At 40.5% G+C, this 123996-nt stretch overlaps 1 protein-coding gene across 2 annotated transcripts; it reads left to right on the top strand.

The window, feature by feature from the left end:
* The first annotated feature begins 28032 nt into the window (after nucleotides 1-28032).
* Nucleotides 28033-92021, top strand: RPGR (retinitis pigmentosa GTPase regulator). Of its 2 annotated transcripts, none has more exons than XM_075538990.1 (17): nucleotides 28033-28228; nucleotides 30460-30585; nucleotides 31755-31847; nucleotides 33498-33560; nucleotides 35662-35820; nucleotides 38826-38975; nucleotides 42620-42778; nucleotides 45280-45435; nucleotides 48412-48536; nucleotides 50734-50913; nucleotides 51865-52039; nucleotides 59291-59400; nucleotides 61370-61435; nucleotides 78943-79134; nucleotides 80539-80596; nucleotides 81830-81909; nucleotides 88481-92021. In XM_075538990.1, the coding sequence occupies exons 1-17, from the start codon at nucleotides 28063-28065 to the stop codon at nucleotides 88523-88525; spliced, it is 2103 nt and encodes a 700-aa protein (XP_075395105.1). In that variant the 5' UTR covers nucleotides 28033-28062; the 3' UTR covers nucleotides 88526-92021. The 2 variants fall into 2 exon arrangements, with proteins under 2 accessions (XP_075395105.1, XP_075395104.1); XM_075538989.1 differs by lacking the exon at nucleotides 88481-92021 and adding an exon at nucleotides 86063-88453.
* The last annotated feature ends 31975 nt before the right edge of the window (nucleotides 92022-123996 follow it).

Genomic DNA, 123996 nt, shown 5'->3' with positions numbered 1-123996 from the left:
TCTCACTAGACACCTTGTTATGTGAAATAATTAATATATTTATTATTTTAGTCACTCAGAATTTTTATCACTTTCATGAAAATGCATGCTAACTAGTACACAATTTTATTTAATTTTTATTAGTTTATTCTACATATAGCAACAGGGAGGGAATGAAAACGAAACAAAAGAACATTGTCTTCAAGTTGGTCCGACTCATGTACTTCAGATCAAAACTGTGCTCCAGAGGGTTTTCAGTGCTTTAGGCTTGCAAAAGTGGATCACCAGGTCTTTCTTTCCAGGTGCCTCTGGGCTAATTCAAATCTGCATTCAACATTTCATTTTAGCAGTTGAGTCCAAGATGATTCACTGAATGACCTTAGGCAAGTCAGTTTCCTTATCTGTGAATGGAAATGACACTTCCCTCTATCTGTCTATCTATGAATCTATCTATCATCTATCTATCTTTCTAAGGATCCCTGGTGACTTACTGGGTTACTCATTGGGTTGCTGAATGGAAAGTATGTGGTTCAAACCCATCAGCTGCTCCACAGGAGCAAGATGAGACTTTCTACTCCCATAAAGATTTACAGACTCAGAAATCCTATATAGATTCACTATGAGTCAGAATGGACACTATAGTAATAGATTTGGTTTGATTTGGCTTTGAGTTGTAAAGTGGGTTAAGCATTAGGTTGCTAATCACAAGTTTGGTAGTTCAACCCCCAGCCACTCTTCTTTATAAGATCCTAGGAGTTGGAATCAGCTCAGTGATAGTGAGTGAAATTTATTTATTTATCTTAAATGAATTTAATGTGCTTTATTGTTTTTTAATCTTAGAATAAATAGAGAAAATTGACCTTTTTTATTTTGGTATACTATGCTTTGAGTTATAGCACATATTTGGTGTCATGTAACAACTACCACAATCAGGAAGCAACATAATTTCATTAACCCCAAAATGCTCTCTTGGTAGTCACGCCCTCCTTCCACCTCTAATATCATGGCAATCACAAATCACCCTTCTGTCTATTACAGTTTTGCCCTTTCCAAAAAGTACAAAAATTGATTTTAAATATTTGCAGATAGGCTTCTTTCACTCAGCATAATACCCTTGAGATTTATACAAGTTATATGCATCAGTAGTCCATTTTTTAATTGCTGAGTACTATTCCATTGTATGGCTACACCACAGTTTGTTGATCTATTCACTTATTAAAGGCTATTTGGATTTCTTGCTTTTAAAGCTTACAAATACAGCTACGATAAATCTGTGTCTATGGGCTTTTCTGTGAATCTAAGTTTTATGTTCCTAGGTTAAATAACTGGTAGAGTGACTGGGACATACTATAGCTGTATGCTTAACCCTTGAGGAAACTGACACACTGTTCAACAATGCCTGTCTCATTTTGTGGGCTCACAACTAATGTATGGACATTCCAACTGCTTCCCATACTTACCGTCACTTAGTATAATGGCAAGATTTACCATTGTTGTTGTCTTAACAGGTGTGTAACCAGTTGCTGCGGAGCCACGTCTGGTTCACAGCAATCTGTCTGCGTGATTGTAGAACTGTGCTCCAGAGTCCATAGGGTTTCTCAGTGGTTAGTTTTTCCAAATTAGATTGCGGGGTTTGTCTTCTGTGTGGTATACCTACTCAAGGGTTTAGTTTCCATTTCACCAAAGGCTAGTGATGCTGAGAAACTTTTCGAGTGTTTTATTTGCTGTCATATGAATTTTTCGTGCAATGTCTATTAAATCCAATATTTGCTTACTTAAAAGGAGCTGATACCAAGGGCTCAAGTAGAAAGCTAATGTTTTGAGAATAATGAGGGAAACAAATGTACAAAAGCGCTCAGCACAATGGATGGATGTATGGATTGTGATATGAGTTGTATGCGCCCCCAATAAAATGATTTTTTAAAAGAAAGAAATCAAATAAAAATAGCTTAAAATCCTCAAAAATGTTGTTTTAATGGAGTTTTGTTGTTATTTGGTCTTGAGAGATTTTTTTCCTTTTCTTTTAGTATTCTGGATACAAAACCATTATTGTATATGTGATCTGCAAATATATTGTCCCAGTATACAGTGTGTCTTTTTATTCACTTTTGCAAGGAGAAATATTCATTTTCAGCAGGTCTAATTTACCTTTTTAAAAATTATTATATGGATCATGCTGGCCGATACTATATCTAAGAACACTTTGCCTAACCTGACATCACAAAGAGTTTCTCTTAGGTCACTTTCTGTAAGGTTTCTAGTTTTACTGCTTTAAATTTAGGTCTATGTTCTTTTCTGAGTTAAGTTTAGTCTATGGTATGAGGTTATTTGTTCTGTATATGGTATGGATATCCAGTGTCTCTTTTCTTCCTTAAGAAACCTCTATATTCCAGGTTATATTCAAGGTAATGAAGATCCTTAAGCATTAATGTCCTTGGGATGATTTCTGATTTCTAAAGATCTGTCTTATTGTTAGTTGTTTTAAAGTTGGCTGACTCATGGTGATCCCCTGTACAAAGAACAATACATAACCTGGCCCTGCATTGTTTGAAAGATTCTTGTTATGGTTGAATCCAGTGCGGTGGTCACTGTATATTTTGATCACTTTCCAACCTAGGAACTCATCTTCAAGCATTATACCAAGCAATATTGTTATGATCCATAGGGTTTTCACTGGCCACTTTTGTGAAATATGTCACTAGTCTTTCCTTCCTGCTCTGTCTTGGTCTAGAAGCTCCACTGAAACTCGTTCACCTTGGGTGATCTTCTTTATGTTTGAAATATCAGGACATAGCTCCCAATGTAACAGTAACATGTAAGTCACTATACCATTACAAACTGACAGATGAATCCTATATAAGAATGTTTTATGGGACTTGGTTCTTCATGGGACTTGTCAACAGGAAATAATTTGTAATTATGATGGAGATAGAATGTATTCATCAAATTTTCCCTCCATATATATGGAGAAATATATACGTGATATATATGTATGTATGCATATGTTTCTCAATATATATATACACCAACAAAGCTTCTGATTTATGCATAATTTGAAAATTATTTTTCAATTAACAGATGGCAATAGGGTTTTGTCTAAAAATATTGATTCAGTACTACAGTACTGATAAGTATTGGTTCAAAAAGGCAGGTTCTAGGAGAACCTGTGAAATAAATGAAGAGAAGCTCAAGAGCCCCTTCATCCCCCTCCCTCACTACAGCCTTTCAACTAAGACTTTTGAAGAAGGTAGATAGGAAACCAACTGACTATCCCACATGAAGACCAAAATTCTGGAACAGCGCAAGAAATGCTGGTCATCAAATTTATGTCTAATCTCTCCTCTTTTGTCACCTAACCCACATATTCATTGAAGTCATTCTTCTGTTAATCATTTACTTCGGCAGTTGTTGATTTTAGGCAGGGCGCAGAAATTTCCAGAAATTCGACAGAGACCAAACGGTCAAGCTTTCATATTCAGTGCTTTTTGTTTTGTGATCTGGTAAATTTCAGCATCTAAGACAAGATTAGGAAATGCACACAATTGATGAGGTAGGAAAAAAGTAAATAACTATGGTTAATGACCCAACCTTTGTGACAGAGGAAGATGAGATCCAAAGGGTGAGGTTATCTTTCACGGTGACCCTTTATTTGCTTAAGCTCCCACCCAGAATCCTAGTGTTATCTCTTTCCTCATAGGCTGATTCCAATTCCTCCCCTTGGAAGCAAAAAAGGCCAAGCTGTACATAAAGGAGATTTATTAGCAGACCAAAGGCTATTAAGAAGTAAGCAAACAGGGAAATCACAGAGAGTCAAAGTTCAACAATGCTTCAACAAAGTCTCTGATGTTCTGTGGGCTCTTCTAGGGCCTCGATGATATAAGAGGCCAGGTGTGATCTTTGGTATTGCTTCCTGATGATCGGAGATTAAACTTGAAGCAATTCCCATGGGAATATATTCCCCATGGAACCATGATACATGTCCGATATGTTCTGGGGGGAAAAAAAAGGGCACTACTTAGAGAATGACTTCCTTGCCAGTTTTTACTGAAATCTGCAATCATTCAGATGAGTTCTTTTCTTCAGAGACTACTTGAGATGCCCCTTAACCTGCTTATGATTAGTTGATTGCACCTCATCTGCTGAGTACGAACTCTAGCTTCACCTGAAGCTATCAGCTACATAAGTAGTCTCCTCAGGCTACTCCAAGGAGCCCTGGTGGTGGTAATGGTTAAGCATTCAGCTACTAACCATAAGGTTGATGGTTTGAACACACCACCTACACTGAAATTTGACAGTTTGCTTCTGTAAAGATTGCAGCTTTGGAAACTCTCTGGACAGTTCTACCCTATCCTATAGGGTCACTATGACAGCGGTGGGATTTAGTGGGACTGGTACACAGTAGAAACTATATATGAGACCTATCCATGTTCTAGAAGATAGACTATGGAATCTTGTCTATAACCAGAGAGAGAAACAACACAACTTCCTGGGTCTTGAGTCTTGGGTTATGGAGTTTGGGCACTCTTACTAACTACATCCTAGTCCTACCGAATTCTTGAACTGGATGGAGTTCAGTAATTTTGGATCCAGGGAACCAAGAAGTTCATGGAAGTCCAGGTTATCCTTGATTGTTTCCCAGTAAATTATCATTTAGGAAGAAGCAAATTAAATGAAAAGCAATATAACAAAAAATTAATTTGTGGCTTGGAGAACTGTTTATGATGAGAAAACTCCCAGCCTTTTCAAGCCACAATTTCCAGTGGTTGGTTGTAAGGAGGAGGAAATTAGCTGAAATATTAAATAGTCTACCTAGCTCAGCTCATAATATCTGACTCTGTCTTCAGTAAATGTAGCTCTTATTTGTTACAACTACCAATAGATGGTGTGAGACACACACACCCCATCCCTTGTCACCGTTCTTGGCTTATTCTAGTAATTTTCCTAGAAACACAGGTATCAGGGTGCCTTGATTTCTTTTACTCACTCTCTGGATTTGCATTAAAAATGCAATTTCAAAACTGCATTCTTTTTCTCTGAAAAAGAAGAAACAAAGTAACGTTTCTGAGTGGTGACCTGGTATGTATTTTTATTTCTTCTTCCTCTCTTTCCCCTCTTAAACAATGTGAAAATTGGGAATTTTTTTTCTCCCTAGGTATCTCAGGTGATGACTTCTGAAAGTTTCTCATCTTTCATTGTCATCTTAACCAACCTATACCACTAAGATGGAAATGAAATATAGCAATTGATTATTGTTAAGGCTTTTTTTGAAGCACTGTGATTAAGCACCTGACAGATAACCAAAAGATCAGGGGTTTGAACCTACCACTCATTCCTTGGGAGGAAGCTATGTCAATCTGCTCCTTTACTGATCTGGGCAAGTCTATGGAGCAGTCCACACTGTTCTGTAGGGTCGCTATGAAATGGAATTCACTCAAAGGCAGTGGGTTTGGTTTGGGGAAGTGACTTGAAAAAAAAAAGACTCTCTAAATGCCTTCCAGTGAAGTGAAGCCTTGAACTAGAAATGCATCATAAAGTGGCTTTGCTATAATGTCCACTATTCTTTGGTCATTAAAATGTACAGTTTTAGCTGGTACATTCAAAGCAATGAGGGGCACCGGTATAATTCAGTAACTTTCTAAAATAAGGGTCTCCAATTGATGAAGCACAGAAGGACTCTGAAGAAACCAGCAGTACATTTGGATATCTATGAAAGTAACACATAACAGTCACCATCTCTTTCTAATGACAATACTGATTTCTTCCCCAGAATCCCTGTTCCTGTATTGAACGTGCTAGTCGAAACTCATAAGCACATATTGGTGGATTTATGCCGCTACCAGGTATGTGCTCTTCGGCCCCATGCATTATTGCGGCAGGGCACTGGATGGAATGGGTAAGTAAGCCATGTAACATTGGCTTAAGAAGTAGGCACAGAGTGAATGTACTGAGTTTAGAAGAAACAGCTTGATCAACTTAAAGTGAAATATATTTGCTATTTTCCCATTTTCATTTCAATTGGAATAATATTTGAAATTGTATGGGTGTACTGGCTATAACTGGAAGCCCACCCATTTCTTTCTGTTTGAGGGAGTCTACAAATATAAAAATATGTGGGAGGATCATTGGAAGGTCAAACATCTCCACAATCCAGGGTTCAGGATTGTTTTGGAGCCAAAATCATATAACAGTTCCTCACATTCTTAAAATTGACCAATATTTTCGGAGCATTTAGTGCTTTTTCTCTTTCATCCAATGCTGCCCTTTGATTTGACAAAGTGATTTTGGCACCTGACACTTTTCTTTAACTTTATTAAGTGAGTATAATTAAAAGTTATTTGTGTTCAATTATTTGCTTATCTGCTCCTTTGAATGCACTCTCTCTTTTCATCAATACCAATTTTAGCCTCAATTAATCAAAGTGGTGAAATAATTAGACAGATAAGAGATTTAAAGTAAAACCTTGATAAAACCCAAAGACCTCTGAGAACGTCAACTTCCTTCATCACCGTTCTCCCTGTGGTTCACCTTGGGTTTTATATATATTTAACTGATGGAGCTGCTAAAGTTAAGATGAAATATCAAAAGGTAAGTAAGGTATAAAAATGCTTTGATTAAAAAAAAAGAAAAAATGCTTTGATATTGAATGGTATAAGCGGAGTTCTATTATAAATATTACAATGGAACTTGCTCTTGTATTAGAAATTCCATATTCAATAAGAAATTGCATCTGAATGAGCATTTTAAAATTACTTTTAACAATTTCTTAGGTCAAAGGAAAGTTCTGCATTAAGTAAACTATTAAAGTAAGCCTCCTCCATAGTAGATCCTTGAGAGGGCTGAGATCATCAAAGAATAGACATGAAGGGAATCTGAATATCTTAGTTCAACTCTCTTTTCTAGAGAACCAGAGATTTTTCTAAAACCAGATAAAGGAAGAAAAGGACAAAGACAGAACACAATCAAGTGATCAAGTGAGAGCGCAAAAATAATTTCTGGACCCCTGGGAGAGCATTTTCCCATGATTGAATTCCAAAAATGATGGAGTTTTCATTGCCTACCATCCAAATACCCCTCCACTTCCAGTTGTGTGAGTCTGTCTGTAAGACTTTAGCTCCCTCTTTCTGCCTGCTTCAAGCCAGACCAGTGTTAAGGGATACAGGAGATTCCCCACCTGGGGTTTTGATCTTGAGGGACCAAATAATGAGAATTGTGAGGAAATCACTGGCCAGCAACACAGGCTGGGTGCAATGCTTAGTGCAGTCTTGCCATGGCAACTAGGTGGCTGTGGACTACAACATCATCTCAGCCCAGTATCCTGCTACCTAACTTCCCTACTTTACTTCCTTTTTCACAGTTTTTTTTTCTAACCTGTGAATTCTACAGGCTCTCTGACAACTTTCCCATTAAATCATTCCTTTTTAATCTATTTGTTTTGCTTGTGGTGTTGTGGGGGTACATGTTAGACTGCTAACGATAAAGTCAGCAGTTCAAACCCACCAGTTGCTCCTTGGGAGAAAGACTTGGCTTTCTACTCTGGTAAATACTTTCAGTCTTGGAAACCCACAAGGGCAGTTTTATCTTGTCGTCCTGTAGAGTCATTATTAGTTGGAATCGGTTCCATGAGAGGGAGAAAGTTAGCCAAAGGTAGGTTTTTGTGTGTGCATGAACTCAAGAAATTTGTCCGAGTCAGAAATTGATACCACAACATGAACAGCGGCAAGTGCCCCTCAGAGACATATGGTCAGTGGGGATTGGTTGACCGAAAATCAACTTTGCTTAGAATTTCAGTAGCAAAGCGACTGAGTAATACTTTGCTTCTGTTCACCTGGGATGAATTGTTCAGGGAAAGCATGAGTTAGGAGACTGGTGCAAGGAGTCCAATGGCAGCAGGGTGAAATGATGACTTAAAGATGCAAAAAGCCGTCTGACCTCGCAGATCTGATATGGGCACTCTTGTTTACAGATGAATTACATTATCAGTGGTAGTTAGAGATTAGCTGGTAAGACACATTTCTTGGATGCATTTTGTGGTATTTGGGTAAGACTGAAAATGGACTCCAAAATATTTAACACTTAATCTTCATTGAATCTCCCTTACCAGCCAATTAGAAATCTCTTCTATCATTTTCTGATAAACCTGTTCTTCCCTTATTCAGAGACGCTTCTTTACCTGAGGGGTGACCTTTCAGATGAAGTCAGTTGTCTCTGTGCTCCCTCTTCCACCCCAATTTCCATTGTTGGATTTCCACGTGACTGTAAGAGGGGTGATGGAAATAACAAAGACAGAAGGCCAAAGCCCTGTTCAATGCCAACTCTCATGAAGCGATCAATGAAGCTATGTGTGCTACAGTCAAGTGTGGATAAAGCAGATGGTGCCGGCTAGCAGAAATAATAGCGCCTGGTGTCTTAAGGTCTTCTCTTAAAACAAGCAACCATTGAAGTGAAGCATCAGCTAAGTCTACACAGAAGAAGCAAACCAGCCTGCTTGAGCCAAGAATTATAAATAAAACCCAAACCCGAAGGAGGGAATGGCATTAGAGTTAAATTCTGAACAGCTGATTTGGCAAAGGCTGTGGGTGACAGACAACAAAACCCCAAACCCACTTGCAGGGTCCCCCATTTGGATTAAGCCTTGAGTGAATCCCCTCTGATCATGGATCACAGATGTGAAAGAGGACACATCTTTATCAGAGAGAGGACATTGCAAGGTGGATTACCGAAGGTGTGGTTAGGGCAAAATGTGACACCTAGTCATTGATCTTCCCCTTGATCCAATGTGTAATACGTCCACTTTTTAATATTTTTCACTTTGTTTTTGATTGAGGTTTTTTTTCTGTTTCATTCTGTCACCATTGTTGGACCAGAGTAGGTATACCTGTAGAGACAGCAGCTGGATTAATAGACCCAAGGGGACATGAATGGGAGACTGGCAGGCAATGGGGAGCTAGTAAGGACGAGTACAGGGTAAAAGAAGAAATGTCCTGGTGTTGATGGTTGCACATCCTATGGCTATGATTGAACCATTGAAGTATATGATATGTGATTTGTCTGTCAGTGAGATGGTTAAAAATAAAGTAATGTTTTCCCAAAACAGCAAGGCCCCAAACTTCTGATTTTCTGTTCAGATCGAAAAAGCTCTGAGTAATATGTATAAGAATAGTGGATAAGGACACTTCAGGAGAAATGTCATTTAAATTGGTCTGCATTTCAACAAGTCGATTCATTGAGCAGCTATATCGAACTGGAGGTGTGAAGAATAGAAGTGCTCCCAGTGGGCAAGACTTCAAGTAAAACTTCAAGACCTTGATGCTGTGGCCCAAAGATGAATAAACAATGACTTCACTGACATTTAACCTGAAGGACAAGAAGAGCTGAGCTATAGATTCATGAGCAGTGTTCAGTGGTTTGTCCAGATGATTGTTATTGTTGTATGTCTCGAGTCTATTCTGACTCATAGAGACCCTATATATCACAGTAGAACTGACACATGGAGCTTCCTAGGCTATAATCTTTATGGAATCCCATGACAATGTCTTTTCTACCATGGAGCCAATGGGTGGGTTTAATTGGCCAACAATTTGTTTAACAGTTAAGCACTTAAGTGTTGTAACACCAGGACTTCTTGCTCCAATGATTAAGTACATTAAAAGGACAAAATTAAGGGCCAGAGACAAGGAGGGCATTGAGAAAAAAATACATGAATGATGACTCGTAAATATATATCAGTAGGCAGATAATGTAAAGGCATTTTTTTAACAATTTATTGGGGCTCATACAATTCTTATCACAGTTCATACATATACATACATCAATTGTATAAAGCACATCTGTACAGTCTTTGCCCTAATCATTTTTTTCTCCTCTTTTCTTTTTTTACATTTTATTAGGGACTCATACAACTCTTATCACCATCCATACATATACATACATCAATTGTATAAAGCACATCCATACATTCCCTGCCCCAATCATTCTCAAGGCATTTGCTCTCCACTTAAGCCCCTTGAAGGCATTTCTTATGATTTATTTATTGCTATATCAATTTAAAATACTCCATGGCATTTGAGGGACATAAATATACCATACATAAATAGCCACTGGAAAAAGACACAAATATTGTAGGGAGAGGAATATATGTTCAATGAGGTTTAGTTATTAAGTGCCAAGAGGGGTAGATGTTCTACCAGGATATATTATAGTTTGCTCAGCATTTGAACCTCCAATTAGAGTGAGAGTCTTAGTCCACCTCCCCTTTATAAAGGTCTAGAGAGATAAAGGAGTCTTCCTATGACCAGAAAATGGAGGAAAGTTGGAAATGAGAGAAAAAATGCAAACAGCTGGAAATAAAAGCCATATCTCTGCATTTCTACCTGATAATTTTGCTGCTATAATTTGATAAGAATGAATTGAAGCCAACTGTTTTGTTTTTGAGGTCTTTCCTAATTTCTTGAAGTCTTGAAAACAATCCCAGTTCTCACAAGGAAAACTGAAAATAGGCAACATTACATTTCCTTATCTCTTGGCAAAGAGGGTAGGACCAAGAGAAGTAGACCCTGTCAATTGGATGTGCATACCCATGGCATTGCTCTTGAGGCTATGGCCCAAAAGGTGAAGGAACACTGAGATTAGAAGTAGGGGAAAAGCAGTGATTTCATTCAGTGGCCCTTTCCTAGTCAGACCATTGCTGCTGTAGCCTTATTTGATCTCTGCCTTTATTTGATTTTTTAAAACATTTTATTAGGAGCTCATACAACTCATCACAATCCATACATATACATACATCAATCGTATAAAGCACACCTGTACATTCTTTGCCCTAATCATTTTCAAAGCATTTGCTCTCCACTTAAGCCCTTTATATCAGGTCCTCTTTTATTACCCCTCCTTCCCGCTCCCCCCTCCCTCATGAACCCTTGATAATTTATAGATTGTTGTTTTGTCATATCTTTCCCTATCCGGCATCCCCCTTCAGCCCCTTTTCTGTTGTCCGTCCCCCAGGGAGGAGGTCACATGTAGATCCTTGTAATCAGTTCCCCCTTTCCAAACCACTCACCCTCTACTCTCCCAGTATCGCCCCCCACCCCCTGGTTCTGAAAATATCATCCACCCTAGATTCCCTGTGCCTCCAGCTCCTATATGTACCATTTTTTAAAAATGGAGTCTCATTCCCCAATCTTTCTACCAAATCATTTGTAAACCCATGCTCAGGAAAATCAGTCTGCATGGGTTATATCAACAGGCTCCCAAATCGTCAAGATTCTAGTTAGGTTTGGTCATTGAACATCCTACCTGGTGACTGGAGGGAGGGGAATAGAGTGAGGTCAGAATACTGTACGTTTGATTCCGTACCTTTGCGAACACTTCTGGGTGGTTGTTCCTCAATATAAAACCACTGCTTCTCTGCTCAACCTTCTCCGTCCAAGTCTAGTAAACTCTCCATCCTCTCGTATTTCGGGAAGGGGTGATTATAGTTCCACTGATGTTAATCCTGAGTGCCCTGCCTTATGCCTTCTGGTTGCCTTAAGTGCCTTAGCACGCTTGGAAATTAGTTCCTGTGTAAACAACCCTTTCCTAAATACGCCTTATAAGAAGGTACCATCTGTTTGTTGGAAACTTGACTGATAATACCTTCAAGTACATTGCTCTTCTAGTTAAGGGTACTAATGCCAAACTATCCAACAGATTTAGTATTATAAGTTAAGAGAAAAGGCAAAAAAGTCCATAATTGGAATGGAAGGTGGACTCTGCAGCAAATGATATAATATGTGAGATTCAATGTATCCAAGGAGCCTGTTAGGAAAGGCACCCTTGGAAAGACATAGATGAAAGCAAGACATGTAGAAAATCAGCCAGCCTCATAGTCAGTCATAATAAGCAATAGCTAACAGCTAAGGTAAAAGTAAGCTGCTTTTTACAGACACAAAAGATTGATGTGGAGCCATTCATCTTTACGTGTCTTTCGTCCTCCCTCCCTCTTTCTCAGTTCCTATCATGTTTTGCGTGATGTAAAATGTGTATAGGTTCGTCCCGGTGTCTCCTCCCTGTTTCCTGAGGATTCAGAGAAACACAGCGGCACCATATTTGGAATGATGTAGCATGTAAACACTATTAATCTGGCTCCATCTAGATGCACCAAATCTAACTGCAGGACTGCCTCCTGCTTAATTAAAGGAGTATGTGCTAAGCAATGAAACTTCAGAATCACAATGGAATCCGAGAAATAGGAACTGAAACGGCGGGGGAATATAAATGATATGAAAAGTGTTTACTGAAAGCCAGATACTTCGAGTTTGGTACACATTGTCTCATTTCAATTACACAAGTCTGAAAATTAGAAGTTATTATTCTTATTTAGCAGAGTCAACAATTTTCAAGATTACTCAGTGGTAAAGCCAGAAATCCAAACATTGCTATTTCCAGTTTATTCTCAAATTCAGTGGACATGCCTGGGAGGGAACTCTCAAGACTACACATCTTATTGCTATTTATTATTAGTAAGTGCCATTGAGTTGATTCACGCCTGTAGCAATCTTATGCACAACAGAACGAAACAGTGCCAGGTCCTATGCCATTCCCCTATTTATTCATATGCCTGTACCCATTATTGCAATCTTGGCATGATTCCATCTCTTTGCCGCCCTTCCTCTAGTTCACTGTCCCTCTTCCCTACCTCATGTGATGTCCTTCTCCAAGGACCGGTTTCTCCTTGCCTCTAAGGAATACTCTAACCATACTTCTTCCAAGACAGATTTCTTTGTTCTTTTAGCAGTCCATGGTGCCTTCAATAGTCTTTTCCAGCACCACGATTAAAATGCATCAATTCTTCACTCTTGTCAGTTTGTCTTACTGTGGCGACTTGTGAGTTGCTGTGGTGCTGGAAGCGAGGGCACTAATATTTCAAATACCAGCAGGTTTCAGCAAAGCTTCCAGACTGAGAACAGACAACAACACAGGACTGGGCTCCCAGGTGGGAAAAAGTGGCTGATTCAAAGCTTGTGCACAGCCCATTGTAGTGAAGCACTATAAAGATGAGCATCTGTCACTCAGTCAATTTTCTGTATCTCATCAATTCTAATGCTCTATTTTGGGTGTGTCTGTTTGTAATATAATCTGTTTAGTATAGTTTTAGTTGCTCTTAGCTGCCACCGATTCACCCCTGACTCCCAGCCTCATGACAATCCTATGTACAACAGAACACCATGCCACCAAGTCCTGCACGTTCCTCGGACGGGCTGGAAATCCACTGTTGAGATCCACAGAATGTTCATTGGCTGATTTTCAGGAGATTGTCAGACATCTGTCCCTAATCCACCTTCATCTGGAGTATTTGCTGTGCCCTAAAACCTGTTCAACATTATAGCAACACGCAAGCCTTCACTGACATATGGGTAGTATCGGCATGTAAGGTGTATTGGCTGGGAATCAAATGTGAGTCTCCTTGCATGAAAGGCAAGCATTTTTCCACTACTGCTCCCCCATTAGTACAGCAGTCAATGAGTCTCAATACGTGATGCACATGCAGTAGGAGTCAGAGTCTTTGTTTTTTATTAGTAAGTGGAGATATATAGTCAAAAGAGTTTAAAAGTCATTGTTTTATGTTATTTGAAGAACAACATGGTGTAGCTCTTGTGAGCATAGATTCTGGAAACCAGCTCACCTAAGTTCAAACCCTGGCTCTATCCAGGTTTAGCTGAGGAGCTTGGGTAGCTTAACTTCACTGCACTGCAGTTTTCTCTTCTGTAAGATGGAGATTTGCATACTGAATTCATAAAGTGCTAAGATTCTTATCTGAGCCATAAGAAGCACAATATTAATGCACACCATTATCGACCCATTACAAAGGCTTTGGAAGAATCTTCTTTGATTTCATCTGGCTATAAAACTACTGCCACCGACCCTCAAAACTCTATTTTATTTTTTGGAACTGGGTCCTAAATTTTCAAGTCACCTGGGATAATTTCTTGTGGTGGCAGTTGTTAGGGACTGTCTAGTCGATTTTTAATTCATAGCGACCACATGTGATGGAGTAGAACTGCCCCAAAGAATGTTCAGGGCTGTCATCTTTATGGAAGCAGATCGCTGGGCCTTCCTCCAGCAGAGTGGCTGGGTAAGTTCCAATCTCCAACCTGCCTCAGTCCCAGCCAAGCATATAGCTGTTGGGACCACCCGGACACCTTTCATTTCTTTGTAGTCATCTCTTCTTTGTCGTCCCAGAGAGTATTTTTCTTCTTGGAAATCTTTCACGGTTTTTTGGTTGTTTTTGTTTTTACCAATTTAAGCTCCAATTTATTCTTCAAGGTCAATCTAAAATCTCCTACAATTGCAAAGACTAAGATATTTGCATCACCATGACTTTCTACAAACACAAAAGCAGGTTACTCATTGAGTTGCTAACTGCAAGGTCAGTATGAAACCACTAGGTGCTCCTGAAGATTTAAAAGACAAGTCTGCCTACTTCCGGAAAGAGTTGCAATCTCAGAAACTCACAGGGGGCAGTTCTACCCTGTTCTATACGTGGCCATGAGTTGAAATTTAACATGACCAGTGAGTTTATAAGGCAGACTCTTGATTTTCTTTTAAAAAGAAGAGTTTTAGTCATGGCCTTAACAACTATTTTGCAATCTCACCGTAGCAATGCTAGAGTAAGTGATCTTCCAAAGAAGAGGCTATATATCTATATCATTCAGATGATCAAGCTATCCCTAACAGAAATAAATGTCACATTACAGTAACAACAAAGCATCCTTTTACAGCATGGTGCAATGGAATGAGTCCAGTCACCAATGTTACATAAAGCTAGGTTTTAATTCCTAGTTCAACATTTGCTAACATAATGACTTACCAATCAGTAGTGCTCATAAAAAGTGATCTAATAACACCTTGCTTGCAGGTTTAGAGTACGGTAGGGGGTGAGCTCATAAAGGCTCTGGAAGGCTATTGTTAGGACTTTGAATTTTATTTTGAGTGACTAGGAAGTCACTGAAGGGTCTGGAGAAGGAAAAAGGCATATTGTGTCATTAAAAGGATCATTCTGGATCCTGGTTTGGACTACTGTTACAGTGGAATTACCAATGAAGAAGCTATTGGCGGGTTGGCGGAACAAACAATGTATGCGGGCGGGGGGCATTCTTTAGAATTGATGGTGTTTACACAACTCATTTTTGAATAAAACAATATTAATATTAAATTGTCTTTAATAGATTTACTATATTAAAGGACAGAACCATTAATATTGTCTTTAATAGATTTACTATATTAAAGGACCGAAGCATTTTTCCAATGTGCTAATATGAAAAAGAACAAGAAACTGAGCAATGTTGGGCAGAAGTTCAGGGTTTGTAACATAAATAAAACCCATACATTTTACATGAATTCTGGGATACCTATTGATACTCTTCCCACTCAATGAACTTGGCATTGGACAGGAATATGAACACATGAACTTATCCAGTCCAATTACATTTCAAGACAATCCAGTCCTTGAGAGCTGAAACTGTTCTCTATAGGTACCCTTTGGAATTCATAGGCTTGGCTACAGGAATTTTCATGAATTTAATCCTTACGGTGACAACTAATAAAAGACAGGCTATATAGATGGGCTCACCATACCTAAAAACATAATAATGACATAACACCTGAAATTAATGCTCAACAATGTCCACTGAAGTGATTAACTGAAAAACAGAACACAAGAATGTAAAAGACATGCATTTCTCTCCCTATTGAAACACTCATCTTTTATGCCTTTGCTGATTTTTTTTAAAACTGTTTACACAACTCATTTTAAAAGTGATTTAACCATGGGGGGAGCGTGGAAAGAAAATGTTCTAAAATTGATTGTGGTAATGATCACACAACTCTTCTTGATGTGATTGAACTATTGAATTGTGTGATATGTGGAGTAAGTGCCAATAAAATTGTTGGTTTTTTTTAAAAAGAAGAGGCTATTGCCATAATCCAGGTGAAAGGCTACGGTGGTTTGGACACATTTGCAGCTATATCGTGCATCTAGCACTTTCTGAACATAGATTTAAAAGCATACCATATGTAAACAGGGATCCCTGGTACCATGGTGGTTACGGATTGGGCTGTTAAGTACAAGGTAAGCAGTTTGAAACCACCAACCATTCTTCTGGAGAATGAAGAGGTTTTCTACTACGGTAAAGAGTTACAGTCTCAGAAACTCACAGTCACAGGTCTTACTTGTCCTATATGGCCACTATAATTCAGCATCATCTCGATGGCAGTGGGAGTTTTACCATATGCAAAAGGCCTCATTCAAGTGCCTGGTCCACAGTCAAACCAGTAAAGAACACAGTCATTGCTACTTTACACTCAGAACATGTCGGACAATGAATTTGTTCGGAATGTGTATGAACTTGGGTCTTCTAATATATAGATTTGCTTACTAATGCATTTAAAGTTGTACTCACTAGATGGGTTGGCATAGTCTTAAGAGCTAGGGTTCTGTAGCCAGAGAAGTCTGCACCTCCTTGTTTCATCTTTAAAATGGAGAGACATGATAAAATCTACAATCTAGAGAGTTTTGTGAGCATTCGGTGAGTTGATTAATATAAAATACTTAGAATGGTAAATGTGAGCAATTATGATTTTCAAGGAGCCTTTGTGGGACTGTCGGGTACATGTTGGACAGCGTCTGTGAGGTCAGCATTGCAAACCCTCATCTGTTTGTTCCATAAGAGAAACATGAGGCTATCTGCTCTCTTAACGATGGGTAGATCCGGAAACCCTGCTTAGGGATATGAGAAGTCAGAAGTGATTTGATGGCATTGGGTCTGGTGTTACCAGTTCAGCTTCTGTTAGGATCTTGGTTTGTTAGACTGCATTTTTACCTTTTATGTTTGAGTGAAAAATCAAGTTGTGTTCATCATTAAAAAATAATTAAGACCCAACATATGTACAGATCAAAAGTTAGAAGATTTGTCTGATTTCACACTCCGAGTGAAATACTGTTAAACACTGTATTGAACATGGATCCAGATTTCCACCTATGTATGTAATGCATACATTTATATACATGTATATGTTAATTTACATTATATAAAATGGGATACATATTATACATTTTTGTAATTTGCTCTTCTCACTTAAAATGAGCTATTTAATATTACAAATTACAAGTAAAACTATTATTGTTTTTCATGACTCCATAGAATACAATTATGTGGAAGCCCAATAATCGACATATTTATTTATTGACATCATTTAGATGTTTAAAATTTCTTTACAAATAACAAAAATGCTGCAATAAACATCTGCAGGGCAGTCAACTACATACTTTGGCTCTTATAGCCAGAGCTTTTAACTTCCACCAAGTGAGTCTCTTCCTAATGGGTTTAGGGAAGACAAAGTGGAGGAAGATCCCGATAGGACTCAGTCATGAGGGATTGTTAATAGGGTTATTTGTGATTGAGAATGCTACAAACACTAATGTTCAGATTGGTCGATTTTGCCAACCTGCTGGGAATAAAATGAGCCACTTCAGAAGCAGGAGTGGAAATTTTACTCCAAAAAAAGAAGGAGAAGAAGAAACCAGAGGATGCCCGGCTATCAGAGGGAGTGGAGTGCATTCTTTGTACCTTGAAATCCTGTGTATTGAACCTTCTTGATAAAGGAGACAGAAAACGGTGATACCAGAGGAAAGTAAGAGGCAAAGAGCAGCTGCAACAGCAAATCCAAGAACCAGGGCACAAGACAGAGAGATGGGCTTCCTGGATCACAGAAATAAAGTTGAATACCTTTGGACAGGAGACTTGATTTTGGAGTAGGATGTCTCAAGACATTTATTTGGAGACTTAGGTTTGCTGACCCTTGAAGCTAGAGCTGAGTACCTTTGGGCTGAGGTTTATGGTAGAGTGGTGTGCCCTTTAAACACTTATCAGCAGTGCTAAAAGATCTATGTAGCTATGCCCAAGCAGGGCAGAGGCCAGGCCAAGGGGCTGGGGGCCGCAATAGGCCTTCCTGTGGGCATGGAAGAAAAGAGGATGTCCTGACCAAATAACTGTATTCTGAACATATCTGATCCCAAGATGTAACCTTTCCTAATCAATCCTGTAATTACAAGTACCACCTGCAAGTTCAATGTGGCCATTGCAATGAATTCTCAAACCCAGCTATGTTAGACTGGGTTGACTAGAGAAACAAATCCAGAGACACTAGTATATGTGTGTGTGAGAGAGTTTTACATCAAGGAACAATTTCATATTCAGCAAAATCCCAGCCAAGCCCAGATCAAGTCCATTAGTCCAATATTAGCCCATATGTCCTATACTAGTCTATAAATTCCTCTTCAGACTCACACAGCACATTCAAATACACCAAAAGCAGGAAGATCACAGGCCAGTGGGTGAAAAAGATTTTGGATCCAGTGGCTGTGGAAGCATCTCAGCACTGGCACATGTCTCCAGTAGCTCCAGCTCTCTGAGTGCAGCTCCTCCACAGGAAGTTGGAGCAGAGCGAGAATGTGACCCACCTCCAGGAAGAAAAGGGAAGTTTCCAGAATCCTCATGAGAAGGCCACACCCACAAGGAGGCATCATCAGGCTGTGACCCGCTTGGCAGACTAGACTTCACCCCTACAATTATTTAGCAAGTTGACATGAAATCATGTAATTACCTCACCAGCAGAGAAGTAGAGAGTGCATCGGAATTGACCTTCACCTGAGCTTGAATTTGATTCTCCTTCCACCTTTTGAAGACAGAAGAGGTCAGAAACAGCCACCCCATGCTTTTTGGGTTAACATTCTTGCATACATTTTGGTGCAGATATTCTATTTCTGGAGGAATTTCCCCTCTAGAAGTGGCTATACTGCATAAGAAGCTTTCTTTCTTTTTTAAATCACAATTTGTGATGACAAATTGCTTTTCAAAAGAGTTGGTACCTATTTGTCTTCCCATCAACTGTGAATGAAGGTCTTTCTTTTACCTGCTTACTGGTTCCTGGCAATCTTTGTAATCCTTGCCAATCTGATAGGCAAAAAAAGTTAATTATATTCAATCTTAATCTTAATTTTACTAGTAAAACTAAAGTCTTGTATGTGGGGTTTGAACAGATTCTTGTTTTTGTCCTTCACTGATTTCTTTTAATGAGGATGTTCAGTTCTTTTTATATATTTTTCTTTTATTCTTTTTAAGTTTTAGAAAAACTAAAAAATAATAGCCTGGAAAAATATGTGAAACTGATAAATGACTTCTATCCAGAAATAAAAGAATGATTACACATCAGAAATCAGAAGACAAACAACTCAAATATCCTAAATTGAACAAAAAATTATTGACAAAAGATGAGATACCACATGACCAACAAACACATGAAAATGTGTATAACTTCTTCTGGGAAAACCAAATGGACATCTGGACAAGCTACCATTGTTGCAGCTACTGTGTCAACCCATCTTCCTGACCATCTTCCTCTGTTTTGCATGGCGTTGATGACTGATCTCTCCTTATAAAATACCCAAAGAGTGAGACAAAGTCTCGCTAAGCTCTTTTCTAAGGAGCACACTGGTTGTACTTTCCACTCATTTTTCTAGGATAAGCCATGCTGTGATGAACATTCTCGTGTATGTTTTCTTGGGGTGCAGGTAGTAGGTTTTAAGTAAGCACTTTCCTAACTTTATTCATTTTTTGGCAAATTCTCTTCCAATGTGCTTATATTAATTTACACTCTCAGCTTTAGTCTTCCTGTATTCCTAAATACTCATCAATGCTAAAATATATTAGACATGAATAAGTTTGCCAAAGATAGGAGGATTAAATATTATGGATGGCTTAAATTTGCATGTTGTTTATTAAGAGTAAGATTGAGCATTTTTATATATAAATTAGCCATTTAGATTTTTACCTCTGTGAATGAGATATCTTGTGCCCATTCTTCCATCCCTCCTTCCTTTCTGTCTTTTTTTTAAATCATTTTATTGGGGGCTCATACAACTATTATCACAATCCATACACCCATACATCGTGTCAAGCACATTTGTACATTTGTTGCTGTCATCGTTTTCAGAACATTTTCTTTCTACTTGACACATTAGTATCAGCTCCTCATTTCCCCCCCTCCTTCCCCCACACTCACTCCCTCATAAACCATTGCTAATTTATAAATTATTATTGTTTGTTTCATGTCTCTTACACTCACCGATATCTCCCTTCACCCAATTTTCTGTTGTCCATCCACCAGGGTGGGGTTGTATGTAGATTATTGTGGTTGGTTTCCCCTTTCTCCCCCAACCTTCCCCTTCCCCTCCTGGTATGGCTACTCTCAATATTGGTCCTGAGGGTTTTATCGGTCCTGGATTCCCTGTGTTTCCAGCTCTTACCTGTACCCATGTACATGCTCTGGTCTAGCCAGGTTTGTAAGGTAGAATTGGGGTCATGATAGCAGGGGGGTGGGTAGGAAACATGAAAGAACTAGAGGACAGTTGTATGTCTCCGCGGTGTTATACTGCACCCTGACTGGCTCGTCTCCTCAGAAGGGGTCCTTGCTAAAGACTGTGAAAGCCTTGCCACATTGGCTGAACATCTGTTGTGTGTGCTGTCTTTTTTTTATTTTTTTTTAAATTTTATTAAAAAACATTTTATTAGGGGCTCATACAACTCTTATCACAATCCATACATATACATACATCAATTGTATAGAGCACATCTGTACAGTCCCTGCCCTAATCATTTTTTTCTCCTCTTTTCTTTTTTTACATTTTATTAGGGACCCATACAACTGTCTTTTTCTTATTGATAAATTTTCATTCTATACATATTCTGAATATTACATTCCTAATTGGTTATCTTCTCTATAATCACAATTATCAGTCTTGAGAAGAATGGTGGGACACCTGTGGCCTACTTGCTCTCTCTTGCCCTGCTAAAGCAACCAAGGTAGCTGAGCAGATTCCCCCGCTGACTCTCACTGGACCTGTCATCTTTGTGTTAAAGCCCTGAGACTGGAAAGGCATTGGCAGTGGCTCAATAGGTTTTCCTTGAGCTAGTGAGCACTTTGAACCCATCCAGTGGTGTGGCGGAAGAAAATACCGGTGATCTGCTCCTGTAAAGGTCACAACTAAAAGAGCTCTTCGGAGCTCTGCTCGATTCTGTTAGACATGGCGTTGCCATGAGTTGGAATCAGCTCGATCGCAATGGGCTGGGAATTTGTTTGTATTGCTGCATAGCCTCATAATTAATTGTCATGGAGTGAAATTTACATCACTCCATCTACCATTTAACATGATTCTTCTATCCATTTCTCTGTAACTCCCACCAAATGATTGGGGGAAACGGTGCAAATCAGGCATGTGTAACACTCTGTGGCAGCTACATAATCTCCTGTCAACTTAAGGAAGGGGTGGAGTCTAGCCTGTCAATCAGGTCATAGCCAATGAGGCCTCCGTGTGGGCATGGAATTCTCAGGGGGATTCTGGGAACTCCTATCTTCTTCCCTGGAAGTGGGGGGCACACTCTCTGCTTAGTCTTCCTGATGACAAAACACATGGAGCTGATGGAGCCAGAGCCCTGGAGCTCGAGAAGCCACCTGGAGACCCACACTAGTGCTGAGATACTTCCATTGCCTCTGGATCCACAAGACATCTCACCTACTGGCCTGTGATCTTCTTGCATTTGGTGTCATTGCATGTGTTGCGTGAATCTGAAGAGGAATTTATAGACTGGTGTTGGACTTATGAACTTGATCTGGACTGGGCTGGAATATTTTCTTAATATGCAATTACTCTTTGATACAAAGCTCTATTTTTTTTAACAATTTATTGGGGCTCATACAATTCTTATCACAGTTCATACATATACATACATCAATTGTATAAAGCACATCCATACATTCCCTGCCCCAATCATTCTCAAAGAATTTGCTCTCCACTTAAGCCCCTTGCATTAGGTCCTCTTTTTTTCCCACTCCCTCCCCTTTTCCCCCTCCCTCATGTGCCCTTGGTAATTTATGCATCGTTATTTTGTCATATCTTGCCCTATCCGGAGTCTCCCTTACCCCCTTCTCTGCTGTCCCTCTCCCAGGGAAGAGGTCACATGTGGATCCTTGTAATCAGTTCCCCTTTCCCACCCACTCACCCTCCACTCTCCCAGCATCGTCCCTCACACCCTTGGTCCTGAAGGAATCATCCACCCTGGATTCCCTGTACCTCCAGCCCTCATATGTACCAGTGTACAGCCTCTGCCCTATCCAGCCCTGCAAGGTAGAATTCGCATCATGGTAGTTGGGGGGAGGAAGCATCCAGGATCTGTGGGAAAGCTGTGTTCTTCATCGGTACTACCTCACACCATAATTAACCCATCTCCTCTCCTAAACCCCTCTATGAGGGGATCTCCATTGGCCGACACTTGGGCCTTGGGTCTCCACTCTGCACTTCCCCCTTCATTTAATATGGTATATATATACATATATACATATACCACATATTCACATACATACACACACTTATATCTTTTTTTTTTTTGCATGATGCCTTATACCTGGTCCCTTGGCACCTCGTGATCGCACTGGCCTGTGTGCTTCTTCCATGTGGACTTTTTTGCTTCTGAGCTAGATGGCCGCTTGCTCATCTTCAAGCCTTTAAGACCCCAGACACTATCTCTTTTGATAGCCAGGCACCATCAGCTTTCTTAACCTCATTTGCTTATGCACCCATTTGTCTTCAGCGATCTTATCATGGAGGTGTGCAGTCAATGATATGATTTTTTGTTCTTTGATGCCTGGTAAATGATCCCTTCGGGACCACTCGATCACACAGGCTGGTGTGTTCTTCCATGTGGACTTTGTTGCTTCTGAGCTAGATGGCCGCTTGTTTATCTTCAAGCCTTTAAGACCCCAGTCACTATCTCTTTTGATAGCCGGGCACCATCAGCTTTCTTCACCACATTTACTTGTTCACCCACTTTGGCTCCAGCCGTTGTGTCGGGAGGGTGAGCATCATAGAGTTCCAACTTAATAAAAGAAAGTATTCATGCATTGAGGGAGTGGTTGAGTAGAGGCCCGAGGTCCTTCCGCCACCTTAATGCCTAACCTATAAATATAGACACATCGATCTATTTCCCCATCCTCCTATATATATTTGCATGTACATGTCTTTGTCTAGACCTCCATAAGTACCTTTTGACTCCTAGCTCTTTCCTCCATCTCCCTTGACTTTCCTCCTGCCCTACTACCATGCTTCGTCGCCACCTGGGCTAGAGTATACCTCTTCTCTAAGCAACCTTACCCTTGATCATTTCCCACCAGCCCTGCCACTCCCCCCTCTCTACCATTTGGGGTCCCATGTTTTTCCCTTGTCCCTGTGTTTGTTAAAACCACTTCCCTATGCCCCCTACCCCCCCACCCCAAGTCCCCCCGGAACTGTCGGTCCCGTTGTTTTTCCTCCAGATAGTTCATCCAGCCTGTCCTATTCAGACAGAACTGTGGAGACACTAACATGCACGAAAACAAGACAGAGGAAAACAAAGCAACAGTATACAACCAGACAACAAAACAACAAAAACAAACCACTGACAAAGAACAGAACAAAACAGTTCACAAGAGAAAAGCTTATAGTTAGTTCAGGGATCGTTTGCTGGCCCTTAGGAGCGTTTTCCAGTCCAGTCTGTTGGGGCACCACGCCCTGGCCCCAAAGTCCACTTTCAGCATTCCCTGGGGACCTTGCCACTCCATTCCCTTGCTGTTCCGCTGCACTCCCCCAGTGATTTGCCTCGGTGTGGTGGGATCAGGTCAGGTGCAATTCCCACACTGTATCTCTGGCGCAGTCCCCTGTATCGCCCTTAGTCACTGCTTGGCATCATTTCTCATAGTGGGGCCAGCCATATTGTTCTCTCTGTGGACTGGCTGCTCTACTCAGGAACATCATCATCACGGCCTGGTGGGCCAGGCTGTGCTCCACTCTCTCCTCCTGCCCCTTCATCTGCTCCCGTGTGCTCTGATCAGATATGTTCATCTCCCGGAGCTGCAGAGTCAATGTCGTCCTTTGGAACAAATTCTTTTCAGGGGAGGGGCAGGAATCCACTTAATTTATGGTGCTGGGGCCAGCCTCCCAGACCTCTCCACTGGTTCCCTACTCCACGCCGAGATATTGCATTCACACCTTGTGGCACTGGGTTGAAGTCTGGTCCCACTTTCCCTGTGGAGATATAAACAATACCCTCCCCTTGGGTGGATTAATGCCCCACCCCCCACTTCCCTTTTCTTCCTTGTATTCATCCTTTTGACAAAGCTCTTTCTTATACATATATGAGCATCTCTGGTTTTGATTCTCTAGTCTACCCAGACTAACCTTCATAGAGGGAATTAGTCAGATTTCGTCACCACCCTCACCAGCCCTTATAAGGAAGCAGGAGCAGAGAGAGAAAGCCCAGGACCACAAGAAGAGCAGATCTGTGCACCAAGACTGTGAATGAAACAGAGAAACAGATGGGCTTCCTGGTCCACGAAGGCGGAGTCCAAGTGAACCTGTGGCTAGGAATCTGAGGACCAATGAGAGACTTGACTGCTGGCTGAGAAGTGGTGTTGCTGTGTACCAGTGACTATATGATTACTGTTTACTGATCCTGAATTGTGGCAACTGTAGTCAACAGCAATAACAAAACCACCCTCACTGCCATCGAATTGTTTTTGACTCACGATGTCCCTATAGGACAGCATAGAACTACCCCTGTGAATTTCTGAGACTGTAACTCTATATGGGAGTAGAAAACCCCGTCTTTCTCCAGCAGAACTGCTGGTGATTTTGAACTTCTGATCTTGCAGTTAGCAGGGTAAATACCATGCCACCACAGTGGTGGACATATCTGTATCTGGCTTCCCTATTGCCATGAGGTAAGAATCAGCTATGCCTGCATACTCCATCCTTTCTTAGCTATTCTGAGACCAACTGCTCCTCCCACACAACTCTGTGTGTATGCTGGGTTCCATAATCCATTGGTTTATTAGAGAAGGCAGTCAGGATCGGCAAACAGTAAGAATACAGCCATCGGTCTCCTCAGACAGCAGGCAAGACTCTCTCCAGTTCTCAGCTTCTTTGCCACATGGTAGTCAAGTGTCTATTTCTCAGCCTCTCCGGCACGAGGTTGCCTTTGCCTAGATGGGCTAGGAAGCTGGTCTCCCTATCCAGCTGGTTCATAGCTTCATCGTCTCCTGTGGCCAGGTCAGGAGATGGTACCTGGTAGTCTAGGCCCTGCTTCGCTGAGTCTCTGAGCCACAGCCTCTGAAGCCTCTGGTCTTGGAGGCCTCCGCCATTTCAGACAGAGCTCTTGGAGGTGCTCTTCCCAAAGGTCCTCTGGAGGGTTTCTCTCTCGGCTGCTACTTATAACAATGACGGTGGTCACGAAAGCGAGCCAATCCCCTCGATGAATGATACATATGCCCTATTTGCAGAGTCCCACCTACTCACTTGGTGCGAGTTGCAGACTTTGATAGAAGAGCCATATTAAGAATTTTCACTCCACTTCAGTAACCTATTACTTCGTTAATAATTCCCCATAAATAGGAGTATTGTTTTTGAGTTCTGTGTGTATTGCAACAAATTGTTGAGCCCAGTATTGAAGTAGAATGCCTTGGGAGAAGCAGTTCAGGTCAGAGTAGGTAAAGGAGAATAGAGAGTGGAGGCCTGGCTGACCCCCGCCTCTTGACAATGGCGTAGAGGAGGTCAGACATGGCACTCCATGCCATTTACTGCATTGATAGTGAACACTAGCAAATGGTACTCTAGTCCAGGCACCAAGGTATACGTTTCACATCCATTACTTCATGCAACAATCTTCTGATTTGGGCAATAAAATCAGCTCCACTTTGCTCAAGAAGAAGCCAGTGGTGTAATAGGCTCTGTATTCCTTGAGGTGCTAACCATAAAATTGGTGGTTTGAATCTACTAGTTGTTCCTTGAAGGAAAGATGAGGCTGTTTGCTCCCAGAAAGAGTTAAAATAGTAGAAATCCAAAGGAACAATTTTTCCCTGTGGTATAGGGTTGTAATGATTCAGAATCAACTCGATGGCAGTAAGCTTTCCCCATAAGAAAATGGAGGGCTTTTTTCCTTTCATGTTATTATGGTAAAATATTGCTTTTCCTTCTAGTCAAGGTAGAGCCCTGGTGGAATAGTGGATTAACCATCGGGCTGCTAACTGCAAGTTTAGCAGTTTGAACCTATCAGTCCCTACTTGAGAGAAAGATGATTTACAGTCTCAGAAACTTTTAAAAGGGAAGTTCTCCTCTGTCCTATTGGGTAACCTTAAGTCAGAATTGGCTCAAAGCAGGGAGCTTGTGCTTTGGTGTAGCCAAGGTCAGTCCTTTCATAAGTGGTCTACATGCCATCTCTTCTTATCTTCCATTATTGATTCTAAGCTCACTCTCCTGAATCTCCATTTTTCCCTTTTCCTATTCATGTTTGAAAGACTTGGTGATCAGTTCCCACAATTATTACAAACTAGGAAACCCTATGGGGGAGTTTGATTGTATTATCACTAATCAACTCCGAGGCAATAAATTGTGTTTTGGGGGGAGGGGGGTGTTGTTTGTTTGCTCTTGTGAAATGAGCTATTTATTTGGTAGTGCGATGTTTCCTTTGAGTCAATGATCAGACATCAGTTCCCGTGGATTATACTCCCTGAAATGTCTTCGAATTGGCCCTGCTTCTCTTTCATGCCATTGCCTTAGTCCAAGGCAGCATCACGAATTGTCTGAATTCCTGCCATAGCTTCTAAATCTTCATCGCAGCTCCAATTTATCCTCCAAAGAAGAGCCTGGTGGCCCCATTTCAGGATTACATATAACTGATCTGCATTTCTCACTTGCTTAAAACCCTACAATGTTTTCCCACTGGCCTTAAGATGAAACCTCAGCTCCTTAACAAGCAGCCAAGATACTGCCTCCTGCATCTCCGCATCCCCCCTCTCCCCCCGCCATTAGCCTGCCTCACCTCTGAGTTCCTGAAAAGGACTAAGTTCCTATAAGCCTGTGTATATCACATACTCTCTGTCCAGATCCTTCATTCCTTCCAGCTGCTTATTCTGCAGATTTTAGGTTTATTATCTTTTCTTTAGATAAACTTTTTTCTAAACCTCCAACATCAGGCCAATGTTCCTTGTTAAATACTTATTTTTTATAGCAATTTTGCTTTTATTTGTAAGTAAATGATGATTTGTGTAGTGGTAAGTCAATGCTCCACTTCTCATTTTCAAGTAAATGCTTTGGATAAGAGCCTTTAAGGATTTCTCTGATAAACACAAAATTCGTGGATTCGGATATGGACAGAACAGGGACTTCTCCCTGCTTAGGGAACAATGGTCCTTGAGATTAAGCCTGGTAAACATCTTGACCTTGAGACCAGGCTTCATGCACATCCTGACCCAGAGCTATAGCCTGAGATAAATTTTAAACATTGCGACATGAAGCCATAGCCTGAAATAGATCTAAAAAGAAATATGTAGGAGACACAAGGACAGAGCCAGTGAACCAATTAGAAAGCGGCTTGACCATCGGGCGGAGCTGCAATCTCCATCCGTTTGTGCCTTTACAAACCAAGAGATGTTTCCTAGTTTGGAGTCCTTCTCACCCTGTGAAGCAAATCTATGCTATGCGTAAATAAAACGTTTGCTTAGCCCCTTTCTTGAATTCCGTTTTGATTCTAGTTACCATGCCCCACAACTACTACATGGACATAATGTTAGCGTTAGAATTGCCTGGATGACAGTGAATTTGATTTTTAATTTTTTTTTAACAAATGTGATTAAGTCTTTAGGGTTTACTGGAGTGCCCAGCACAAGGACGTACACTATTGCTAGATTATCATAGCTGTGTAGACATGTCTCATGTAGCTCAAGCCAAAGTATATGGGGCGTTTGTGACGTTTGCAGCTATTCCCTATGAGGTCTGGGTGAACCGCTGAAACCGTGGCCAGAGGATCCCCACCCTCCGAGACGCCAGAGGGCGCGCAGCCACTGCCTGTGCGCCGGGCGCCGCGACAGCTGCCGCGGCCCGGCCCGCTTCGGCTCCGCCTCGCGTCCCAAGGCTCCGCCTCCGTTGCCCAGAGAGGCTGTTTGTTGACTTCCGGAACGCGTTGGATGTGCATGCCTGGAGTGTCGCTATGGGGTTCCACAGCGATTCTTCAGCGCCCAAAGTCTACCAACTATTCAACTAGGTGCAACCGAGTTGCCCCGGTCCCTTTCTCGGCCCAGGCTCCGGCTTCCAGTAGCGTTCCAGACATGGAGCCCGAGGAGCAGGTGCCGGGTGAGTCGGACCCGCGCGGCGGCCTGGGAGGAGGGTCCGCGGGAGGCGGACGGCCAGGCTCCGCCCCCGGACCGGCCCCGCGACGGACCTGCGCGAGCCCCCGGGGCCCTTCTGGAGACAGAGCTCAGGCAGCAGCCGCCAAATGTAGCCTGGACGGTAGTGGAGCGGAGCTACTGGAGTCCAGGATCGGGGTTTCAGGGGGGAAAGTTTTCAATGAATTTATGGAAATCAGGGGCTTTTTGTTTTTTGAACTGCCCTGCGAACTCTTCAGAGTACTTTTCAGAGTTGTGTGTGTTGAGGGCCCCAGGCCCCAGTTCTGTATTGGATGCGCTAAAAGCTGGGCTAGCCAGGTGTATTTGGCAAAAGAGGGGGGGGGGGCGCAGGCGCGGGCGTGCGGTTCTTTAGCGAAAAAGGTTTTTAATACTTTACCCCTTCCACCACCGTCCTGTCAATTCCACCTTTCTATATTGCGTTTCTAAGACACTAATATTTTTTTTTACAGGAGAAAGCCTCTTTCTCACACAGAGCAGTTGGTGGGTTCAAACTGCTGTCCTTGGGGTTAGCAGTCCAACGGGTAACATTGTGACAGTGCTGTGTGGTCTCTGGTGACCGCATATCAGTCCCCTGCCATCCAGTCCGACCCCACTGCTAGGTGTCACATGCATACTGTTGTAACAGAAAGAGACGTTCCATTTGGGGTGATGCCCTTAGCTCTTTTTTTATAATCCATTCCTTTAAAAATGCCAATTGTTATTCAATCAATGAATTCTTATTCCTCACATCAACGCTAAGCTCTGTTACACAATGTTCATTTTCTCAGTTCACCTCTGTTGGGGTTCAATGGGCAGACAGTCTTTTAGGTTCAGCATGTGTAAGTACAGGCTAGCTCATGCTTTTAAAACAATCTTTAATGAACAATTTCAGTGGTTTTGTTTTACCACATCTGAGGTGGAGAATCCATATGACATTATCCACTACAGATTAGTAAGTAAGCACAAATAACCCTGTGATGCGTTAGGGGACCTTAAAGGCAGCAATTTGAAACCATGAGCCACTCCGCAGGAGAAAGAAGAGACTTTCTAATAATTTGTCAAGGGGTCACGAGGGTGGAGGAAGGAAAAAGAGGAGCTGATCCTAAAGGCTCAATAGAAAGTAAATATCTAGAAAAGAATGATGGCAACATATGGACAAGTATGCTTGATACAATTGATATATGGATTGTTATGAGTTGTAAGAGCCCCCAATAAAATGATCTTTTAATAAAAATTTAAAAGTTACAAGGAGCCCTGGCGGTGGGGTGGTTACTTGTGCTGGCAGACTCAAGGTCTGAGGTTCAAAAGATGGGACTTTCTACTCCCGCAAACAGTTACAGTTTTGGAAACCCTCAAGCCAGTTCTACCCGGTCCTATTGGGCTGCTGTGAGTCGGCATTAACTGATGGCGATGAGTTCGAGTGTAAATAGCATTAGGGCAGATCTACCCTACCCTTTAGGGTTGCTAGGAACCCGGTGGTGTAATGGTTACTCGTTGTGCCACTAACTGCTAGGTCAGCAGTTCAAAACCACCAGCCATTCCAAGGGAGAATCGTGGAGACCGCCAGGGGCAGTGCTACCCGCCCTGTAGGCTTCCTATGAGTCCAAATTTACTCCGTGCCTATGAGGTTCTTGTTTTTAGTGTTGCCCTGCTCTGGGCGTCTTGGTGGCGTGGTGGATCACCTGTTGGGCTGCTCACCTACAAAGTTACAGTCTCAGAAACTCACGGGGCCGTTCTCCTCTGCCATGTACGGCCACTCTGAGTCGGGATCGACCAGATGGCAGTGAGTTTGAGGACTGGTTTATTTTACTTTGCCTATTGGATAATTCACTTCTACTCAGACCCTCTCTTAATAAAATCTGTAGTCTATTGAAGAAGAAATTTCGTGATTTGTCCAGAGAAGATTCATGGTCTGAATACATAGCTGTCTTTAAAGCCCATTTTCTTCCCCAGCAAGTCTCCCTATAGTGCAATTGAAAGAGGGAAAGTTTGAATATTTTTTCCTGTTTGAAGAGCGCTCTCGTGCATGGGTGCGTGCACACACACAGATGGAGCCTCAAAAAGTGTGTCGAAAAATTACATTATCTTTCAATTCCATTTCTTTCATGAACATTTTGAAGCCTGTTCATGGGTAAGTGGGGTGTGTGTGTGTGTGTGTGTGTGTGTGACTTTTACTAAAGTTGTAAAATATATTTGCAGTTTCTGGTGCTGTTTTCACCTTTGGAAAAACAAAATTTGCTGAGAATACTCCTAGCAAGTTCTGGTTTAAAAATGATACACCTATGTATATTACATGTGGAGATGAGCATACTGCTGTTATTACAGGTTAGTTTTAAGGTGTGTCGGTGATATTTAAAGAACTAAAGCTATTTAAAAAGTGCTGTGCTGTATTTTTTGGTCTTTTATCGTTTTGATGTGATGAAAGTATACCTAACAAAACATATCTTAACAATTTCCATATGTACAATTCAGAAAACTTGATCACATATTTTTCAAATAGTGTAACCATTCTTGTTATTTCAAATTAGTTCACCAGGTGACTGATTTAAATATTGAAAATACATTTGGTTATTTTAATGTTATCAGAGAATTCTTCTCAAATTGATTAATCAAGAGAATTGTTTAAGTTCTAAATTTCATTGGCATATTTATATACACTATCTACTGAAGTGTATGTAATCAAAAGTGAATATTGTGGGGGAAAAGGGGAGGGAGGGGAAAAAAAAGAGGACCTGATGCAAGGGGCTTAAGTGGAGAGCAAATGCTTTGAGAATGATTGGGGCAGGGAATGTATGGATGTGCTTTATACAACTGATGTATGTATATGTATGGATTGTGTTAAGAGTTGTATGAGTCCCTAATAAAATGTAAAAAAAGAAAAGAGAAAAAAAATGATTAGGGCAAAGACTGTACAGATGTGCTTTATACAATTGATGTATGTATATGTATGAACTGTGATAAGAGTTGTATGAGCCCCAATAAATTGTTTAAAAAAAGTGAATATTGTATAATGCTGGAAACTCCTTTACAACAAACAGAATCTGGTCCTATGTAGATGTACAGCATAATCTGTTTCAGCATGGAAACACACTGATCATTCCAAGTGCACCGATTCCTCACTCATGTACATGGCTAGGTTCCAAAGCACAGGTCTTTAGGAAAAAAATAGGCTTTATGGAAAATGCATCATTCAAAAAATTGGCAGATTCTATTATTAAATAAATGCCAAACTACCGAGACTAACTGCCTAGCCAACCTTAGTCATCACAGCTAGTGTTACTCTCCCATATTACCTTGGAATTATATACTGCCGGACATGATGTTATTAATGTGTGAGTAGTCACCAAATAGCAGGGGTTTTTTACTATTGTAAATGCAAAATGTTGGATAATGGAAAAGTTGATAAGCGAGGCATATGGCTTATATTGTATTGTGATGACTTCATCTCCTATTACTTTGTGAAAATGCATAATTCTTTTTCTCCCTCCCACCAGGAACTAATAAACTTTACATGTTTGGCAGTAACAACTGGGGCCAATTAGGACTAGGAACCAAGTCAAGCGTCATGAAACCAACCTGTGTCAAAGGTTTGGGGTCTTCTTTATCTCTATAAACACTTGACAAGCTCCATTCCCTACTTTTATATTCTTCATGCAGTTCTTCGGTGTCATAAATTATAGAATCTGTAGTTCTTTGTTTTATGATACTTCTTTGAATATTAATAGGATATGAAATTCTGAACTACTTTTATGGATTAGAGTCTATGAGTTATGTGGATTTTAAACCCAAGAACTACACAAGAATGACTGGTTCTCTAACGTACTTGAATCGGCTTTTTGGTTGCTTGTATTCTACACACTGTAAGTAATATTTAAGTAGTTTCAAAAATAGCACATAAAGGATGTTCAAGTACAGTGTAAGGGAACCATTTTTTGTGTGTGGTCCTTGAGTTTAAAATCAATGTGAATCATAGACCTTAAGACACAAAAAGGAGCTCTGGTGGTATAGAGGTTATGAGGTGAGTTGCCGACTCTAAGGTCCACAGATCCAAACCACCAGACAGGGCTTTCTCCTCAGTCTTGGAAAGTCCCAGGATGGCTCTACTCTGGACCTGTATGGTAGCCCTGTGTCAGCACTAACTGGATGACAGTGAGTTTGAACACACACAAACAATTCTGAATGCCATATGTAAAATTACCTTAAATATTAATCATAGTCAAACCAATAGAATCAGAACTGATTCAATGATACTTGGCTACAGCAATCATTGTATCTACAGACAAATTGGATCAAAGAAAATCCAAACTAATTTACATAGATGCTTAGAATTACTCTCTCTTAGTTGTCCAAGTTGTGGACATCATACTTCTATGTCATTGCTGGTTATATAATGCACTCTTCACTCAGCTATACATCGCAAGTGTATTAACTGAACGTAACAGAGGCCAGGCATTGATGAGTACTAATATTCTTACACAAACAACAGCATAGAATGTTTGGAAATGGGACCATCCCAGAAAATATAAGCTGCATTATCCTTTACTAGCCTTTACCAAGCTTTTTTGCTTTCATTGGCCACACTTCTCTTTGGGTATAACCGTGACCATAAACTGAACTTGAAGCTTGAAGCCTGGTGGCACAGTGGGTAAAGTGCTTGGCCGCAAACCAAAAGAGCAGATGTGAGCCCACCAGTCACTCCGTAGGAGAACGATGAAGCAGTCTGCTCTGCAAAGATTTCCAGCCTTGGAAATCCCATGGGGCAGTTATACTGTGCTCTATAGGACACTTTGAGTCTGAATCGACTCAGTGGCCATGGGTTCGAGTATACCTATGAATATTGCACTTGCAGTTCTTCCTAGAATAGGGTAAGAGGTGAGCTTGATAGTGGTAATGGTGGGATAGGTAAGAATGGATCAGGTTAGGGAGGAAACAACTAAGGAAGCCTATCAGATGTCAATAAAATAAAGTAGATTAGATGTCAGCACATATGAATTACCTGTGGAATTAAAAAGATGGATGAATGGAAGTTTGGGCCCGATCTTGGACCTATTAAAGAGTCTGCATGGTTGAGGTTCAACGGCCTGTGTTTTTTTCCCCCAAAGGTCTGCTGGTTATTATTATATAAAAATAATTCTGAAAACCTTTGGGTTAGTAGTTAATAGACTTTAGGAGTCAGAGAAAGAGGGATCTAAAATGTCAATTCTACCCATTACTTGTCACTTTTTTTGTATTTTTAGCCTTAAAACCTGAAAAAGTGAAATTTGCAGCCTGTGGAAGGAACCACACCCTGATTTCAACAGGTAGAGTATGCCATTTCAATGACTTCCTGCCTGATGGCAAGGCCTGGGCTCTCAATTTGTAAAATGATGGAAATTACACGTTGGCAACAGTGCAACGAGGCTTTCCTTTTGAATAAGTAAATGGTTAGTAGATGTGTTTGCCGTAGAAAAGATGAGCTAGTCAATGGCTGCAGCCCAGGCCCCTTTTCTCACATCAAGTCAAAGCACTGCCTCTCCTTCCCTGTCTGCATACCTCAAGGGCTGACTGCTCTGGCTGCTGCTGGCCAGCCGTCTTCCTTACTCAGGCTGAGCAGGAGGCCATCCAAAAGCCTATTGGTGTGAGTCAGCCCAATCCCAATCAGAATAGAAAGAGGCTTCCCTTTTGCATGTGTGCAAAAATGGACAAGGCGATTCTAAAAGATTGAGGGAAAAACAGAGGCTCTAGCCCAGCTACAACCATTTTTCAAAAGAACCCAATTGAGGGAACTCACATTACCTGATGGCAAAACGTACTCTAAAAGGAGCCCAGTGGTGCTTACTAACTGCAAGGTCAGCAGTTCAAACCTGCAAGCCACTCCACGGGAGAAATATGAGACTATCTGCTTCCACAAAGATTTAAAGTTTCAGAAACCCTAGTAACCAAGATCGCAGTACCAGAGGAAAAAATGACCAGTAATGGAGCAGATTCCAAAAGTAGGCCACGCATGCATGGCCAAGAGATCATAGACAGAGATGCCATAGCAATTCAGTGGCCAAAGGACAGCACTGCATCACCAATGAATGCTGCTGGAGCAGGTGGACATGCAGGCCCTGCCCACTGTGGGCAGGCTGTTCGCACTTCCTTCACTTCTCTACATCAATCTGCTCTCTCTCAGACTTCTCCACTGCTGTCGTAGCTCTTCTTTTCTTCTTAGACTCTTCAAATTCTGCTTTCCTTTGGAGTTCTTCTGGAGAGTTCTTTGTGATAGCTTTTCCCTCATCTAGTTCTCCTCTGAAGTGCATCAACATTTTACCCACTCTGGTTGGGTTCCTATGCGTTAAAATCTGCAGGCCATTTCCCTGTAACTTTACCTTGATAGCTCCATTTGATAGCGTTTCTTGCTGCCTTCCTTAGCTTTCTTTCTTAGTGACAATTACAGCAAAGTGTCAAATGTTGCTAAGTCAGACTGATGCTCCCCTTAGCTTCCCCTACAGTTCATTGAGGCTTTGTATGGCAGATAAAGCTCATTTAATAGGTATAAGGGCTTTGTTAGTAGTCTCATTTTTGTTGTTGTTTGGTAAAGCATCATGAATTTGGAGCTTACAAAAATGTTTGTCATCCTGGTTCTTTGTATCTAATGAAAGTAATGACCACCATTTATATGTAGTATTTATAGCGAGCCAAAGGCTGTCCTAAGTATTTTAGAAATGTGAACTCCATTCCTATCAATGGTATGAAGTAGGCACTATCGTTTTCCCAGTTTAACAGGTGAGGAAAATGAGGCACAGAAAGGGTAAGGGTAAGGCTAAGTACAGCTTGCATCAGGTCACACAGCTGGTAAGTAGCAAGCTGGAATTTGCACCCAGGCCGGCCTCTCTGGCTCAGAAATCTTTCTTCCTCATTGCTGTTCTAAACCACCTTCTATTTAGCTGCAGAAGACATAGGAGTCTCAGGTTTCCAAAATGATACTTTCCGGCCTTTGCCTCATTTCACTGATTTATACCTGTCGGCACCTCTTACCTGTCTGCACCTCTTAGCTTCCATTGATTTGGGAAGTTCAAAGGAACAAACCCTCTCTGGCTGAAGATAGTTCAATTGGGATTGTAAACACCTTGGAAACATATTCTCCTCCCATTCATTGAGTTCCTGAAGTTCTGCCTTAGCACAAACACACACATACACACGCACACAACCTATTCCACATCACCTGGTGATTTCAACTGCTAGTTACACTCTAGGATGACTTCAACGACCACGTGGTCTTCTTTGTGGAAGGTTAATCTCCGACAATGAAATGAAGAAATTTCCCCCAAACTTGGGTAATGACAGCTAGCAACTTCCTTCACCTGAATAGAGGTACTTCTGTCTGTTGCCCAGATGGAGGGTGACCCTGTGTACTGTTGTTCTCTTTCCTGTGAGCAGAAGGAGGCCATGTCTATGCAACTGGAGGGAATAATGAAGGACAGCTGGGGCTTGGTGATGTTGACGAGAGAAACACTTTTCAGCGCATTGACTTTTTTTCAGCGCAGCATAAGATCAAACAGCTCTCTGCTGGATCTAACACTTCCGCTGTATTAACTGGTGAGACCACCCCCTCCCCTTTTTTTTCCTTCACCTTTTCAGGGTGGGATTCACATCTTTCTTTTAGAGCAGGGTAGACCAACTCTTAGTGAATTGAAGGCAACATGCTATTTCATCTCCTTTCACTGGCTTGCAGAAGAGATGGGAAAAATACAGCTTGAAATCATGAACTACAGGTTTATGCTCATTTAGAGTTAGAGGTAGACTAAATATGGAGTTAGAAGGTAATTGTTAAATAATTCTAATATATGCTGTTCATCTATTACTTCAAAGCTCTCCCCTCTACTCCCTGCCCCTACAAACACAAACCCATTCTTCTCAAAGTGATAATGACCCATAGTAACTCCCCAGTGTTTTCTTCGCTATGATCTTAATGGAATTGAATTGCCAGGTCTTTCTTCCAGGGTTACCACTGAGTGGATGTGAGCTGCCATCTTTTACATCAGGAGTAGAGTGTAAACCATCTGTGCTACTTGCAGACCTATGTACTCCTTTAGATACTCTTAAAGTGGTAACAAGGTAGGCTTCGAACCACAGAGTCAGCAGTTCAAAACCACCAGCTGCTCCCTAGGAGAAAGACGAGGCTTTCTACTCCCATAAAGGATCACAGTCTCGGAAACCCACAGGGACAATTCAACCCTGACCTATAGGGTTTCTATGAGTCGGAATCAACTCGGCCGTTAGTTGAAATGGATTTCTCATTGTGTACCCCAAATCCACTTGCAGATTTAATTGAAAGTTACTATGTGAAACATCTGTTTGGGAATATGTAGTAAAGGCCCTGAGTGGTGAAAACAGTTAACACACTAACTAGGCTTCTAAATGAGCAGTTGGAGGTTCAAATCCACACAGAGGTGCCTTGGAAGAATAGCCTGAAGAATGATGTACTTCCCAAACAAAACAAAAACAACAACACAGCCATAGAAATCCCTCACAGAGTTCTAGTTTGACACCATGGGCTTATCATGTGTGGGAGCCAACTTTTGTTTTAAAATTAAAGTATCTGATGCATCTCTATACCTCCTCTCAAAAGGTCATGTGAGAAATTTCTTTTCAACTCAGAGCTAAGATATACCTGGCCTCAGTGGTGAAGTTGCTAATATTGTGCTTTGTTCCGCTTAGTGAGCGTGGTAACTGGCTAGGTTGCTCTGGCTCTCTTCAATGTTAGAGACACACATGAAGCTTTATCCTTTCCGTTTTATTCATCCTTAGAGTTAGCAATTTCAGGAGCCCTGGTGGCATGGTGGGTTACATGTTGGGCTGTGAACCACAAGGTCAGTAGTTTAAAGCTACTTGTGCTCCATACGAGAAAGAGGAGACTTTCTGCTCCTGTAGAGATTTACAACCTTAGAACCCTAAAGAGGCAGTTCCACTCTGTCCTATAGAATCTCTGTGAGTGGAAATTAACATAATGCCAGTGAGTTGGGGTTTGGGGCAGTTAGCAAATTTGGCATCCTTTTCTTGGTTCTTTGGCAATTTTCATTTCATTTGCCTTACTATTAAACTGCTTCAGAGATGAAAGAGGTTTAAAATGGATTCCAAGCTAGTCGTAAGGATTGATTGTTCCTTTCTAAAGTCATTTTCCTAGTTCAACTTTTCTGATAGCAAAACCCTTAGCAGGACATAAGCTATGATCCTCACTTATTATGAAGCTAGATTGTATGTCTTTTCAAGTGTAAATCAGAAGACAAATGACCACAATATATATTCTTTATGTTTACTTCCTCTAAAACAGCACTTTTGTAGGGTTCTCAAGGAAAACGATTATGTGGGTACTTTTGACCTGAAAAGGAGCTCTAGTGGGTAGCTCAGGAGTTGGGCCACTAACCACAGAATCAGCCATTCAAAGCCACCAGCTGCACTGTTGGTGAAAGCTGAGGCTTTCTACTCCCATAAAGAGTTAGTCTCAAATGCCCACAGGAGTAGCTCTGGCTCTGCAGCAATGAGGTTGACCTGAGAATGGCTGCACATACTCTGTCTTTCCATTTAGTTGCCGGTAGATGGCGCTAAAGAAGGAAAGCATGTTCTCTTCTAACACTTCAGACTCTAGAAAGGGTAGTTGTAGGAAAGAACATTGTTTCTACTATTGAGATTAAAAAAAATAAGTGAAGGGGAAATATATGTGGATCAGCAATTTGACACCTTATCATTTGATCTCCTTTTTGACCCATTTTAAATTTGTTCTAGTGGTAATCTTTTCTGCTGTCATTTTGATTGAGGCTTTTATCTGTTGTACTTTGTAATTATTGTTAGTTTTTTAAAATATGTTTTACTGTGTATGCAGTCCAGGATAGGTATATCTCAGAGGCAGTAACAGATGGACAGTTTCTGGAGGGTATGACTGGGGAGGTTGTGGGGAAATGAGTACAAAGAGGAAGAAATGTTCTAAAATTCATTGTGATGATTGTAGAACTTATTTTAAGATAATTGAACTACTGCATTGTATGATTTGTGAATTATATGTCAATAAAATTGTCAAATTGAAAAAAAGAAGCATGGACCTGAAGAAAATGATTGACAATCACATGATGCTCTATGTTCTTGGTCATCACAGACACATGTCATCATAGAAACGGAATGTTTAAGTAGGTAGCACCAATAAAGTCTGGTTAGTGTTTTTCTTTCAGCACCCAAAGTTTTTCTCAATAAGGGGAAAAATGGTCTCATAGAAATAGATAATAACTTGATTTCGTATTCTCACCTTCCATGTAGGAGAGATCTGAGTTTGAGTTCTGGCCAATGTACCCTATGGTGGTGGCCTGTCTGTCCTTGGAGGATGCTATGATACTAAACAGACTACTTTGGACTAGGAAGAGGAGCTTGGAAATCTAATTCCAAAAACTGGCCAATGCAAACCCTGTGGATCGCAACAGTCTGATCAGCACCTGCTCATGGGGAATGGATATTATTTTGGAGGGGTGAGGGGAGAAACTCAGCAGCAACTAACAACAGAGCCTTACTGCTTTTTGAACTCTACCCCCTCCCTCTTTATGTTTTCTTTATAGAGGACGGAGAACTTTTTATGTGGGGTGACAATTCTGAAGGACAAATTGGTCTAGGCGAAATACCTAGTGTCTGTGTACCCCGTCAAGTGAGCATTGGAAAACCCATCTCCTGGATCTCTTGTGGCTATTACCACTCAGCTTTTATAACAAGTAAGACAAACTACACACTCACTACAGTATCTCCCTTTTCTAAGGAGTACATTGGTAATTGAGTGATGTACCTTATACAATTCGATAGAAATAACACCATGTGAGGTCCATGTAATGAAACAGTGTTGGTTTTTCTCAGGTGACAGCATTTCTCTCGCTTATGAGAGTTTATAGTTTATAACACTAACATGGTAACTTTTTTAGTATATGTGCTGCCGAAGCAAGCACAGCATGGTAACTTTTTAAATCCTCTATTAGGTGTGTCTGGACCCCTGGTGGCACTGTGGGTTAGGTGTTGGGCTCCCAACAAAGCTTGTAGGTTAAACCCACTAGCCATCTCATGGGAGAAAGTTGCCTGAAGGGTTTACAGTTTCAGAAACCCTACATTGGGTCACTGCGAGTCAGCATCGTCTCTGCAGAAGTGGTTTTCAGTTGATTTAGGTCGGCACTGCTTTGAGGGCTTGTGAGGAAGAGGAGTAATTCCCACCTTCTGGAGGAGAGAAGTAGGTTTGAAGCTACCAGTGAAAACATGCAGACTCTCCAGTGCACCTTGACTTCTAGGACTGATTGATACACAATCAAAAGACCTTTGGTTATTGGGCATCATAAATGTCATTAAAATTATTTGATTGTTTTGAAAAAGGAAATGTGTGAAAATAATTCTATGATGATACGAGAGTAGGCAGGAAAGTTACATTACATATAACCAGTAATTTTTTTTATTTAACCATTGCTTAAGTCTTCTACTGCCTGCTTTCTCCATGCATAGACATGCATATTCCATATTCATCACACTTGCTGGGCAGTATCTAACTTTTATGGTTTCTAACTGATCTCACAAAAAGTTCAGAGATTCATATCACATTCTTAAGCATAGCAGTAGAGACCTTTTGTGTAATACAGAAACTCATAAAAACTTCCACAGCCCTAAGACCTGAAGAACTAGATGGTGCCTGGCGTCTACTACCAACTGCTGTGAAAGAGAGCACATTAGAGGGTCTTAGAATGAGAGAAAAATGTGGAAGAAAACTCAAAGTCATAGAAGATGCTGCGCTCACTGGTTAGCACTGATAGAGGCTGGTGGAGCCCCCGAGCTCCCAAGAGTAGCCCTCAGTCACCCTTCAGGGTGGGGAATGAAACCCACCTTCATGCCTCAATTTTCAAGCAAACAGTAGCCAAATCCATAAAGGAACTAGGAATACTTTGGAACTATATGCACCTTAGAATAATCAACCATTTGAAAGCAAAAGAACAGCATTTACCCAAGGGCAACATTTAGAGGGATTAGGAAAAAGAGGAGAAATAGAAATAGGAAATATAATGAAGAGGTGGGATAAGTGAGACTATATTGGGAGCATTGCAATTAATGACAAAATATATGAATTGCCACCCCCCAAAAAAATCATTAAATACATGTACGTATTCTGAAAACTCGACAAGTCATAGGGAAGGAATTATGAAGCATGCTGGTGATACATTTTGTGGGGTTCCTCAGTGAATTCGGTGGCACAGTGGTGAAGCACACACCGGGTAAATGAAAGGGCTGCAGTTTGAACCTACCAGTGGCTCTGGGGCCAGGGGAGAAAGACTGGGTGATACTATGCTGTAAAGGTGCATGCTTGGCAACATTCTACACTCTCAGATCGCTTAAGATGAATTGAAATCAACTCTACAATGCATAAAACAGCAAAATATTGGTGCATATCAGAAGCACTCCACTGCTAGCTGAAAGGGTGGCAGTTTGGGTCTACCCAGAGGCACTTCCGAAGATGGACGCAGCCACCTGCTTCTGAAGGGTCACAACCTTGAAAATCATGTGCGGCATAGTTCCCCTCTGCTCTCGTGAGGTTGCCATATGTCGAAACCAACTTGGCAGTAACCAACAGCAGCAACAGAGCCATTGAAAGGATAGTTCTTCCGAAAGCTCTCTTCCAGAATTTTTTTTGTGTCCATCTTCTTTTATTTGATATTACATTCATGAGATGTATCTGTTTTCTTTCTTTCTTTTTTTAATGAATAAATCTTTTTTAACCCATGAGTTGTTGAGGGCTCGAAAGTTGATTTCAACTCACAGAAATGCCCTCTGGCGGAGCAGAACTACCCATAGGACTTTCTGTACTTGGAATCTGTTCAGAAACAGATCGCCAGGACTTGCCCCTCGACAGCTGTAGGGTGAGTTCAAACTGCCCTCCGTTTGGGTAGCAGCTGGGTTCTTCACAGACTCCTTTTGTAAACCCACTCATTGGTTTTAAAGCAATATTGGCAAGCGTTGGTGTTCTAAATTTGCTGAAACATTTAGATTTCAAATACATGTGGGGCCTTGGAACCACCACCCTTGTAGTTAGCCCCACCCCTAACCTCCTGAGCCACCAGGACACCTCTTTCAATGATTAGAAATAAAACATGGAATTTTCAGATAATGTCACCAATTTCTATTGCCTTTTTACCTAAGGTGCTAATGATTGGGTCTGAGCATTTCAAGTCCAATAGGAGGTGTAAAGAAATACATTCAAATTGTGGGTACTAGAATGGGGCCTGTAGAAACTCGAGCTTACAGATACCTGAATCAAAACCTGGTAGGGTGTTTAAGGTCCTAATCTGAGAGAAAATGGATCTCAGAGGCGGGTAGGTCACTCTGGAGAATCCAAATTTTATAAAATGTAGTAGATTTAAGTGAAGTAAACAAATTGGATGGGCTAAATTATGTATTTATGATGCCTTTCATTTTTTTTCTATCTAAGTAAGACATTGCAATGAATTGGAATATTGTGCATGGATTATAAGACTTCTCTTTTTAAGGAATGGCCTCCATATTGCCTCAGAATGACCTTTTCTAGCATTTTACTTTACAAAGTTTAGTGTGTGATAAACGATTCATCAGTGTACTACATACAGGCAGGTCATTTAGAAGAGCATTGTTGAAGATGGCCAGCATGACTAGGACATAGGGCCTACCCTTTAGAAGTCTGCAGGCTACTGACATTCTATAGTCTAACATCCTGTCGTGGGGCCTGCAACGTTCTAGAGTCTATAAAGCAGTGTTCCACGCAAGTATGTTTCAGCTAATCTCACAACTCTGTGAAAGCGGTGGCATTCCTCTTGTTCCAGATGTGGACACAGATTGAGAACATGGCTTTGCAAGGTCATGCTGTAGCTGAGTAACAAAACCAGACATGTATCCCCAATTGCCAGCTGTTTGCAAAGCCTGAACCGCTTCCACAGGCAGGCTCGGAGTTAGCATGCATGATGACTAAGCACTGTGTGTTAAGTGCTTTCCCGTGTATCCATTCGTACCATCCTAGGACACGAGAGCCCTGGTTGAGCAGGTCCTTCACTGTCATTTTATAGGCATGGTGACTCAGTAACTTACGAAGTAAGTAGAATGCTTTCAATATCTCTGTTTTGCAAAATCGCTAAATGATTTTCTAGCCCTTTATTAGCAATGAAAACCCAAGAGGAAAGAAGATGTTGGGGTTTTTTTTCTTACCTCCTTCCCATACAGATACGGTATCTTATCTCATGAAAGATTAAATTTGTCACATGATAATTTTAATTTCTATCTGAACATGGGAACATGTGCTACAAATGCCAGTACTCTGTTCGCCTGGATTGCATCATTGATCCTTGTTCTTCTCCTTCGCCAGCCGAGGGCAAGCTGTACACATTTGGAGAACCTGAGTCCGGGAAGTTAGGTCTTTCCAGGGAGCAGCTGGTCAATCACAGAACCCCCCAGCTAGTATCTGACATTTCTGAGAAAGTGATCCAAGTAGCATGTGGTGGAGAGCATACTGTGGTTCTCACAGGTACGTGCAGGGCCCCTGCTGCTTGCTCAGTCCCTGCTTTCTAGGTTGGTTAAAGAAATGTCTGCATTTCCTTTGCATCTTGTTTTATTATGGCCCCCAACTTTTATTCCTATGGTAAGAAACATTTCTGACTTAAAGGGTGGGTTTAAGTAGGTAAAATGAACCTTATTGATGTGCTTCTGCAAACAATTGATGCCTTGCTAACAGCAGTGAATAACACTGTTGCCACATTCTCAAGGATAAACTAGCTTCCTAGTATAAATTGTTACTTTGGTTTGAGGCTGAAAACCATGGTACCGGAAATGGAATCTCTTTTTTCTTTTGGGTCTCACAGAGTGGTAAAATTGTTATTTTGTCTCTAAATATTTTTCAAAACTTCTGAGGGCCATCAAATGGTTGCCAACTTCTGATTTGCATTTGATAAGTAGAGTCATTACCAAAAAATTGCCATCTTTTATTACTAGCATTTTATAAGATGTGGGACAGTTTTAAAAAAGAAAATGCTTTTAATTTTATAATAAAGCAAGCTCCTTGAATTGTATAAATGTATTTGTATGGAAACTTGACAACTTTGCCTGAAGAAGGTATTAATCATCAGTTTGACTAAATACAAATGTGAACACATAATTATTGTGTAGATGACATCTGTTTACATTATTTTTTTCTGTCTGATAAATAATGTCTGCTTACTTAATAAAGAGTGATCTAAGTAGGTAATGGGATTGACAGGACAGTAGATAGTTATGTGTGAACTACTCACTGCCAACTCATAGCAGACTCTATAGGACAGGGTAAAACTGCCGTAGTGAGTTTCCCAGTCTCTAACTTTTTATGGGAGTAGAAAGCCTCATCTTTCTCCCATGGAGCAGCTGGTTGTTTTGAACTGCTGACTTTGCATATTGCAGTCAAGTAACCACTGCACACCAGGGCTTCTCATGTGTGCACTAATAGCCACCATTGTCTGAATAAGGGTAGTTTATGAGGTAATTACTTTCTAGGAAAGTATTCTTTGCAAGAAATATTTTAGGACCTGCTTGAACGTTTTCTCATTGAATCCCCACAACTTTAGTAGATAGGTATTATTACATCAGAGAATCTATTGAAGTTGCCTACTGGCCACAGCGAGTCATAATGAAGATTTTGGTTGCTGCCTGAATACAGAACTGTTGTTCTTCCTCTTGTAGCAAGGCAGAGCCGTTGTATCAATGAACTAACTAAACAGAGTGAACCAAAGCAAAGACCCTTTCCCACTGAGTTGACTCCAGCTCATGGCACCGCTGTAGGACAGAGTAGAACTGGCCCATAGATTTTCCAAGGCACGGTCACTGTGCATCACAATCAATTCAGTGGCAATGAGTGGGTGGGTCGGTTGATGTCTGTAGGGAAGCATACTGCCACATGGTTCACCATGGAGCAATTGGTGGGTCGAAACCCCCAGCTTTCTATTAGCACCTTGGTGCTGAACCAGAGGAGGAGTATAGTGAAGTAATGAGTGCTGCCTTTCTGAGTCTGCTGGCCAGCGGGCGTGTGAGTGCCTATACTAGCCCTTTCAGCAGCAGCCACTCATGCCTCTTGTTTTTCTATGCTTTTCCATTTCTAGGAAAACATAGCTAAGAGTCATTGATGAGATTTTGAAAGCACCTTTTAAAGTGTTCGATCGCAATTCCCGGTAAAGGGAGCCTTACTGGAGAATCCATCCAGCATGTCTAACCCAAGTCCAAAGGAACCCCTATCATGAAAGTAGATTCCAAGCTTCCTGAGGCGGTCATCTGGATGTGAGCAGATAGCGTCCTCTTTCTCCCAAGGAGAGGCTGGTGGCTTTGGGCCAGCGGCCCCGCAGTTAAGAGTTCAATGCCCACTGCACAGTACCAGCAAAGCTCCCTTAGCATTTCTACTGGATGTTTGGGGGGTAAAGACAAGGCTTTCTCTTCTAAGCCTGTCCTATAGGGTTGCTCTGAGTCAGAATCGACTCAATGGCACTGAGTGAGTGACTGTTTTACATCTGTTGCCGATTCTCTTCTGAATTTGTAGTTTATAAAATAAATCATTAAGCTACTTTTAAAGGTAAGGGGTTTTCCCCCCATATTGAACAGAATTTAAAAATTGTTATTTAAAGCAGTGGTGGGGATCAGCTTAATGACAATAGGTACTTTTTATAGAGATAATGTGGAAATTATAGGGACATTTCAAGTAGTTCATCTACTTATGTTTCTCATCTATATTGCTTACTTAGAAGCAATGCAGTTTGCTTACTTACAGTCTCCCTTTTGTGGGTATGTGTAAAAGATAAAACCAGGCTCATGGCATAATGTTTGCGAATCGGTGCCTCGTAGTTTTTCTCCTTCTCTGTCATGGAGAAGTGTATACCTAAGCATTAGGTATTCTTAAGTAGGAATTTCTTGACCTTCATTAGAAAGAGTGACTGTCACAATGGTTTCAGACACACTGGTAACTGGGCCTGCCTCTGTGCAACCCTTTTCTTGCATCTGCTTTTATTTCAGAGAAAGCAGTGTATACCTTTGGCCTGGGACAATTCGGCCAGTTGGGTCTTGGCACTTTTATTTTTGAAGCAACAAATCCCACACCCCTTGAACTCATGAAGGATCAGAAAATATGTGAGATTTCCTGTGGCGAAAATCATACAGCTTTGATAACAAGTATGGATCACAATTTCTGTCCTATTTTTATTGTACAACTGTAGATTTTGTTGCAAGACATATCATAGAGGGAATGTATGTATCTAACTTAAGCTTAATGATTAATTATTAAGCAAATGGAGTTTCTTGTCTAACAGTCAAACGTGTTTCGTTTTCAACTCATGGCATCTGTTTCATTACTCGTCACGTATTGCTATGGCCTGGTTCCAAAGACCAGGTTGCTATGTGACAATGTGAAAATGAAGTATGGCCACATCAGATGACGAAATGGAGGATAACGACATCATCACACAATGGCCTGATTACATCACCACACAACTCCCAGATCTCATCATTGCATAACGTCCAGATTATATTATTCCATACATGCCAAAGAACTCTAAATCATATCCCAATCAAGTTATCATAAATAACCGTATCTGTCACAGCCATCTTGTCATTACTGCCAGGTGTACATTGTTAATGCACAAAGTAGTGGGAAAATGAATATTTTTTTACCAATTTCATAAATGTGAAACATTGGACAAGATTAATGAAGAGTAGGTGTATTTTAATTCCATTTTTTTAAAATGGAAAAGATCTATAGATTAAGAACCTCCATATATGTCAGTGCTCTCAGAGAGCTAAACTCTTTTTCGAATTTGTATCATATTGGAAACCCTTTATGCTCATGAGAGAAAGAATAATCCCAAGAGAAAGAATTTATTTTAAAATAGTCTCCCTGTTCAATCTGATAGACCGCATTCAAGCCAAGCAGTTTGTGTGACACTTTTGCCACCAGGAGGCGTTTTCCGAAGTGACTCCTTCCTCTTCCTTTCATGGTGCTGGACACAAGGGCACCTCAGAGAGCCCTGGCAGCACACACACCGGGTTTCTGTTCTGTACCTTTTCGTTTCTCCTGGGGCCGATTTCCAATCAGGGAAATTGGATGCTGTTAATGTAGGACTTAATAAAGGTTCTTCCCTGATGTGAATTAATTGTAGATAATTGATATCTTCCCCTGTGATCATGGTTTAGGAGCAACACGGTCGGTATTTTCACTCCTAGGTCACATTTCAATCTGTAAAAGCGAAGCATTAAAAAGTCAAAAGTCCATCTAGTATTTTGAAACAATCCAGATACTGATATCTTTATCTTTTCCCTTTTCTAAAAATGCTACAATTATGATGAAGCTCGTCAGGTAAAGGTAGCTGGTTAGCAGAACTCCAACAAACCAAATCGAGCTCCATCGAGTCAATGCCAACTCACTGTGAACCTAGAGGCCAGAATAGAACTTCCCCTGAGTGTTTCCAACTCTTTAGGGAGGTAGAAAGCCCTGTCTTTCTCCTGCAGAACAATTGGTGGTTTTGAACTGGTGGCCTTGCAGTTAGGAGCCCAATGTGTAATCACTGCATCACCAGGGCAACTTTAGGAGAACTAGGCTTTGACAAATACAAGAGACTACCATAAACCGGTCCTTCTTCCCCAAAGAACCTTTCAGAGAAGAATCCCTTTTCAGATATCAAGCGTTGATGGCTTTGCTAATGTGGCATGAAATACAATTGTATGAGCCCCCAAATAAAATGATTTTTTTAAAAAAAGCTAGTAGGATCCTCTGTGGTATGATTCCTCCTCAGCTCCCCTGCCCCATCTCATATAATTCACCCCGTTTTCTTCTGCTTTCATCTTGCAGCTAAGCCTACTCATCCTTTAGGCTTCCATTTGAAAGCCTTCTAGATCTCTAGGCTAGAGGCAGAATCCCCTCTCTGCACCCACGAAAATACCCTTCATCTTCAATGGCACTTGGTGGAGGGGTTGGGGGTGGGGGTGGCTAGCGAAAAAGAACCCAAGGGTCAGAATAGCTGCTAGGCAGGGGTAGGGGATTATCTGGAGAGATGGGCCAAGGACCCAGGTGTTGTAAAGGGACTAGGCGGGATGCAGGCTTCTGACCTTTTTTTCAGTAGTATTCCTCAGTGCAGTAGCTGAGTTCAGAGATAGTTAGATTGATCGTCCCAGGGGCACTTGGCAATGTTTGAAGACATTTTTATTTGTCGTAATCGGGATAGATTGGCAGGTGTTCCACTGGCAGGGATATTGTAATACATCCTACAACACAAAAGACATCCTCCTCACTACCACCACCCCCCTACACATCCCCGACCAAGAATCTTCTATCCCCAATTTTCAATACTGTGGAGGTTGAAAACCCCCTAATCTAAGCAATGACAGAGTTTAGTTTATGCTTGGATGTAGAAGGTCAGAATGCAAAAAAGACAAACAACAAAACAAAAACAACTTCACCTTGAGTATATGGTTATGACACAAGAACTTCTACTGTCTGCTCCACACAAGGCCTGGTGTGACTGAGCTCCGACTTCACAAACCACTCACAGGCTTTAGGGATTTATTTCCATCTCATACCTACAGGACCAGAGAGACTGCAGAGTATGTGGCAATAATGGACCTAACCTAGGGGAAAATGGTCATTGCAGTTAATGTCTCTTAAGTATTTGTTTAGAAATGGATTTATGCTATAAACAGTCCTGTTATCAAGAGACCTTAGGAAAGTGGATTACTGCAGATAGCGTTTAGTTAAAATTTAACATCCTGCCATTTGTTTCCCCTTCTGACACATTTTGAACTTATTCTGCTTTTTATTCTACTTTCATTTGGATTGAGCTTTTCTGTGTTTTTTTTTGAGATTCTTTTAATATGATTTTCTATATGTGAAATTCGGGATAGGTAAAGCTTTAGAGACAGTGATTGATTAATAGTTTCTTCGGGTTATGACAGGGGAAGTTGATGGAAAATAAGGAGCTAAAATAATAATGGGCCCAGGGATAAAGAAAATGTTCCCAAATGGATTGTGGTGATGAATTCATAACTATTTTTAATATAATTAAACCACTGAACATGCATTATTTGTCAATAAAACTTACAAAACTAGAAAGATACTACTTGTATAGATCGATTTCTCTTTTTTTCTGTTCATTTTAGATATAGGCCATTTGTATACTTTTGGAGATGGTCGACATGGAAAATTAGGTCTTGGAGAGGAGAATTTTGCCAACCACTTCATTCCTACTTTGTGCTGTAATTTTTTGAAGTTTAAAGTTCACCTGGTAAGTACATCATGTTTCCCTGTGTACATTTCATATTCCTAGGTTTGAGTCTCTCAGTATTTTAAAGAGTACAAGTACCTTCTGTTTGTATGAAAGAGTATCACGAATATTTGAGTATTGTATATTAGTTTTCTAAAAGCTTCATGCCAAGACATTGTACCGCTCTGAAAAATTCTGCCCCTCACCTGGTTTTTCTCCTTCAACATCTTCTTTGCCGTAACACTGCTGCATCAGTTTTGTTCTTGTGTGTCTCTTGAAAAGCAGGCCTGTAGTCTTTGTCTCTTATATAGCCTCTAGAAGAGTGGCTGGCTCACAGTAGTCGTCAGTAAATATTTATTGAATTAAATATCACTGAGATACATACTGCAGAGGAGAAAATTTGATAATAAACTGATTGTTAAAAAGATGTGTTTTATTGATGAACCTCTAGGGACAGCAAGTAGAATAAGGGTCTCGGGGAGGAGGGGAGTGTTCGGTGGTTGGGCGGTGGCTGAGGTAAAAGGAAGACAATGTCAAGACATCCAGGAAGGAAAGAATGTTTGGAAACTGATTGTGGTAGCAATACTGCTTGATGTGACCGAACTGTGGAATGATATGATATACGGGTTAACTCACAATAAAATAAAATGATATAATATATATGTATATATATTCTTGATGATATGCTGGTCCGATAAGAATCTGTTTTTCAGCAAGCATCACATTACCTTAAGACATCATCTGTGTTGTTTCCATTACTTTTATGATCAGAAATTATAGACTCTTGAACATTCTGTTTACTTGATGATAACAATAATCTCTGGGTCTCCAATGGCTCAGTGGCTCAAAGGATTAAAAACCCCTTCCATTGCATTTGTTGATGTGACAATCATTTTATAAATGTCTACAGTATGAAAGATATTCTACTAATTTTAGGGAGGTAAGATATATAGGAATGAGCAAAATGGCCCAGTCCTGCTTTTGTTGAGATTTCAGTTTTAGAAAACTCTAAAACTCCCTGTCATTGAGTCAATTCTGACACATAATGATCCTAGAGGGTAGGTTAGAACTGCGCCTGTGTTACAAGCCTGCAAACCTGTATTACAGGAGTAGAAAGCCTCCTCTTTCTCTCATGGAGTGGCTGGTGGTTTTGAAGTGATGATCTTTGGGTTAACAGCCCAATGCACAATCCACTATGCTACCAGGCTCCTTACTGTCTTAAAGGGAAGATAATCTTTCAAAGTCCTATATAAATATGTTCAGGAAAACTGTAGAGTATTCTACACTTACAACACCATGGCGAACAACATGAAGTTGCTAGAAATTTGTATATTGTAAATATTATGTTCTGGGCTTTTTTTTTAGCATTTTCTTGAAAATCATATTTCTCAATGAAATTTGAATGTTGATTTTATCTGTCATCATTACCCATAATTGTACAGGCTAGAATTTTGTTCTTATGGTTTTTAAGCATTACACATTGAATATTTTTATGTGAAGAAAAAGACTTAGAGACAATTTTTTTAAAATGTTGCTCCCAGTTGTATAGCTAAGCCGAACAAAATCCCCTGCCAGCTCCTAGCCACCCGATGTAGAGGGTCTAGGACTGAATCGTTTACAGGCGCAGACAGCCTTGCCTTTTTCCTGCAGCAGGGCTGCTGGGTTTGAACTCGTAACTTCATGGTTAGCAGCCCAACACCTAACCCACAATGCTACCAGGGCTCTTTCCCAGTTTGAGTATATTTTTCCTAAAACAATTAAGATAAAAGACATTAAATGTGCAAAATAGTTTTAAAAATTTTAGTGAGACTGTGCTCTAAGAAGACTTCATTTGGATTTCAAAAAGAAAATAGAATAGTGGGTTAATTATGTTTTAACTTTTCAAAACAGTGTTTAATGAAAGCACACTAGTGTTTTTCATGTTAGCATATATAGACACACAGAGGCTGGCTTGTTTTTCCCATGAGACACATGTTTTCTGTCTTTGAGCGGTATGAGAAATATTTGAATTTTCCTTCTTGGGCAAGTCTCTGCCTTAAGCAGGTTCCAGTTTTCTCAAGTTGTACTGTGTGTGTGTGTGAACATATTTTTGGAGAGAAAGAAGAAAGTATTGTGAAGTAGAAGTCAGTGAACAGTATGTGTTTTATAACTGAAAGCTGTCAAACACCCATTTGTATTGGAGGCTGATGATTACTTTTCCCATGGATTTGTGCTACAGGTTGCCTGTGGTGGATGTCACATGCTAGTTGTCGCGATTCCACAACTTCCTAAAGCAATGGACACCAATGAACTCAATGAACCTTGCTTACTTCCAGTGTCATCTCTGCCCACGTGTGAATCAGCCCGAGAAAGTGCACTGCAGAGAACACTATCGGCCCGTATTAGGAGAAGAGAGAGGGTACTGTCATAGCCTATTCTATCTAAGAGTATAATCTACCACTGCAGAGAAGCCAGGTCCAAAAAAATCCATCTTCCTTTTAAGTCACAGATGTGTTCTTTCAGTTAGAATTACTAAAAAAAAAAAAAAGCCTAGAATTGAGAACTCACAAACCAATCAAGTGAATTCATAGTCCAGTTGCCAAACCCACAAATCAGAAAGTTCAAACGTGCCTTTAGTATGCTGCTCGGCAGTGGTGTTGTCCACAGGAGCAGTCCATATGCCTAGCTCATCACTTCAGACTAAGGGAGTGCTGAGATTCTGGACCTTACCGATGCGTTTTGTGTTCTGGTCCCCTCAGGAGTAGTAGAAGCGCATGCGCGATCCATGATGAGCCATGCAACAATGAAGTAGGGGCTTCAGTGTGCCTGATCGATTAGTCTCTCTCAAAATTGAATTTTAACATTAAACAATAGAAACCATTGTTAAAGGAGACATCACAAACATTTACATTCTAACGTGTATTCCTTCTTGGTTTTTCATTACAAAAAGGTATACAAGGGGGCTTCAAAACAATGTGGGGAATTTCCATTATCTTCTCATTCCATTTTTCCAGGAATTGTTTGAAGCCCCCTCATATATGGCAAGATTGGGAAACGTCCATACCAGTATGATTTTGCCACTGTTGTTTGTTGATATTTAGTGAATAATTCTTGTTGCTTAGCAAGGCAGAGAAAGCATATACACTTTACTGTCATGGGTGGGTGGGTGCGTGAGAGGGAATGGCCTTTTAAAAACCATGATGAGAAAAAAGAACAGAACCTTTTGGAGATTATTAAACGCGAGTACTGTGAAACACTGGCAGACTCTGCAGACTTTCTCTGAATTGTATTTGCCAGCTGCAGGGTCTTTTATGTCACTGTTCAAGATATACACTCATTTAATAACTTCTTTCATCTGTTGACTTTAAAGGAAAAGTCCCCAGACACTGCTGGAGCAATGATGCACATACTACCTCCACTAGAAAAAACTCAGGAATCACCTGACCCCCTTCCTGAACCTTCAGTCCCTGATGGTTTGTCCACAAGTGATCTGCTCGAGGAACCCACCGCGGAAGAGAGTGGATCCATGAGATCAATAGAACAAGGTAACACCCCATACACTTTCAGCTCTCAGGGAAATTGTGCTTTTGATTCCTGTTGTTATTGTTACCACCATGAACGGGTCTGGGCCACGCAGCACTGTCAGTTCACTAACTCGTAGGATAAAGGGAAAAGGAGAGAAGACTGTGTTAGGAGATGACCCCAGTGGAGAGAACCAACAGCGACACGGGCTCTCCTGATGGACTGCCATCTGTACATAAAGGTTATATCTTTATATTTTGGAATTTACTCGTTGCTGGAGTCATGTAGAGATGTTTCACATTAACTCAAGTTTCTTGTTGATCACAGGAAACGAATGGTGGTTGACCAGGAACAAGCAGACGGAGCAATAGGGTTCTTTTTAAGTCTTAGTCCCAGGGTGTGTCTGTTAACGAACCAGGTAGAAGGAATTAGCTTTATGGGCGATAGCAGCCAGGCAACTATGAGAAAACCCTCAAAGTTATTTGGAGTCTCTTTCAGGAAGTCTCACATTTGCCTCTGAGCAATGCAACAAATTAAGAAATTAGACAGAGGCTGAAGGGAGAAACGAGGCAATCATGGTGTGCGTTGGGCTAACTATGAATCGGGAGTGAATGTAGGCGGTATCGCATGTATCTTAAGATGTTCTCTCTAATTAAATTGCCACCTCTTTCTTCAACTCAAATCCAGTATTCCCCTAGCAAGGTGTTGTCACTGGCTCTGCGTACCCGGCACATCTTTCTAAAACAATGTATGAGGTAAACAAAGAGGGGAATTCCAAAAGTACATGAAAAATGGAAATGAAAGATAATGACATTTTTAATAAAATTTTAAAAGCCCCTTCATGCATAGTGACTCGCCCAAGATCACTCAGCTTACAAACCACTTGGAGAGAATTTGAATTCAGGTCTTCTGGCCCTGTGTGTAATGAGCATGAGGTGTGGAGTTCATATGTATTTGGGATCAGATGCCAGCTATGACATTTATTAGCTATGTGACAGCCTTTGGGAATGTTAATATTATCTTGCTCTTCCTTAGTTTCTTCATCTTTAAAATGGGATTGATACCTACTTCAAAGAGAGAATGTGAGAGTTCAATGACATCAGGGGTATAAAATGCTTAGCACTAAGCTTGCCACCTCCAGAAAGCCCTTAAGAAATATAATTATTTTCATTTTTTTATCTTGCTGATTACTTGATACTGACTGTTAGAGATACATGTTTAAATTTTAATCTTTAACTATTTGTAAACCTATTCTAAATAATTGGGTTTAGAGACATTCATGTCTTAGGTATGCCACCTAAAAATGATGTATTTTGAGCAAGAAATAACATCATTCATGATTGTCAAGCAGGCAGTATATTTCAGGGATAGGCTGGGCTATAATAAGTCTATAATACAGCAGTTCTCAACCTGTGGGTTGTGGCCCCTTTGGGGGTCAAACGACCCTTTCACAGGGGTCAAATGACCCTTTCACAGGGGTCGTCTGATTCATAACAGTAGCAAAATTACAGTTATGAAGTAGCAATGAAAATCATTTTATGGTTGGGGGTCACCACAACATGAGGAACTGTATTAAAGGGTCACGGCATTAGGAAAGTTGAAAACCACTGCTCTATTAAGTTTTCTAAGAAGTTGACCCCACCGCACTTGGCATGGTTCTTTGTTGGTGGGTAGCTTTTCCTGGTGCCGTCTCTGTAAGTCAAGTACAGATAATTCTACTTCTGAGTACCCAATGTGTTCCAAACACCATATAAAATATTCAGATCAACAATACCCCTAAGAGTTATGATCCCTGCTTGTAGTAGAGTTGGGGAGCCCCCAAACAAAGAAGAAGACCATGTAAAGTTGCAGTAAATGCTATGAAGCAAAGGGGTGGGGGGAGATTCACAGAAGAGCTTGCTGAGAAGGTGGCCTTGAAGTTAAAGCTAAGGAGAACAAAGATGCATACAAAGATTGGAAGTCAGATAGCAAAATGATGGCCATAGAATGAGTATATGCATTCCAGGCAAAGAAAATAATATGGGGAAAAATTTGAAGGCAGTTCATAAGTAAAAGAAGCCAGCGAAGTTTAAAGAGCAAGAAAACAACCAGACCCAATTATACTGAAAAAAGACAGAGGGAAAGATTGTTCTTGGTCTTATTGGCCATGAGAAACCTGTTTGGTTCAAATGTTTTCCTTAAGTATAATAGAAAGCATTACAGAGTTTTAACAGGGGAGTGATATGTTTCAATACACAGTCATTATCTTAATACATCTTAAGGTGGTCGTTTCTGTCACTGTGTGGAATGGAGGGAGACCAGAGTGCCATAGAGTAAGAATTCTTAGGAGCCTTTTCCAAGAGACGATATCTTAACCATACCCTTTAGAGTAGACAGTGAGAAAGGGGCATATTTGAGGTGTATTTTAGACATAAAACCAACTAGATTGATAGTCGTGTTAATGGATTGTACCAAGATATGCGGTGAAAGGAAAAGCAACAGATAATTTCTAGGGAAAAGAATGGTTGACAAGCTTGAGGATGAAAATAAAGAATCGAGCTTGAGAAATCTGCGAGACACCTTAGGTCTGTTTTCTTACTCAAGTATGAGGCAAGGGCACCGATCTCATTCTAGTTTCTAAATGTCATTTTTGGCCCTCTTCAATCTGTTTTGCAACCACTGTCCACGTTCATCTTTCTCAGGTGCAGTTTTGTTGCCATCTAATGCATTGTTTTCAGAGGATCCCTAAAATGTATGAAAATAAGAATATATGTTTCCATGTAACCCCTGCTTTTCTAGATTCATGTCTCAATAGTGTTTTTCCTAAAACCTTAATTTCCCCTAGGAATCTGCAAACTGTGGCCAGTAACTTGTTTTCCTAAAAAAGCTTTATTAGGCCTCCAGCTCACGCATTCTGAATGTGTCGTCAATGACTAGTGACTGCTTTCACAGCACAGTTTAGTCAGTTAGAATAGAGACCATATGGCCCATAAAATCCAAATTATTGCTGGAGTTAGAGCTGATTTTGAAACTTGAGCCATTCCCCACACCTCCAAAGTCAAGGCCATGGAGCATCGATGCTGACTCATAGTGAACCTATAAGACAAGGTAGAACTAACTGTCCCTGTGAATTTCTGAGAGTGTAATTTTTTAGAGGAGTAGAAAGCCTGTCTTTCTCCCATGGAGCCACTGGTGGTTTTGAACTGCCGACCTTCCCATTAAGCAGCTCAACATGTAACCACTATACCACCAGGGCTCTTCTATGCCAGCAACCTTAGTTTCTTTAGTTGCAAAATGAGGATATAATATTGAACCTTTGTTTTTTTGTTTTAACCATGAGGTTAACCAACATATAGAAAATAAAATATTCCTGGCACATGGTAAACTGTCAGTAACAGCTTCTTTTCATCTGTGTCGTTTTTCTACTCCTTTGCTCAGACTACTGTTTTGTTGCTTCCGTTAGGAATAAACAAAACCAAACTCACTGCCATCATTTCAGTTTCAACTCATATCAACCCTATAGGACAGAGTAGAACGCAACTATACCACCAGGGTTCTTTCTGCAAGGGATGGGCTTCATTTCATTCTTTTCTGCTTCTACTTCTATCACAACTTCTCAGAATTTTTTTTCATTCTTCCCCAAACCTCCTCAGTGAATTTTTTTCTGGTTTGCAATATTCGGATGTGATTTCTCATTATCCTACCTCATTTCTACATTCCCTTCTATACTGGATAAGTTCCTTAGGAGTCCGCCATTCCTTAGGTGGACGGTATCTCAGATGGAATAAACACAAAATGATGATCTACTTTTTTTCAGTTGAATGGAAGAGTTTGCTGTGGACTTGAATTTTTTAGAGAATTCTTCAGTAAACTATCCTCATATATGGGTAGTTAGTTAACGAAGGCATGAACACAAAACAAAGCTCACTACAGATTTGACTCTGACGCACAGCAATGCTGCATGAGGACACAGTTATGAAGGAGAGTGCAAGACAGCATCACACTCACTATTAGGGAGCCAACTCTGACTCATCGTGGCCTATAAGGCAGAGTAGAGCTGCCCCTGTGGGTTTCTTTTTTAAAAAATCATTTTTTAGGGGCTCATACAACTCATCACAATCCGTATGTACATCAATTGTGTAAAGCACATTTGTACATTCGTTGCCCTCATCATTCTCCAAACATTTGCTCTCCACTTAAGTCCCTGGCATCAGCTCCTCATTTTCCCCCCACCCTCCCTGCTCCCCACTTCCTCATGAACCCTTGATAATTTATAAATTATTATTTTGTCATATCTTACACTGTCCAGCACAGAGACTGTATACATCTTTACAGGAGTACAAAGCCTCATCTTTCTCCCATAGAGTGGCTAGTGGATTGGAACTGCTGATTTTGTGGTTAGCAGCCCAATGTATAACCCACTTGACCACCAAAACATTGTAATTTTGAGTTAGCGACTTTATGATAACCTTGCAGTTTTCCATGAAAGTACTTATACCATCTGTTGCTACATAACAGATTACCCTAAAAACTCGACTAGGTTAAAACAAGGATCAACATCTCATACAGTCTCAGGAATAAATTAACTTAGTGATTTTATTTTAGGGATTGAAATGGGGTTGCAGTTACACGGTCAGATCAGGTCACAGTCATCTGAAAACTTGACTGGGGCTGTAGGATTTACTTCTAAGCTCACACATGGCCTTAGGCAGGATGTCACTTCCTCGCCTCCTGGGCTTCTCCATAGGGATGCTCATGACATGGCATCCCTTCGAATGAGTAATCAAAGAAAGGCAGTGAGAATTAGAGTGACCAAGAAGATGCTATAATGGCATGCCAATCATTTCTGTTCTATTCTGTTGTCCGTACAAACCAATGTGATAAAATTTAGAAGGCAATGCATACAAGGAGGATGTAGGACATAGGGTCCATCTTGGAGGCTGGCTACCACAGTGTTTGATTGCTGGGGTGTATTAATTCCCAAGGATTGTTGTCCTTGTTAGGTAACATCGATTTGGTTCTGACCCATAATGACTGTATTCACAGCAGGACAAAGATGCCTGATCCCATGTGGCAGTCGCAGTGCCAGCCAGTCTCCTTGAGGGCCTTCCTCTTTTGTGCTGTCTGGTTACTTCACAATGCATGATGTCCTTCTCCGGAGTCTGTTCTCTCTTGACAATTTGTCCAAAAGATGTTAGATGAAGTCTTGTCTTCCTTGCCTCTAGGGAGCACTCTGGCTGTACTTCTTGCAAGACAGATCAGTTTGTCCTTTCAGCAGTCCATGTTACTTTCAGTGTTCTCCAACAGCACAATTCACACACATCTACTCTTTTGCCATGTTCCTTTCTCAATATCCAACTTTCACATGCATATGAGGCTATGTAAAATACCATGGATTGGATCAGGTGAACCTTCGTCCTTGAAGTAATAGCCTTGAACTTCAATACTGTAAAGATGTTTTGTGCAGCAGATTTATCTCATGCGACTTGTCTTTTGATCTCTTGAGTTCTGGTTCCATGAGTAGTGATGGTAGATCCAAGCAAGACAAAGTCCTTGACAACTTCAACCTTTTCTCCATTGTTCCTATTGGTCAAGTTGTGAGGATTTTGATCTTCTGTACATTGAATTGTAATCCATATTGAAGGCTACAATATTTGATATTCATCAATGATTAAGTCAATTGATGAAGTCATAGAGCTGAATAGAACATTTCAAGGGGCATCTTGCGAAGAAAAAGACAAATATTATAATGAAATGTGCAAAGATCTAGAATCAGATAAGGAAAAGGGAAGAACATACTCAGCATATCTCAAACCAGAAGAATTCAAGAAAAATTCAAGCCTTGAGTTGCAATCCTGAAAGATTATATGGGGAAAATATTGAATGTCACAAGAAGCATCAAGAAAAGATGGAAAGAAGACGCAATCCCTGTGTCAAAACTAATTAGTGGACATTCCAGTATTTCAGATGGTAGCATATTATGAGCAAGAGCCAATGGTGCAGAAAGAAGTTCAAGCTGCACTGAAAGCATTACCCAAAAACAAGACTCCAGGAATTGATGGAAGGAATACAAATTGAAATGTTTCAACAAGCTGATGAAGCACTGAAAGCACTTACTCGTGTGTGCCAGCACAATTGGAAGACAGCTACTTGGCCAACTGACTAGAAGAGATCCATATTTGTGCCCATTCTATAGAAAGGTGACCCAACAAAATACTCACACTATAGGACATTATCACTTATATGACATGCCAGTAATTTTTTTCTGAAGATTATCCAACAATGATTACAGCAGTCCACTCACAGGGAGCTGCCAAAGTTTTAGGCTGGATTGAGAAGAGGATGTGGAACAAGGGATATCATTGCTGATGTCAGATGTATCTTGGCTAAAAGCAGAGAATACCAGAAAGATATTTACTTGTGTTTTATTGAATTTGCAAAGGTATTCAACTATGTGGATAATAACAAACTATGGATAACCTTGAGAAGAATAGGAATTATAGAGCACCTCATTATTCTCATGCAGAACTTAGACACGGATCAAGAGGCAATTGTGTGAACAGAACAAGGGCGTACTGCATGGGTTAAAATCAAAGGTGTGCATCAGGGTTGTATTCTCTGACCACATTTGTTCAATCTGTATGCTGAGCAAATCATCAGAGAAACTGGATAATATGAAGAAGAATGTGGCATTAGGATTGGAGGAAGGCTTATTAACAATGTTATCATATATAAATTATATATTATGTCATATATTATAATATCCAATATAATATTGCAACAGTCATATGCAGATGACAACCTTGTTTGCTGAAAGTGAGGAGGACTTGACGCACTTGCTGATGAAGAACCAAGGGAATAGTTTCACTGTTTTTATGTGGATGAAGAAACTTATCTCTATTTTGTGTCAGTTTGTTTACTTTTTAACTTGTGAAATTATGTACAACCAAAGCTTTACCAATTTGACAATTTTCTCATGTCCAATTTAGTGTCATTGATTAAATGCTTCTTATTATGCAGTCTTTATCCTTATCCTTTTCTAAATTATTCTACCATTAGCATAAACTCAGTGTGTTCTGTGCAAAATGCCCCCTTTTCCCTTTGGTGTGAAAGTTTTTAAACTTTCCAAAAATTTTGAAATCTTAACTATAAAAAGCTTGCGTTTAATTCTCTTGACATATGAGGTTAAAGGACCTTTGGTAAAATTATCCCTGTGCTTTAAGTTATGCAACAATTTCTGTTCAGTTACTTTTCACTTTTCCATTTAAATTTAGTTTTCTTTTATACTTTCGTAGATTATTCTCAAGATAATATGACCAAAGGAGAAGAGACAAAAATTGTGGCGGGAGCAGATTCAGAAAACCTTGGAGAAAACCTTGGAGAAACCAGTGATATCTTAAACATGGTACTGATTTCTATAAACATGAGCTTGACATTTAGTCCATGGTGTGTGGGTATACTCCCCATACTATTTTTTTAGGACTAAATTGAATTTATTCCAGAAATGCAAGGTTGGTTTAATATTAGAGAATGAGGTAATGCAATTCATCATATCAAGAGATTAAAGAAGAAACAAATACAATGATCTCTATGGATACTTATAGAAGATTTAATAAAAGTAAACGTCCATTTATGATTTTTTAAATTAGAAAAGTAGACACATAAGGGAAATTCTTCAATCTTTTAAAGGATTTCTTAAAATCAGTTTTAATAAACTTTATCTGTAAGGGTAAAATATTGAAAGCATTATTCTAAAAATCAAAACAAGGATCAAAAGCCACCAGCTCACTGCCATTGAGTCAATGCTGACTCACAGTGACCCCCTTGTGGGTTTCCAAGACCAAATGTTGTTGTATTTTTTACATCATTTTATTGGGGGCTCTTACAACTCTTGTTGCAATCCATACATCAACCCTCATTCTTTTCTAGACATTTACTTTCTATTGAGCCCTTGGGATCAGCTCCTCTTCTCCCCCACCCCACCCTCTTGGTCCCTTGATAGATTATAGATTGTTATTGTTTTCATATCTCACACCAACTGCTGTCCCCCTTCCCCTCTGGTTTCTCTCGTTCTTCCCCCTCGATGGGTGTGTGGTGGTTTTGTGCCATTCATTGCAATTGGTACCCCCTTTCTCCCTACCTCTCTCCCCCTTCCCCCTACTCTTTTGGTATCGCTATTCCCATTCCTGTTCCTGGGTTCCGTGTGCCGTGAGCTTTATCTCTTGCCTGTATCTAGGTACATTCTCCTGTTCAATCCAGATCATAATAGTGGGGGGTGAGGAGGCCTCAAGGGATCAGAGGTACATTGTTCTCCTGCACCCTGATTGACTCACCCCCCCCTCCGGGACCCCTCTGTGGGCGGATGTTCCATTGTCTACAGATGGGCTTTGGGTCTCCGCTCCAACTCCCCTCATTCTCACCAACATGTGTTTGTTGTTGTTGTTTGTTGTGAATCTTTTGATGTCCGTTGTCCGGTCCCGATGACACCTCCCCATACTTTTATAGGCCTAAAAACTCTTTGGTTTGCTTTCATTTTGTTTATTTTATAAGCTAAATTTATTGAGGCATAGTTTATCTACAACAAAATTCATTTTACTTCCCTTATTATTATGGTAAGCGTTGATTATATTATTATCTGAACTGGTGTGTATCCCTATAATTATACCTTTAGATATATAAATATTTAATTATATATGGAAACTCTGTACTGGGTTGCTAACCTCTAGGTCAGTAATTCTATACCACTAGCCATTCTTCAGAATAAGTATGAGGTTTTCGACTCCTGTAAAGAGGTACAGTCCACATATGGATGAAGCCTCTGGTGACTCCCTTCTCACCATAGACCAGAGAGGTGAATAGCCTTGTTGGCATCCAGAAAGCCGTGGGGGTTCTGTATTTTTTTACATGATGGGTTAATCTCTAGAGACTGTAACTTCATTGAGGGTTTCCTGGGGGTATGAAAAGAGAGGTTGGGAAGAAATGAACCAATAACAGTGAGTGCAAGGAAGAGGAAAGTGTTCTAAAATTGACAGTGGAGATAGCTGAACAACTCTTTTTTAATATGATTGACTATTGAATTGTATGATATGTGAATTATATGCCAGTCAAATTGTTCAGAAAAATATAAGTGTCAACTATTCTTGTGTTTAACAGCCCAACGCATAACCCACTACCCCACAGGGCTCCTATGTCAACTATTCTTCAACATTTTTTAAAAGAGACAGTCTTGGAAACCCATAGGCGCAGTTCTACTCTGTCCTATATGGTAGTGTCATGGTTCAGAATCAATTCTATGGCAGTGAGATATAGGTATACATATTCTTTCATAAAGACTCTCTTCTCTTTAAGACATAGTTTTTGTTTGTTTGTTTCAGACCCATGTGATGACTCTGGATACCGGTGACCAATCTTTGAAATTATCACCAGTTCAGAAACAAAAGGTATAATATGAAGAGCTATTAGCATTATAATGGTGGGTAAGAACAATTTAACTTCTTTCTATTTTTCTTGGAAGATTTATGGAGGAAGATATGCAAGGTAAGCATTCACTGTAGAATCTCAAAGACAAAGCAAAGTAATGGAGATAGGGTCCATGTTGACTTATTCTGTTGGTGTGTTTTTTTCTGTGATGTGACAAGAATAAGAGTATTTCATTGCTGACATTTGATCTTTAAGGTCATGCACTTTAAGTTATAAAAGTCATATTTCCTTGCCTTCAAGGCAGTTGACTAGGATTGCAATTCTTAGGGAGAGGCAGAGGTTACTGGTTATCAGAGTGGTGTTCTGACTTTGGTGAGTTTCTCCCCTGACTTTACTGAATGATCCTAATGTATTTCCTTCTCAAAACTTTTGTGATTTATGTAAAAGGACTTTCTATTTGCCTTTCCAATGTTTGTGGATTAGGCTTTAATTTATCTAGAACACAAAAACAAGATTAAAATACATAGGAAGGAAATTGACCTGAGGTGGCTCCTGGGTGCCGAGAAACAGAGACCCTGCGTGAATGATGAGTGGAAAGCCAGAGGAAAGCACAGTCTGTGGTGTTTACAACCCTGGAGAGCTAAGTGCCTACCATGAGATCCCGAGCCTTTCCTTGACGTTAGGGACTAGTGAGGTGAAATGATGAGGGGCTAGAGGATTAGGCAAAGGAATCAGAGAAAAGCACATTGAAGGAAGAAACTCATAGAAAACATTTCATTTTTTTCCCTCGTGCCTTTGCCACATTGTTCAGTTGAAAATTCTTAAATTCAAAGCCGCAGAAATACCAAACCTTGCTAAAGCAGAAAAATGTAGAGAAAATGAGAATTTTATTTCTATTATGTTCATAAGAGACATAAGTGAATAACAGCACCCCTTGGTACTGAGTGACTGACTGACAATATTTCCAAGAAGACATGTTTCCATGTTTTCTGTCTGCTATCTTTTAGACTAGGGCCTCTGCTTCTTTCATGCTGCTTTTATTGTGCTAGAGAAAGAAAGACAAGTCATACACTGAGAAATCATAACGGAAGGCAATTGGGCCTGCCTTTCTGAAGGCTCTTGGAAGAATTGTAACTTTTTGAAGAACAGGTCCTAAAAGAAACAGAAAACTGTTGTTCAAAAGAAAACATTTATTTTTAAACTCTTATATTTCATGTAATACTTTTAACTAGAGGCCCCCTCAGGCCTAGTTTAGTAAATAGCAAAACACATATACAAGGGGGTACCCAAAAATACAGATTTTTCCCCCAAAACTATGTATTTAAATTTTCTTTTTACAAAACAACCTTATCATCTTCAAAGTACTCTCCATTACATTTAATACATTTGTCAAATCTGTGATTCCATTCTTGGAAACATTTTCCCAACTCATCTGTTTGGATGTCTGACAGCACCTCCCTGTTTTTTTTGTTTGTTTGTTTTTTGCTTCACCTCTTTTACTTGTCCCGTTGCTGTCCTTTCATGTCCCTCTGCATTCTCAGGAACAAAAAGAACTGCTCTGAGCAAGGTCAGGTGAATAAGGTGCTTGGGGCAAGAGAGGCATGCGCTTTTTGTGCCACATAGTGAGGCACTGAGATGGCTGCATGAGCAGGTGCATTGTCATGGTGGCAAAACCAGTCCGCTGTCTGCCACAATTCAGGCCTTTTTTGTTGCACACTGTTATGCAATCTTTTCAGAACCTCTAAATAGAAAGCTTGATTAAGAATCGGACCTTGTGAAACGAACTCCAAATGTACTATCCCCCTCATATCAAAAAAACAAATGAGCATTTTCTTGATATTTGACTTCACTTGACGAGCTTTTGGGGGAGTGAGGTGAAGATGGCATATTCCACTGGCTTAATTGATGTTTGCTTTGGGGGTCATAAGAATAGCACCATGTCTCATCACCAGTAATGACCTTGGGAAAAAATTCTGGGTTACTTCAGAGCTGTTCTTTGAAAGCATGGCATGTTTCACTAGACAATCTTTTTCCTGGTCAGTCAGATCATGAGGCACAAATTTCACAGCGACCCTACTCATTCCCAAAGTTTCAGTTAAAATTTGCTGAACCGAGCTCCAAGATAGTCCAGATAACTTCCCACATCTTCAATGGTCTGTCATCGGTCTTTGAGCATAAGTGCACAAATTTTGTCGACAGACGTTTTTGTCTGTTCAGGAAGTTGATGGATGTCTAGGACGAGGTTTGTCATCACTCATCATTTCACTTTTTTTGAAAAGAGAAAGCCACGCATACACTTGAGTTTTTCCCATAGAGCTGTCCTTGTAAGCTGTGTTCAACATCACATCAGTTTCTGTGGCATATTTTTTCCTGAGTAGAGAACAAAATTTTACAGCCACACACTGTTCTCTTAAATCAGCCATCACAAAAAATCAAGGTTAGAGTGAAACTACTTGCATAAAAAATAGAACCTTCTCAAGTGACACTACTAGGTGCACTAACTCAGAGCAAGTTACTCAATATTCTCCTAGCACGAAAAATCTGTACTAGGAAAGCTCTGCCCAGTGGAGCTATTTTTCCAGGGTTTTTGTTTGTTTGTTTTTTGGGTATCCCCTTGTATATATTACCTAGTTAGTTTTTTTAGCAAAAATAAATAAATAAATAGATAGATATATAAACTTCTTCCTAAGCCAGTCACTCATCACAGTTTATAAAATTTGATCAAATGTTTTACTGCTCAGAGACCCAAATTCATTGGATATTTGAATCTAGTAGCATGTATAATTTGTATCAGAAATTGAATTTTGTCTTATTTTCTTCCATAAGAAATTAATTTCACATTTCTAATGTATTAGCCAAATTTCCATGCTTTATGCCAAAGTGGTTGCTTTTGAACTAAAAATTTTGTAGTTTTCTTTAGTTTGTGAATTTTTTTCATTTATGAAAATTGCTACCATGAAAATCTATATAGTACATAAAAATGAAGAGAGTGAAAAATTGAAACCCCATATCAGATTTTAATTTTTTAATTAAAAAAATTTTATGCATAAGAGATTTCTTTTAGCATTTTTCTTCAGTAAGCTTACCTTTTTTTAAAAGTTCTTAAGTCTTTACACTGAAGATTTTTTTTCTTTAACTTTTTTTAATTTCATGGAATCAATTATGTGATCATGAAAAAAATCAAAATGTGATCATGAAAATTTATAGGAAAGGTGTAAAACTAAACTGAATTCAAGAAAAGCTTAAGTTTCTTAGACAAGGTCTTTTGAATTCAGTCTGGAAATTTATTATATTTAAAGATTGTTCCAGGTTAAGAAAAAATAAGAGTAAATATTGACAGTACTGTGATGAATGGCAAAATAAGGTAGGTAGTAAGAATTTGATACATGTTAATAAATCAGAATTAGATGAATACAGGCTTAGTTTGGCAGAAATTGGCCCCAATTGAGGGGGGCGGGGAGTGAACACACTGTCTGGTAACACTGGACATGTTTCTAGTAAAACTAGAAACATGTATAATTTTGGCAGTCTTTTAAAGTAGATAAGTTATCTTTGTCAGCTAATAGTAGTATGACGGTTGCTTCAAAAAATTTTCAGAAACAAGATACAATTGAGAAACTGGAGAAAGATGCAGCTCATGTGGACAATGATGGTAGTAATGACTCTGAATCTGAAGAGCTTTCTGAAAAGGTGAAAGAAGGGGCAGTGTGTCAACAGCATTTGGCAAAAGAGATTTTTATGGAAACAACAGTGACTACCAACACATATTCAGATGAAGACCTAGGTACTGGCTCAGGTCAGTCTCAGCCTGAAGCCAAAACTAGTGAAGAGAGTTTGTTAAAAAAGATACTTGCATATGACAGTAATGATGATGTTTGTTGTCCGCTTGATGGTGAGAAAATCATAACGAGCGAAAATAGAGGACATGATCAGAAGGATTTCGATGAAGAAGAAATTGAGGCTGAGAAGGAAACTGAGCTGACAGGAATGAAGGATATAGAAAACTCGGAGAATGCACAAAGTAGCCCTACCTTTCTTGAGGCCTTAGATAATGAAGACTTGGGTAACGAGGATGAAGAAGCTAATGATATGGTTGAGGGACAAGACAGAGAAAATCAAGATGTGATATTTGACAGCAAAGGAGAATCTGTTGATCAAGAGAGTTACATGGAAAGCAAAAGTGAAGATGATAAGGGTATGCCTGATGACTTAGAGCAGCTTGAATCTGTAGAGTTTAGTCATGGAGAGGAAGAGGTTTATGCATTGAAGCATGAAGACCAATTGTGGTATAGCAGAAGTTTCGCTGAACAAAGAAATGAGAGAGAGACTGAGTTCAGAATATCAAATTTCATGACAAAATTTAATTGTAAGTCTAACCACTTGTCAGAGATCCCAGAGGAACAAGAAGTTACAGATTCAGACGAAGGTACATTAGAGGAGGAAGAGAGAGAGGCAAATCAGCAAGATGAGGCGGTACTTGGAAAAAGAAAGGTGGAAGCAGATGTGTCAGATGATGATCTTACAGACATAGATGAGGTGAGTGAAGGTAATAACAAGCCAGGGGAAAAGACCAGAAACATGCCTTATGGTAGGGGGGGTGGAATCTGTAAGAGGGATCATTCAGCAGCAGGGCAAAGGATGTGTGAGAAAAGGGCGGAAGAGGAAGACAAGGAAGCAGTAGTTAGAGAACTAGAGCACTTGGGTGAAGGCGAGAAGGACCTAGAAAAGGAGGCAGAATGGGAGAAAGGGGATAAGGAAAAATGGGAAGGAAAGGAAAGAGAAGAAGGCCATCAGGAGGAAAGAGGAAAGAATAGGAAGAAAGGAGAAGGGCAAGATCAAGGAAAGGGAGAAGGAGAGGAAGCTGGTGAGGGGGCACATGTAGAAAGGGAAGAAGAGGAAGGCAAACAGGAAGAGCAAGGGGGGAAAGGTGGAGGGGAAGAGGAGGAGCAAGAAGCTGTGAGAGGAAGCAGAAAAGAGGGGGAGGATGAAGAGGAAGAACAAGGAGAAGAGGAAGAAGAAGAGGGGGGAGGAGATGCGGTGGGAGAGGACAAGGAGAAAGGAGAAATTGAAGAAGAGGGAGAAGGAGAAGAGGTGGGAGAGGACAAGGAGGAAGGAGAAATTGAAGAAGAGGGGGAAGGAGAGGAGGAGGTGGGAGAGGACAAGGAGGAAGGAGAAATTGAAGAAGAGGGGGAAGGAGAGGAGGAGGTGGGAGAGGACAATGAGGAAGGAGAAATTGAAGAGGGGGAAGAAGATGAGGAAGTGGGGGAGGACGAGGAAGGAGAAATTGAAGAAGAGGGGGAAGGAGAGGAGGAGGTGGGAGAGGACAAAGAGGAAGGAGAAATTGAAGAAGAGGGGGAAGGAGAGGAGGAGGTGGGAGAGGACAATGAGGAAGGAGAAATTGAAGAGGGGGAAGAAGATGAGGAAGTGGGGGAGGACGAGGAAGGAGAAATTGAAGAAGAGGGGGAAGGAGAGGAGGAGGTGGGAGAGGATGAGGAAGGAGAAATTGAAGAAGAGGGGGAAGGAGATGAGGAGGAAGAGGAAGGAGACGGGAATGATGAAGGGGAAGAGGAAGAAGGAGAGGGAGAAGAAGAGGAAAGGAAGGAGGGGGGAGAAGAGGATGAAAAAGGGGAAGAAAGGGGGTGGGAAGGAGAAAAGGAGGAAGAAGAGAATAGTGAGGAAGAAGAGGGGACATAACAGGACACGGGGAATGAGAATGAAGGACAGGAAGGACAAGCTGAAGAAGGCAAAAGGTGAGCAAAACGAAAGGACCTAAGATATATGACAGAGAGCATGTAGTCAATGGTGTATTGTTAATGCAGAGGGAAAGGGGAAAGGCCAGGAACTTCGGGGGTCCAAAATGCTAGGACAGTCAACACAGCTGGCAGAAAATGAACCACTAGTTTCCAGGAATTTCAGGTAATTCTAGAATAGTGGTATTACCTGGTTAACTGGAACTGAAGTAACAGACTTGAAATATGACCTGATTGTGCCCAGCTAAAATTTTGAATGCTTTGCATTTAATAGTTGGTTAATATTTTTTTCTTTCATAGATCTTATGTTATGGTTATGTTATATGTGGTCCAATAATGACCAAAGATAACATGAGGCCCTGGTCTATTTTAGCTACTCTTATATTACTGTCTTGGTCACTTCTCTTCCCCTAAAATTATAAATATTTAAAAATATTTATCCTATTAGATAAGTAATATTATATATTTCTCACTAAAGATATATTTAATGATTTATAATCTATAGGAGTGGTTCTTTGTGTATATAAAGTTTGAAAATGGCAAAGTTCCTCAAAATGTTTCATTTTGTACCAATATCTCAGCACAGTTTTCTTTCAGGCATAGAATTCTATTAGCCTTACATGGTATTCTGAAATGAAAATGATGGCACATTGTAAAGAACTAACAATGTCCTTTTACCTTTTCTTTAAATATCTACAAGATGACAGACAGGCATGTTCAGAGTTTAGTTCTTTTAATTAAGGTGTAGGGAGATGGTCTTATGTCTAATATGATGGCGGCAGTAACTTAACCTTGGAAGTATATAAAACATTTTCCCTATTCAAGCAAAGCTCTTCTTTGGGCCTCCATTTCCTTGTCTGTAAAATGGATGAGATGAGATGTTGACCAAAGTCCCTGAGAACTCTTTATTTCTAACAGTCTGGTTTATTCTCTCATTTTATTTTTTTTTTGCATATGGAATTTTTTTAAAGCAGAAAAATTGTACCTTAAAATGAAAAAGCCTTCTATAAAGTATTCTTCTTTCCTTTGAAAAGAAATAGAAATCTCTTGCAACCTGTCACAATTTATACTTCTAAAATTTCCACAATTTTACTGTACTGTCAGAACCTTGATTTCCAGTATCTAGGATGTATTTATTGACGTCTATGTTCTTTTGTTTGCCTATTGCTTGTCAGAATATTTCAAGTAAAATAAAAATGAAATATACACAGTCAGGACTTGTTTGTGAAAAGAGAAGCTAATATTTGATGTTGATTATTAGAGAGACTCAATTTCCATGTAAGCCATTTCAATCTTCTCTGAAAATGTCCAGCATATTTACCACAGCTGATCTTTCAGTTGTTTCTTCATAGCTCTCTTCTCAACCTGATGATCCTCTCCCGGCTCTGAGAGGTTGCTTAGACTTTCTTTTACCAAGGAATCTATTGATGGTAAACTTCCTGGGAATTTGCTGCAGTCAAATTCCTTACACTTGGCAGAACTATTATGAGAAGGAATACTAGAGTAGTTAAACATGAAGGAACTCCTAGGAGCAGTTGTCAATTTTACCTTCACTCCTGGATCACAAGTAACTTATTTAAAGTCCACTCACTAACCAATTATGCTGATTTGGCATTGCCATGGTCTGCCCAATTCTGCCGCACGCCTCGAGTAGAGAATCGAGTCAATGCTGTGATATAGTGGATGTGCTGTGCTATTATTTATAGCATCATATATAGTGATTTAAAAAGTGGACTTCATATGATTCAGGAAGAAGGATGAGGATTGAAGCTCATCAACTGGGCATCCCTTTCAGAGGGGTAGTGGGGAGGAGATGAGTCACTCGGGGTTCAGTGTAGCAATAATGAAGCTCACAAACGCTTCCTCCCCCCAACTATCGTGATCCCAATTCTACTTTACAAACCTGGCTAGACCAGAGGATGCACAGCAGTACAGATGGGAACTGGAAACACAGGGAATCCAGGACAGATGAACCCCTCAGGACCATCGGTGAGAGTGGCGATACCAGGAGGGAAGGGGGAGTAGAAAGGGGGAACCGATCACAAGGATCTACATATAACCTCTTCCCTGGGGGAGACAACAGAAAAGTGGGTAAAGGGAGACGCCGGGCAGTGTAAGATAAGCTAAAATAATAATTTATAAATTATCAAGGGTTCATGAGGGAGGGAAGAGCGGGGAGGGAGGGGGAGGAGAAAAAGGAAAATGAGCTGATTCCAGGAACCCAAGTGAAAAATGAATTTTGAGAATGATGAGGGCAGCGAATGTATAAATGTGCTTTACACAATTTATGTATATATGGATTGTGATAAGAGTTGTATGAGCCCCAACAAAATGATTTTTTTAAAAAAGAAGAAAAATGTTCAGTAAGATGACACATACTGAAACTCAGGTTATTAATTTTAAAGGCATGAGCATTCTTCTACTGAGGTCATAGTCAGCCAACAATACTGAAATGGTGCTCTGCACTGGGTGTATCTCAGGATTCAAACTGGTGCCAGCAGCCATTTCTAAGCAGCATTTCCTACCTGAGTTTTTCACAGTCCCCTGACCTAAATGGCATTCATGCAAGCAGGGTGTCCTGGTCAACAGGGTAGTGGCCGAACTGGAAAGCTTTGTACTTTTGAGCTGAATTTGGGCCAGTTCCTTTGCCTCCCCATGCATGTCTTCCCTCTGGACAAGCATAGATTACGTGACTCTGTAGTAAATGCCGTGGTTATCGGGTTCATAACCCACTAGAACAGAACCAGACCCAGCTTTACTGAAATTCCTCTTCCGCAATGGAAAATCTAGAATCTAGTCACTACAATTGCTTAATCTTCAAGCTAAATAGCAGGTTCACTAAAGTAAGCAGTTAGATTAAACTAAGGTATGGTGCCCCTTGGGAATACATGGGACAGGGATTAACACTGGTCAGTGGCGAGTGAGGTACGGAAGAATAAAAGAGCAAGATCTTGTTAGACTTCTATAAACAGGAGTTATTTGCATGTTGGTAAACCTTATATGTACATGGGGTCTTTGACCATTTCCTGGAAAGTTGGCATGATCTTTTAATGTCATTTTCACCAACTGTTTGAAGCCCTCTCATATTAGAAAAAATAAAACCCTAAACCCACTGTCACTGAGTCAATTCCATCTCATCTCATATTGGACAGGGTAGAATTGCTTCTTAGAGTGTCTGACACCTACATGGGAGCTGACAACCTCATCGTTTTCCCAGTACGTCTGGTGGGTTTGACCTGACAACCTTAGAGTTAATAGTTAATACCTACCCCCACAGCGCCACCAGGGCCCCTTAGATAAAGAAAGTGAAGCATAAGAGTTTGATTACTCAGCCTTTATGAATTAATCCTTGGTTAAATAGATGAAAATAACTGGCTCCTTCATTGTCCTCACCTGCTGGTTGATCAAGCACTTACCCTAACTAATCACAGATCATTACTGAGGGGGAAGCCATTGAATTACAGCAGTGGTTCTCAACCTCTGGGGCGCATCCCCTTTGGAGGTCAAACGATCCTTTCACAGGGCTCGCCCGATTCATAACAGTAGCAAAATGACAGCTATGAAGTAGCAACGAAAATAATTTGATGGTTGGGGTCATGACAACATGAGGAACTGTGTGAAAGGGTGACAGCATGATGAAGGTTGAGAACGACTGAGTTACAGTTACATGAGGACTCGGGCAGAACAACACTGTAAGGTAAGCTACCACAGGCATGCCACAGAAACGTCTGCTGCTGAATAGCAGCACTTGAGGTAAGTGTGATGGGAATCTTTTTGATTATTTAGCTGTAGAGAGAAACTTGCTTTATGAGGGATCTTCAAAAAGTTTGCAGAGAAATTTCATCATCTTTTCATTCCATTTGTCCATGAATCTTTGGAAGCCCCTCACACACATCTATAGCTCCAAAAGTAAAATGCTACCATGGAACTGAGGAAAGCCGAACCAAACCCACTGCCATCAAGTTGATTTGACTCTCAGCAACACTGTAGGATTGAATAAAACTACTCCCTCAGGTTTCTGGGGCTGTACATCATTATGGGCTTTTTTCTCTCAGATGATGTGGAGGATTCAAACTGCTGACCTTGTGGTTAGCAGCCCAGTGCATGCCACCAGGGCTCCTGGGAGTTGAGAAAGGTACTGTCATTCCTTTCTTAAATTCGTTCAGTTGAGTATTTGGCCAGAGCTTACCTGGGTGGAAACAGCACTATCTACCAGTGTTGACAATCGATTTCTTAAAACAAAATCAGCTCAGACAATACTGCCAGGCTGCCTCAACTCTGGCTCCGCAGTGCTAGCTTGTTTGCCAGCCCCCTGTGTTCTTATGGAGGACTGCTACACAATGTGGGCAGGGGATCTGAAAACAAATCTATCACTCTCTTCCATTAGTCCTTTTAAGAAAATGCCACCCACTCCTGCCCCTGGGACATGCAGATGGCAAGGTAGGATCCCTGATTTCAAAATCTCTTCGGCTCTTTATATAGAGTGACCAGAAAATATATATGTAGGAGTAGCCACTTAGCTACAGAAATGGGTTAGAAAAGGGCTTCCAAGGAGAACTTAGCCAGACAAAGGAGTGGTTGATGGGGGCCATGAGAATGGTTTGATGAGACTACAGCATAGAGCAGTGGTTCTCAACCTTCCTCATGCCGTGACCCTTTCATACAGTTCCTCATGTTGTGGTGAACCCCCCATCATAAAATTATTTTCATGGCTACTTCATAACTGTAATTCTGCTACTGTTATGACTCGGGCGACCCCTGTGAAAGGGCCGTTCGACCCACCAAAGGGGCTGCGACCCACAGGTTGAGAACCACTGGCATGGAGTGTGCATTGGACCTTGACAAAGAGGCAGATTTTCAGTGTTTGTAAAAGGTGTTAAAACACAGAGTGAGGTGTTCACACATGGGCATTTCTAAGTCCATTTGAAGCACTATGGAGGGTTAGTTAGAAGGGGAGAGGACCAGAAGTAGGGATCCCTGTCCGGTGGCACTTGTAGTAGACTAAGCAAGGAATCGGCTCATGAGGCTGGAGAGATGGGGGCAAGTATTAATCAGAGAGGATAGGTATAGAATTGTAAAGGTTTGTAAAGATGTGCAGCTAGAAGGGACGTGAAAAGCCATGCTTGTCTTGTTTCTTCCCTAGAGAACTTGGTAAAAATGATAATATCCACCAAGACTGAGAAGAGGGAAGTCCAATGAGATTTGGGAAGCAGTTTGAAACTTGCTTTTCGATTGTCCCCAGGAGATGTTCAGCAGGCAGATGTTCAATATGGAGAAATGTGTCTAGGACTCAGGACTGCTGAGCACAGTCGCTTATATACATCATCACGATCGTGAATCCCTGTGAGAAGGAGTACTCCTAGTGGGAGAAGAGAAGACCACTGACTACAGTACACAGGGAAACGTCAGTGAGGAAGGGAGAGTCCGAGGAAGAGTTATTAGCAAAAGAGAAGAGCTATCAAGGAGGAAGGAGTGATGGAAGAGAAGGAGCATTGCCGAAAGAGCAAGAGCATAAGCTATTCCTGCAGGAAGGAATAGAGTCTGAAATAGACTCTGAAATGGCCACTTCACACAGTTTCCCTTCTCTATTTCTGAATAGGAAAGGAGGTGGAAACTCCAGAGACTTTCGTATGTGAGTCTTTGAAAACGTGAGAGTTGGGGAGCAGTCACTACACAGGAGAAAGATGAGGTGGTTCCCATCAAGATTTCTAGTCTCCAAAGCAATATAGAGCAGCGGTTCTCAACCTGGGGTCTCGACCCCATTGGGCATCAAACAACCTTTCCACGGGGGTTACCTGATTCATACCAATAGCAAAATTACAGTTATGAAGTAGCGATGAAAATAATTGTAGGGTTGGGGGTGTCACCACAACATGAGGAACTGTACTAAAGGGTGGAGGCATTAGGAAGGTTGAGAACCACTGCTATAGAGGGTCACTCTGAGTTGGAATCCCCTTGGTGGCTCTGGGTTTTGGTTTTAAATGTGCTGTTCTTTGCTAGTTTTAAGAACCAGGACATTATGGCAAATTTCTAAGCTGCCAGTTTTAGTTTGGGGTTTGTGGCTGTAAGGTATTATCTGATGGTGGGGCTTATTGTTTTGAAGGCTATTTGATGTCGTGGTGGTGGTGGTGGTGTGTGTGTGGATGGGTAATATGTATGTAACAAACTGCTCACTTAATGTTCTCTATTGAACTTCTTTGGGCTCTAATATCCATTGCCATGGCTACACAAAATTTAAGACTAAAGGGTTTATTAAGGAAGTTAACAAATTGTAATGTCAGTGAGAAATGTTCGGGGTAGTTTTTTACCAGAACATATTACAAAATTTCAGGCCTCCTAATAAATGCACACAGGAGCATACCACTCCACTGTGTCAGTCCGGAGGCATTCATCTGCGTTACCATGGGTCAGCAAGCCCAACCTCTTGAATTAAGTGCCCAAAGGCACTCCCACACTAGTAAGCCTCATCCCAAAGGTACTCAGTTCCACTTCTATGGGTCAGCAAGTCCCACTTCCCCAATTTAGTTTCCAGAGTCGCCCATTCTGAAAGCCAGCTTCCTGAACAAAAGCACTCAACTTGCTCAAAGGATTGGAAAGTCTGTCATTCTGTTCTATGCTCTGGCTCCTGGTTCTACTGCTGCTCCTCGGATGGTATAGCTGTCCTCTGAATCCAGGAGGTTCATTGTGCAGGGATCTCGGGGCCAGAGGACACATCCTGGCTCTCGCTGGTAATGAGATTCTTCTTCTTGCTGCTCAGAGGGCTCATTTTATACACAGCGGGATGCCACTCCAGGGAATCCTGTTTGCAATTAATCGCAGGTGAACCCTATCAGTCTATCAACCCTCCTCCCCCGGCCCCCACTTTCTGACCAGGCCCAAGCAGGGAAACGTCATTTGGTGGAGTTAGAGATTTGGGTTAGAAGAGCCACATTAAATAATTCACCACCCCTGCACAAACCATTGGCATAAGCCTTTTATTCTCTGATAATCCTCAATGCATGGTAACAATTTCATATTGCTTTTTCTTGGCAGGGCCTATACAACATTTCTCAATGTTATATATTCGCACAAATGTGTATGGTTTTCTTGTATGCTTGATGTCCTGGTCATCTCTACTCTTTATACAAATTGTCCAGGATAGGTGTTGCTAACATTCTTTCCCCGTAGCGTTTCCAGCTCGACTGCAATGTACATTCAGTATGTGGCTTGTCTACACTTGGAAAGTTGTCCATAGGTTTTTGTATTTAATGCTCTGCTCACTCTCTCTTACCCTGTCACTATTCTTACTCAAGCTTGGACTTGTATGGGAGTATTTTCAGTCCTAAGAGAACTTGAAATTGAGAGCATGCAACATGTACCCCACCCGGCATGACTTAGCTATACGGTTTTATGCTTTATTTCACTATTTGGAAAGAAATTTCTACCCTCTATGATACTGAGGCCTGTCATAAATCCTGAAATGCAGGTGCGTGCTTTATGTTTGGATCTGTAGTTCTGTTGGTTTTTGTTACTGTAAACACCCTCCATTGAAGTATAGGGTATAGAGAGGAAAGTCCACACCACATATGCACACAGCTGGATACCCTTTTACAGATTGAGCACACCTGTATGGTCAGAACTGAGACCAAAAAACAAACAAAGCACCCCAGTATCCGCTCCCCTTCCAGCTCTTTCCCATCCCCAAGAGATAGCCACCACATAAAATTCTAACAGCCATCTCATGGAAATGTGTGCTCATGTCAACTGAAACTTCACAAGGACCAGGTGATTTCTTGATATTCCCCATGGGAAATGTAAATCGTTTGTTGCCCAGGACCAGCCCCAGGCCTCTAGCCCTGGGGCTCTGTGCGATCTGATCACTGAAACAAGGGGCCTTTTGTGGCAGGCCAGGCCCAGTTACTTCTTTAATGGGATCATACTTCTTTAATGGGATCCTAGATGATTACCTGGCCCTCCCCAACTACCTGTTTATATTTTCTTAAGGTCCCAATGCCAAGGACATATTGAACCATTAACCCTTTCTTTTTATAAAATGACAGTATTGTGCCAATTTCTTCTACACTGTTTCAGCATGAAGGTAAGTGCTCTATTTGATTTCAAGTAGATTTCCAGATGTATATAGAGGCCTTCCAGATGTGCTTGAGAAGCGCAGAGGGCTACAATGGATGATGGTATTTCTAGTGAAAATGCCATTTTCTCATTGTTGTCAGTTGCCCTCAAGTTGAGAGTTGCCTTTGGGTCAATTCCAGCTCCTAGTTACCCCATTGCATGCAGGGTAGAACTGCTCTGTTGGGTTTTCAAGGCTGGGGCCCTTCTGGCAACAGATCACCCGGCTTGTTTTCTCTGGGTTGAGTCCAGGCTGCCAACCTTCCCATTCGAAGGCCAGCCCTTAAGGAGTCCTGTGCCGAACCACTGGGTCACCCTGGAGCTCCCACATTCTAATCCCCTTCACAAATTTACAAAACAGCCTTCTTCAAAATACTCTCCATTACACGTAATCCATTTGTCAAATCTGCAGTTCCATTCTTGGAAACATTTGTTATACTCATCTGTTTGGATGGCGGACAGCACGGCCCTTGGTTTTTCTTCACTTCTATGTCATCAGATATGTCACTATGGCACTTCTATGTCATCTGTCCCTTCATGTTCTTCTTCATTCGTGGAAACAAAACAAGTCACAGGGAGTGAGGTCAGATGGGTAAGGTGCATGGGGCCTGAGAGGCATATTCTTTTTTTTTTTTTTGCCAAAAACTGGCATACTGAGATGGCTGTGTGAGCAAGTGCATTGTCGTGGTGGCAAAACTTGTCCCCCATCTGCCACACATCAAGCCTTTGTTGTTGCCAATTGGTAGGCAGTCTTTTCAGAACGTCTAACTAGAAAGCTTGATTAACAGTCTGAGCTGGTAGAATGAACTCCAAAGGCACTACAAGTAGACCTTTTTATCTGTTTGGGAGGTTGACGGATGTCCAGAACGAGGTTTGTCATCAATCGACATTTCACCTTTTTTGAAACAGGAAAACTACTCACACATTTGATTTTTTTCCCCCCATAGCGCTGTACTTGTAAGCTGTGTTCAACATCACAACAGTTTCTGTGGCATTTTTCCTGAGCAGGAAATAAAGTTTCATAACCACGCACTATTCTCTTAAATCAGCCATCACAAAAAGCGAGGTTCATGCAAAACTGCTTTCACGAAAAAATTCACTGTGACTAGACAGAACCCTCCCAGGTGAACACCACTGGGTGCACTAGCTCAGAACGAGTTGTTCGATGCTCGCCTAACAAGAAATATGTGTACTACCAAAGTTCCACTCAACAGAGCTATTTCCCGGGTTGGGCGGGGGGGGGGGTACCCCCACATAGATTCTCTTAAAGTCAGTGAGTAAAATTGAAGTTCCCTGTAAAAGAGATGAGTAGTTTTCTTAATTTTAAAATGAGTCAAACCCCTAAATTCCTTTAGATGATTGAATCTTAGCCTATGAAGGCGTGCTAGTGGCGCTGTGGTAGAAGCCGGGCACTGCTGTCAAGCTCCTAGAGCTTTCCCGTCTCGGAAACCTTCCATAGGGTTGCTATGAGTCGGAATCAACTCAATGGCAATGGGCTTATTGTCCAGCTACATTAATATCGTACTTAACAGCCAGAATCATCTTTGACCCGGGTGGTACATTGAGCTGAAATCTCCAAAGAATAGAGGACTCTGCCAGGGACACAGCTGGCCATGCCTCTGTCTCTGTGAGATAGAGGGACATGGTCAAAATTTTTCTTTCTGTTCTTTTGAGTTGACCTTTCATGTATGTGCATTGATGAAAACCTCTGCATACCAGCCTTAGAACTGAAATCGAGTGATCTCGCTTCTGATTTTCCTTAAAAGTCAAATAGCCTCTGATCTTTTCAGCTATACACAGAGTGCATCTGGGTAGACATAATCTCTAAGCTGCTCAGAGAAGGAATTCAGGCAGAAAAGAGAATGCTGCAGATAGACAGGGGTGTCAAACTGGTGGCCCTCAGGCCACATGCAGCCCCTGAGGCATTGTTTTGTGGCCCATAGTGTTCTGAAATAAAATGTAACAAGGGAATTGTATGTACGGTATTGCCACGATCTCCCCTAAATGCCATTTTATTCACAACAAGGTTTTTTCTATTTTAGTTTTATTTCAGAGCATCATGAGCCACAAAAAATTACCTTGGGGGCCGCATGTAGCCCGTGGGCTGTGAGTTTGACACCCCTGCTTTTAGAAGTTTGTTGATAAATAGTAGCTACCTTGTGGTTAACCCTGCCCAACCTAACCAAGTAGTACATCCTTTTATCCAGCTATTTGTACTGTGCCCTTTTTCCTCATGACGTTTTATGAACCCAACTCAAGTCCCCCTAGAGAGCAGTGGTTCTCAACTTGTGGATCGTTCAATTCATAACAGGTCGTCTGATTCATAACTGTCGAAAAATTACAGTTACGAAGTGGCAATGAAAAAAATTTTATGGTTGGGGGGGTCACCACAACATGAGGAACTGTATGAAAGTGGTTGAGAACCACTGCCCTAGAGTACCCTCTGGAACATTGTGTTTGGGTTATTTTGTTTTTAAATCTCAAGATTTCATTTAAGGTTTACCTCTCCTCAGTAGAGATGCTATTAGATCCTTGTTGCTGCTGGCCCATGGATGCCACTGGTCTTTGTTATTAAGGTGTGAAATATTTAATATCTCACAGTCTGTATTTTGGTTGGGAAGAAAGAGAAGAGGATTTGATTATTAGAGCCCTAGGTTTAAAAAAAAAAAAAACACCCACCAAAGATCCTGATTTCCCTCTAGCTTTATTTTGAGCCAAAGAGGAAGTAAAACACACAAAAAAATGTATTAGAGCAGTCAAGAAGATATAAAATAGAAGGTCTGATACAAATACTGCCTATCTAAACTTTATTTAAAAATTTAAAAAACATAAACACACATACGAGCACATTATTTGATAGAGCAAATGCCATTTATGACCTCTCATCTATATAAGGGATTTATACTTTTAGTGAAGTGGGACAACAAATAGAGGGAACAACTCTAGTAAGGGGCCTAATCTCCTATTGACAAACAATAATCAGTATTGTTTCTCAAATAAGAAACTTCCCCCCTTCCCCCAAAATTTCACTTTAGAATAAATGGCATAACAAGATACCCATTATGTATGAAATGCAAATATTTTTATAATTTGTAAAATGCAAAGATAGCCTCTTTTATTATTTGTAGTAACAATCCAGGAGCCAGGTAGACCAATTTCTGTCTCTTTTTTGGTTCTCTCTATTTTAGATAGAAGAGCAAATCATGTAAACTTTTGCCCCATTATCTTTTGTCCTTGAATGTAGATATAATGATATGTATTTGTCTCATTGGAATTATCAGTGAAGCATTACTTCTAAAAGTGCATTTAATCCTTATGATTTGGAAAAAATGAACACATGTAGATATTATGTTATGCTACAGTTAGAATAGAACTTTTAAACTTTTCTAAAGCTTCAAAAACATTCTTTCAAAATATCCAAGAAGGTATATTTGACTTTTGCCCCCATTTTAAAGTTACTGTAGAATTTGGAATTCCTAGTCTTTGAAAATGCTGAAATACGGCACCATGCATAAAATGTTGGACTGTGCTATATTTTATTTCTTTGAAATCAATATTTGAATTAGTATTGTATGTATTATGTGAGACAGTGTGTATTATGATTAGCAGTACAACATTGCTCATTAAAAAAAGAAAATCTTACTCTTTTCTGTTTATCATTTATGTCACAGGCTGAAGAATCTTTGGATAATGAAGAAACAGATTTAGACGATACGGATGAGGAAAGTAGCCATGAACAGCTAGACAGCAAGAAGGAACCTGTGGAAGTCAATGACAATGTTCCTGTGGTTCCAAATGAAGCATCAAATGACCCCAGTGAGACAGAACAAGCCACTTGCAGCACAATGAAAACTGTCGAAATGGTATGATGATAGGTCCTTGGCTCCTGAGAGTCCTACCCAAGAGCAAGCATATGGAAGCCCTCTTCCCTACAGAGTACATATCCAATGACCTTTAAGGGCAAAAAATACCTCACCCTCAAATACTTCTATAAATAACTTCATCCATGTGCCATAGGAAAAACTTTGTTCAGATTTCTAAATCAGGTAGACTTGGTCTCAAGCACTGTTTCCACACTGCTTGCTGATCTATGTAGAAGTTAACTGTTTTGGGAGCAGTGTAGTATACTAATGAGAAATTAACCCAGAAGTACAACCCAGGATTCTTGGGGTGATGAAATTGAAATGCTGGGAGCCCTGGTGCTCATGACAACAATGAGGTGTATATGTGCAGGCAAACTTGTGTATATTGACATGTGTAGGGACAAATCAATGAAAGCTGTTTGAGACGTCTTTGAGGTTATGATGAGTCCTTCATAGATGCAGCCCAGAAGAATGGATGAATAGTTGATGCTATAACTGAGGAAGAGATAACAGCTATCCTGGAAGTATTTTACATCCTTATGGCACTTTCCCTAAAAGTGGCCCTGCCGGGGAATACTTGGTGGGTTTGATGTCATTAGTTTGCTAACACTAGTCTGAATACATTATCAGAGGCATGGAATTCAGAAATCCAAATGGATTTTTCATGCTTAATTTTCATTTTCAAATGTTGGACCTCGTGTGTAGAACACTGAGTTCTTCATGCCTTCTAGTGGAGGAAGCACTGTTGTTGTCATTGATCTATGCAAGGCCTTTATCTCTCTATATAACGTCTTCCCTTTAATCCCCATGCGCATTCCCCTTGCCTTATCACAGACAACCTCTGAAATGTCTGTCCTTTTGTTTGAATGTCTACTTCTAAAGCATGCTTTGTTGTTTTGTGTGCATGTGAATTTTTCATTTATGAAATAGTATCAAGGCAATTTTCATTCTTCCTTCTTTTTCCATGACCACTCCTTTTTACAGAGGATCTAAAGAGTTAACCGTTATTGTTATCTGTCACGGGCAGGTGTGGGGGTGATACTATGTGAAACGTATATGGGTTCACACCAGGTGGTCCCTAAAGTTCTTGGAACATGAGAAAGTATTAAACTCCCACTTAACAAGTTGAGACAATCTGTATACAAAGTAGGGACCCTAAATCATCTTTGAGTTGAATTATTGAACCATACAATTTGTTTCTATCATATCATTTCAGCTAGGAGGGACATTAGCATAGTCACTCAGTAGCTAAGCTCCTCATGTTTCAAAAAAAAACCCCAGATAATGAAGTAATTGTTACGTGTTTATGTGGTTAACTAGAGACAGATACCATAACCTTGCTAAAAACAAAATCCTAAGATTTTTAGCACAGCACAAATAATGTTGTTCCTTTATTGTCTATAGGAAGAAAAACCCAACAGAGAAGAACGGGCTATTCATGAATACAATGAAAATCCAAAAGGTGTGAGCACATTTGACTTCCAGAAGCATGTAAAAAGTCTATATGTAGTTGGGTAATCATAGCTTACTCCTATATGGTCCATTTTGTACTGTTCACTGTCATATGACCCTTATCACTAGCTATGTGATATGTAAGACAGCCTTGGTCTCATTATCAGCCACTGTAGTATAGCTTTCTCGTACATACACACAGAATTCACATTACCTACGGCTGTTCATGTGTCAGTATTAAACATTTAGAACAGCCTTTTTTACTACCACTCCTCTCCCCTCCCCTCCCCTCATTCAACCAGTATTATTCAGTCAGGCTTTGTCCCCAATCCCCAGTTAGATGGCTAGTGTGGATTACTGGATCCAGTAGCAAAGGTCCAATGACCAATTGGATCCCAAAGCTGACCAAGAACCGCAGCCAAGCACCCAACCGTTTCCCCAGAGCCTATACCCAAGTCTTGAATATGACCATTGCTTTTTAAGGGTTGTTCATTCCCAAGCTTAGCGATTGGTGTCAGAGAATAGGTGCCACAGAATGAAGGAGACTGTGATTTCCTTTGAAACCCCCCTCACTTCCGCCCAAATCCTCTGTAGCTTTGGTGTATGCCCCCTAGGTCACCTTCCCACATCAGCATAGCACAGTGTGCTCTTTCCTGTGCCATTCTCATTATGAGCAGTTGTCCATGATATTGGCTCTCTGAACTGAAGCATAGGCAGGAATCATTTCCTTGGGTCCGTTTTACCCCTTCTAGCTTCTCCAGGGCTCATAGTCCTTTTAAGACAAGTTTTGAGCAAAATATTAAAGTATTTATTATTTCTAGTTATTCTAAGCATTATAGCCTAAGAGATAGTAAATATAAACTCCAAGTAGCTAATTCTATCAAATTAAAAGTTTCCTCACATAATTTAAAGATCATTGTTCAGCTGTTTAACATTAAAAAAATAACATTTCATTTGAGTTCAGGAATTTCACTGATTAGGTTAATTTTTTAAAATCAAGCAATTTCTAATATACAGAAATCGTCTCTAACATTCTGTATTAATTATGTACCCACTGTCAGACACTGGCCAGCTACACATTTACAACATTGAATTTTAATAAATTAGTATATCAAGTAATTCTAGACTTTTGGTCTTATCTCCATTTTTAAGATACATGCTGAATAGACAGTGTTTACTATGCCAGTGGGTAAGCACATTTTTTAATGAAAACATATTTCTACATAAATGTATCCTATTGTAGGAAAGATGCAGTCTTGCCCCAAAGACAACGCTTTAAAAATCCAAGAAGAAGCAAGTAAAGACATAAATAAACTGAAGAAGGTAAGGGAAATGGATTTTCCATTTTGCATTAAGACCAGAGCATTAAGTCGCGCGGTTCAGTTTTCCTATGGGGAGCTACATAACAGTCTAAGTTTTTATGGTCAAAAGTGACCTGGAGAATATCAGGTGATGGTTTGTATCTTTAATGTACATGTTTACATACTGGATTTTCAGATTATGAATCAGATTGCTCTACCAAAATTTCATGGTGTGCTCCTCACAATCTTCCCATCTGTGTTGATTCATTAGACATAAATACATGGACCAAAGCACAGTATAATTGTATTGCCTAAATAACAAGCATACAGTGGTCATGAATGACTAGAAGAGAGTAAAGTAAAGCTAATAGAGAAGAACAATGAAAAATAAATAACAGTTGTGCTTGGAAACCATGGCAACATGGTCCTTGAGTCCCCTGGCTACTTCCTATTTTGGAATTGACGTAGGGAGCGCTGATGGAGATATTTCTTCTCTTTGAAAAGAAGCTACACTTTTCACTTGAAGAAGAGTTTTATTGAATTATGAGATCACCTTTCAATACTGAAGGTGTTAAGAGAACATGTGGCAGGAAAGAAAAATGGAAAACATTGTTATTTCCCATTTAACCTTCTGGTCCCATGGGTGACCAAAAACCTCCCAATATAAGTTATGTCTCATTATTCTCTCACATAGCCTCATTTTCTTATTCTTTGTGGTATTTGCAATTACTGATCTTTATTGCAGTTATATACTTATTTGTATATTTATTTACTCTCTGCCTTTAGCACCATTGGGCCAGAACCTAGTCTCTGTTTCACTCTCCAATGTATGGTTAGCATTCAGCAGTGTCTAGCACGTCGCAAAGTCCACAGTAAATATTTTTGATTGATTAAATGAATATTAACATTAAAAGTGGGGCAGGTAAGGAAGAAAGGAAGGAAATAAAACCAGGGGCAACCCTCAGAGCAGTAAAGGCTTGCCTTTTGCCAAATTCCTTTCAGAATTTTACTCTGAAAGTCTTTTCAGAATCACTCCATAAATTTGGAAAGTTACATGGCCTAGGTCCCCATATTATCTCTTACTAAAATCCACTTCCAGACCTTTTGCATCTGTATATTAAATCTTTTGAGTTTGGATCTGGCTTAAATATTACTTCAACATTATTATCCTAAGAATTATAACATATCTGCTTAGAACATTTGCCTGACCAATAGTTCGGAACTTTTGAGATCCTCCATCTGCTAGAACAGAACATTTAACAGCTACTCATGCTGCACCTCATGGCATTCCTATGAAGATTATTTTTTGAATTTTAAAAGCTCATGGGAAGATTCTGGCAAAGAAAACCAAATGTGAGGAAGGAAGATGAAAAGCAAGAGAAGAAGATGTGAGAAGCTACAGTGAGTAAAAGGGAAATGAAAGAAATGGCAAAAGAAATATTTAAATCATACCTCTGACCAAATGAAATATCTGTATCTGAGAAAACATGGCCAAGTTTCAGGACTTTTTCAGACTCATCAGTCTCAAGCATTCATTGGCTGTTGTTCGAATTTGAGTGAAAAAAGACAAGGAGCTAGAAAGCCCGAGTCAAGTGGGGAAGTGTGCTTTGCGTGAGGAAGCCCAAGTGCTAGTGCAAGTCAATACAGCAAAGCTGAAGATGGGCCAGGATACACACTTGAAAAAAACAAACTCATTGCTGTTGAGCTGATTCTGACTCAGGGGGCCTCCTTGTGTTACAGAGTAGGACTTCCATATTGGTTCCACAATTTTCCATAATGTATTCTTGGCTGGAAACTTTATGAAAGCAGATTGCCAAGATTTTCTTCCGAGGCTGGGTGTGTCTGAAGCACCAACCTTTAGTAGTCCAGAGCACACTATTTGTGCCATCCAGGCATACATCAAATCAAACCAAACCTAAACTGTGATGTCAATCCCAACTCTTTGTGACCCTACAGTGTTTCCTAGGCTGCAATCTGTATAGAAGCACACTGTCATATCTTTCTCCTGTGAAGCAGTCAAGGGCTTTAACCACGGAGCCATAAGTGTTCCCAGAATACTGTTCTAGGGGCTCCAAGGCCAGGCTAAAGAAGTCAGTCACAGACTTTGATTACCACTTAAAACTTCTCATTATTATCTAATGGAAAAGTTGATCTCAGAAAATACACATTTTCCTTGAGGAAACAAATGCAACAAAATTAATGAAAACTATCTTTGGAAAAGTCAAACTGTAACAAATATGCTTCCTATTTGAAGAATTTGCTGTTGCTATAGCTATTTTAAAGAGGAAATAACTGATGTGACTTAAAAAATCATTCTCACCTGACTTTTTTTTAAGTCTTCAGGTTTTCTAACCTATTACAACATTTGATCAAACAAATCAGACTTATTTTCAAACCTTGAAATAGAAATGATGCTTTAACTCAGATCAAAATAAACATGTCTGGATTTTAGATTCTTTCCCCTGCCCTTTATTAAACAGATACTTCAAAGATAGTTTAAAACTTAAAAGATTGTCAAAAAACTCAAAGAGATTGTCCTTGAGTCAGTGCTGATTCTTAGTGACCCTATAGGACAGGGTAAAACTCCCCCTGTGAGTCTGTGGAAGCAGAAAGCCCCACCTTTCTCCCAAAGATCAGCTGGTGGCTTTGAACTGCCAGTCTTTCGGATCGCAACCCAATGCGTAACCAGATTCTAGAAAAGGAAAAGTTGCATTCTTGGTGGCTGCAATACAGAATTTGCCAGGTTAAACCTACCCCACAACCACTGTCATCGAGTTGATTCTGACTCAAAGAGACCCCATGGGACAAAGTAGAACTGCCCCTTTTATGGGGGTACACAGTCTCATATTTCTCCTGAGGAGCTGTTGGCAGTTTGAACCCATGGTTTTAAATGGCAGATGATTTTTTTTATGTAGCTGCTATGATCTTTATAACAAAAAAGAAAAAAACCCTCACTGCCATAGAGTCGATGCTGACTCCTAGCACCTCTATAGGGCAGGATAAAATTGCCCCTGTGGTTTCTGAGACAGTAACTCTTTACTCGAAAGCCCTGTCTTTCTCCCTTAGAGTCGCTGGTTGCTTGGAACTACTGACCTTATGGTAAGCAGCCCAACACATAACCACTACTCCTTGTAAATAAATCACCACACGTGACTTGTCCAAACTACAGTCAATACTTAAGATTTGGAGTCATGATCAGAATTAAAAACAAACAAACAAAAACATGTCCTGACTTAATTTTTACCCAAGAAAGTTAATGAACTAAGCAGTAAGCTTTTTCAAAATAGTTTTTTTTTATCATCCTGGTATGAGGCCATTCATGTCTTTACATAGCATACATAAAGAGTTACAGTTTCAGACACTCACTGGGACAGTTCCACCCTGTCCTGCAGGATTGCCATGAGTCCCAATGGACTGTGTGGTAGTGAGTGAAGAATTAAGGAGAGCGCACTCCTGTACAGCTCAATACTCAGTGCTGCCTCTTCCTTGGTCTCCCTCTTCCACTTTGGTCTCCCTCACCGTCTTTTCTTATATTTTCCTCTTACTCTGCCTGGAATTCCTGGGTCATTGGATCGCCTCACATATCTCCATCTATTATTTCTCTGCTGCATACCTGCAGCATGAACATTGTTCAAAAGCTCTGACCTATAGGAATGGCGAGGGGTGTCTTCTTCCTCCTCCAGAATAGAACAGTAGAAATTTCTCTGCTGCTGCTGTTAAGTTGGGAATCACAAAGCGACCCCTGAAAATGAGCTATCTTTGTTACCTTGAAAAGTTGAAATAAGTATGATCCTAGTTGTCAGCTTCCCCTTCCTCCTTCAGACAACACAACCATATGAAAAATATTCTTGTTTGTTCTATGAAGAAAAAATGGTAAGGTAGTATCAAGAGATTTATATTTAGCAGCAAGATTTTTTTTTTTAAGAAAAAGGAGAGAGGTTGAAATTATTGAAGACTAAAGCCTGAAAGAGCTTCTTTTAGGTTTGAAGCATGATTGGCCTTGGTAAAAGAAAAGAGACTGAAAAGCTTACACGTGTGCCCTGATACACGTGGAATGCTGTTAAGAGACCATGAAATAATGTCAACACTTGTTGGAAATGCTATCGCCTAAATACTGTTAATCACGTGTCTCTTTCTGAAATCATTCTTCTTACTGATTTTTTTTTTAATTTTAGGGTTTTCTCTTTAAAAGGATGTCACTGACAAGTCATAAAAATAGTAACCAGCCACTCCCAGAGATAAGACCAATAGGAGATCAAATATTTTTTAAAGGAAACAAAATAGATGCTAACCAGAACCACATGGGACAAAATACTAATGATACTGCATCAGAAAATGAGGACCAAAAGTCAAAGTCTTGTTCGATACTCTAAGGGTGTATTTCTGTCTTTGTGGTCACCAAATGCAATGTACTTTATACTTGAAAAACAATATAACTTCTAAAAAAAGATCCTGATAAGAGATTTTTAAAGTTAGGCTTAATATGTTTTATGTGACTAGTACGATCAAGTTTGGTATTTATTTATGGTATTTTTTAACAGGCAACTTAAAAATATGTGTATCTCAGACTCCCGTCCAAGTGTTGTGGCCTTAACAGCTCAGTGTTGCATTTTGTTTAAAAAGTATATTTTTATAAGAAAGATTTAAGATATTTCTTAGTTTTTACATACAAGTTTACCTCTTTCTAATTTTGCAAGGCAATATTTGCAATCTCATGACACTAACAGTTTTTTAATGTATTTGCAGTTTTTAAAACTCAATACAAAATTGTTTCTAATAAGCATATTTTAATAAATGGTCTCTGGTTGGTTCCAATGTTAAAATGGATGAGTAGGACTAAATTGGAGGTGCTTGGAGTTCCTAATTAACACAATTGGGGTAAAGCATTTGCCTAAATTTAAAATATTGAAGGAAGCAAGCTGATTTGACTTGAATCAAGGAAATACCAAATGCAACTGCTAGCAGTACATCTTTGTGGAATTTCTTTGCTTCCTGCTTTCTTTAGGGAAGTGACTTGACAGGAAAACATCTTGCAGATGTTGTACTATCTGGAATGTCTAACCATCCCACCGGTAGTCACCATAGAAGAACAGAACAGAGCATAACTTGCTCATTTAAAATTCCTTTACCATTGACCCACCAATACCCACTGCCATTGAGTTGATTCCAACTCTTGGCCACGCTCTATAATAGTGTTTCCCAAAGTGGGTGTAACTGCTCCCTGGAGGCATTGGAACTATATAGGGTGGTTTCAGAAGCAGGCATCTATATTTTATCCTGGATTATGGGCTGTAGTATAAATCTTTAATTTCCAGGTATGTGCTCTATACTATAGAGTCTATTGTATTTCCAGGGCTATAAATCTTTATGGTCTCATCTAGTTCCCACAGAGTGGCAGATGGATTTGAACTACTGATCCTGTGGTTAGCAGCCCAACACTTACCCAACAGTACCACTCGGGCTCCTTATAACATTGACTCACTCTCACTGCCATCGAGTCGATGCTGACTCATAGTATACTCCTTGTGTTTCCAAGACTGTAACTGTTTGAGGACCTGAAATATCCATCTTCTTCTCTGGAGGGGCTGGGGATTTTGAACTGCCCACCCTGTGGATCACAACCCAATACTATACCACCAGGGCAGTGGTAATCAAATATAGCTCATGACTCGTTCATGCAATGCTCTATCATAGGGAATAAGAGAGATAAAGCTATTAAGTGTACTCCAACATAAAGTTTGCTTTCCTATGCTCATAGGTGCTACTTACTTACTGGAATAACAGCAACAAAAACCCAAACTCACTGCCATCAGATCGATTCAGACCCATAGTGACCCTATAGGACAGGGTAGAACTGCCCTGTGGGTTTCCAAGACTGTAACTCTTTACAGGAATAGAAAGCCACATCTTTCTCTCAAGGAGCAGCTGGTAGATTCAAACTGCTGATCTTTTTGTTATCATGCCAATGTATATTGCACTATGCCACCAGAGCTCCTTTTATTTAATGGAAAAAAAAACTATCTTTATTTCCCACATTCCACCTTTGGAATAAGACATTTTATTTTTCCAGCAGTCACCATTTCTCTCTTTAAGCAAAAAAAAAAAAAAAAAAGAAAATTCATCTTCACACCTAGAATACATGTGATTTGAAATCTTGTGTAAATATTACAGTTAGTAGCTTTCCAATCTGATTAATGGTAAATTTAATGCTGTGCAATTAGAGTATTGCAAAAATACTTACCAAAAGATAAACTATAGGAGACATTTGGAAGTAAAGCTCACAAGTGGTACAAAGACTTGCCAGCTGTGAGGGCCCTTAGGGTTCCCACCTGTACTACCCAACCCAAAGCAAACCTACTGCCATTGGGTTAATTCCATCCAACTTATAGTGACGTTCTCTGATACATTGGAACTGCTCCTTAGAGTTTCTGGGGCTGTAAATTGTTACAGGAGCTGAGAGTGTCATATCGTTCCCACTGAGGGGCTGATAGGGTTGAGCTGCTAACTTTGTAGTAAGGTAATATACATCCTGTAAAAATCCTTGAGTGTGGGCAGAGCTTATAAATGTGATGGTATATCATTTCTCTGTTTAGGTTACATTATGTGAAAAGGTGAAGTGGTTTTGCGGATGTAAGTAAAGCTTCTAATTCATTGACATTGAAGTACTTAGAGGGGAGATTACCTTGGATGGGTCTGACTTAAATAGGGGAATCCTAAAAAACTGTCCAGAGACCAGATAGAGAGGAAGACTCAAACCAAACTCACCATCAGAGAGACTTGAAACAACAGAGATTCTCTCCTTGCCTTGAAGCAGCACACTGCTACATGATGGAGGGGTCAATCTGCTGGGGAATTGTGGGTGGCCTCTTGAACCTGGGTGGCTCAGACCTATAAAAATAAGGAAATGAATTTTAGCATAGCCAGTGAGCTTAAAGAGGACACCAATCCTTAGTTGACACTATAATTCAGCTGAAACTGTAATTACAGGCTACCAATGAGAAACCATGGTGAGAGGATTCATATAGCAATTCCCAGACATCCGAATTATGAAAGCTACAAGATAATAAATGCATGCTGTTTTAATCTACTTACTGTGTGGCAATTTGGTAGCAACAATAGAAAATGGCCGGTTACATTATGGGGTAGGGCTTCTTATATAGCACCTTCCTTCATCAACGCCCTCAAGGGGTAGAGTCTACTAGCAAGATATAGCTCATAGTCTTAATATAAGCATGAAAGTGATATCTTGTCACATTTGTTATATTTTATCGGTTAGAAGGAAGTCACAGGTCAAAAAAAAGGCCATGTGCAAAAATGTCATCTCCAGGAGGCAAGAACTGCGGTGGTCATCTTAAAGCCCATTCATATCAGTTTTGTGGTTAGTAATGCAAAAACAGACATGATACTAAATCAAAAATATATTAAACCAAGGCATTTGGAAGAAAGAAACATGAGATAAGCCTCATCAAACTGATAACATAGTTCTGCTTTGCCAGAAGTCCAAAAATCAAGTGCTTTATAGAGAACTAACTTTTAAATCAGGTGCTTTGTAGAGAAATACCAACAGCAAGAGTCATTTTAATAATTTATTTAAATGCTTTTGTACAAACACTTATAAAAAACACTATATATACCACCCTTCTGCCCTTGAACCGGGAATGCATATTTTCTAATTTTATTTTCAGTTATTTGAGACAGTGAGAGGTTTTTTTTGTTTGGTTTTTTTTTTTTTTTTTGCTTTTTTAGCAACTGAATACATACATCAGTGCTGGGTGAGGATGGAGATGACCCAAACACTAGACCCAGTTCTGCTACTTATTTACTGTATGATTCAGGCAATATCTTTGGACTGGCTTCCTTCACTGTTGGCCTTTTCCAAAAATTATTTTTGGCAATTTCCCCAAAATAAAATTTCCATACCATGCATTTCACGAAAATATCATTATACTAATTCAATTACATCCATAAGAGTGAGCCACTGTTATCACTATCAATGGCAGGACATTTATTCTTCCGCGTTCTTATTTACTATTCCTGCTAGCCTCCCCTGTTAGCTCCCTTTGAAGCTATTCATCCAGTTGGCTCTATAGGTTTAATTACCTATCCTGGGTTTGATATAGAGAGACACAAAATCAAAGCAAAAATGGCCAAACAACATCAGAATGAAACAGAGAAAAACCTCAATCAAATACAAAGTAAAAAATATTGAAAAGTGGAACAATTATAATTGGATTCAGAATGGAGTGAAAATAACAAATGGAATGTTGACCTAACTACAAATATAGTGATCGGTCCTCTAATGTTTTTTGTCTGTTTACGAAACTTTTCTTATCCTTGGTCCATAGTCAGAGGGGATTCGCCTGAGGCTTAACCCACAAGGGGGACCCTGCAAATGGGTTTTGTGCTTCTATTGTCATCCTTAGCCTTCTCCAAAAGGAGTGTTCACAATTTAGGCTCAAATATCATTCCCTCCTTCAGGTTTGGTTTTTATTACTTAAAAATGGGCCAGATGGGGGATCAGATGATATTACACTTGCCATAACCATCTTTGCAATACTTCTGTCTGGTAATAAGGCTACTCTCATCCATCACAATGATCAAAGGGGATTCGCTGGGGTCTTAATCCATGTGGGGACCTTGTAAATGGATTTTGGACTTCCACTTCATCCATAGCCTTGGGTAAACCAGGTGTTTGGCATTTAAACTCCTTGGGATTGGGGTTTTAGAATTTACAATCCTTGTATCACACAGGCTGGTATGCTTCTTCCATTTGAACTTAGTTGATGCCTCACTTAGAAGCCTGCTTATTGGCAGACAGACCGTTAAGACCCCAGACACTGTTCTTTCTGATAGCTCTGCTCCATCTACTTTCTTCACCACACTTTGCTGTAGTACCCCTATCTTTAGTGATCTTTTCATGAGGGCAAGCATCAAGCAGGGCCATATCATAAAAACCAATATTTAAACTGGGCCTAGAATTAAGCACACATCCAAAATCCATTGGAATATGATTTATGTATGTCATTGCTTCACCTTTCAAGCACCATTGTCATTTTACCTTAGAAAACATTGTCAATCACCACCACCACCACAACCACCACCCCGGGACATAAGGTAATAAGTCTATTGATAGTGTCATTAACTTAGGCAATGGTATAGAATTTTAAAATGTTGAGAAAAGGAAATTAAATGAGTATAGGCCAGCTATGAACAGCACAGCAATACTTGAAATTACTTGTAAAAATTAAACTGTTAAGTGACTAGACATTATTTATACAATCAGTGGGGGTTGGTGATAGGGTAAAACTTTTAATAATACTCATTCACAAATACAGAACACCTAATAGATTAAATTCATGTCATAATAAAGCAAAGAGGGCATTAAAATAGTAAATATCTTACAGCCCTGGGCTACCATTGGGCATCCTAAAGGCAAGAGACCCACACCAAAGTTCAATGACCACCACCTTTGGAAAGCAGTCCTCTGCTACTTCTCACACAATAAAGTTTCATCCAAGGGCTGCAGGTGTGTTGGGTTTCCACATTGTCTCCTAGTGTGGCTGATGAAGGATATTGTGTACCTCAGAATGACAGAGTCTTAAGTTCCAGTAGTTTATGGTACGGGGTTACCAAGGGCTGGATAGAAAATAGGGCAAAAGTGTCCAATTAGGAACATAGTGCCAGATGTATTTTCCCCTTGGATTTTGAGTTAGTTTGTTGTGCCAACCTGGCTGATGAAAACATGTGAGGTTAATTGAAGGGGGGAGAAATAAATGGCTCAGTGAGCCTCGCCTTTCTAGCTCTCAGGTTTCTTGCTTTGTAATGGTCGCACCAGGGTGCAGCTGTCTTAGCCGTTCCCTGCTTCAGCTTGCAAGGCTCACTTCCTGCAAGACATCCCCAAGGAGAAGCCACATGGACCTACCCCGATGCAGCCCTCGGTGCTGGAACAACCCTGTGGAGACCCCTGCTAGTGCTGAGATGCTTACACGTTCACTGACTCGGCTTTCCTCCGGCAGTCAGCATCATTGCGTCTGTTTTGTGAGATGGAGGACTTTGTGGATTGGTGTTAGACATAACGGGTTAATGTTAGACTTGTGGGCTTGAGCAGCACTGGGTTGGGATATTTTCTTGATGTGCACGTAACCTATATATAAAGTTCTGTCTCATACATGAGTTTCTGTGGATTTGTTTCTCTAAAGTACCCAGACTAATACATGGTACCTTGGGAGTGGGGTACTGGAGCAACTAATAAGATAGAGAGTAGATGTCTGACCTCTCCCTCGTGCTTATTCGTTTTCTTTGTCTAGCCAGAGGTCAGATAATGTGACACTGTTTACTCTGTTGTTTTCTGGGGGAAATAGGGAAAGTAGGAAAATAGAAAGTTTGAAATCCCACTTGCTTTAGCCATTAAAATTTGATCTTTAGATGGGTTTAGGCCTTGATTTCAAAGCAAGGTTTGAAATATATGCCCCACCCAGTGCTTTGGAGTACTCAGGAACCAGTAGTCTTTGTCAGAAGCTCGAAAAAATCTCGAACCATGAAAAAACTCCTCTCTAGGACAATGTTAAAGGGAGCCTGAGAGCAGGCTGAAATGCTTGCTAGGTGACCACTTGGATCTACTTGTTGATCTGAAGTGGGAGAAATGCAGCAATAAAGAGACGGGTTGAGTTTGGCCACTGACACCTGTGGACTTCATTTCCAGGAAAAAGAGAAGACGAGAGTGGGTTAACTAGTCTAAGGTTCATGAGCTAACACGAGGGGGCTAGGCTTGTTGAGTATGGGTGAGGGCCCATGGTCTAAAGGTAAGGCTTCCATTGGGTACCCTGTGGAGGCTGAGTGAGGCAGCCCACGTTGAGTTAACCAGAACCCGACCAGAAGGAGATTTTTGAGCCTGTGAACTGGTACATATTGTTGCTCTCTTCATGGATGGCCTGTCCGGATTTGACTTTGCTTATGGATGCAGACTTCACAAGGTTCCAACTGGAATGAAGACTCTTCAGGTCAAAAAATATGACTGTCTTCTCAAAGTATTGGGTTGATGTAAGTGGGCAGTAATAAATTGTATACCCAAAATTGGGGGATAAAGGCATGAAGTGGTTGGCTTACAAACTCATAGGTGGGGGGGGGCGGGAAATTCACAGGCTTATAGTGTTAAGGTGTAGGTAGATATTACTTAATTGTAATTTTGAGGCTAAAGAATGATGTAGCAGTGCCAAGTTGGCAAGGGGTGGATTGAGTTAGTTAGTTAGTATTGTGCCAACCTGGCTGATGAACACGTGGGGTTAATTGAAGGGTGGAGGGATAAATGGCTCAGTGAACCTTGCCTTTCTAGTTCTCGGGTCTCTTGAATTGTGAAGGTCACACTAGGGTACAGCTGCCTTAGCAGTTACCTGCTTCAGTTTGCAAGGCTCACTTCCTCCAAGACATCCCCAAAGAGAAGCCACAGGGACCTACCCTGATGCAGCACTGGGTGTTGGAGCAGCCCTGTGGAGACCCCTGCCAGTGCTGAGATACTTACATGTTCACTGATTCAGCTTTCCTCCTGCAATCGGCATCATTGCCTCTCTTTTGTGAGATGGAGGATGACTTTGTGGATTGGTGTTGGACATAATGGGTTACTGTTGGACTTGTGGGCTTGGGCAGCGCTGGGCTGGGATATTTTCTTGATGTGCACATCACCTTTATATAAACCTCTATCTCATATATGAGTTTCTGTGGATTTGTTTCTCTAAAGTACCCAGAAAAACACAGGCTTTATATAAGAATTGTTAAGCATCCCCCCCCCCTCATGGGACGTTGCTCCTCCATGTTTTCCTACCAACAGAAATGAAATCTCCTTCACCAAGATACTGATTTCCTCTCCCCCCGCACCCATCTTATCTTGAATTTCCAGAAAGAGTTGCTAAACACCTGATAGAAGTGTCTATTTAATTTGGGGTGCTCTTAGAACAATGTCATATGGCAGAAACTGAATGTTTTTCTTCCTCTCCTGCCATCTTGCAAACCTGACCCCAGCTGAGGTAGTTTTGACCAAACACAGATTGGTATATGGTTCATAGTCACTAGACAGGCTCTTTGTCTCATTTGTTGGGAGTCTTAATCTTTTATTCTATAGTCATTCCTTTCCAATATTTTTTCCTGGCTGATTTTTAAAAAGGCTGGAATAATACTTCTTATATAAAATATAACTATATGCAGTATAAAACAAGTCTATAATCTAGTAATTCTTGATACTAGATTAAGACCACCCTACCACTGGGAACAGATAGAAAAGTTAGAAGCTATAATATATATATAACAAAGTAAATAAATGACATTTGAATGTATCTGACAGTTACCAAGAGAAATTAAATAATGTGGCGGGGCCAATTTGGGAGGGAATGAAGTCCAAATACATTATTTTGGCACATGATACTGCTTTTCACCAAATAGTATTAGGTCTAAACTTTAACATTTTCAGTAATTCATGTAAAAGATTGAGGGTTTCCAGGCCTGACATCTGCCGGGCAGAGGCTCACACGTTGGCAGCGGCATCCCAGACCCACCACTCACATGGAAGAGACTCGTGCAGCCGTAGTTTGGGGACCCAAGTGACACAAGGCCACCCCACTGTACATTATCAGACCAGCATTCTCCTTTCTAACTTTCCCTGCACACTCCAACCACCCTCTGCACTCTGAGCAGTGGAGCTGTACACTAACAGATATGGCTGGGCCCTTTTCCCCACCCACCCTCCTGTTCGCAGTGCCTCTAGCTGGGAACAGACCACTCCACCCCCACCTGATCCCCATCCCTGAACCACATGTCCTCGCGTCTGGGCCAGCACTTTCCTTCAGACCTGCACAGATAAGCACTGGCCCATACGGAAGCCTGATATATACCAAAGCACAGACAAGGGAAAACTCATAGAATATGTTAAAAGAAACCCAGCACTACAAAAAGTCCTTGCCGACCCAGTATGGGCAGAAGAAGAACACTCACCGAGCACAAGAGACCACCACATAGAACAACTCCACCCAGAGGTCAACAAAGAGAAAACAGCCCCCAAGATAGCATCATCTAAATAGTGTGAAGAAGGCAAGAGTGAAACACACACACACACACTGATAAGAAAAAGCAGTAAAACACCCACCACAAAAGATACAAGATGACATCCACATTTGGATGGAATAACCCTGCATATCAATGGACTTAAGCATTAAAAGACAGAGGCTAGCAGACTGGCTGAGAAAACACAACCCTTCGATCTGCTGCCTGCAGGAGACACATCTCAAGATTACAGGCAAAAATAGACTGAGAATCAAAGGCTAGAGAAAAATATACCAAGGAAATGGCAATTCAAAAATAGCAGGGGTTGCAATCCTAATCTCGGCCAAGATTGATCTCAAAGTGCAAACCATAACAAGAGATAGGAGGGGAACTATATAATGCTCCAAGGAAGAGAACCAAGAATCAGTGAGCATAATAAATATATATATGCCCAATGAGAGAACCATGAAGTTCCTCAATCAATGGCTCCAAAAGATAAGAAATGACAGGCTCAACAATCATAGTATGTGATGTCAATACACCACTCTGCAAGAAACATATATTACAGGGAAAGAAGCTTAATAAGGAGGCTACAGATCTAAACTACAATGAAACGACTTGACCTGATAGAGTTTTACAGAAGTCTCCAGCCAAAACAAACAAAAAAACCCAACAACATTGCATTCTTTTGAAGCCCACATGCACATACTCATAGACAGACCACATGCTGGGACACAAGTCAAGTCTGTAAATTCAAGCACATAGAGATTATACACTTTCCTCTACAACCACTATGCCAAAAGGCTGGAAATCAATGAAAGGATGATTAAGAAAACAAGGTTAAGCAATTGTAGGCTGAATAACTCTCTTGCAAAAGGAGTGGATACTAACGCATCAGAGATGAAATTAGGAAGTTGCTAGAAACCAATGAGAATGAGAATACAACCTACCAAAACCTGTGGGACACAGCTGAGGAAGTTAGAGGAAGCCTGACAGCAATACGAGCACCCACGAAAAAGAAAGTCTTGTAATTGATATGCAGCACAAAACTTACAGTAATTAGAGCAAGTCAAGACAATCCTATCAATAGCAAAAGAAACGACATAATAAAAATCAGAGCTGTGATACACGAGAGGGAAAAAGAATACCATGGGAAAGTAAATGCAGCTGAAAGCTGGTTCTTTGAAAGGATTAACAGAATAATGGACCACTGGCAAACCTAACTAAAGAAAGGAAGGAACAAATTTCAAAAGCAAGTTTGAGGGATGAAATGGGGCATTACTATGGACCCTAATGAAATCAAAAGGATGATTACACAGTAATACGAAGAACTGTACTCCAATGAATTCAACAACATGGAAGATATGGACAAATAAGGATTCTACCAAGCATTCAAGGAAGAACTGACACCAATCGTACAAAACTCTTCCAGACCACAGAAAAAGATGGCAATCTCCCAAACTCTTTTGATGAAACCAGTATAACGCTGATACCTAAAGCAGGCAAGGACCCATAAGAATCAAGACCTACAAAACAATATCCCAATGAACATCGATACAAAAATAGTTAACAAAATATTGGCCAATGGAAAACAAAAGTATATAAAACAAATAATTCACCATGACCAAGTGGGATTCATTCCAGGAATGCAGGGATGGTTCAGCATATGAAAGACCATTAGTATTATGCACCCCATTGATATGAAAAGTTATAAAAACCACATGATAATATTGATAGATGCAGAAAAAGCATTAGACAATATCCAATACACATTCTTGTTTAAGATGACTCAAGAAGATAGGAATGGAAGGAGGATTTCTCAATATAATATAAGCTATATATGAAAAACCAACAGCCAGCATGGTAGTCAATGTAGAAAAGATTAAAACAATCCCACTGAAAAGGGGACCAGACAAGGAAGCCCCTTGTCCCCACTCTTATTTAGCAGCATACTGAAGGTCCTAGCTAAGAACATAAGGCAAAAGAAAAATATCGAAAGTATTTTCCTGGGGAAGGAAGAGGTGAAAGTATTGTTATTCACAGATAATATGATTGTATATATGGAAAATCCCCAAAGCTCCACATGGGAGTGCTTTAAGCAGTAGTGGAATGTGGCAGTGGCAGGCTTCAAGATCAACAATAAGAAGACTACAGAAGAGGGGATCAAAAAGGTAGTACCCTTCACAATAGCCAAGCACAAATTGAAATATTTGGGGATATACCAGACCAAAAAAACAAACAAACAAAAGATTTTTATGAAGAAACCAACAGAACACCAAGAGTGACCTCCATCAATGGAAGACTATCCCATGCTGTGGATCAGAACTTTCAATATAGTAAAGATGTCAGTAGTTCTGCCCAAGGCACTATAGTTTAATGTTATCCCAATACAAATACCATCACTTTCTTCAAAAATTGGAAAAAAAAAACTGACTACCAACTACATATGAAGAGGGAAGAAACCGAGAAGTAGCAGAGAACTCCTCAAGAAGGACAAAATTGGAGAGCTTGCACTACCTGACTTTATTACCTATTATACACCCACAGTAGTCACAACATTGAGGTACTTGTATAATGACAGATGCTCTGAACAATGGAAAAGAACTGAAAACCCAGAAATAAAATCATCAGCATATAGACAACTAATCTTTGATATGGTCCCCCAAAATACTAGTGGATGCCCTCTTCCACAAATTCCACAATTGATCCTTATATATCTAACTTCAGAAAAATGAAGCAAGATCCTGACCTCACTCCATGAACAAAAATAAACCCCAAACTATTAAGGCCATTAATGAGGGAATTGGGACAAATCTCAGAACTTTGGTGCAGGTAATACATTGGCTTTCAGAAATAGGTAAGGACACAGAGGAGGCACAAATTTACAAATGAGATAAACTGAAGATAAAACACCTGTGTACATCAAAAGAATTCACCAAGAGAGTAATAAGAGCCCACAGATTGGGAAAACATCTTTATCAGTACCACATCAGGAAAAAAAATCTTATTACTAAAATCTACAATACTCTGCTTACAATAAGAAGAAAAAAAAAAACCGAATAGTCCATTGAGGAGGTGGGCAAAGGACCTGAACAGAAGTTTCACAAAGGCAGAAATCCGAATGGCCAACAAACATGAGATAATGTTTCTGATCATTAAACATAAGAGAAATGCAAATTAAAACAACTATGAGATGCTACCTAACACTCTCAAAGATAGCCCAATTCACAAAATCAGAAAGGAACAAGTGTTGGAGGGGCTGTGGTGAGATAGAAACTCTCATCCACTGCTGGTGGAACTGTAGGTATGTACAGCCACTATGGTAATCCATTTTGCGGTATATAAAAAGATGGAAATCAAGCTACCATATGACCCAGCAATTCCCCTACTGGGCATATATCCTAGAGAGGCAAATGCGGTGCTGTTCACAATTGTTGGAGTTGGAAACAACCTAAATTTCCATCAACGGATAAATGGATTTTTAAAATGGTGGTACATACGTACAATGGAGTACTTGCATCCCTAAAAAGCAGCAATGCATTCATGAAGCACACTGCTGCATGGGAAGAATTGAAGGAAATTATGCTAAGTGGAGTAAGCCAAGCACAAAAGGACAAATACAACATGAGATCACTGAGGTAAGCTGAAAATCAATAGGGGCACATGGGAAAAGCTGTTATATGCATACATTTCTGGGGTGAGGTCCAGGTATTGTGGCAGGCGCCAGACCCTATCCAGGGATACATATGGCAGCCAACTGAAAAATAGGGAAAATAAAGAGGGGGTGAGGGGAGACGTGGGTAGTGGGGGATCAGGGCACTAACTCACCCAAGGGGAGGTTATTGTTTGTATCTCCACAGGAGAGGGTGAGAGGAACCAGAACTCAACCCGGTGTGCCCAGATGTGAATGCAAGCAGTGAACTAACAGAGAGGTCTGTGGGGCAATTCCAAATTCCAGCTATGTGGAATGTGCCAGACTCCTGTCTCCCCCTCCTCCCCGGAGGAGAATGCACTACAGAAGACAGCACTGGAGCTACAGCTTGGGGAGAGAGGCACGTCAGACCAGAGCACTCAGGAGCAAACTAAGAAGGATGGAGAGAGAAAGGGAGAGTGGGACACATCCTGCCCCATCAAGCCCCAAGGACAGTATTCTGGCTCGGAACAGCCAATGCACAGAGAGAACCATAGAGCCGGCCCCACCATGAGCCATGACATCCCTCAGTGACCCATAGGGCTGTGGGGGACAACACTGGAGACAGAGTGAGGGCATTGTCCCCGATCGGACCCCACCACACTGGGCCAAAACACTAAGGGCATGCAACAAGCAGCCAAGGAAGCAAAGAACAGAAGTTCCAAGGAATCCCTAAGATAGATTATGGGGGCAGAGTGTGGAACCTCATCAGACTCGACCAGAAAACACTTATGAAGGTCAACAAACAGGCCTGGAACTATTTACATATTTTTCTTTTTTGTGTTGTGTTTTGGTTTTTTAATTTGCATTGGTTTGTGTTTAGTATTGTTTTTGCATGTCTATCTAGATAATATAGATGAGATAAAAAACCCAGAGAGGAAAACAATGGAACTGACAGATCCAAGGGGACACGGGAGAGGGGGAGTCAGGGGAAAGAAAGGGGGAGGCCAACAAACCCAGGGACAAGGGAACAACAAGTTATATAAAATCGATGGCAAGTTGGGTGTAGGATGCCTGGTGGAGGTTGATCACGTTCAATGTAGCATGAGGAATTAATGAAAGCCAAGAGGAATTGAAAGTGGACCATGATAACAGGAAAAAAGGAAAGTAAAAGGAAATCGAGGAAGGAACTAGGTGGCAAAGGACATTCATAGAGGTCTAAATATAGGCAGGTATATATGAAAGTGTATTCATATATAATGACAAGGAAATAGACCTATGTATATTTATATGTTAAGTATTAAAGTAGCAGCCAGACATTGGGCTTCTACTCAAGCACTCCCTCAACACAAGAACACTTTGTTCTAATAACCTGGCATTCCATGATGCTCACCTTCCCGACACGATCGCTGAAGAAAAAGCGGGTGCATAAGCAAATGTGGTGAAGCAAGCTGATGGTGCCCGGCTATCAGAAGATATAGCACCTGGGATCTTAAAGGCTTGATGATAAACTAGCAGCCATCTAACTGAGAAGCAACATAGCCCACATGGAAGAAGCACACCAGGCTCTGTGATCACGAGGTGTCGATGGGAACAGGTATCAGGCATCAAAGACCCAGAACAAAAAATCTTCCATGTCAATGAGCGAGAGGGTGGAGTGGAGACCCAAAGCCCATTTGTAGACAATTCGACATCTCCCAAGAGAAGGGTCACAAGGAAGAGGTGAGGCAGTCAGGGTGCAGTCTAGCACCAATGAAACATACAACAGTCCTCTGGTTCTTTAATGCTTCCTCTCCTCCACTATCATGACCCCAATTCTACCTTACCAATCCAGCTAGACCAGAGCATGTACACTGGTAACAGATAAGACCTCACAAAACAGGGAATCCAGGACAGGTAAATCCCTCAGAACTAATAATGAAGGAGTAGTGATACCAGGAGGGGAGAGGGAAGGTGGGGTGGGGAGAAAGGGGGAACCGATCACATGATCGATATATAACCCCCCCAGGGGGACGAACAACAGAAAAGTGGGTGAAGGGAAACAGTGGTCAGTGTAAGACATGGAAAAATAATTTATGAAGGGTTCAAGTGGGAGGGAATATGGGGGAGGGAGGGAAATAAAAATGAGGAGCTGAATACCAAGGGCTCAAGTAGAAAGAAAATATGTATGGATTGTGATAAGATCTGTAAGAGCCCACAAAAGAATGATTTAAAAAAAAAAGAGAAAGATTGAGGGTTTGGGGAAAAAATTCAAAAGAACCCAACAAATTCTAGAACTAAATATTGAATGTGAAATTATGAAAATACATGGGATTATTAATGAATTGGTAAGAAAGAATTGGTAAACTGAAAGGCCATGGGGAAATACTAAGACTGAAGCCCCAAAAGGCAAAAGGATGCAAAACATAGAAAACAATATGAGGCGTTTGTAGAAATAATTTCTGGGTCCAGCTTAATGCAAAGGAAGTTGGAAGATATAAGCTGATTGTCAGCCAAGGAAAATGAAACTGCCACAATGGTATATTCTCACTATCTGGGCAAATTATTTTAGAATTTAGAACTCATTTTATAAGACAATTCATACAGCATAAAAGAGTCAAGTTTCCACAGCATAATCAGTTGATTCTAAGAATACAAGAAAATGTGTAAAATAGGTTAATTGAGTCTCAAATTCATTTTTGCCAATATAACTACTCTCTAGGTCCAGATGAAACAACAGAAACTGGCAGATCCTTTTAACTCTTTCCTTCCCCACAATGCTATGTCTATAACTCTCTTTTTGAAGCATTTTGACCGTTGGGCCCTCCCAACTCATTCTTACTTCTGAGCACAAGGACCTGCCAGTATCACACTTGATAGTTTCTTGTAAACCCGTCTTGCCTTCTATGTTTTCTCAGGTTTGTCTTTTTCCAAAATGTTCTGTGAAGATACAAACATATTATCTCACTCCCTTCTGTTCACACAGATAATAGTGTAGACTTGAAAATTCCACTCACCACACATTTATTATTACAGCATATAAAATTATGATCCCTAACTATAATATTTGTACCATATATATTCAGACATACAGGAAATTGGATGTGCTCAGATGAATCAGCACACAAGGACAAGTTTTATTTTATTTAAAAATATTTTGATATAAAATTCACACAAAATAAATTTCCATATTTAAGTAGCTCTTTATTTTTTATTATTTTGAAAATAGTTTTATTGGCACTTCATCCACATATCATACAATTCCATGATTCAATCTTATCAAGAAAAACTGTACAATCATTACCAAAATCAATTTTAGAACAGTTTCTTCTTGTACTCATTGTTATTAGTGTAATTCTTATTTTTAATTGTGGCAAAAACATACACAACAAAACATTCTCCAAAATATTCTCCAATAACTTCTACAGGTATAATCCAGTGTCTTTGATTAAAATTTTTTTGTTGTGCAACAATTATTGATATTCTTTTCTAAATTATCCCACCATCATTACCATAAACTCAATGTCTCCTAAGTAAAAATTCTTCCTCCTATACCCATGGTAACCATTGGTTAACTTTGGTTTCTTTTTTTTTTTTTAGTGATTTTCTTTATATAAAATTAACATATCATACATTTTATAGTTAAGTTGCTTTGAAAAATAGTTGTGTATGATGATGGCAACATATTTACAAGTTTGCTTGATATAGTTATTTATGGATTGTTATAATATCCATAAGAGCCCCCAATAAAATGATTTTGAAAGAGTTGTATATACATCATCACAATCAGGTAAAGTGCTCCCTCCGTATCCCACGTTCATTATTTACTCCCTAATATCCCCACCTCTCCTCCACATCCCCAATAAACTATTGCATCACTGATGATCTCTATGCATCCATTCCTTCTGGGCTTCATAAACTGGGAAACCTAACAGAAGCAATAAAAAATAGAAAGAAAAAAATAATATAAAAGAAATAAAATATAAAAGACCACCAGCAATATTAAAATATGCCAACGAGTAAATTTCTGCTGTGGAAAAAGCGAGAAATATTTAAGCCTAAAGCAAATTCAAGGTAGGTCAAGAAGGAGGTCAGCGATCCAAGAATCATATTATACCATGGCTCGATTCACCATAATCAAGTTTATAACAATCTCTGTCCGATAGAAAAGCTGTTTGAGTCCCTCAGCTGTGACTATTGGGGATCTGCCAGAGGCTTAATCTGACTAGATACTCCCCAGATGGATTTTGGGCTCCCACTGTCTTTCCTTTTAAAAAAAATCAGTCGGGGCTTGTACAACTCATCAAAATCCATACATACATACATTGTATCAAGCACATTTATGCATTTGCTGCCCTTATCATTCTCAAAATTTGCTTTCTGCTTGAGTTCTTGACATCAGCTCCTCATTTTTCCCTCCCTCCCCATTCCCCCCTTCCTCATGAATCTTTGATAATTTATAAATGATTATTATTTTGTCATATCTTACACTGTTCAATGTCTCCCTTCACCCACTTTTCTGTTGTCCATCCCCCAGGAAGGAGGTTATATGTAGATCCTTGTAATCGATTCCTCCTTTCTACTCCACTGTCTTTCATAACCTTCTACAAATTGGATGTTCACAATTTATCCTCTGATACTTTTTCCTTCTTCATATTTGGAGTTTATTATTGTCATATTTGGGTCACACAGGCTGGTGTGCTTCTTCCATGTGGTCTTAGTTGATTCCTCACTTAGATGGTCACCTGTGTGACTATAAGCCTGTAAGATGTCAGACACCATTCGACTTGATAGCTGGGCACTGTCTACTTCCCTCACCACACTTTTTGTAGCACCCTTAACTCCAGTGATCTCTTCATGAACACGAGTATGAAGGAGGGTCATGTCACAAGAACTACCAGTTCTTGGATTGGTGTTAGAATTAAGTGGGAGCCCAGAAACCATCTGCTTGTCTATGGGTTATGAATTACTTCAGTTAACTCTAGTGGTCATAGTATCATTTTTTAACAAAAACCAAAAGAGAAAACCTTGTCAATATCTTCCTGGGGTATAAGATGACTGCATCAATAAGATTAGTGGCATAGAATTTAAGGTGCTGTGCAGAAGAGGCATTTATTTGAGTATAATCTAGCTTTGAGTTGCAATCTGTAAGTTGTTGCTTAAATGATTGAGCTCTGTTACATTGAGCTTGGAGTTTGGTGCTAGGGGAAAATTTCCTGTAACATTCCTTACAAGGCAAACCCATGCCTATCAGATTAATACCTGTTATATTAATGAAAGGAGAGCATTGAGATATGATGGTTCTGGGTCCACTTTCATTAAATGCCTACTAATCCTGGGGTTCCACCCAATGTCCAACAACCTCCATGTTCACAGTCTTAGGTGGCCATCATTTGCTTCCTGAACTATCCTTTATCCTGTTCTTCACTCTCCACTTAAATGCTAGAAAAATTATTCGTAGGTTTTCTGTGGTAGTGATGACAATAGGTTTGTGTGGGGCCAAGTGTGGGGTGGAAGGGAAGACAGACAAAGAGAAACTGTGATCTACCAAGGTAGAAATTTACCAAAACAAATGGAACAATTATTCATCCTGTCGATTCCTTATCTCTGTAGCAGAATGGAATTGTGTTGAGTTGAAAGCAATGTTCGCTTCCAAATCTAGATTACATACAAGTGATTTTATAACTCTTTTCTAAGAAGCTGGATTGCCTGACTAATTTGCAAAGTTATTCTTGCTACATCATGAGATTACTTCTAATTTTCTAGAACAATTCTATGGTATCAGTCTGAAGCCAGAATCCACCTGCTCCCACACTTTTGCTTATATTTTCTCCACATTTCTATCTTATTTTGATTACATTATCTTGAGAACATACTTCAAATAAATCACTTGAAAAATATGTTCAGACTGCCCTTTTAGGAAATGCATTCTAAACTGTACCCACATGTAGAAAACCCTCTACCATTCATTCCCTGAAAGTCTCATGTAATCATTGAATTCAGCTCAAAACCCTGTTTCTCTAGGAATACTGCTTTGTTTACATCAGAGCTAATATTGCTTCTTATTTATCTAGACTTTTAGTAATTAAAGTGACAGTCATTTCCTCTCCCCACCCAGTGTTCTTTTCGTCGTCTTTTTTTTTTGGTAATATCTTTGTCTAGTTTGGGGTGTCCAGTTAATGCTCAGAATCAGGTCAACCTCAGGCATCAGAATAAGTTGGGATATAGGTCTTCCTATTTCATTTTTTTACCAAGATTTTGTATAGAACCGGTATAATTTATTCCTTATCTATTTAGTAGAATAATCAATGAGATTAGCTGCACCTGAAGTTTTCTCTCTGGGAAGATTTTAATTATACATGTAGGCTTTCAAATGCTTAAGTCTTGGAATAATTAATCACAGTTCTCTCAGCCATTTGTTTCTGTGTTCAACTGCAAGAAAAGCACATAGAAAATGTAGGGGAATACATAGACTATTTGGTGGTCATAATAATATGCCAGTGTCATAGGTTCTTTTTGAAAATTTAAGAAATTAACTCTATATAAGTAATTGCTTAAAGTTTACTTTCAAATACTGAGATGCAGCAACTATATTAATAGATTGATTTGTCCCCTTCAACATTTCTGCAAAGAAACTTTTTGCTTTTATTGTACAACTCTGGAAATGAAATACCATTTTCTGTGCTGTGTTCTCTGTTCAGTGGAAACTCAGTATTTTTGCTCCTGTGGCATCTGCTCTACACTGATGAAGGAGAGGATTGTGTCCAAGTGAGGCTTTAGCAGGAAAAGGAATTTCTTGATAGACTTCAAGATGAAAATGGTTCCTCAGTCTTATGGAAATACAAATACCCTGATCCTTCCTGTCTTGCACTATAAATATTTTAGTGTCTGGAGCAACTTCTCTTGGCTGCATAACTGTTTAAAGAGTTCATGTCCACCAATACGTAAACCACAAACAGTCACAAAAGTTTGAGTGTTCTCAATATTTATGAATTATTAACACTACTCAGCCATATCAGACAGCTATATAACCCAATGTACATGTCAGGAGCTGCAACAAGGACCCTCATTTCATTGACTTATTGAAGGTTTACTGTTCTCTCTGAATACAGTCCAGAAGTAGGCATCCTCGGGCTGACAGAGACATTCGGCCATCCTCAATATAAGCTTCCCATTTCATGATTCAAAATGACTGCCCACTTTTCACTATCTTCCAGACCAAATTAAAAGGAACACTTGGTAGTAGCATACGTTATTTCACCATACGTCTAATTGACCAGAATTTATTCCCGTGGTCACAGCAAGTTGCAAGGGGGCTAAAATGTCATCTTAAGTTAGGAAATCGAGTGTCTAGCTATAGCTCCCGATTGCCACTAGTTGAGAAAGAAACACTTAATATTGATAAAAAATGGATAAGATTTTAGGAAAGCAGAGTCCAAGGAAGGCCAAAAAAAAAAAAAAACCTATTTGAAAACAGATACAAGGAAGACAGCGTTTGAAAGGGAGTGTTGGAAAATAGAAAACATAGGATCAAGGCACTGGTATTGGGATAAATATCATTTCAATCCTTTGGTCATTTCTATTGGCCTTTGCCCCAAATTCAAAGTTCAACTAGCTGTGAAACTGCTTTACACTGTATTGGGGGTATGAGAAAGAGTCAAAACCCCTTGGGGTTTCATAGTTGGAGGAGGAGTCATCTGGATTCCTATTCTCCCAGACATTTCACAACTGAGAAAAACAATTGAGTACCATGTGAATGGCTGTTGGGCTATCACTAAACAGCACATAGTGACTACATGAAGCACTTACAATATTTGCCAGAGTACTTGTCCCATCGTTTAATATAGCTCACCATTCTAAAAATAAGGATGTAACCACATTACAAAACCCATCATACATCAAGTGCTGTCAGGAGACAGGTTTAAATGATGCTTTCTTTGTAGTGATTCTTGTACCTATGCTGTCTTTCCCATTTGTTTTATGTACTTTAAGCATCATCACCAATACTCGTCTTTCAGTTTGTTGTGCTGTTTGTTGCTGTGATGATGAAAGCTATGTCACTGACACTTTCAAAGAAGAACAGGGTCACCCAAAGTGAACAGGTTTGAGCAGAACTTCCAGAATAGGAACAGACTAGGAAGAAGCAGGAATAAGGTGTCCACTTCAGAGGAATTAACTATTGAAAACCTTATGTATAGCATAAAAAGTCCCATAGATAGTATTGAAACAATGTCAGTTACTAACCTCACGAACAGAAACAGAACATTGTGAGAGTTAGTGGCAGAGATGAACCCCTTAGGTCGGAAGGCACTCAAAATATGACTGAAAACCCACGGCCTTCTCCAGGGAGAGACAACCATAATGACGTGGCTGGACGACAGCCTGTGGGAGTAAAGTCTTGGGGACCTTCATCTGCCGATGGAGCATGACTCAACACGAGGAGAAAGAGCTGCAGACATCAACCAATAACTGGAGCTTGTGATGGTGATCTAGGAAAATTAGAAGGCATACAAATGAAATGGGAAGCATAAAGATCACTGTTCTAGGTTTTAGTAAGCTAAGGTGGACTGCTATTGGCCCCTTTAAATCAGAAAAGCTTGTGGTTTACTATGCAGAGAAGGAGACAATCAAGAGGAAGAGCATTGAATTCACTGCCAAAAAGGACATTTCAAGATCTACCTTGAAGTGCAATGCAGTCTATGATAGAAAAATGTCTATCCTCATATGAGAAAATATAAAAACTACAACTATTTTTCAAATTTATTCTCATTCACTGTCATGAAGTCAAAAGTGACTCATCGCCACTTTATAGAGTGGAACGTCCCCCATGAGTTTCCTAGACTGTATCTGTTTACAGGAATAGAACGCTCTGTCTTTCTTCCATGGAGCAGCTAGTGGTTTGGAACTATGACCTTTGGAATTGTAGCCCAAAGTGTAACCACCATACCACCAAGACTCCACAAGTGCATGCACCAACCACTAAAGCTGGATGTAGAAACTGAAGAATTCTATCGATGTCTTCTGTCTGAAATTGGTCAAACAAGCAATCAAGACGCATTGCTAATAATTGGCAATTGGAACACAAACGTTGGAACAAAGAAAGGAACAGTAATCAGAAAATGTGGTCTTGGTGATAGAAAGGAAGCTAGAGACTGCATGATAGAATTTTGTAAGACCAATGACTTATTCATCAGAAGTATCTTTTTCAACAATGCCAAAGGTAGAGAAGAAAAACAGAAATCAAATGGACTACATCTGTGGGGAGAGAGGATGGAGAAGTTCAATGTCAGAAGCTAGAACCAGGCCAAGGGATGTCTGTGGAATAGATCACCAATTGCTCACATGTAAATTCAGGATAAAGTTGAAGAAAATTAGAACGACTCCAGCAAAACCAACATAAAAACAATGAGTATGTCCCACCTGAATATTGAATGTATCTCAATAACAGATTTGATGTATTGCACATTAATATAGTATCAAGAACATCATCTTTGAAGAAAGTCAGTGACCATTAAAAAGACAAGGAAAGAGAGAGAGAGAGAGAGAGAGAGAGAGAGAGAGAGAGAGAGAGAGAGAGAGAGAGAGAAGAAGAAGAAGAAGAAGAAGAAGAAGAAGAAGAAGAAGAAGAAGAAGAAAAAGAAGGATGAGGAGGAGGAGGAGGAGGAGAAAAAGAAGAAAGGGAAGAAGAACAGATCAGCATGGATGTCAGAAGAGAAATTTACTCATAATCATCGAGTAGCTAAGGAATATGGAAGAAATGATGAAATCAAAGAACTGAACAGAACATTTCAAAGGGCAGTTCAAGAAGACAAAGTAAAATATTATAATTAAATGTGCAAAGACAGAGTTAGAAAACCAAATAGGAAGAGTTCTCTTGTCACATATTAAATAAAAAGAACTAAAGAGAAAATTCCAATGTCAAGTGTAATACTGAAAGGCCCTATGGGGAAAATAGGAGCCTTAGTCTCCTGGTGGTTACACACTGGGCTGCTGGCTGTAAGTTCAACAATTTGAAACCACCAGCTAGTCAGGCAGAAAACAGGGCTTCTCCTCCCTTGGAGTTACAGCCTCAGACGTGCAATTCTTCTCTGCCCTACAGGGTCACTCTGAGTCAGAGTTCACTCAATGGCTGTGCATTTTTTGAGTTTGTGGGCAATATATTGAAAGATGCAGGAAACATCAAAAGAAGATGTGAAGAACACACAGAACAAGAACCGAGTTGTTCTTGTGGTTAGCTGCTGTTGAGTCCGTTATCAAAGCACTGTTATGTACAACAGAATGAAACTCTACCTAGTCCTGTGCCATCTCACAATAGTCCGTTCTTATGTGTGGGCCCATCGATGCAGCCACTGTGTCAATCCATCATGTGGAAGGGCTTACTTTTTTTCTCTGCCTTCCAAACATGGTGCCACTCTCCAGGGAGTGTTCTCTTCTGACAATGTGTCCAAAATATATCAGATAAAGTCTCACCATCCTTGTGTCTAAGGAGCACTCTGGATGTACTTATTCCAAGACAGGTAGATTTGTTCTTTTGGCGATCAGTGGTACCTTCACTCTTCTACACTTGGACCATAATTCAAATGCACTGATTCTTCTCAGTCTTCTTTATTCAATGTCACACTTTCGCATGTATATAAGGCAATGGAAAATAACATGGTTTAGGTCAGGTGCACCCTAGTCCTTAAAGTAACCCCCTTGCATTTCAATCCTTTAAAAAGGGGTCTTGTGCAGCAGATTTACCAAGTTCAATGAGCTCTTTTATGTCTTGACTACTGATTACATGAATATTGATTATGGATCCAAGCAAGACAACATCCTTGACAATTTCAATATTTTCTGTTTCCCATAATTTTAACTACTGGTCCAGTTGTGGGGATTGGGGTCTTCTTTGCATTGAGTTGTAATCCATACTGAAGGTTGCAAACCTTGATTTTATTATAAAATGCTTCAAGTCCTCACTTGTAGCAAGCATTTGTGTCATCTGCATATCTCACTTTTTCCATTTTTATTATTTTTTTTATTAATGAATCATTTTTGGGGGGCTTTTACAGCTGATACCAAGGGCCCAAGTAGAAAGAAAATGTTTGGAAAATAATGAAGGCAACAAATGTACAAATGTGCTTGACACAATCCATGGATGGATGGATTGTGATAAAAGTTGTATGAGCCCCCAATAAAATGATTTTTAAAAAAACAAAGAAGGCATACCCAATATTGAGTTTCATTGTACCAGAATACATCCTCTATAGATACACCATTATATGTTCTCCTTTTAAGGAGACAAGGGCATAAAACAAATGGGGTGGTGGTGGTGGTGGAATATCTACATCCATTCAGTAATTGAACCCACTCCAGCAGAGAAAAGGACCAGAGCAATGCAGAAAAGCATCAAGAGCTTGCCTGAAATATACTACTGTCAAATCCCAAAGCTAAGAACTCAGGCTTTGTTCAGCTCAGGCGTGTCAAATCCTGTGGGTCTTTGTGAAAGTCTCATAACTTTCCCATGAATTAACTTTTCTTTGGCTGTTCACCAGGGTCAGAGGAGGACTGATCTTTGAAAAGAACTTGGACCAAAATATTCCACAGGATTTGACTAAATGCAGCATCTGATAGGTTATCACGAACACCATGATGCAATGGAAGAAGGACAATGAACTCATTGCTTCTAAACTCAGCCATTTTTGTACTCTGCTTGAGCCTTTTGGACTCGGTCCAAATGGTAGGGGTTCTCTATGTGTTCTGGCCTCCCCGAGGTTCTCCCAAAGAACAAGCAAGTCTCAGTATCCAGGAGAGGTCTATATAGACAGGAATGAAAATGGCATGGGCACAAACTCGGAGAGAGAAAGCGTGCATCACCTGTGCACCAACATAAAAGCCGTGACGCGGACAGAGGAAGGTAGGAGATATGTGCATGTGTATGCAGTTGCCTTGCAACTGGACGCCCTTCTCTAGCCTCCAGTGATCCTGATATTTGTGTTGATGGCAAGAGAGTCAATGAATGCTTTGGTTTTTCCCACACAGATCTTTCTTCGACATGAAACATGTGACAAAGCTGCTACCTCCATGCAAGTACTTTCTTAATGGATGACAGAGGTCCTAGGGTGTGCCAACGCATCAACAAAATCAGCAGGGGACTGACACCATCGTGGAGGTGGGGAGGGAATTCTATGGATTCAGCCATCGGAAAGAGGCGCCATTTAAAAAAAATGACAGTTCAAGAATCATGCTGTGGGGGAAAAGAGGGAAGTGGAAGGTCAAGAACAACTTCTGTAGGGCTCTGAGCAGACCATATTGAGTTCAGGCCTAGGGTCTTCTTTGGAAAAGGAATCAATGATTTTGTAACAATTAGATTAGCACAGCTCTGAGGACATTCTTTATGCAAGACACTTCAAATCTCACACCAATCAGTTATACATATTTTCTGGGATACAAATAGATGATTTCTTCATTACTACACCAAAATAATGTTGCCTGAAAAGTGTTCTGACCTTCTGCTTCTATACTAATCTCTTAAGAGTTGGGAGAGTAGTACCCTAAAGCACATTAGACTCTAATACATTCCAAAAGGAAGGCTTTGAACGTCTGAAGTTCAGTCCTTAGATGAAAGGAATTAAGTCACGCAGTGTAGCTAATGTTCCCTCCCTTTGTTCCATTTTGTCAGCCTCTAGTCCTGGGTCATGTTCCCTTTCATATATTTCCTTAGGTCCTATTGGCCCAAGTAAAGGAAAACAAAACTCTCTCCCCCGTGGTAGCCCAGATGTTTTCTGTCACAATCCGGAACCAGAAAATGTTTGCCATGGCTTTCTTCACTCTGCCTGGTTTGAATCACATATCCTCTTTTTCCTCCCTTTTCCTTCTGTCAAATGTCCTTGAGAATCTCGTCGACTGTGGTGCCTTCTTTTTGCACTTTCATGAATAGAAATCGACTTGACAGCGGTGGGGTTTTCTTTCTCACCAGTTGCTAAGTCTGCTCTAACAAAATACCATGAGTGTCCTTACAAGAACAAAATGACTCACAGTTCTGGAAGCTAAAAGTCTGAATTCAGGTATCAGCAGGGCCATGTTCTCTTGGAGAAGATCCTCCCTGTAGCTCCCTGTTTCTGGTAGCAATGGATGTTTCATGGCATTCCTTGTCATATAGACGCTAGCCCAGAGATTTTACACCTGCTACAGATAAGAGCATGGACATCTCTCTGTGTATCTCTCTATAATTGGTCTCTTCTTTGCTAAATAAGGACAGTGTGCAGATTGTAGTAGGACCCACTATATTTCAGTATAACCTCATGGTAACTGATTTCTAAACAAGGGCTCATTAAAAGGTCCTACGTTCTAAAATTTCATATATAATTTTGAGGCATACAATGCAATCCATAACAATATCCATGCAAACTTTTTCAAATTAATATCCCTTTTCCCTCTCCTACTGAATTTCAAATTACCTTAGTGCTAGCCATTTCCATATTGTTGTTCTACATTCATTTAAATCTTCACTGAAAATTAAACTCATTATCTTCCCAACACTAGCTCCTCATCTGAATTAATTAGAGTTCATCCAGAGGAGCAAAATCACTAGGAGATATATATGGCATAATATTTTTGACGGGGAATTGGCCTTCTTTAATTGTGGGAGCTGATCAAAGCTACCATCTCTCTAAGGCTATTATTACTACAATTAATGCTGGAAATTGAAGTGCATGGGGAAGTCAGAAAGGAAGGGAAGATGCATATAAAGCAGGGGGAAATTCAGGACAGACTGCAACCTATAAGAATGAATTAGAACTCTCTCTGGAAGAACTGGAACTCAAGGCAGCTCTTGTTGCCTCTGACCTTGGCAATGACAATATTCAATAGAATCTGGGGCCCTTCATTACAGAGTGAAAAGTAGGGAGAGAAGCTGAATAACGATTCAGAGGAAGATCAAGTTAAGGTTCAGTTGTTAAGCAGATCAGTAGTCAGGTTAGTCAGCAGATCGATGTGTGTGAGCTATAAAATGGACATTAATATCTATCCATCTTTCAATCTCTTGGGAATCTCCCTTGTGACTGATGTTAACTGGAACTAAACAGGAGAGTGAATTCTGGGAGATATTGATTAGCATAAATAAACAGCCAAATTACAATATACAATTGCAATCAACTCCTTGCCAATTTGTCACCCATGCACATCTATTTAACCTATATTTAATCTTTGACTAAATACAAGACCACAGTCATACTTCTACCTATCATGATGCATATAACTTGCATACAGCTGGGGGAAAAAAACAACCCTTTCCCCAGAAGAAATTAAAGCGCTCTCTCTCTCTCTCTCTCTCTCTCTCTCTCTCTCTCTCTCTCTCTCTCTTTCACTTAGGTGATGTTCATTCTTGTCTAAACCGATTAGTTCCCTATCTTTGACATATTCACTGCCATTCAACCCACAGTGACCCCTTAGGACAGTGTAGAACCGCTCTTGTGGGTGTCCGAGACTGAGACTCTTTATGGGAGTAGAAAAGTCATCTTCCTTCCTCGGAAAGACTGATGGTTTCAAACTGATGACCCTATAGTTAGCACCCCAACACTTAATCACTCCACTACTCAGTTCCTTAAATAGCATCAATAGATCTTGTGTTGTTTGTTAAGGGAATGTGATAGTTACATTTTGTGTCAATTTGACAGGGACAGAATTCTCAGTAGTTTGGCAGTTGAGGTCTCTCTCCCCTGTGATATTATCTAACATATTATAATCAATTCCATGATAGAATTTTCTGTGAAGAGCCAAGACGTTGTGGAAAGATTAGGGTGGAGGCAATGAAAGGACGCGTCTTCATTAAGGTTTGTCTCTTTCTGCTGACTTGGATCTTGCAGCTGTCCTATAAACCTCCACTTTTTTGAACTTGAGACAATATCCCACCATATTGCCTGCTGATCTTGGGGGCTATCAGCCACCTGCCATATTGACTGCCAAACTTGGGTTAATTCAGCTTTGGAGCCACAAACCTGACAGGCTTGACATTGATTTCTTCTACCTCTACCTTAACCAACCTGTGCTCTTTCTGCTTCCTGGATCCTGACTCATCTTCCCTGGCAGTAACATTGGTCAGAAAAAGCTTCCAGCTTAATATCTGACCCATAGACTGGACTTAGTCGCTTCTATAACTGTGTGAGCCAATTTCCTGATATAAATTTCATCTTTCTTTCTTTCCCTATTATCTATCCAAGCATTGCTAGTCTTACTTCTCTGAAGAACCCAGCCTAATGTCAGGGATGAGAAATATAAAAAACAAAAATATGTGGTCAAAATTTTGGCAAACATTTATGTCAAAATCAGGAATAAGTATTTATAATTATTACAGTCCTTGTTTTGACAGCAGTCGTGTGGAAATAGCTGATCTTTACAACTATCTTCTTCCCATATAACCTTTCCCCTCAGAAAGCCCCCTGCTTATTTTGGTTCATTGTTTCATGGGCGGCATAAACTTTCATTCTGAGGTCTGGCCTGTTGACATCGGTGGCTGAACTGGGTTATTATATTAGCTTGATGAAGGTTATTTTCTGTTAGCTTTAATCACAGAACCTGGTAGCAATAAGGATTTCTAGAAGCTATCCTGCAGTTATATTTTTCTTCACTTGAAGCGCGTAGTCCGGTTTTGTAGTAGTTCAGTTTCCTCTTGGAAAGTAGAACAAATCACCCCATTCAACAAGCGGACTCCTTTCTTGGATTGGTGATTTGGAGGCAGGAAGCATCCAGAGTGGCCAGGTGGTAGTATTAACTAACTTCCACTTCACTGGGATCATTGTTGGTTCCCCTGTTGGAAGAATTTCTCCCCTTGGAACCACCTTTACACCAGTGGTTCTCAGCCTTCCTAATGCTGCGGCCCTTTAATACAGTTCCTCATGTTGTGGTGACCCCCCCCCCCAACCATAACATTATTTTCATTGCTACTTCATAACTATAATTTTGCTACTATTATGAATCGGGAGACCCCTGTGAAAGGGTCATTCAATCCCAAAATCTGTCGTGGCCCACAGGTTGAGAACCACTGCTTTAGACCATCAGAGTTCACCTACTGCCATCAAGTCCATTTTGACTCATAATGACCTTGTAGGACAGAGTAGAATTGCTCCTGGGGTCTTCCAAGACTGTAAATCTTTATATTATAACACCTAATTGTTCTTCCATGGACAGGCTGGTGGATTTGAACTGCTGCCCTTGTGGTTAGCAGCTCAACATGTACTCCAAAACACCATCAGGTCTCTTTGTTCATAGGGATAGGAAATAAATATTTGCCGGTGAACTGCTAGAGTTAATAAGTTAGTAAGAGGGACATTTCCAACACTTGATTCCTGAATCTATAAATATCTGCAATGAGAGTAACAGTCACATATATTGGATGCTGGTTAGAAGAATACAGATAAACATTGTCCAGTGCTGCAATGTGGTGCCGCTTAGCAGATGTCATAATTGAGTCTGTAAAAACCATTTGGAATCATCTGCTTCAGGATAAGCAGATGGGAACATGATAAGACCACTGGGTTTCTTGACTGGGCCTGTTGTGATACTTTATTTGCTGTGAAATGTGTTTCTTCGTCCAAAGCTTTGTAGAATATTCCACATGCTATGTGGAAAAACATAATGGTGCATAAGACATTGTGACAGTAACATTGAGGAAAGGGAAGGAAAAATCTATATCCAAAGGGTCAATCCCATTAAGAATATAACACTGTCCTTTACAAAATAGAAGTAATCCAATGTAATCAACCTGCCAACAGGTTTCTATCTAAGACTATGGGTAATATTGTCATATCAGGATCTCAGTGTTTGTCTCTGCTGCTGGCAGACTGGGCACATAGAAATCAGAGAAGCTAGATTTTAGGAAGGAGAGTGTGGCATCAGGATTGGAGGGAGACTTGTTAACAACTTGTGGTATACAGATCACACAACCTTGATTGCTGAAAGTGAAGAGGACTCGAAGCACTTGCTGGTAAAGATCAAGGATTTTAGGCTTCAGTATGGATTACAACTCAATGTAAAGAAACCCCAAATCCTCACACTAGCACAAGAGTTTACATCATGATAAGTGGGGGAAAAGGTTGACATTGTCAAGGATTTTGTTTTCCTTGGATCCACAACCAATGTTTGTGAAAGCAGCAGTCAGGATATTGATAAATCTGCTGCCTAAGACCTCTTTAGAGTGTTATAGTACAAGGATGTGACTTTGAGGAGGAAGGTGCGCCTGACTCAAGCCATGGTATTCTCCATAGCATCATACACATGTGAAAGTTGGACAATAAATAATGAAGACCAAAGAAAAATCGATGTATTTAAATTGTGGTGCTGGAGAAGAATATTGAGAGGACCATGACTTGCTAAAAACACAAACCAATCTGCGTTGGAAGAAGTAAGGCCAGAGTTCTCCATAGAAGCAAGGACAGCAAGACTTCGTCTTACAGACTTTGGATATATTGTCAGGTGACACTTGTCCCTGGAGAAGGACATTGTGTTTGGTAAAAGGGAAGGGCAGCAAAAAAGAAGAAGTCCTTCAGTGAGGAGGATTGACAGAGTGGCTGCAGCATTGGGCTCACATATAACAACCATGGTGAGGATGATGCAGGGCCAGGCATTGTTTCCCTCATTTGCACATAGGGCCTAAGGTTGCTAGGAACAACAACACCTACTTGATTATTAAAATCTTCCTCTGCTGAGGTCATTTGTAATGAGTGTTCACGTAGCAAACAGATATTTTCATCTACTGTGGAAATTCAGAGGCAGATTTATATATCTATTCCCCAGACCTCCTTGTCATCAGGTTTCTAGTTTTGTTTCTACCACAACCTAGGCCATCCAGCCAAACAATTGACGATATCCTGTAAATCAGTACAGACTCTTACCTCTGGCCATCTCTTTATCCAGGCAGGCTAAATGATCAACTAAGTATGCTGCTCACAATCTTGCCCACTAGAAGACTATACTCTCGCTACCATTTGTATAAGGTGGTGCAGCGGATTAAGCATTGGATTGCTAACTTGAATGCTCTTGGTTGAACAGAGTGGTCACTCTGCAGAAGAAAGATGAGGCAGTCAGCTTCTGTAAAGACTCACAACCTAGGAAACCCTACTGATCATAGAGTTGGTATGAATCACAATCAACTCAGCCTCAGTGTGCTTGGTTTCAATTTTGGTACTGTTCTTCAGGGCTGTCAGAATAGGCATGTAGTATTTCCAATGTCAAATTTCTGGTGATCTCTGCACAGTATTCAGAAACATCTATTAACCAGGCATAATATTTTTCTTTCTCAGTTATTAACTGATCAAATGGAACTCCCTGGAGGACTACCAAGGAGGTTTGAGAGATATAAAGTAATGGAGCTGAGGTTATGGCCATTATAAAGACCTGATGGCACAGTGGCTGAATCACTCAACTGCTAGCCAAATGGTCAGTAGTTTGAACCTAGTAGCCACTCCATAGAAGAAAGATGGGGCAGTATACTTTCATACAGATTTATAATTGAGGTGATGTTCTACATTCTACTTAGGTGAGTAATAACTGGGTCCTTAAAAACTCATGAGGAGCCATCTAAGATGCAACCATTGGTCTCTTTCCATCCAGATGAAAGAAGAGGGGTGAAAATCAAAAGATAAGTGGAAATAATAGTTCTAATGGACTTAAACTCACTGTCATCAAATCATTGCTGTGCGTTTCCAAGACTGTAACCATTTATGAGATTAGAAAGCCCAATCTTTCTCCCGTGGAGCTGCTGGTGGTTTCAACCTGTTGATCATGGGGATCAAAGCCCAATGCATAACCACTACATCACCTGGCTACCTTGCACATATCCGTCTCCACAACCCTGAGACCAGAAGAGCAGATGGCGCCCAGTTACCACACTAATAACTGTTCTTTCTGGAAAGGATCACCTTCTTGGACGGAGTAGAAGAAAACAGTGGAAAGAAACTTATTGGTCAGATACAGACAGGTGGGACCCCTGAGACTATGCTCTATCATCACGCTTCAGGTCTGACTGGAATCCCCTTTGTGGGAGAATAAGTTACTATTTAAGATCAAAGGGCTGGGGTCTTAAAGGCTTGAAGATAAACAAGCGGCCATCTAGCTCAGAAGCAACAAAGTCCACATGGAAGAACACACAAGCCTGTGTGATCGAGTGGTCCCAAAGGGATCAGTTATCAGGCATCAAAGAACAAAAAAATCATATCATTGGCTGCACACCTCCATGATAGGATCGCTGAAGACAAATGTGTGCATAAGCAAATGTGGTGAAGAAAGCTGATGGTGCCCGGCTATCAAAAGAGATAGTGTCTGGGGTCTTAAAAGCTTGAAGGTGAACAAGCGGCCATCTAGCTCAGAAGCAAAAAAGCCCACATGGAAGAAGCACACCAGCCAGTGCGATCATGAGGTGCCAAAGGGACCAGGTATAAGGCATCATGCAAAAAATATATATATGTATATGTATATGTATATGTATATATATATATATAATATTGAATGAAGGGGGAAGTGCAGAGTGGAGACCCAAGGCCCAAGTGTCAGCCACTGGAGATTCCCTCATAGAGGAGTTTAGGAGAGGAGACGGGTCAGTCAGGGTGCGAGGTAGTACTGATGAAGAACACAGCTTTCCCCCAGATCCTGGATGCTTCCTCCCCCCAACTACCATGATCCGAATTCTACCTTGCAGGGCTGGATAGGGCAGAGGTTGTACATGGTATATATGAGGGCTGGAGGCACAGGGAATCCAGGGTGGATGATACCTTCAGGACCAAGGGTGTGAGGGGCGATGCTGGGAGAGTGGAGGGTGAGTGGGTTGGAAAGGGGGACCTGATTACAAGGATCCACATGTGACCTCCTCCCTGGGAGATGGACGGCAGAGAAAGGGGGGAAGGGAGACTCTGGATAGGGCAAGATATGACAAAATAACAATGTATAAATTACCAAGGGCACATGAGGGAGGGGGGAGTGGGGAGGGAGGGGGAAAAAAAGAGGACCTGATGCTAAGGGCCTTAAGTGGAGAGCAAATGCTTTGAGAATGATTGGGGCAGGGACTGTATGGATATGCTTTATACAATTGATGTATGTATATGTATGGATTGTGATAAGAGTTGTATGAGCCCCTAGTAAAATGTAAAAAAAGAAAAGAGGAGAAAAAAAAGAAAATGATTAGGGCAAAGAATGTACAGATGTGCTTTATTCAAGTGATGTATGTATATGTATGGACTGTGATAAGAGTTGTATGAGCCCCTAATAAAATGTTTTAAAAAAGATCAAAGGGGCAGCAGCTACTACACAGCAAAGTTCAGAAGGTGAGGAAAGAAGGAGGGATTCAACTCATGGGTGCACTACGGTGAAATGGGCATGCATTCTTAAATGTAAAATTGTCAATGTGCTCTGTCAATCTTCACTAATAAATTCCTAATTCCTAATCAAAAATAAAAATTCATAGCTTTATAAACTCTGTGGAGTAGTTTGATTCTACCCTATGAGGTCTGTATGAGTAGAATTGACTTAATATTGGATCTTCCAGTTTGGTTTTCTGATGTTGGGGCCATGGGCATTTCTGCTACTTCCCCAGGACACTTTAGTTGTGTTCTCAACACATACTTAAGCTTGATATCATATGTAAAGCTTCCATTTGATAATGGACTGCTTCTGTGGACACCCAAACTATGGTATGACGGGTTGAACAACCAACACCCGGCCCATGATGGGCAGCTCCAAACATATTGGTAGTTTGTTCTAGCATAGTCAAATGTTCAGTGGCAGCCAAGGCCCTGTTTCAAGCCAAGAACTGTTTCTCAAAAGGAAAGTATTTATCTGCAGAAGATCTCATGGCTTTGCTCCTAAAACCTGGGCTCTGAGCTTTCATTCACCTACAAGGTCCTTATAAAAACTTTAAACAGCATCTCTGATAGTGTTAGTCTGGGTAGACCAGAAAAACAAATTCATAAACACGCATATGTGGATAAGAAAGAGTTTTATATACAAGAGGAATTGAACATTGAGAAAACATCCCAGCCCAGTCCAGATCAAGTGCATAAGTCCGATCCTAGCCCATATGTCTGATACCAATCTATAAAGCCCTCTTCCGACTAGTGAAACACACGCAATGAAGCCAAAGGCAGGAATGACCACAGGCCAGTGGGTAGGAATTCTTTGGGTTCAGTGATATTATAAGCATCTCAGCACTGGCAGGGGTCTCTCTTTGGCTTCTCCAGCTTTAGAGGTCTGGTTGTATCCATGTGGCTTGTCTTCCGCAATGTCTCCCAGGGAGAGGCAGAGAGAGAGAGAGGTATCTTCCACTGTCAAAGAAGAAGTACCAGATGTACCAGATTTCTTAGGGGAAGGCCATGCCCACACAGAAGTCTCATTGGCTAGATGGACAGCAAAGACTCCACCCCTACACTCTTAATCCTTAAATTGACACCAGATTAGGTCACTATCACAGATACTGACAGGTCAAGCATAGTATCAGTCAGAACATATGGCCCAAGGGACAGAGCAACATGGGTCCACTGCAGATTGTTGTTTTGTTCCAGGTCAACCCAAAGCAGCAGCTCCTCAGGCCAATCAGGAAAAGAATTGGTGTAGCACACCCAAATAAGGACTATCTTGCCTCCCAAACCCCAAAAGTTTCACTAGGTGTGTTAGTCTGGGTACATAAGAGAAACAAAGCCACAGAAACTCATATGTATAAGAGAGAGTTTTATATCAAGGGTAAGTGCACATCAAGAAAACATCCCAACCCACTGCTGCCCAAGCCCACAAGTCCAACATTAGCCCATATGTCCAATCCACAAAGCCCTCCTCCAGCTCACAAAACACACACTATGATGCTGGCTACAGGAGGAAAGCTGAATTAGTGAATGTGTAAAGCATGTAAGCACTGTCAGGGGTCTCCACACAGATGCTCCAGCACCCAGGGCTGCATCGGGGTAGGTCTGTGTAGCTTCTCCCTGGAGATGTCTTGCAGGAAGTGAGCCTTGCCAGCTGAAGCAGGGAACTGGCTAAGGCAGCTGCACCCTGGTCCCACCATCAGAGAGCAAGGGACCTGAGAACTCAAAAGGTGAGGCTCACCAAGCCATTTATCTCTCCGCCCTTCAATTAACCCCACATGGGTTTAGCTTAGCACAATAAACTTTAACTCACTGGGTATTGTGCCTCCTTTTTAGTTTTATAAGGGGCCTAATCTAGCAATGTAACCTTCAACTCAGAAGATAATATTGTAGTATGTTTGCATTGTAGTGAATTACCTATATGGCTCTTCTAGCCATAGCCCTTGCCACTCCCACCAAACAGTCTTCATTTTCTCCATGTGTATGGGAAAGAGGGTTGGGAAAGCAATGATAAGATTCGCATTTAACTGTTAGTCATTGTTAACAGAGTTCAATTGCAATTGCCATCCTGCTGGGTATAAAATGAGCCATCACAGAAGCACAAAGTAGAGGTCCCACTATTAGTAAAATCCAGGAGCATGGAGGAAAGTGATCATTTGGATCCCAAGATTATTGTGCATGGAATCTCCTTGATACAGGAAACAGCTTTGACATCAGAAGAGCAAAAGAGGAGAAATAGCAGCAGAACCAGCAGCCAGAGCATGAGGCAGAGTTGTGGAATTCTCAGTCCACAGGATAGGAAAAAGAGATTTTGCAAATTCTTTGCATATTATTATAACTAATCAGATTGGGATATTGTCTGTGCGGGCCTTACCTAAACACATGAGTCCATAAAAACAAAAGAATTTTCTCTGACTGGTAGAAGTGGAAGTCAGAGAGAGATTCACAATATGAGCGATTCTAAGTGAGGGAAGTGCTCTGTTGCTGACATGGAGGACGGCAGAGGGCAAGGTGCAGTTTGGTCAAAAGTCAGCAAGAAAACAGGATTTCTGTCCCACAAGCTGAACAAACTAACTGGCAAGGATTTGGGCTAGGTTTAATGCTTACTCTGGTTGTCAGTGTCAGAGGCTTCCTACTCCCCTAGTGCCCCTGTTTATGTATCCTTTCTTGATTGAGGGCTTCCTACAGGATTAGAAGGAGCCCCAGAGGGATAGTGGTTACTCACTGGGATCTCAAATATAAGGTCATCAGTTCAAAACCACCAGCCGCTCTTCGGGAGCGAGACAGGGCTTTCTGCTCCTGTAAGCAGTAACAGTCTCAGAAAGTCCAGGGGCAGTCCTACCTTGTCCAACAGGCTTGCTATGAGTCTGCATGGACTCGATGACAATGAGGTTTGGTTTTGTTTCTGTTTTGCCTTACAGTTGCCATCTACTATTAGTATACCAGTCTTTTTAATATCACGATAATGTGTCTACGTGTTTATTATTAAATCTAAGTCTTTTAAGGCATCTGTGACCTTGGGCTGTGATCCTCACAAGTGTTCCCTAGGGTTTTTTGTTTGTTTGTTTGTTTGATCTTGTAGAGAGAGGAATGCTAGTGGAGTTTGGAATCAGAAAATAAGAATTTTCCAGGTGCAATAAGGCCCTGGTTTGGGCATATTCCATAAGGCTTATTCTTTTCCTCATCAGCTTCCCAAACAGGAAAAAAAGAGTCTTTCTTGGTTTTCTACCACTTCATAAGAGCATTTTCCTTGAGCCTTTTGCAGACAGCACCAAATAAATGCTTTCTGAAATTGTCTTTTTTTTTAGGTAGTTTACAAATTTCATAACAGAGATCTGTCCTTTTTATATGTTTATATTTAGAGTAAAAAATATTCATTTTACCTTGCGCTCCAAATTTTTTTCAACCCCTAAATCTTGTGTTGTTTAAATCTAAATATTTATCCTAGAAAGGGAAGGAATATCTTTAAGCCAAGATGTTGTAAATTCATGCTATTTGAGGATTATCCTTAGCTTCCTCGTTCTTTACTTTGAGCATTCCCACCCTAATTCTCAGAGATCTGATTTTTTTAGACGCCAATGATTTCAACTACCAGCCAAACTCCCATAGAGAGTTAGAGTCCCAGAGACTTTTACCCTGTCCTATAGAGTCACTATGAGTCTGAATTGACTCGATGGTGGTGAGTTCTTTTGTTTGTTTCTTTGTTTTGACTAGGATAATCAACCCACTGCCTCCACTCAATTCCAACTCATAGCTACCCTAGATAGGGGTTCTGGGACTGTAAATCATCTTTGTCCTGAGGTGAGTTCTCTCTAGCTCTCAAGGGAGTGCCTTCCTGTCTCGTGTGGCTTTCTCTATTACTTCCTTTAGGAGGGAACAACTTTATAGTCTCTTGTACATCACCTCTTACATGATAATGAGGCAGCCTAATTGCCTACACATCTAAGAAAGGCTTCTTGAGTCATCTCATAGACATGCTCTCCAAAACCCAAACCCACTGCCATCGGTTCAATGCTGAGGCATAGTGACCTCCTGTGGGTTTCTTAGACTGTAATTGTTTGTGGGATCAGAAAGCCCAGTCTTTCCCCCAAGGAGCTTCTGGTGCTTTTGAACTGCCCATCATGCAGCTCACAGCCCCATGCAAAACCACTACAGCACCAGGGGTCTAAATAGAGGCTTGCTGAGAGGGTCTGTTTCGCAAGGTGGGTTAGAACTGCTGACCTTGAGGTTAGCAATCCAATGCTTCCTGGACAGCACCAGCAGGGCTCCATTCTTTGTGAAAACCTGGAAGATGATCCCAGGGCCCACGATCCAGGAAGCAGACCACGCCAAGGGCAAAGAGGAAGGTGCTGGTCCACAGTACACGTGGGCCATGTGAAGTCATGGCTCAGGGAGGCCAGAAGCAGCGGGAGTTCTGCTTCCACTTGGTCCTCCCCGCGGGTCCCTTTGTGCAGTGCAGTGACCCTAATTGTACTCGTCTTCAAACTACTATCACCTTCAGGCAGCAAAAGGGTGAGATGCACCTTCAGGGACTTACAATAACAACAACAGGAAAAAAGCAAACAGACTAGAGAACCTTTTCTGAAATGCTTCCATGAAACCAGACCCTTCCTGCAGGCAGCCTAGAAACCCTATCCTGATGTCAGGATTCACTGATGCCAGGCCACAGGGTGGAGGCTGGAGGCTGGACGTGGTATCCTTGAGGCGGTTGAGAAAAACCCAGGAAATGAGAGGCTCTGGCTCAGGAAACTACAGCTGAATCCCAGAGGCTGTGGGGGAGGCAGGGAACTTTGTGTGCCTTGTGCTTCCCCACTCTGGAAGGAGAACCTCAAGACTAGCCCTAAACCGCAGTGCACAGTCACACACCCGGCCCAGCCCCTGCTCTGTACCCTCACCCAACGAGAAAGGAACATAAAAAAGTGCATCAGGGGTAATGATGCCAGTATAACCCCAAATCGAAGGTCAAGCCCCCACTTGATTAAGGTGATCGGCGCACATTTCTAAGCGCTGGTTTCTTCGCGGATAAAACAGACCCAAATAACAGTAAACTTAGCCTGAGAACGTGGCCACTATAGCTGGTCATAGAGGGGTACTTCGGACCTCCTTGGCTGCCCCTTTCTCTTGGTGGCCCAGAATTTGGGCGGCT

Source organism: Tenrec ecaudatus, chromosome X (assembly GCF_050624435.1).
Source record: "Tenrec ecaudatus isolate mTenEca1 chromosome X, mTenEca1.hap1, whole genome shotgun sequence".
Lineage (NCBI taxonomy): Eukaryota > Metazoa > Chordata > Mammalia > Afrosoricida > Tenrecidae > Tenrec > Tenrec ecaudatus.
Note: the sequence above shows the minus strand (reverse complement) of the source record. Positions and strands in the feature narration are given on the sequence as shown.

Coding starts and splice junctions, on each gene's coding strand:
- RPGR (XM_075538989.1), top strand. CDS start 28,063: ATGTGCATGCCTGGAGTGTCGCTATGGGGTTCCACAGCGATTCTTCAG. Junction 52,040..59,290: donor CATGAGATCAATAGAACAAG/GTAACACCCCAT, acceptor ATACTTTCGTAG/ATTATTCTCAAGATAATATG. Junction 79,135..80,538: donor CAATGAAAACTGTCGAAATG/GTATGATGATAG, acceptor TATTGTCTATAG/GAAGAAAAACCCAACAGAGA.